The following is a 144179-nucleotide window of genomic DNA, read 5'->3' on the forward strand; positions in this document are numbered from 1 at the left end:
TTATGGGCTTTGGGACCCAGGATGCCCTGAGCTGGAGGACCATGATGATTTTGAAGGTCTTTTCCAACCTTAATGATTCGATGATTCTAAGCAAATGAGTTGTGGGAGCTATTTCTTCAATAGCACTGGTGCAGTTTCATCAGGTGGTGAAAAACACTACACTATCTGACTGGTACCTGCAGTAGCAGGAGACTGAATTCAAGAGCCCAGGGTCACAGAAAACTTCTTAAAAGATGCTTTCACTATAGTGGCTAACTATATGATGCAACTTGGATAATGTCTCTTTCTCGTTTGTCAGTATTTTGTTATTTCCACTGTAGTACTTGAGCACTTCACATACATATATACATATATATTTTTTTTTTTTTCAAAGTTAGAAGCCTGTAATTTTGTTGCCACAGACCATAATTTTTTACAGTCCTGGTAAAAATGTGCAAATGCCTGATGCTAGAGTTAAAAACATAGAATATTATTTCTATTAAAATTATTACCAATCTCACTGATTTAAAACTTCCTGAGAAATCCTTGCCATCTGTAATTAGGAGTTCATTGTATAAGGACATTTTCCACCTCAGACATTTATCTATAAATCTATAATACAGTTATTAAAACTGTGCTAAAGGTTGGGCTTATTAAAACTTTCTAAATCAAAATGATGAGTTTGAGTCTTAATGGGGTAGTTCATTTAAACAAATTAAATACCATTTATGCTGTTTTAAAAAATCATTACATTCTACTAGGTTAATTATTTTAATGTTATTGGTTAGTCTGTATGAATTGCCCACATAGAACAAAGGTCCTTCATCCTTTCTTGCAATTTGTCATCTGCTATGATAAACTACTTTGTATCCACCTATAATTACCTTCTGTAATTGCCACTGCCCCCTCTTGCAATGTATGCTTGACAGACTGAAAGATAATATATATTTAGTGGTTGTAGCATCTTTAATATTTACTGTCGTTGACAATACAAAGCTCAGCTGCTTAAAACTGTACTGATAATGGATAGCACTGTTGATAGCGCACTGTTAGTACCGAAGTAGTAGGTGAGGAGCTTTTCATCTGCAAAGCTGGCAAGAACTTCAAGCATGTCTCACATCCAGAGACCATGAAACATGACTGGTGGGTCTATGCCGACACAGAAAAAAAATGATATATTTGATTGGACAGGGGGACCCAGAAAAGACTGTTAGGACTAGTGCCAATAGTCACTCTCAGACTGGCACCTGCCAAACCCAGTTCTGCCTCTTCTGCAGCTGAGTGTTGTTACTCCTGGGACTGAGCCTCACCTCTGTCCTGTGCACCCACAAGTTCTGTGGCCCTCAGGTCTCCACAGCACAGGAAAACATCCTGTGGCTTTTGGCAATATGAAGGTGTATAAGCTGCAAGGTCAGCAAACTTGGAATCTCTGACCTTTCAGACGTGAGTCTGTTTTGCCAGATATTATTCCATTGCTGCTAAATATTTGATTCAGTGGCATCCACCTTCTGTTAACTAGCCCCAAGAGTCACATGCAGTGGGAGATGCCTCACTGTTTCTGAGAGAATTGCCTTATCAATATTGATGTATGCCAAGAATGTTCATAAAATTAAAACTCTTCTTTTTCCATCTCCAGGCCTCCATTCTTATTCTTGGTCTTTATATTTTTGTCCCTTTAATCTAAAACCCAGTACTCTGTATGAATGAAAACCATTAACATCCCAACAGACTGGCGCAGTCAAGTTATTTTTCTTCCTTTCAGGTCTCTTCCTGAAGTCTTTACATCTGCTGTGTTAAAATGGCATCTTTGGAGGCCAAATTTTTGTGCTATATAATTTATTTCAGCTCTGTCTACAGTATAGAGCAGGAAGTAGCGCAAGGAGAGAAACACTACAGAATTAGATTATAATGGTACAAGAGCTATGTTGAGGACAAACTTTTCATTTCTACCCTGGATTGAGCTTTATTGTGCTAATTTGAGATAGCTTCTTATGTGTCACTTTAAAGCTAAAAATTATACTCATCTGATAGTCCTCTCATTTCGGTTGCATGCCTGAAATTTGCCTGAAAGTTTGTTGACACATTGATTAGGTCATGGCAGTGTCATCTAAATTTAATCTACAGTAGGTAGAAAGACACTGAGTTGAGAAGTCATTCACCATTTTTTTTTTCTGTACTAACCTGAAGGTTGCTTCTGTTAGAACTCACATTCAGATTCCCATTCTATTTTTAGTTTGCAGGTATGGCTTAAAACTCTTTTTCACCATGGCTTTACCTTACCTTATAAAGTTGTGATAAGAATTTGGCAAAAGCCCAAAAATATTGTGTAGGCACAGAGGGTCAGGACAGAAAAGATGTCTAACTGCACTTCAGTAAGTTTTATAAACTTTTGAGGTAAATCTTCCATTCAAGCCACCTGGGTCACATCTTAATTTACATTAACACTTTCTTCTGGCTCATGTGTAGTCCAGGAGGTGCCTCCTGAGCCAGCAAAACATTAAAACTACCTGCTGTTTCTAGGTAAACTGAAATTGGTGCCAACCAACTGTTGTCTGCAAACATACTTCAGAGAACCTTCATGGTCTGCTTAGCCACCAGCATAGCTGGTGGAAAGCAGACAATGGTTAAGTGTATGTGCGTCTGCTGCCCCAGTTGGCAATACTTGGTCATGAGTCAGACAGAACCCAGAAGTTCATTGTGAACCTTCAGTACAGCTTCTTTGATTTACCACGTTAGGATGGCAACATGAGGTCAGATTACACTTTTTCCCCTGTAAAGCCAAGACCAGGCACCTGGCACTCTATGGCAGGTTTTTTTTTCTTTTTTTCTTTTTTCTTGTTTTCTAATGTCAGTTTTTCCTTGCTTGCTGACCTGACTTATATGACAGCCTCATGAGTTATCAGGAGGAAGCTACAAAGATTTTTTGTCAACCTGTTTTTAATTATTGGTTGTCTCTATTCCTTTATTTCATTAAATGCAAAATTATTGCTCTTGGACTTGGGGATCTGCAAAAGCCAGCTCTATTTTCTCATTTGCATTTTTATCCTCTGTAACAATTAATTCCAAACATGAGTTATTTAAGGTATGCTATAATAAAAGCTTAAGTAACAAAGGTTGCTGATCATTGGAGAACTTTTTAGGTTACTAGTAGCAGGTCAGGAATTAAAAATAAAAACAAAAACACCTTTCTGGATCAGAAGACAGAGGTAGCTTCTACCTCTCTTTAGTTTGTAGCTGTATGTGGTGTTCATGCACACTCTTCCTCCAGCAAAATTACTTCCTGTGTCTAGTAGTAGAGATATATACTCCGTAAGTACTGCATACAGCTTATGGTGCTATGATGGGACTACTGAGACAGGGAAGTCATACTAGATAATTACATGTTCTAGTAACATATTCTTGCATGTATTTCTCAAAGTAGACTGCGAAAGCGCATTTGCCTCTGAGCCTCGACATAGAAATAAAGGAAAAAGCAGAAAAACTGGGGCTAGCTCCTATGTATGCAAGGGAGCTAGGTGGCCCTGTCATTTGGACAGTAGATGGCACCATTTGTTTCGTTCATAAAAACATCCTCTTCTATTGTAGTTTTGCAAAGCAGCGGGACTGCAAGAGGGGGGTGACAACAGCATGTGTGCTCCTTCTTAGGAGGCTCAGAGAAAGAACACTGATTTTCTTTATTTTACTACAGTGGAGTATGAGCTGTAAATCTCTGGGGATCTACGGGATGATGACGTTTTCAAAGGGCCAGCAAGTCACCTCATCCTCTCAGACATGCTTCCTGAAATGATGCCATGGTAGGGTGTTGTATTTGATAGCCCACTGGTCTGTTTGCTCCTGTACTCTGGGTGCACAAACTTGACTATAAAGTGAACTTAGCTATATTTGCCCTTCTTCTTCCAGGTTTAATCTTCCTCAGAAAACAACATGTTTGTATCCCTTGACAGCACCCTATTACAGCTTGATAAAGATGTGCACCCCTTAAAAGAGCTTGTCCTGCTTCACTGACTTGCTCAGCGTGGATGAATAGTTACGGTTTGCTCCCTTTAATGACACATCTAATGAGACTGTCTACTGAATCTGGCTCCTACCAAAGAGCCTCCTGTTCTCAGCAATTGCAGGTCAATCAAATGTAACATGCATCTAATTTCTGTTCTTTCACACCAGCAGGCTCCTGTGCCTTTGATTTGTTGCACAATTAAATGTAATAAGAGAGTGATCAATAGATAACATGCCCATTATTTTGCTCAGAAAATGTTTCTTAAATGAGGTGATTCAGTTTAAATCTGGAACAAGTGTAAGTAGCTCTAAAAGGAGCCTGAGGTTGAGTAAAGCTGTACTTCCACTTTACATCTTTGTGCATCTTTCACATGGAGGGTTCATCATCAAGCACTAGTGCTAATATTATCATTGGTACTAATATAGTTTAATCTTGGTATCCTTTATAACTTTGCTAACAACCTCCTGGGAAGATCTCAACCAATCAGAGTCTTGTTGTCTACTCAAAAAGATTGGCAAAATCTGTAGTGTCTTGTACAACTCTAAATTTTAAGTGCTGTATTTCTTCCCTAGCATGCCTGCAAAATCCTTCAGAAACTCGTAGACATTCTCGCTCTCATGATTTTAAGGTCATTGCACATTTACTGAAGTGATTTACCTCTGGACAGACAGCCTCAACAAGCTGAAATGTTTTTTAAGACATTTAAGAAATACCAGAGACAATTCCTGAGGTATTTTGTGGTTCTCTGAGAGTTACTTATTCCCAGATCACTTGGGAGCTGTGACTCTTAAAGACTTACCTACTATGTCAACAGGATCCCCTGACAAAATTGCCAGAAAGCAACAAAGGAAGATTTTTTTTTTCATTAAGACTTTTTTTTTTCATTCAACTTCACCAAAGAATCGTAAGTCAATCCTGCTGAAGCACTTGTGTAATAGCATAGGTCTGTACAAGAGGCTTCGTCGCACAGGTAAGACAGCAAACCAGTGTGACTCATGGCCCACAATACAAACATTGCTTGAGATTTTTCCCATCATATTAATGCTCCAGGCACATTTCAGAGCAACCACCTCTTAGTGGTAGCTCTGTCAGGAGTTATAAATTGGATCTTTCCCTTGGTGCTTACTGAGACTTTATGAGAAGGGGCTGACCCCTCAAGACTGGGAGGTTACTGATACATGAATTTGCCCTGCTGAACTGATATGTAATGGGACTTATGGATTCTGCAGTATTATTGCAGTCATTCTGAAGCTCTGGCAGCTGTAGGCTGAAGGCTACAAAAAATAGTGTAAAAATAATGCAACAAACAAAAATATTTTTTGTTAAACAGTTTTTTTCTTTTTTTTCTGCAAATGGAAAATTGTATAGGAAGTTCTATCTTCAGCCTGACTTTGTGTAAGACTTCTCATAAATTTGGCTTTGTTGGGTATTTGTGGGAAATGTGTCCTTAAATTGCTGTTAATTGTTACCATAGTGGTTTTCATGAAAGCTATGCTACAAGCACTTTTGTCCTCAGTCTTCTGTCTGAAGTGTTCATGGAAAGGTGTCTTGTATATAGTAAGTGCTCTTCCCACCTTTACTCATGCTAGGTCTGGAGCTTGTGTTATCTTGACACTCATTTGGTTGTCTGAAGTCTTTTACTGACATTAATTTAATGGCATATTGTTATCCAAATTGTAACAAAGAAAAAAAACAACCAACCAACCAACCAAAAAAGAGCATATCTATTGCATTTTTATCTATTGCAATAATTTATTAAGCACATCAAGTTGTTAGTATCTTTGATGACTTGTACTTTTTTGAATTTTCTATAAAGTGGCACAGCAGGAAAGGTTGTTAAGGTAGGGGAACTAAGTGTGTTCCAACTACAGCAGAACAGAAAAAAAATAAAAATCTCTTGATCTATGTGTTAATAGGCAACACTTGGTTATCCTGATTAGCTATCTGAGTTGTGGATTCATCAGTGTCATGGGTAGAGGATCTACTGTCTTAGGATAGCAGCAGGGTTAGATGAATACAGTGATGCATGACAAAGGCTGTATTGCTTTCAGTGAGAGTTGGTCATTGAAAATGATATGGCTGCTGTCTTGTGGAACAGCTGGCTTCACATAGTGACAGCTTGGGCATTTTTGCACGTTATTATCAAGACTGGGATGCCAGAAATTTCAGCACAGGCTCCACCTCCATTTGGTGATAGCTCTAGTCTAGTGAGTTTCATTATCTCCAGCTGCCAGAATGGACCTGCCTCTTTATGAAATAACTATTTCAGTAGTGCTTCCCGTGCAGTGCTCCTTGTCCAGGAAGAGGATTCACTTGACTGCAATGTTGCATGAGTACACAGACCCTGGCCAGGTCTACTCCATCAGCTCAATGAGGTGCACGTCCTACGGGGAGCATTGCAACAGGCCATGCACTGGGATGCAGTGCACAGTAGGCACAGAGTACTTTTGAGGGAACTAGCCTCTGTCAACCAAGCATGCCTTAAACTGTCACAGGCCTGCCAGTAAATTTGGCTGGATTCAGACAAGCCTTTTGTCTGTTGGCTGACCTGTCTACTTCTCAATCCTTTGTGCCTGTTGCCCATACTATCCAAGATTTTCCCTTTATTCGTTGGTATACCAGCTCCCTTGTTAGCTCCAAGAATAGACTGCGGTTTGACTGGATTGCTACAACCTCAGGGGCAAGAAAGACTTTGAATGAAGCTTGTTAGGTATTGACCTAGCTTACAATTTTATTTTCCTTAATCTTTTTTTGTAAAGTATACTGAGATACATCACTAACCAACATTATATTCTCTGTCTCACTATTTTCTTCTCTCAGTCTCTTCAGTTACTTGTTATACCTCTCTTCAGTTCCTTCCTCAGTTGTTCTTCCATCTTTCATTTTCCTTCTATCTTTTCCTATGGAAGACATCTTTTATTTTTATTTTTCTAAATTAGGCAATTTTGATTTCACAAGGTGATCTTTGCTTCCTCATTCCTTTGTCAGCACAACTCCCAAGACTCCCCTTCTCATGGATAGGCTATGATTAGTGTTTTGAGAACAGCTATCTATGATATGACTCTGGCTATGGCCAGGGATGTAATTACAACTTAAATGGGAGCTGTCTGTTGCTGAGACCCATCTCAGTCTCTCAACATTTAAACACTACAAGACCTGTTATTTTCCTTAGTCAAAATCAACACTTGTAAAATACAGTGATTGATGAATCCTGAAACAGTGAAATATTTATTAATATAATTGCTAATTAACAGAATCACAGAATCATCTAGGTTGGAAGAGACCTCCAAGATCACCTAGTCCAACCTCTGACCTAACACTACCGAGTCCTCTGCTAAACCATATCAGTAAGCTCTACATCTAAATGGCTTTTAAAGGCCTCCGGGATGGTGACTCAACCACTTCCCTGGGCAGCCCATTCCAATGCCTAACAACCCCTTCGGTAAAGAAGTTTTTCCTAATATCCAACCTAAACCTCCCGTGGCACAACTTTAGCCCATTCCCCCTCATCCTGTCACCAGGCACGTGGGAGAATAGCCCAACCCCCACCTCGCTACAGCCTCCATTAAGGTACCTGTAGAGTGCGATAAGGTCGCCCTGAGCCTCCTCTTCTCCAGACTGAACAATCCCTGCTCCTTCAGCCACTCCTCGTAAGACTTGTTCTCCAGACCCCTCACCAGCTTCGTTGTCCTTTTTTGGACTCTCTTGAACACCTCGATGTCCTTCTTGTAGAGAGGGGCCCAAAACTGAACATAGTACTCGAGGTGCGGCCTCACCAGAGCCAAGTGAAGGGGGACAATCACTTCCCTAGCCCTGCTGGCCACACTGTTTCTTATGCAAGCCAGGATGCTGTTGGCCTTCTTGGCCACCTGAGCACACTGCTGGCTCATATTCAGCCGACTATCGACCAATACTCCCAGGTCCTTCTCTGCCAGGCAGCTTTCTAACCACTCATCTCCCAGCCTGTAGCACTGCTTGGGGTTGTTGTGTCCCAGGTGCAGGACCCAAAGAATAATTTCATGTTACTGTGTTCCAAACAAAAATATGGGAATGTGTTTTCATAGGCAGTGTACAAACAAAAATATGGAGTGTGCTTTTGATCACACAAACGATGCATTTTGCCTGCTCCACAGTATATATGCATATTGCTTCTCTCATCGATTGCTTAGTCAGCTCTTGCAGCTGAAGTCCAATATGCATCACAGTTACAGGAAGCTCTCATAGCTATTTGGCAAAAATGTGCTTGTAGGTGGGCAGATGTAGGAGACAACAAATACATCTTAGGCAACTCAGATATGGTAGTGGTGATCAATAAACTTTTTATCACCAATGTTTGTGAAAAATAAGATGACCAAAGGGTAAGGACTTGTGATACAGATTCTTCAGGCATGCCACCCAGGCAGTGAAGCATGCTACATCAAAAAAGATCAGGGTGAATCCTGATATTAGTTCTTTCAGGCTTGAAGACAAACTTGAAAGATTAAATCTCCAGTTCATGGTTCCCCTCCCCCCCACCCCCCCACCCCCCCGATTTTCTCCTGCTAGTACCAATGTAGTAAGGTTTCAGTGCAAGCACTGGAAACACAGCAATGTAAAACTGGTATATGAATTTTAAGCCAAGCCCAGCTGTTGTCATTAATGCTTGTTATTACTGGCAGTGATGAATAATAAACAAAGATGGTTGGAAAATGCCAGTTCTTTATCAGAAAATTAAATGATATTTTAATTGCAAAGCTGAACTTAAAAGGAAATCAAATCAAAAGCAGTTTTTGGAAATGTTTCTGAAGTAAAACCTTGATTTTGAAAACAACAGACCTCAAACTTTCTGTTAAAAGGATTGTCTTTCTTTCTGTTTGAAGGTATAAATCAGTTATTTTTTGACTAAGAAAGATTTTAAAATTAGGAATGAATGGGTTTATTTTACTAAGAATATGATCCAAACATTTCAATCATCAAGGTCCTGAGGGCACTGATGGCCCTTTCTCTCCCTGCCTGCCCCCTCTCCCCCCCCCCTCCCCCCCACCCCCGGAGGTCTCTCCCACCTACCCAGAGCCCAGCATGCCAATTCAGCCCCCTTCTATGTCCCCCTCCTCCCCACCTCAACATGGCCTAGGATCTCACTACAGCTTCCAGGGCCATGAGACCCTGGCCCATTGAGGCCACAGCAGTGCTGGTCTGCAGCTCCCCACAGCCCTATCCCCACCGGCAGGCCTATCTCAGGGTCTGGCCTGAGCCCCATCCCCTTCCTGTTCCCATCCCTGTCCTGCTCCTCTCCCCATGGAGGTGCCTGGATCTGGTGCACCCTCTGCTGCTCTGCTCCTGGCTGGGGAGGTAGGACCAGCCCAGCTAGCAGGTCCTTCTCTGCTGCACCCATGGAGAGCCCCAGCCCCTGTAAGCCCTCCTGGTGAGCCGCAAGGGAACTGCCAGCCCTCAAGGCACCCTGACAGACATGATATACCAGAGTGATATTTTTTTTCAGTGGCAACACTTAGCAAAGAGGAATATTGTCATCTATTCTCGGCAGTAGGCATAAAAAAATGAGCAAGTAAAAGTAGTATTTGCTATAAATCAATCATTCAGGGCAACTGCATGGTGAGTGTCTGTGTGCGTGTGTGTCTATTTATCTCTCACACTTGTATGGATGTAGGCAGGAAGACAGAGTATGTACCAGGGGAATACAGAGTATTTTTATGGTGTTGATTCTCCTTTTCGTTTTCCAAGGAAAATACATAAGCATGAATAACATTAGTTCTGTTACACTTTGGTGCAGATGAGATGCTGCCCTCAGCACTGCTGTTTCTCGTCCTACGTTGAGTCACGCAGTGTAGATATTTTATCCTGCCCATGTCTCTGCTGTAAGACCACAGATCATGTTATCACTTTACAAATATAGCATATTAGTACATCTGGAAGGCTAGTCACGCTGTGGGGTTCAGACAGGTCTGGCTGGCCACGAGCTGTACTGCTGCTATAAACAACCTCTGTGTCCCAAATTAAATAACCACAGAGTACACTCAGGAGCTCTGGACACTCGTGTTCTTTAGTAGTAGGTAAGTGACAGTTTTGCTGATTATTGTATTTCTTCAGATGTGTGGGGTCAAGGTGGGAAATAGCAGTGAAAGTGAAATGTCGTTATCAGGTCTTTGCTGCTGCTACTGTGCTGTGGATTTTTAAGTGCTAATTTATACGGGAAAAACAGCTGAAATGTAAGGCGTTAATCCAAAGTGATGTGTTTGCTGGATACCTTTAAAGATAGTAAGCTTCACCCCATATGTTGTTCCTCTAAATACATTTACACTGTGACAAACCCAAACTGTATAATTTAGAAAAGCTTTCAAGACTCCAGCTACTTGCTCACTCCATGACTCATTTGTAATAAACCCTTGCTATTACATCTCAAGGACATATGCTGGTGTGTGAATGATTTTCAATAAAAAAATGGTTGGGGTAGTTTGGTCATATATCTTTGTTGTCTGTCAAAATTTAGAGTGGAACTTAAAAAGAGTTATAGAAGTTCAGTTTCTGAAGGCCACTTACAGCTAATCTAACATGGTATAGGAAATCCAACCTGCCAGATATTTTGTGAGCAAAACCTTTCATTTAAAGTCAAATGTTGTCATCATTGACATGTTACTTTCTGTAGGCTAAAAGGTACAGACCAGTTCTCCTCCTTTTGGTAGTAGTAAACTCAGCACCATTGCAAGGATCAAAAAAGATTCTACCAAAGAGTTTCATTCACTTTGCTCAGAGAGAAGGTGGAGGTGAAGAACTGCTACAAGAAGGATGCCCAGCTATCTATGCCACCTGTTTCTCCTGTCTACAGGCATGGGAGAATGTGGTAGAAAATTCTAAGGCTACATCAATGGTCAGGGAAGAGAACTGAGGAAATACAGCTGCCACCTCATGGCTGTGTGGTGGGGTTTGGACAACTTAAGCTAAGCTAACTTAGCTGCTGAAGTAGTTAAAAACAGCATATTATCTTGCTTATCTAAATTGTCTGTTCTATCATCTTAAATCACGTAATCTGAATTCTTAGGCTATGAGCATTTTACTCAACATATGAGTAAATGAGAAATGACTAAAAGGCTTGATGTCATAGGTCAGACGGATTTTTTTTCACCTTCTGCAGTAGGGGAAGATGCAGGTAATAGGATAGGATTCTTCTTAGTTCAGTGCATGGAAAATGGACCCGGAGAGCAAAAGGACATAATGAAAATTTTGTCTATTCTCTGTTCTCTCGCTATTCTCAATTAGGAAATGCAATCTAAAATAATATTTATGATGGTGTCACCCATAAAAGTTTAACTCCACAAGTTGCTGCCAATGTATGAAAGGTAACACTAGTAGTCCTTCTTCCTGGGGATGGCCAAAGCCCATTATCCGTATGATGAATGCAAATAAGTCAATTAAAGGTTCTGCTAAAAACAAAACAAAACAACAAAAAAAACCATTGATGGCGTAAAACAGGTCTGAGAACCCTGAGACTGTAACTTTCTGTTTAATTAAAATAATCTAATAATATATGAAAGTTTCTATGTTTTGTTCATTGGTACTGTGCGCAAATTTATTTGCCATGTGTCTTTGAATAAGTAATTCACTTGGAGTATCTCTAACTCTTAATACATTCTCTAGCTTTTCGAGGATTTTGTTGTCCACTACCCATGACAATTGTTTTCATCTGCTGATTACAGCTATATTTGTAGATTCAACCATTTGTAGAAATATGTAATATACTTTTGAGCTACTGTTATTCCTTTGACAAGAAACAGCCTTAAAATACATCCCCAGTTCAAATACATCAGACCTCTCTCAATCTTAAGAGAAATAGACCTCTCTTCAGTAATGTGAAAAAATAAAGAATGGATTTGTGTCATAGACATCAGTCCACTGTTTTGTTAGCTACATTGCCAGTGGAAGAATCACCTTGAATAATTAGTCAGCTCACTGATGTGTTAGGGGAATACATCTGTAATAAATCTCCTTGCATATGTAACATCTATCATGCTTGATGGCAAGCATATCAGTGCTACAAGAGTTGGAGTATAAGGAATACTGTAATTCTGCTGCTAATTAATCCATAATTAAAGACCTAATTAATGAATAACCTGGTGAAAAATTATTTGAAAATCAAGATGTGAAGACTGCAGTGATAAAGGGGAATCTTGTTTGTGAGACTGGTTAATTTACATCAAGAATACCAACTGATTAATGAAAACTGTCAGGAAGATATTGTGCTGCAGCAGTGGACAATAAGAAATATGGTTAGAGAAATGTGTGGAAACCAAGCTCAGCCCTTCAATGTCTATATTCACATATCTTTTTATTTTTATTTTTATGTTTATTTTAATTCTAATTTGTATTTTTTTTGATGTTCATAGTTAGTTATTCTTACCTGAATTATAAGGAATAGGTTAAGAAAAAAATATTTGTTCAATTAGCTGTGGTATATAAACTATGAAAAAGTTATTTAAGGTGTTAAAGAGGCTAATGTCAGATTTTGTTCTTAAAAACCTCTTTTATATAATAAATAGAAAACTCAAAAATAACTTGATTTATCAGAGCATTTAGGATTAAGACCTGTGATATGCAAAGACACTAATTTCTGAAATTAGCTTCAGTGAAAGCTGGACTACTAAATAGTTTAGAAGTGTTGCTGTCTATGTTTGTTCATCTAGGAGCTGGCTGCCTGAGAATGTGCTCTTGAGAGAGCAGGAGGGAACATTTCAAACTCCCAAAACATCTGGGCTTGCGTCCAGGTGTCAGGACTGCTTTCTCAAGCCTGGAGCAGCTTGTCCCTTTTCTCTTCAATTTATTTTGTGGTGCAGCAGCATTTACTGGATCTCTACAGACCCAGGCTTCTAGGGGATTACCTGCTGTGATCCACAGGGTTTTCCTGCCTACATGTTCTCCCTTTAAGCATGCATATATGATCTGAGGTGTGATGTAACTTGGATCCCTTACCTGAAACTCTGACTGTTAAATCTGCATATTTGTCAGGTTTAGCTACAGATAAACCTGCAAAACTTCTGGGGAGAATAATTCCCTGATGGTGTAGAATAAGGTCTTGTTACCAGCAGAAATACTGTGTAGGGAAAAACAGCTTCCTGCTCTGCAGTCCCCTCCCACTTCCAAAGTAGAACAGTGCAGCACAGCCCCACTTAAGAGTTGTGCGGTTAGCATACTATAGTTGTATTCTGTGACCAGTGTCACCCTTTCCATTGCTCTTGCAAACACCATGTTTCTGTAATTTAAGTTTTACTTGATAACACAAAAAATGTGTTCAGTTGGTATACAAATGTCAGGTTCCCTTTAAATTACTTAAAGACTGGTCTAAAATTTTGGGTAGACCTGTGCGGTGCCAGGAGTTGGACTTGATGATCCTTATGGGTCCCTTCCAACTTGGAATATTCTATGAGTCTATGAGTCTATGAGTCTATGAGTCTATGACTTATGAGATAAACAACTTGATCATTCTGAGGCATTCAATGTGTGAGTCAGCATATTTCCTAAGAAATTATTTGCAGGATTAGTAGGAGACGTTCACTCACATTTTCCCCAATGTAATCCTGCCAGTAATATTCATGAAACCTCAGCATGTCTCTCACATGGATTATCTGAAAGAAAAAGGGCTCAAATGAACAAGACCATTAAACAAATTGAAGAAATGAAAACGTTAATATTTTGGCTACTCAGCAATGGAAAGTTTATACAGTGTTGTTTTTGAAGGCAACTGGGGCCCATACAAACTCTGAAGGACTGTAACAGAGACTAATATTGGCTGTGTTAGTAGTAGCAGAACTATGTTGGACAACTTTCTGGCTAAAGAGATGACACGGGTCTTGTTCTACAGAATACACAGTGCACAGGCAAGTTGGCCAGTATTAACACTGACACCAGCTGTGTTCAGATGAGGCTAGACTGTAATATAATAAAGCAAATGTAATTTTGGCATATGACTAACTGTATTCAACACACTCTAGGCAAGACAGAGATAACCTTGACAAACAGCAAGAAGCTGTGGAAGAGTTGGTATAGTCAGTTCTGGAAGGCCATGCAGTCATCATATCTAAGGTCACTTTTACCCTATGCTCCACTACTTTCCTTTCAAAAGAAGATGTTGCTTCTCAGAGCATCTATACATCTCAGGTGCTGAGATGAGTGCAGAAATGTTGCAAACTGTTCATTCAATGAAACTAACGATCTGAAGTGCACTTCTATAGGGTTTCTGTGTGGAATTCAATGCTACTTTTAGCTTACCAGTCCTTAAACAGTTTGCTTCTTGAAGATCAGACAGGTCATGCCATCGTGTGTTGACCACACAGGTAACTGACATGAAACTCCTTCAGCATTAAAGACTGAGAGTTGCAGAACAGCACTCCCATTTAAACAAACAAACAAACAAACAGAACACAACAACAACAAAAACAAAACAAAATGAGTTGCCTGAGTGGTCCTGCATAGCCCAGTTTTGCCCAGTTTTGCTACACTTCCAGATACATTGCAAGTTATCATTTTTCTCCTTTCTCCTAAGCCCAGTTAAACATCAAAACAAAACAACAAACAAAGAGTCCAATGCTGCTCTGGAAACAGAGGCCAAATGAGAACAAAAACAACAGAGTGGTCAAGACAGCAATGGTTGTTGTCAAAAATGGCCATGGAATTGTCTAGCAGGTCTATGGCAGACCTGTAAATCATAGAATCACAGAATCATGGAATAGCTTGGGTTGAAGGGGACTTTAAAGAAAATCTAGTTCCAACCCCCCTGTCATGGGCATGGATGCCATCCACTAGATCAGGTTGCACAGGGTCTCGTCCAACCTGGTCTTGAACACTTCCAGGGATGGGGCATCCACAGCTTCTCTGAGCAACCTGTTGCAGTGCCTCACCACCCTCTGAATGAAGAATTTCCTCCTAACCTCTAATCTAAATCTCCCCTCTTTTAGTTTAAAACCATTTCCTTTTTGTCCTGTCATTATCTGACTGAGAAAAAAGGTTGCTCTCCATCTTTTTCATAAGCCCTCTTTAAGTATTGTAAAGCAGCAATAAGGTCACCTCAGATGAACATCCCCAGCTCTCTCAGACTTTCCTCATGTAGGAGAGGTGCTCCAGCCCTCTGATAAACTTCGTGGCCCTCCTCTGGACCCATTCTAACAGATCAATGCTCTTCTTGTGCAGGGGGGCCCAAACACAAGGGGATGAGATAGCAGTAGCTGAAGGGAGTGAGGGATTTTAGGAGGTAGTATACTAAATCTGTGAATAACCATACATAGTAATAATAAAGACTATAGACATTACAAGGCAGATGCCTTCTTTTTCATTCTGTAGTTTTTCAACACCTTACCAAACAGATTTTAGTCTAGAGCTCCTGGGTCCTTCTACCATGGAAAGAAGAAAGTCTAAAGGGGATGCTAGAGAGCTGTCTGGGTGCCTTTAGGTGAATTTACACAATAAAATAAAATAAATGATAAAATAAAAATAATCTATGAATATACTTAAGCAGATGCTTATACAAGAAATAACATTTGGCATTAATGTTTTATTATTTCAATGAAAACATGATGAGTGTCATCACTAAGATTTTGATTTTTTTTTTTCCCCATCTAATCCTCCAAATGCTTAAGTGTGTTAGTATCCTTAAACACATAAGAAATGGCTTTGATTTTAATAGGTCTTTTTATATATGCAGTTAAATGAATAAAAGTTTTACAAGATAGTAAAAGAATAGTTCTGTCTTCTTCTTAAGACCAGAAATCTCAATAAAATATCTGTAAAGGTATTTGTTTTGTTCAGTGCTTACAGGGACAACATATAGCAATCAGAGAATTAAAACAATACAGACAGAAAGAGTGTCATTGTGTGAGCATGCACATCTGCTCAGCTTCAACTGGCCCAAAGAGGTAGTAGATTATTAAATTGCCTGGAAAGAAAAAAAAATTGGTTTCAATGTTGAAGTGGGGCCTGAAGTAGAGCAAGGCTGAGAGACTTGCTGAGGAGAGGGGTTTTCTGAGGTTCTCTAGTGAAGGCGTGGGGCTCTGGAAAGATGAAATTAAGAAAAAAATTTGTAGTCATAGTACCTCAGACTGAAAGCACAGCCCTCATGGGAAGAAAAGTAAATTCCTGGTTTGGAATGTAGATTGGAGAAATATTAATTTTAAGGATTCTTGTGTATGCGTTATTGATGAAAACTAGGGATGACCTAGCCTATTATTGAGGAAAAGAATATGTTGCAATGGCCATAGTGCTGAAAGGGATTTTTCTTTAAATATTAAATATGATTATTATTAAAGATAATATTTTTGTTTTCTCTTTCTCTTCCCTCTTTCTGAAGAAAAATGTAAAGAGAAGGAATGAGAAAAGAAAAAGGAAACTTTTCTGCCATTAGTTCAAGCTTCTTTGGTTAAAGACTCTAGTGTCACTTTGCCACATAGTGCAAATACTTATTCTTAAAAAGCTTTTTTCGTTTTGAAATTAATTACTTAAAAATATATATAAATATATATTACTTAAAAAATATTGCCTAAAAATACGTACCTAATTCCGAAAGGAAAATATTTCAATAATAAAAAAAAATATTTAACCTAATAGTCAGCTTTGTTTCTGAGCTAACTATTCCGAGCAAGAATTAGATAAGAAATCAGACTGACTTCCCAGTATGTTGTCTTTTAAGGATATCAATTAAAGCCCTGTAGATTACTTCTCTGGATGTGTAAATGGCCAGGGATAAGATTATCGGCTTCCACAGGAACACACAGAGAACTGTTTTTTTCTGCAAGTGATTCTTTTGTAAGTTACATCTTTGCCTTCCCTTTATGTTCCTTTTTTTTTTTCTCCTCCCCCCCCCCCCCCCCCCCCCAGCCCCGGAAAGCACTGTGCTTTCATTATCATACACTACTCAAGAGCCTTGCTTTTGTGATCTATCTCACTAATAACTCATAAGACTGAATGAATATTATAACAGTACATCATATAAGAAAGGTGAGCTGATGATCCACAGCATAATATAGATATAGATATCACCCAAGGAAGACGGCATTAAGTTGCAAACTCTGCCTAGTTATGAAGGAGGGCTTTGCAGATGCTGGCTCCATAGTTGGGACTTGTCCTTACTGAAAACAAAGTTGCCTATTTCTTGTGGGAGAAATAACTTGTATATGAATATCTCTATCTATCTATCTATCTATCTATCTATCATCTATCTACCTATCTATCATGATTGTTTTTCACTTACTGCTTTGTTGATGGGTTGGGTAATCCTCACGAGAATGACCAAACTAGTCCTTAATGAACATGTATGGGGTGTGAAAGGAGCAATGCTGAATTACAAAAGGATGGGGAAACTGGAGAGAAAAGAGGGCTGAAGTATGTGTATAACAACCATCTCTACACATCCTTCTTTGAACGTAGCAGTTGGAATAGGTGACTGCTTTGAGTGTGGCAATTGGACTAGATGACCTCCAGAGCCCCCCCCCCACATTCTGTGATTTGTAACAAAGGGTAAAATGTACATAGTGATTATCTGTGAAGAGTCTATGTATGGGAAGGAAAACAGGTGTCGAATGTTAGTTGAAGGGAAGTTGAAAGAAGTCTATAATGAGGCAAGTCTCAACTCAGAGTAAACCTCCCATCTGTGACTACAACGTGATAGATTTGGTTCCTGTGCAGGCCTAATATGATGATGGGAAGAAGGCAATTGTTGTGTGTGAACTTGAACAGATCATCTCTATATTCTAGAAATAGAAATTATTTTTGGTAGCTGTTTTCTCCATCTCAAATTCTTTCCACACATGAGTAAGCACCCTGAAGAACCTGCTCTTAGTATCAGATTAGTCTAATATCTGCCTGCTTGCCAGACTCCCTTTCCTGGACAACATCTGTAACATCTCATAATGAATGACACCTGAACTTTGAGAAAAATATGGTTAATTCTTTATGTCCATGTTTCATGCCATCGTGGTTGATTCTCTTTGTCCATATTTCAGTCCAGGATAGCTCTGTGAATTTTGCCGAGTGACCTTTTCTGAGCTATAGATAGCAACAAACTTTTGTGTTTATCCTGTTGAATATTTCTAAAACCTTACCACCGTGTGATCTAATCAGGATTTATAGCTCTGTTCATTTTGAACAGATTAGTCCTCAGGAGTTATGATGGACACCCTTTTTCCTCTTGTACATGGACTTACCATTGAAGAGAAACTCCAATGCATCACTGTCTAATCCAATATGTGGATAGAAGTTGTATAAACTTTTCCATCCTAAGCAAATAATAAATCAATGTCTCAATAAAGAACAGATGACTTAACATGGGAGACAGGAAGGTGGGGAACAAGTCAAGAAAATAGAGTACTTTCACAGTTCATTCAGACTTTTTGTTGATTAAGGCCATCTAGTTCCAGCAGAGGTCAAAAGTCCAGCTGCCACTTCACTGTATCTCAGCCCTTCAGCTCCTTCAATAGCCCTTCTACCAAAACAGAGTGCTATGTATTGACCTATTAAAATGAATTAGATCCTGCAGAGTGACTGCAGCTACTGTGAGGTGGAAGTCCTGGTCACTGCGTTTCTTCATTTAGACAGTGGAGGAGAGTGCTTTATTTTAGGTGATAAATAGTTTCCTATAAATTAATTGTGAAAACATTTTAGGAGGGTGCATCTGATTATAGATAAACCATTCCACTGAGAATAAGGTCACCATTCTCATTACACTGCTATTAATGGGGTTTTGACTCAGCTGTTCTCAGCAGTCAGTTCCAGGTAGGCTATGAACAATTTTTTGCTTCATTGTTAATGCTTGTAAAGATAAACAAGCAATGGGAGAAGCTTTATGTTCACCAAAGATAGCAGATATCTAACCATCCTAAGATAGAGAAGACTTTGTTGTACAAAAATATCAGTCTCTGTGTATCAGTATCTCTGTGCTAGCATTTGGAGGTTTTTAGTAGGGATGTTTCTTACTAACATGACAAATAAGGTGGACGGGTAGGAACTTTTCGTTTTGGTATCTGCATAATTCATTTTAATCCACACTATGTGTCTTCCAGAGGACATTACGGTGTTTTGCTGGCTCAGAAGAAATTATTCCTTTATGTGTTATGTATTATAGAGAGATCTATAGGTGAAGAGAAAAGGGACAGTTATGATGGTACAAGAGGAAAACTGCAGAAGAGAGAATATTTTCCCCTTCCTCCTCAGTATTACAATAGAAGGACAGAGAAATTGGGTTATTTTTTAATAGCCCCAACTGAAGGATATAGAGCTTGGAAAAAATTATCACAGGAAGGTCTGAGGAAAACATAATAGCTGAAACCTTGAAAGAAAAGGGCAGATTGCTTTGTCAGTTATCAGTGGATGTTCCAATTATCAGTGGATGTTCCAATGGTGCTCCCTCCCTCCCTCCCTCCCTCCCTCCCTTCCTTCCTTCCTTCCTTGCTTCCTTCCTTCCTTCCTTCCCTCCTTCCCTCCTTCCTCTTTTCTTTCTCTCTTTCTCTTTCTCTTTCTCTTTCTCTTTCTCTTTTCTCTCTTTCTCTTGTTCTCTCTTTCTCTTTCTCTCTATCTTTCTGTCTTCTGAAAAATGAATGGTATAATAAAAGTGGAATCTAATAAAATCTCAATCTATGGAAACCTCAAAGTTTAAATAGCTGATTTTACTTTTCTTTTTTCTATATGAAAACAATTATTTTTAACAGGCTTCAATGTTCTGTTTTATAAGACTTGTTCACAGTGGTCCAGCACACAATGAACTAATAATGACAGAAATGATCTGTACCTGTATTTCATGAAAAAAAAAGTGAGGATTACACCCTCACCAGTGACTCCAGGCAAGAGAGCAAGAGTGCTGTTTTACCTGTTTCTCAAGATGTATACCTATATTTTTGTTAGTGATTTAGTAGGTGATTTGTTTCCTTTTTGATAGTGAACCATTCCTTTAGATTAGTATGGGACACCATATTGCTATTCATGCTATATTTCATAAGATGCAAATCCAAGGTTTTCTCTTGTGGTTGTTAAAGGTGCTCCAGCATGTTTTTTCCCTCCTCAAGTTGCAAGATGATACAGCTCCTATTTGGCCAAGCTCAATGATGTTCCCCTTTAAAGAGAATCAGAAGTTTGTGATGAACTTTGGGAAAAGCAGGTCTCTGTCTCTGTCTTTTTAACTGAATAGAGAAAGATTGGTGAGCTAGGATCCAGTTCAGCTTAGTTCTTAACACCACATTAAAGATGGCCTCAGGTTGTAATACTTTGGTATTAACCCTTGAACTGTTGGAAGATACCTTTACATGTCCTAGTAAATGGGGATCATGTGTTCACTGTTTGTGAACTATCTTATCTTTGCAGAAGGTAAGTTTTTATTTTGTGTTATAGGGCTGATCTTTTAGCTAATTTCAGAGATAAACACCTACAGTTACAGTAGGACAGGATTACTTAGGTCCATAAACATCATTATGGGAAGAACTCAAGACGGAGTGCTTTTGCATGATTTATGATGAATAAATACTGTATTAGTTCTCATTTTAACACTAGTTACATAAATTGCTACAACCATAAAGGCCTTAAAGTTATTTTCATCAGTGTTACTTAATCAAATCGGTAGTTCATTGCAACTGTGTCTTTATCTTTGACAGGGAAAAGTGCAAATATTCCATAAAATTCAACATTTATCTGTAGCCATTAATTTTATGTAGAAATACCTTGTATGTAACATTGATTACTGCTAGCACAAAACACTACAAAAATTAGGTAAGATAGAAAGCATATTATGTTAATATTTTTTTTTCCCTGTTAAGCTTAATGAAACATGATGGTTCTGTCCCTTATTTTTCTCATTGTTCTCTCCCAAAGTGATCATCATGGCTTCTTCTTGCAGGAGAAGCTTAATGTCAACAGTATGGGGCATCAGGTGATAATATTTGACTTTTCTCTCATAAGAGGACTGTGGGAAACTCGAGTTAAGAAGAACAAAGAACGTCAGAGGAAAGAGAAAGAAAGATTAGAAAAAAGCTCATTAGAGAAGTAAGCCAACTTTTCTGTTACTTTTTTTTTAATTGAAATCATTATTATTATCCATTATATTGGCATATAGTAAGCATTATCAGACTGTTTTTTATTTGTGTGTGTGTTTGTGTGAGATTTCTTGATTTCATACCTCTTTCTCATACAGGATTTTAAGAGAAGTATAATACATGCTATATACTAACTATGCATGTATTTCATTTGCCCCTGTTCTTTCCCATGTAGATTGTGATTTAGTGATGGCGTATTTCACTTGTCTACTGTGAAGATTTAATCTGAAGAGAAAAATCATACATTTTGTACATTTCTATTGCTTGTATGCTATATTGCTTTTTAGTATGGAATTCATGAAAACATGCTCATAAAATACAGTACGGCAAAATACTTTAAATCTTATTGAGTTGACAAGAGAAGCAAAATGATTGAAATAAATGGACATATACAAATATTTCTGAATAGAAGAGAGAAGATAGAAAAAAAAACCACTTTACCAGAAGATTTTTGTTGTTGTTGTTGTTCAGATATTAAAAAGACCATTGATTATAGAGTTTATACCACTAATCATTATATATATATATATATATATAATAGAATAGAAAAGAAACTTACAGTTTCTTTTAGCAATGTTTTGCTTTCTTTATGTTCGTCCCTATTAGACACAGCGAAATATTACACTGTGCTGGCAATATTAGAAATATATGACTTATCATTTTTTTCCCCTCTGAGAAGAGAACAAAGCAATAGAAATCACTTTATGCTTTAAAAATAAAATGCACAGGGTTAAACAGTGCCCTCATTTAAGGGTACTAGACCTTGGTGCAACATTTTGAACATCTGACTCACAGATTCTCACTATCAGTGCAGCTATGCTGACCTTGCAGCAGAACAGCTTGGTTAAGAGGCGATCATGGAAATATACAGTTTGATTGCCTTTTCTGTATGAACTTTCTCTTCAAAACATTCGTAGCGACAATCTTGCTTCTCTCATCTTTACATAAATCCTATGTTAAAAAACATAATCCTAAGAAAATAAAGAAGAAGGAAAAAAAAAAAAGATCTTCCTTCAGATTAACAAGAATAAGTTTTCTTTTTGGTATGAGCTCAGGGGCAGAGAAAGTTTGCTGTTGTGAGTGTTCCTGATGGTGGAAAATAGAAGTGAAGCCATTTGTGATGAAAGCTCATTAAATCTGATTTCTGTCCCAGCTGTTATAATACAGAATCAAAGAATGGCTGAAGTTGAAAGGGACCTCAGGAGGTAATCTGGTGCAACCCCCCTGCTCAAGCAAGGACACCTAGAGCAGGTGGCCAAGAACCATGAGGACCATGTTCTGGGAACGTCTGAGGATCTCCAGTGAGGGAGACTCTACTACCTCTCTGTGCACCTTGTTCCAGCGCTGACTCTTTTTCACAGTGAAGAAGTGTTTTCTGATGTTCAAAGGGAATATTCTGTGTTTCATTTTGTGTCTTCTGCCTAGTGCCATGTCACTGGGCACCACTGGGAAGTCTATACCTCTCTCTTCTTTACAGCCCCCCTTCAGTTATTTATATTCGTTGATGACATCCCCACTGAGCGTTCTCTTTTCCAGGCTCTCCCAACATTTTTCTCATATAGATGCTCCAGTGTTTTAGCATCTTAACAGTCATTTGGTGGACTGTCTCTAATAGCTCCATTTCTCTTGTACTGGGGAGCCAAGAACTGGACATAGTACTCCAGGTGAGGTCTCACCAGTGCTGAGTAGAGGGTAAAGATTGCCTCCCTGGACCTGATGTCAACATTCCACCTAATGCAGCTCAGGACACCATTCACCTTTGTAGTGGCAAGGGTACATTGCTGTCTTCTTGACTCCTAGGCTCTTTTCTGCAAAGCTACTTTGCGGCTTGGTGGCACCAGGATGTACTTGTGTTTGGTGGTGTTCCTCATCAAATGCAGGACTTTGTAGTTCTCCTTGATGAACTTTACGAGATTGTTGTCAGCCCATTTCTACAGTCTGTCAAGGTCCCTCTGATGGCTGCATGGACCTCTGGTGCATCAGCCTCTACCCTCACTTTTGAGTCATCTGTGAATTTACTGAGGGTGCAGTTTATCCCCTCATCCAGATTGTTACCCAAGCTGTTGAACTGGACTGGACCCAGTACTGACCCAAGGAGTACTCCACTATTTCCTTGCCTCCAAATAGACTTTGCCACTAACCACTACCCTCTGGGTCTGTCTGCTTAGCCACTTTTCAGTCCACCTCACTGCCTACTTATCCAGTCCATATTTCAACAGCTCCTCTGTGAAGATTGTATGGGGGACAGTGTGAAAGGCCTTACTGAAGACTGGGAGGACAATATTCACTGCTCTTCTCTCATCCATTAGGACAGTCATTTCATTATAGAAGCTTATCAGGTTAAGTCAAGCATGACTTACATTTGGTGAATCCATGCTGACTACTCCTGATGATTTTTTTCTCTTTCATGTGCCTGGAAATGGTTTCCAGGATTAGCTGTTCCATCTGTTTCCCAGGAATCAAGGTGAGGCTGACTGGCCTGTAGTACCCTGGGCCTCCTTCTTGACCTTCATTAATATAGTAGTGACAGTTGCTTTCCCTCAGTCTTAGTGCAGTTCTCCCAGTTGCCACAATCTACCGCAAAATTTTGAGAGTGGCTTTGCAATGACATCTGCCAACTCACTCAACACTTTTGGGTGCATCTCAACAGTGCCCATGGACTTGTGTATGCCTAGTTTGCTGAAGTATTCCCTGGCCCTATCCTCTTTCACTAGGGCACATCTTCCTTGATCCAACATTTCAGCCTGGTCTCTTGGGCCTGGAGTCTGGTCTTGCTGGCAAAAACTGAGGCAAAAAGGCCTTCAGAACCTTGTCCTTTTCATTGCCCTCTATAACCAGGTCTCCCATTTAATTCAACAGAAGACCCACATTTTCTCTAGTCTTCATTTTGTCACTGATGTACTTGTCAAAGCGCTTCTTTTTGCCATTCCTGGCAAGATTCAATTCTATTTGGGCTTTAAGAAGTGTACAATTTGTACAATTCTGTGGCAGATAAAGCAGAAGACTTGCTACATTACCTCTGTCTATGTCAGCTATTGGCTCACGTGGTGCCACTGCAGTCTTCATAGAAAGAGTATTATGGTTAGACATCCGTGTGTGTAACTTCCAACTGTCTATGCAGTCACCTTCAGAACTGATGAAAGGTCAGTCCCAATGTCAACACCCCTAGGTCATCTTTTCTTTCTTTTTTTTTTTTTTTTTGTTTTTCTGTGATGCAGAAGATAAATTCTTAATTCATTAGTACAAAAGCAAAGTAGAAGTGCCAGACATGGGGAACTTCTGTATGTAAGAAGGAGAGAGGGTAACTTTGTATGCTCTGCTAATTTCAGCTCTCACATTTTTGGTCAGTAGCAGTGGTTAAAACTCATTGTGAGCTGTGTTTTCCATTTAGACAAAAACAAAAACAACAAACCCACAACCATTCTCCTTTCTGTTTTCACCTATGGTTATTTGTCAGTACCCTTTCAGCTAAAAGGGTAAAGCTTGATGGTCTTTTCTGCTTTTTTCTACTAATGAGGTTCAAAGTCATTCTGCTATCTTCCTGCACCAACTTGAAATTTAGGGGGGAATTTAGGAGGTAATTTAAGATATGAAGCAGAGAAGTAAAAGGTTCTGAGAACATTTGATGCATTCACAAATGATTTTTATTTTCTTCCTCTAGGTTGCAATTTGCATAGTCTTGTGTCTTGTTGTGTATCTTCCTGTTAACAACCAGATTCCTCTCCAGTTAATTCTACTTTTAGAGCTCCTGGAAAAAAAAGAGCCTCTGAAATCATGCTTTGGTTCTGGTTTTGAGTGATCAGTATTTCACTCACTGAAATGAATGGTGAAGTTCACATTCATTCTTATGATGTGGGCATTGTAGAGTGGATAAAGCTGATACAGTCAAAGTCATAAAAATACTGGTAATAAAATGCAAAATGCAGTTAAAAGAAAAATCCTGTTTATTTTATGAGGCATGCTCTGACCTCTGACCTTCAGTTTCTAAAGGTCAGATCACAAGTTAGATACTTTTCAGTGCTTTCAAAGGTAGGGCCAAAACATGACAATATTTTGCTTGTTGTAAACTTGAAAGTATATATAATTGTAATTATGATTAAATATCTAACAGAAATAATGTCTCCCTGTGGAAATATATATCATTATTTCAACGAGTTGCATATGTCACCAAATTCTGGTATCTTACTCAAGGATTAAAAACTTACCACTGTCAAGTAGGTCTGCTGAAATCAGTCTAGTGCTCATTGTCAATTCAAAGAAAGAAAGTATTTTGGAAAGGACTGTAACCCAAAATGTTGATTCCAAAATGACATTCAAAGAAGGCAGCTTCCTGAACTGAGGGCTGCATTCCAGCATTTAATATTCTAGATATTTACTTTTGCCAGCAGCCAGAGTGAATTCCCAAGTAAGGCTGAAATTAATAGAGTTTTCCTGCAAATATACTTGTGTAACAGATGAGTTTGGAATCTGGCCTGCAGAGATGCTTTTTTTTTTTTTTTTTCCTTTTTGTTCTTTTTTATTAACAAACTCTTGTTTTTCTCGAAGAGGTTATAATTCACTAATGCCCTTGAGACTGTGCAGCTTTTCATCAGCTGTGTTGCTATGAAAAATGACCTGATAATATATTGTGAAATATAGCGTGTATTATTTGCGGAGAAACTCCCAATTAACCTCTAGGGAACTTTGCTTGCCTTGGGGAAAGGTAATTTAGTTCATGCAAGGTCACTAAGCAGTCACGTATAAGATATTTCTTGTTTTTGCCTAAAGATTTTATATGACAGAAATCAACTGAATGCAAAACTTGAACTATGTTTGCATTAATGGTGAGAATTTCCAAAAATTTGGGGAATTTACAGCCTCTAGAACAGATTTTAAAGCAGCTGGCTAGTGAAACCTATTTCTACAGAACAGTACACTGATAATATTGCAAGTAGCTCATATCTGTCCCTCTGAAATAGAAACATAGATTCCCAGAACGATTTGTGTTGGAAGGGACCCTGAAGATCATCTAGTTCAACCTCCTCAGCCTGCCCCCCTGCCTTTCTCCCTACATCGTGGGTGGGGACAGCTTCCACTAGACCAGGTTGCTCAAAGCCCCATCCAACCTGGCCCCAGGAATGGGGCATCCCCAGGCAGCTTAGTCCATTGTTTCACTACTCTCATAATAAAGAATTTCTTCCTAATATCTAATTTAAACCTACCCTCTTTCAGTTTAAAACTATTAACCCTTGTTCTGTCACTACAGTCCCTGATGAAGAGTCTGTTCCAAGATTTCTTATATGCCGTCTTCAAGTACTGGAAGGCCCCTATAAGGTCTCCCCAGAGCCTTCTCTTCTCTAGGTTAAACAATTCCAAATCTCTCAGCCTGGCTTCATAGGAGAGGTGTTCCTCAGGCACCTGCCATCAAATCATTGATACTGGTGTCAGATCACTTTGGGTGGAATTAATTCAGTCCTTTGTCTCCCCTTTGGCTTTGTTGGACTGTAGAAATACCATTAAATGGTTTAAGGGACCTCTGTTTTTGGGGTGCACATATAAACCAGCAACTGAGTATGAAAAAAAAAGAGACAAACAGTACATTGCTGTGGAAAAGTAATTTCATTTTACTTATGTTCTTTATCTCATTAGGTATGGCCACTCTAAATCCATAGGTTATAAAACACAAAATGTACAAAAAAAGTGCACTGTTCTGTGATTATTTGTTTATGGAGGTCCATATTATGAAAGGAAATTTGTGTTAAATCACTGTTTTGCATTGCATTGTCTAGATTTTGGCAATGGTGAACAATCATAGAATCACAGAATGGCTTGGTTGTAGGAAACTTTAAAGAACATCTAGTTCCAATCCCCCTGACACGGGCAGGGATACCACCCAGTAGATCAGGTTGCACAGGGTCTCGTCCAACCTGGTCTTGAACACTTCCAGGGATGGGGCATCCACAGTTTCTCTGAGCAACCTGTTGCAGTGCCTCACCACCCTCTGAGTGAAGAATTTCCTCCTAACCTCTAATCTAAATCTCCCCTCATTTCTGTTTGTCCAGTCATTGTCCGCCTCAGCAAAAGTTGCTCTCCATCTTATGTATAAGACCCCTGTAAGTATCGTAAAGCTGCAATAAGGTCACACCAGAGCCTTCTCCAGGCTGAACATCCCCAGCTCTCTCAAAATTTCTACACAGGGGAGGTGCTCCAGCCCTCTCCTCTGATTAACTTTGTGGCCCTCCTCTGGAACCATTCTACAGATCAACATCCTTCTTGTGCTGGGGATCCAAGAACCTGGATGCACTTCTCCAGGTGGGGCCTTACAAGGGCAGAGTAGAGGAGATCAATCACCTGCCTTAACCTGCTGGCCACTCCTCTGTTGATGCAGCCCAGGCAAGCACACACTGCTGGCTCATGTCAAGCCTTTCGTCCACCAGAACTCCCAAGTCTTTCTCTGCAGGGCTACTCTCAATAAATTTTTCTCCCAGTCTGTACTCCTGTCTGGGATTGCCCTGACCCAGGGGCAGCACTTTGCACTTAGTTAGACTTGTTGAACCTCATTAGGTTAATGTAGGCCCACTTCTCTGGCCTGTCCAAGTCCCTCTGAATGGCATCTCTTCCTTCTTTGGTATCAACTGTACCACTCAGCCTAGTGTCATCTGCACACTTGCTGAGGGTGCACTCAATCCCACTGTCTATGTTGCTGATAAAAATATTATACAGTACTGGTCCCAGGACAGACCTCTGAGGGACACCACTTGTCACCAGCCTCCACATGGATATAGAGCTATTGACCACCACTCCCTGAGCGCGACCTTCAAGCCAATCCTTTATGCACTGAATTGTACACCCATCAAATCCATATCTTTCCAATTTAAACATTAGGATGTGATGTGGGACCATGTCATAGGCCTTACAAATGTCCAGGTAGATGACATCGTTGGTTGTCCTTTGTCAACTGATGCAGTCACTCCATCACAGAAGGCCACTATATTGGTCAGGCATGATTTGCCCTTGGTGAAGCCATGCTATCTGTCTCAGATCACCTCTTTGTCTTACCTGTACCTTGACATTGCTTCCAGGAGGATCTGTTCCATGATCTTGACAGGCACAGAGGTGAGGCTCACTGGTCTGTAGTTCACTGGGTCCTCCTTTCTACACTTTTAAAAATGGGAGTGACGTTTCCCTTTTTCCAGTCACCAGGGATTTCACCTGACTGCCAGGACTTTTCAAACATGATGGAGAGAGGCTTGGCAACTACATCAGCCAATTCCTTCAGGACCCTGGGATGCATGTCATCAGGCCCCATAGACTTGTACCTGTTTGGTTTCATCAGGTGGTCTTGAACCTGCTCTTCACTTACAGTGGGAGGGACTTTGCTCCCCCAGTCCTCATCTGTGGTTTCAGGGAAACGAGAGACGTGGGAAACCTGAGACTGGCAGTGAAGACTGAGGCAAAGAAGTTGTTGAGTACCTCAGCCTCCTCTATGTCTGTTGTTACGAGTTCGCTCTTGTCATCCATCGGGGGAACAATCTCTTTGGCCTTTCTTTTCTGAGCAATGTACCTACAGAATCCCTTCCTGTTATTCTTTGCACCCCTTACCAAGCTCAGTACCACCTCTGCCTTGGCTTTCCTGATCCCATCCCTGCACATGCGGACAGCATCTCTGGCCTCTTCCCAGGCCACACATCCCTGCTTCCACTGCCTGTGTGTATCCTTCTTGCACCTCAGTTTGACCAGCAGAACTTGCACGACCATCCCAGTTTTCTGTGCTCCATGCTTGCTTTCCTACACAGGGGTACATTGAGTTCCTGTGCTCTGAGAAAAACACCCTTAAGGAGTAGCCAGCTCTGTTCAGCTCCTTTGTGCCTAAGGACAGTGTTCCAGGGGATCTCACTCACTAGGTCTTTAGAAAGCTTGAAGTTCACTTTTAGGAAGTTCAGGGTCCTGACTGTGCTCTTTGTCAGGCCAATATTCCTCAAGATCACAAACTCGACCAGGGCATGGTCACTGCAGCCCAGACTGCCTACATTCTTGACCTCTTTAATGAGCTCGTCCACACTGGTGAGCACCAGGTCCAGTAATACTTCTCCTCTGGTTGGTTTGCCTAATACCTGGATCAGGAACTTATCCTCATTGCACTCCAGGAATCTCTTGGATTGCTTACATTTTGCTGTGTAGTTTTCCCAGTAGACATCTGGGTGGTAGAAGTCCTCCATCATGACGAGAGCACGCAAGCATGATTCTTCTTGTAGTTGAAGAAAGAATGCCTCAGCCACAGCCTCCCCTTGGTCAGGTGGCCTACAGTAGACTCCAACCACAAGCCTGTCCTTTATTGGTGTGGTCCTTAACTTTCACCCACAAGCATCTCTTGGCAATCAATCCTTTCCATAACAGAGAGGGCAACACCGCCTCCCCTCCTTCCCTATCTATCTCTTCTGAAGAGCTTATAGCCCTCTATTCCGGTGTTCCAGTTATGTGATATATCCCACCACATTTCCATGACAGCGATCAGGTCTTATTTGTCAAATTGCACCATGGTTTCCAACTTCTGCTTGTTTCCCATGCTGCGTGTGTTGGCATCAGGGGAGGTCCCAGTTGACTGACAGCTAGAAAATGTGATGCCAATCTACAAGAAGGGCTGGAAGCGGGATCCAGGAAGCTACAGGCCTGTCAGTTTGATCTTGGTGCTGGGGAAGCTCATGGAGCAGATTATTTTGAATGCCATCACACAGCATCTACAGGGCAACCAGGTGGTCAAGGCCAGTCAGCATGTGTTTATGAAAGGCAGGTCCTGCTTGACAATCATGATCTCCTTCTATGACAAGGTGACACATTCAGTGGATGATGAAAATTCTGTGGATGTGGTCTACCTAGACTTCAGTAAGGCTTTTGACACTGTTTCCTCCAGCATTCTCCTGGAGAAACTGGCTGCTCATAGCTTGGATGGATGTATGCTTCATTGGGTTAAAACCTGGCTGGGTGGCCAGGCCCACAGAGTCATGGTGAGTGGAGTTAAATCCAGCTGGAGGCCAGTCCATAGTGGTGTCCCTCAGTGCTCAGTACTGGGGCCAGTTCTCTTCAATATTTCTATCAATGATCTGTAGAAGGGGATCGAGTGCACTTTCAATACATTTTCAGACAACACCAAGTTAGTTGCAAGTGTTGATCTGTTTGAGGGTAGGAGGGCTCTACAGAGGGATCTGGATAGGCTGAATTGATGGTCTGAGGCCAATTGTATTAGGTTCAACAAGGTTAAGTGCCAGGTACTGCACTTCGTGCACAACAACCCCATCCAACACTACAGGTTTGGGAAAGAGTCTCTGGAAAGCTGCCCAGTGGAAAGGTGCCTGCGGGTATCGGTCAATAGCTTGCTGAATATAAGCCAGCAGTGTGGCTCAGATGGCCAAGAAGGCCAAGAGCATCCTGGCTTGTATCAGAAGTAGTGTGGCCAACAGGACTAGGGAAGGGATTATCCCTATGTACTCAGTTGTTGTGAGGCTGCACTTTGAATACTATGTTCAGTTTTGGGCCCCTCACTGCAAGAAGGAGATTGAGGTGCTGGAGTGTGTCCAAAGAAGGGCAACAAAGCTGGTGAAGGGTCTAGAGAACAAGTCTTATGAGGAGCAGCTGAGGGAGCTGGGGTTGTTTAGCCTAGAAAAAAGGAGGCTCAGGGGAAACCTTATCACACAATTACCTTAAAGGAGATTATAGTGAGGTGGGTATTGGTCTCTTCTCCTAAGCACTAAGTGATAAGACAAGAGGAAATTGCCTTAAATTGTGCCAGGGGTGGTTTAGGTTGGATATTAGGGAAAATTTATTCACTGAAAGGGTTATGAGACATTGGAATATGCTGCATAGGGAAGTAGTTGAGTAACCATCCCGGGAGGTCTTCAAATAATGTGTGGATGCAGAATTTACTGACATGGTTTAATGGTGGACTTGGCAGTGTTAGGTTAAAGTTTGGACTAGGTGGTCTTTTCCAACCTAAATGATTCTATGATTCTATGATATTTTCGGAAGGATTGCAACATGTTTGTCTTCTGTATGAAAAGGAGGTAAGTTAAAAATTGAAGGCTGAGGAATTAAGCATTCAAGTGTGGATATGATAGAGCTCTTTGCCCAGATTATCTATTTAAATCTTCATTGTGAAATGGCATAGATTCCTCCATTCACCAATAACATATAAAGAAATGATAATAGTTCACTGTGTCTCTCCTCTAAAAATTTCTTCTCAAGCTCTGACTACCCAGAAATGCTTATATTACTTTTTTTTGAGCTATGCACTTGAATGTAAGAAGTCAAAAGCAAACTTTCACTTTGCAAGCAGATAGTGACTTTTTTTCCTGATGGTTTATACCTTTGTTTAATAAAATAGGTGTCACTCTGCCAGATTTTGGTGTTTTAACTCTATTTGTGCCTGACCTAAGATTTTATTTGTGATGTTTATTTTTATTCTCCTTCTCAATACTCAATTCAGAAATTTTTCTAAACAAGACTAAAACTCAATCTGGGATTGCTTAGTCCCAAACACAAATTATGAGTAACAATCTGGGAGCAGTTCTGGAACACTAATAACCACTTTTATTATTTGCCTTTGCTCTTATACACTTATATACATAACATTTAATATAGTGCACGCAAGTGGGTTGAAAGATAAAAGTTGCTGCTCAGCCGTGATACTTGACAACCTACTGAAGAGCCTGACAGAACGACTGAAATTAAATTAGTCCACTTGAAACTGAGGGAAATGTTACTCATCTGTCAGTAATATTAGTCTGGGCTGAGCTCCAGTTTAACTGTGCTGCTCTTATACAAATTCCATAGGATTGTCTACTGATACTGCATGGCTAGTAATTCTGATTTAAACATCACTCAAGAGTACTAAACCAGTGTCACCATGTAGTGTTCTGGTGACAGCTTTCATCCTGATTTAGAGGAAATACTGTCTTCTAGTGAAACTTCATTTCTTCACTTAAGATTCTTAGCTTTTTCATCAAGATCTCCTATACAGATATTGAGCAGCAGGCAATTCCAGAAGGAAGAACCATCCAAATAAATCCAATTACTCTCCAGTTACTGGGATGACTCAAATCCATACTAATGTAAGCTTTTTGTTTTCCAAGCTGGTCACTCCTTTGAAGGGTGCAATCATCAAATTTGTTCAACAGTAATTCTTTGCAGTCAGGTTAATTAGGTTTGTGATTTTGATGGAGAATCTAAAATGGCAAGCAAGGAACTCCCATATCCTCAAAAGGAAATTTCTATCATAAGAAATCCCAATTATGTGCTGTAAAATTTCTTTGCTCTAGGTGTAGTGAGGTAACATCTGGGAAAGAATTTGCTGAAGAAAACTTCACCAAAATGGAAATACTTAAATATTCCATTTCCCTGCTGATTCTGCTTAATATCTACAGTGCATTGTCTTGAAAGCTTACTGAAAATCAGTGGTTAAGCTGTAGTAAGACTTTAATGGCTTTCCAGAAATAACTCTTCTGTACTATCTACAGTATGCTATAGTGAAGTCCTACAGATGTGCTTTTGTGTTATAAATACAAAAGTATGTAACATATACCTTTTAGATACATGTAAATAACTTGTAATCAGCCTGATTAAAATTAGTTGAACTATTTTGATGATTAATGTTGAAATATGGGAGTAATTAGCTGAGTTGGATCCTTAGATCTCATCTGGTTCCTAAGTCTAGAAAATATATTTTTTTGTGTTTGTATTCCCCCCTAAATTAGGCTTGCCCTGACGAACATCCACTCTCTGAATAATGAAAATAGTTGTTTCCTTAATCTGACTAGAAGTGTACAATCAAGCTCTGGAGGAAGATGAAAATATTTCTTACAGACTATTAATAAAAGGATGTAAACTTCAGGAGAGCTGTGATTGTGTAGCTAACTCATTTGTTTGTCATATATGGAAATATGGTTTTGGACTATCAGGAGCCCTTAAAGTACCAAGACCAGAAATTTAATTTCTCTACAAAAATATTAGAATATTTAAAGGCTGATTTTGTATGTGTGGATATATTCTGTTTGCCACACTTTTTTAGATGTATTTTCTGTCTTTCCTCAAGACTCACACAATAACCTTCAGATATCAAAAACACAGTGGTAATCTTACTTTATCTGAGAAGCATGAGGAAAGAAAGACTTAAAATAGTCTTTATTTTCACAAAGATCCTTTAAGGAGTATCATTAGCTCTATGCTTTGACTACTAGACAGTGCTGATTGATAACGATGTGATTGAATCATATGGAACACAAGTCCTGTGAGGAACAGCTGAGGGACCTGGGGTTGTTTAGTCTGGAGAAGAGGAGGCTCAGGGGAGAGAGACCTTATTGCTCTCTACAACTACTTGAAAGGAAAGTGTGAGGAGCTGGGGGTCGGCCTCTTCTCACAGATAACTAGAGAAAGGACTAGAGGGAATGGCCTCAAATTGCTCCAGGGGAGGTTCAGGTTGGAAATTAGGAGACATCTCTTCTCAGACAGAGTAGTCAGGCATTGAAACGGGTTGCCCAGGGAGGTGGTGGAGTCACAGTACCTGGGGGTGTTTAAGGAAGGGTTGGATGTGGTAATTAGGGATATGGTTTAGTGGGTAATATTGGTCGTAGGGTGGCAGTTGGTGCAGATGATCTTGGAGTTTTTTTCCAACCTTAATGATTTTATGATTCTATGATTCTTTATCCTTTGGTATGACTTCAGCTGTAGCATGCAGAGAGGGTGGTGAGGCTCTGGAACAGGTTGCCCAGAGAGGGGCTGTGTATGCCCCATCCTTGGAGGTGTTCAAGAACATGTTGGACGAAACTCTGTACAACCTGGTCTAGTGGGTGGCATCCCTGCCCATGGCAGGGGGGGTTGGGACTAGATGATCTTTAAGGTCTCTTCCAACCTGAGCTATTCTATGATACAATATGATATGCAATTTACAGCTCTGTAATCTCTGCTAAATTATACATATTGGCTTGACAGAAGTTACACCTCCAGGCCAAAAAGGCCTGATTGATTCATTTGGTTAGTATATACCCCAAGGGTCCGAGCAGGGATTGTAAATAATTAGACCCTCTGCCCTTGGTGTATATCATGTTTTCATTCTAATACGTACTGTACAAAATTATGCATGTTAGTTGCTCCGTTATTAATTCACTTTCCATCTGCTCAAAATGTGCTTGTACATAGTACTTAGCCTGGTAACCATGAGAAAAAATTCTTTAAAAGCTTAAAATTGCACATTGACATAACTTGATGTAAGAATGATATGTGACAAAGAAATTTGACGTAGGATTTCCACCTCAGTCTGGGATATCCATGTTGAATTCCTCACCAGTTTTGATTCTTAATGACTTTCTTCTGAAGTCAATATTTCACCAACTGATTTGATTAGCTGATTCGATTAACTGCTTTGATAATGGCCTCCTGAATTTTGTTTTGTATGTGTTATCAATAAAGTGTCAGAGGACAGTTTATTCTTTCATCTTTAATGCAGTTGCCTTTTTCCCTTTTTCTATATTCTCTGCTATAAGAGAGTAAAATCTCAGATCTAAGCCCTCTGCTCTTGTGTTCCTGATGTCTACTTGACACAGCCAGCACTGAGCTGTTGTACAGCAGCTCAGTGCCTTACTTTTTTTTTCTCTAGAGTTAGGCTTTTTGACCTCTTCTTTCTGTTTGTTAAGTTTTCTAACATTCTTAGAGTTTATACCTTGAGGAACATGTCAGTCATTTCTTGCATGAGTGAAGATCAATAAATATTAAAAAAAGCATCATGGGATTAAGCTTTTTCAGTGTATTGAATTATACACTGAAATAAAATGTTTAATTCCTTGGTAGAAAATGAAGGAATTCCATGGAAATGAGAGGGCAGTACTGCAGAATTAAGCTTGCAGAGGCACAGAAAACCTGTATGTGGGGGACTGGTGGGAATGTGAGAAAGACCAGTGGTATGAAAAGCTAGGATTATTTAGAATATTTTAGAAAAAAAGAGTGCCAGAGTTTTCAGTTCAATTTCTCCCCTGTAATGGTTCAGATCATTTTTGTTTGTTTGTTTGTTTGTTCTCTTCCTCAGGGATTCAATTCATTATTTTCTTTTTTACTTCCCACTTCACTTCCCACGCACCTTGCACAATAATGAGAGCTTTTATAGTCAATTAGCTATGCTCACTGGTAGACAAGTTTTGGAAAACAGTGAGTAGGTGTTTTGGGCCTGTTTATTTTTCATATAGTATATGAAAATGTTGTTTTCTAGCTTTTCCTGTTGATCTCTTGCTATTGCATTTTCTGCCCCCTACTGCACCAGTGGTCTCTGAGGTTCAAAGGACAGATTGAAACAGGCAAGATAAACACTAAAAATTGAATTTGTTAATGTGTAAAAGCATCTGAAAGCTCAGATGTCATCTGAGTGCTTCCAGACTGCAGCTGGAGGGAATACCCTATGGTACTGCTGTCTAGTGCAACTGGATACTTGGGAGTCTGTCCCTCTGTAACTAGAGGTAACAGAGGCAGTGTCTTGGAGGACCACAAAAAGGGCTAGGCAGATGTGTCTCCTCTAACCCATTTTCTTGTCTTTGCTATTTCAAGTATCTTAGGAAAAGATTTTGAGATGCTGTGGTTTGGTTGAGGACTCTTCCTTGACTATGGTGACTTCTTCAGTACTCCTCTAGGGACTCCCTAGACTGAAATGTGGTGGTAAACACATTTCTGATTGCCCTTTTTTTTTTTTTTTTTTTTGTTCTTCCTTACTCATTTACATATCACAGCTTGCTGTGATATAAAGCAGTTCACAATTAGGCACTGACAGAAGCTGGGAGATTTACTTCAGATATTTTTTTCTTTTCTTCTCAAGCCTCCTCTATTGGCACTTTAAATGTCAGTAAGTTCTCAAAATGTTTACTTCTAAAGAGCATATTAATCTCTCCAAAGAACACTGAAGCAAAGGGTAAGTTTAACTTTTCTGCAGCTTCCTTAATAACTCCTGCTCTCTTAATAACTTCTTTAAGTATTTCTTTACTTCTCTTTTCATACCTTGATAAGTTATTGTTCCCAGCATCTTTATGAGAGGCTTCTTGCTTCTGATGTGCTAAAAATCCTTTTCCCATTCATCTGTATACCTGCAGTAAGTCACTTCATTTACCTTTTTATGGTTTTACTTGTAACTTGTCAGAGTTATACTGCCTTCTCATTCCTTCATGTGAACATAAATGTTATTTCTTTTTTTTTTCTTTTTTTTTCCCATTTTTGGAAGTGAGAGGAGGACGTGATCCCTTCATTAGAATGTACTTACTCTTGAAATTGTGCTGTCTTCATGCAATCTGCCAGCACTTTACCCAGTCAGCTGCACTTTTTCCTCTCCGCTCCCCTCCCCCTCCCTCTCCCCTCTGCTCTCCCCTTCCCTCCCTTCCTCCCTCCCTTCCTCTCTCTCTCCCATGGGAATACATTGTGGTGATTATTATAACAGGGGTCTTCTGTAGTTCTCTGATGACCTGTGTATGGTATGATGTTGCTTTAAACTAAATCTAGTCTTCTTATGGTCTCTCAGACAAGCTGCTGTGATAAAGTCATGTGTGATTTGCAAAACTGTATATTGTCCACATTGTGTTAGTGTGGTACGTGTTTATGGATAGCTGAAGTGTCCTACTGTTGCTGTGCTCTCTGCTTTCAGGTTTCTCCAATATTCCCTAATGTTTCAGTAAAAACACTCATTCGTGCTAGGTACTTCACTACTGCCTGAGTAACACCCTTTCTGTTTAAACATACATTTCTGATCCCTGTATATTCATTTTTATAGCAATGAGTTAAATATGATTTTTAATGTACCGTATCCTATTCCCATCCATATACTCTGCTCTTCATTTTTTATCTATCTTTCTATGAGTGTCTGAAAATTGCTTACATGCACCATGTTTTGAAGATGTTTCTTGTATTTATGTTTGTAACTGATTTATTGTACATGATTTAAAACCACATATTCTTGCTCATTAATGTGGCATTATTTTAAAATTTATAATTTTAGAGCAAATCCAATGCTTAGCTAGGAATATGTTTACAATTGTTATTAATTCCTGCTTAAACTTTACAAACTTGCTTCTGCTTCTCCTTTTAGGATATGCCATTCATGGGTTTGTTTCCCTAGAGGGCATGTTATCCTCAGCATTGTTCCCTTCTGCACCTGTCAGTTTTCTCCATGTCTTTAGCTTAAAATTTTTGCCAGAGGGTGGAGATCACATAATTGAAACTTACGTACAACAAAAAAATCTATCATTCCAAATATGAGACCAGATTTATGAAACAAGACTGTGCAGAGTCTTATTTTGGTATAAGGAAGCCTTGCTTCCGTTAATCAACCTGTTCCTTAATTGACTAAGCTGAAATAAATCTCTCTTAAATTAAAGCATGTGCTTTTAGCACTGCTTAATTATATCAAATTGAATTTGCACCTGAAGTTATATAGGTAATACTTTGCCCTGGAGGTGAGCCTAAAGTTACATGGAGATTTAAACTGAAATTAGTTAGCATGTGATAACTTTGACCTTTACTTTCACCTTTGAAGATGGTGTTGGAAGATAATGTTTAAAAATGGAAATAGATCATTATACTTGAACAAGAAAGGGCAGGAAAAAGGGAATATATCTAACACTTTACTTGTTAAAATGACTTCTTTTTTCTAACTGAAAAATTTTGCATATATATCACCAGGTCTTTTTTTTTTTTTTTGTATATACGTACAATGTTCCTTGTTCTGTGAGAAAGTATTTTCTATCCTATCTCATCTCCTGTGAAATAAAGGGCATCATTCATGCTGCTTTCTGTGACTTTAGGCTCAGTCTCTGTTTTTCTGTTATTCCCTGAGTGTCACTGTATTGCAGAAACTATATGAAATCCTGCTCATCTGAAATCCACATGTCAGTCTCAAAAATCTAAGCATGACTGCAGGAATGCATTTGTTTTTCTAAATCACCAATACATTAGGTGCATGTTTATATTTTGTTAATTATTAGTGCAAACAAAGGTTGAGCTTTAAGACTTCTGTGCTCTGTGATTTCAGCTTATTCACATAAACGCTTTTCGTCACTATTTCAGGATAAAGCAGGAATGGAACTTTATACTGGAGTGCCGGAAGAAAGGCATTCCCCAATCAAAATACCTTAAGAATGGCTTTGTAGACACTGATGAGAAGATCTTGGACACATATGGAAAGACTCCTCAGCTCCAGAAAAAGCGTGCACTGTCAGATGAAGCAAATAAGGACAGAAACAAGTTTATTTTTCAGCTTTTTGGGCAACAATGGATGGTAAATATAGAAAATATGTTTTTATTGTTAAAGAGATTGGGTAGCTTTGCACTGTATCTTCTAATGCTGCAAAACATTTTTTTTCATTGCCAAACATATGATAATGATGCTTTTCCCCTATGTTAGAAGTGACAAAAGCATTTCCTGTCTTACTTTAAACTAGTGGTTTAGTTTTCAAATATGCTAAATACTTTAAAGGCCCTACTTATATACACAGTTTTTTTTTTTCTTTCCCAAGCTCTGTTCAAATCTAAACTAATATTAACATCAATACACAATGGTCTTGCTGAAAAAAGAACTTTGTGCTTCTGTTTATATATTAAGTGAAATACAAGCTTAAAAATGAGCTCTGAGTTAATGCTAGTTTGAAATTCAGCAAAAGGGGGACTACAGTTTGCCTGGAGTTTCCTAGAGTTGTTAATGATTTGCCTGAAATGTACTTAAAATGCACATTGCTTTATTACGGAGACAGGCTTTTTTATTAGAATATCAGGATTAGATTTTTATTTTTGTGTAGTTTATCATTTTGAAATTGATTTTTGAAATTTTCATTAAGAAAAGTGCAAATGAAAAAGCCAATCTATAAGGTGAATAAATCTTATCTAGTAAACAATTATTTTGGTTGACCTGAAACATAACTTTGTCCCAGACTTGAACTTCGATATGAAAGTCTTTTCGTTTTCAGCTTTAGTTCTTTTCTTACTTTAATTCTTTTCTGAATAAACAAAATGTAAGCAAAATTTCTGTAAAATAAAAAATTTATAGTTCCCATCTAGCTCTAGAAAGGAGAACATAATGCCAATTATTTATCTGGTGGGATTGGTTGCTGGAGTGATACTATGTCTTAGCTTTCAAGGAGCTTGGATATTGACAATGATGTTAAAGCTGTGTAGTTTCATAATGCACACTGTCTTGTATTTTAAACTTTTTATGTGTATTTGAAGGGGAAAACAAAAGAGGACACTCCTTGGACACTGATATTGTACCACCTGCAGATACTTACTTTGCATCACGAAGCAGAGAACTGCATAACTAAAACTTTTTCTTCTCTTTTGCCAATCGGTTAATATTTTGTTTTGCTATCATAAACATGACTTTACATTAAGAAGCAAAATGAAACATATATAGTTTACTGTGTTTTCCAGGGTATTTCATTTCAATATAACATGTTGAAAGATCACATTTCAGGGATATTGGTGTATGGTTACATACATCGTGCCATCTTGAGCAGTACAATCTTAACCATCATGAACTTTCATTCTGTCTTCATATCATATGTGGCCTTATCACACAACCATTGTGTATTGTTGTCCAGATCTAGCCTGGCTAAAAATATCTTGCTTTCTCAGCAAGATATTTTGACATAATTCAGATGTCTGCAGACAAAGATAAAATCAAAACTGTTTTGTTTATAGAAGACCATTGGTCTTTCAAAATCAAAGAGCACCGGCAGTCTCTAACAGGTGAAAATTATTTTAAAAATATGAAAATCCACAAAGTTCTGAAGGAAATATATTTCCCCTTAATGTAATTTTCTCAAATATGTACGTTGGTTATTCAGATAATATCATTTCTCTATATTTTTTTTCTTTTAAATGTCAGCTGTTACTTCCAAAACAAATAAAGAATCAGACATGACACTCTTTTCCTCTATGAGTCCTTCAGAAGAAATTGCACTTAAAGAAAATGCATTTCCAAAATATACAACCAAAGCTGTACTGGCTGACAATTTGCGTGTAGAAATATCCATGGACATGGCACAGTTTCATCCCAAAATCCTTCTTTTTTGTGTAGCCAGGAGCTGTGGTGTCAATTGCATTTCAGTTTTTGTTATTGATTTTGCACATAAATACATCTATGAGTTGAAAGTCTGGGAGATTAAGCACTCAGACACTAGATGTCAAAACCGGGCTTGCTCGTATAGTGTTGCAGGGACTTAACTAGCTTGTGTTCATATTGGCTGGTCTCTTACATTTGGCAGCAGTGAACAGCACAGCCCCACTAAGTGCCCCTTTGGGAACTAGCTGCTGAATTGCCTCTCTCTCTCTCGCTTTTAGCTGATAAGTATTTCTATTACATTTCTCCTCTCCTCTCATCAATGAAGCAGTAATATATCCTCTAGACATTAGACAGATAAATCTGGGTAGGTTGTTGGTATGACTTACAGGTTTAATTTTGAGAACTGGGTTTGCTTCTAGGCTTTGCCAGTTTTCTTTCTGAATGCTGTGAAGTTAAGTCTCACAGAGGAGTAATCCCCAGCACAGGGATTTTGCAAGAAGAAAGTAAGTAGCTTTACCATATCCTTCCCACAGGTCTCCATGTAGGGTCTGCCATTAGAAACTTCAACAAATGAGCTGAGCACACAAATCAACTAATTGAGCTATTTGAAATGTTGCAGCCAATTAGAATTCTAGCTTATACCAGGTACTCATCAGTACACATGTCGTCTAGACGGTAAAAATGTAGACGTGTTACAAAGAGGCTATTGTCTCATGCTTCAGATCCGTAGAGCATAGCAGGGAATCTGGCTCACTGACTCTGCACTGTTGAGTGCAAGCTTAAAAATAGGGTCTTATAAAATGTTCAACTGTATACTGGAATAGGTTGTGCAAGTATTTTGAAAATCATCTGGAGAGTGCTCTTTTGAAAATCTTCTTGGGTCTCCTTTGCAGAACCTTAGTAATAGAGGAAATCAAAGTAGGTCACACATTTTGAATTCCTAATAGGAATTCCTTCTTAAGGACCTCCATGCCACCTATTTTCTACTTTTCAAATGTTATTGAAATGCTAATGTATTTTAATTAAGTGGAAACTCACTATTCCTTTTAGTTATAAAGTAATTATTTCAACATCTCTGAGAAAGATAAAACTCATAGAATGAATATTAGGTTAAATAAATAGGCACTGAATACGAGCTAGAGAGACTAGGACTTGAATTCTAGGGAAATGCGGATCCATAATTCCTTGTGGAACATTAATTCTTTTTAGTTATGCTTCACTTTTAAGTTAATTTTTGAGACATATAATTTGAGCCTGCAGTTGTCTCAAGTCGCTATGGGTTTATGAGTTTGGTTGCAATGTCTTAATGGAAATCTTCTGAACAACAATGCTGTAAGCAGTATCAATATCAAGCCATTACAGTTGAAGAAATTGTACTCACTGAGACTCTCTGAATCTGAAAGTAACTTGGGCATTGTTTTGGTTATGCCTCTCTAGAATGGGTAACTTCTGGCTATGGATTTTGGTTGATAATTGCAGCAGTGAGATAGATTTACCTTTATCTGTCAGAACTCCACAACGAAGAGGTTGTGTGACAACATTCATAAGATTCAGTGGCCCTTGTCTCCTCTTTTATATACCAACCAACTATTTATGACTCAAATGTCTACATCCCTGTGTGGTGCATTTCTGCAAGCTGGGAACAGTATTAATTAATATTTATACTTAGCTGTTGAAATAAACAGCAACAAAAAATAAAGGAGAGAAAAGATCTTACAGCAACAAACAGGCTAGTCTCATAATCTGACACTGTGAAAGAAGTCAGAGTTTTCTCTTTTTAAAAAATGTGCAGAACCCATTTGTATTGCCCCCAACAGCGAGTCTCTTAAATCCTCTTGTGTTTACAAAAGACATGGGACTTGTCGTCATGAGAAGAGTATACTGAGCCACAAGTAAGTTGAAGTTCCAAAGGTATGTTTCAGAAACTGTTATTTCTCTGAGTTTTCCAAGCAAACTCCCTGTAAAAGAGAGCTCTTCAGGGACTTTGGACTCTTGAATTGTACGTTCAAATTACTTGCCTAGGAGAGAATGATGAAGAATTGATGAAACACTTAATTGAGATCCTTTGTACATGTAAGCTTGTATCTACTGAATTAAATTATTTCTTCAGAGAAACAGCACTGCTATTAGAGCTGAATGAAAACTGTAGAAAATAACACTATGAATATTCATATGATTTTTTCAATGAATTTACTTTAACTCTTTTTTCCTTTCTGAGCATTTGCTTTCTGCTTCTAACTAATGAATGTTTATTCTCTAGTGGATCAGTGATTTTAAATGATTTTCAGAAAAAGTTCAGGAAAAACAGCTTTTGTGAATTTGCAATATTAGTGGTGATTTGTAAATGAGTAGTGATGATGTTCACTCAAATGCAGAACAGGGCTCTACTTGGCTGTGATGGTTTTCCTCAGCAGAGAATCTGGATCCAACAGATTTAAACAACTTAAGTATCAAATGTGCACAACAAATGAATGAATGAGTGATGGAAAAATTCTTTACTAGTAAATCACGATCTTCTTCATATCATTTCTTCACACAAAATGTTAGCAAATTAATTACTAGATTTGTATTTGTTTTCTATTTTTACCATCTGACATGCTCTGTCTTTTCGCTGAGAACAGAGAATTTCCATTTATTTCCAGCAGTTAGTGACAGCGAGGTATTTGTTTGCCACAACAAATTGAATAGAATCACTGCATTAAATGAACAGAGAAAATCTCTCAGGCTTATTTCACTTCTAGAGATTTTTATTATTATTATTATTATTATTTTCTCCCCAAAACCTAAAAACTGCCTAACCCAGTTTTGGAGCTAGATCCAATGATTCTCAAAGATGAGAGAAATTTGGACCCAATGTTTTGTTTTGGTCAGTGACAGATAAAATTACAGGGCTAGGAATAGAAGCAGAATTTAAACTTTTCAGAGCTGAATATTTTGGTCACAGTTTTAATTCAGGCTCACGTCTGCCAGGTAAATTCTCTTCTAATTAGAAACAGTAAAATCAGCACTGGTTGTAGGTTTGCTATTTATTTCCTTTTCATACTCCACCTCCTCCCATCCCCCAGTCAAAGGAGTTTGTTATTGTTTTGCTGTTAAAGGCAAAAGACTGGCTATCCTCCAAGTGTCAGTCTTCATGGAGTAATTTATCAGCAGGCTGCCAGCTTTAACATGGCAGCAGAAGATTACAAAAGAACACAAGGGAATCGGAGAGTAAAGCAAATATAAAACTTGTGCAAATTTCTCTTCCCATCCCTATCTAGTTTGTAAATGAAGTAAAATATCACACCAGCAACACAAAGAAATGTATGGTAAGGTTTAGAATGTTAAAGAAAAGCACATTATAGCAAAGATTTTGTAAACTCAGATTTGGAAATTGTAAATATGATTATAAGATATAAAGAAAAAATCCAAAGAGAAAATGAGTGTGGACAATTGGTAGAAGAATGGAACCTGGTTCCATTCTTTTAACTTTATGCCTGAATTTATGTCAGTTATTGCACAAGAATCTTGGCACTATTTAAACAACAGTTACTAAAGATTTTTTTTAAAACCTTTTTCTCATTAATCATAGACAAACTTAAATATTTTGTCTATTTTATTTTTTCTGAAGGAGCTGGGCAGCTTTATCTTTATCTGAGAGTGATTTTTGTTCTCCATTGTCTTTTACATATAAAAAGAAGTTTGTGGGGTACCCCCTTTGGTCTGGGAGAACCGTGGGTTTGTTGGCTTCATAGGGGCAAGTGTTATCCTTTGCTCCCAGCTGCATTTGACAGTCAGGAGTTGGAAGATAGTCTGTTTTGATAACAAGGTATCAAAAAGCAGCAGGTCACTGGAATAGACCGAGACAGACCTAGGCTGTGGCACAACAGCAGAAATAAAGTGGCAAATAATATCTGGTTCCCAGACATTTTTTTTCCTCCTGTATTAATGTTATGCATCTCCTTTCTTAGTGAATTAGAGTTCTTTCTTACAGTAGTATCTCTAATACTCCAGTTAAATGGTATTATTCCCTATGTCATACATTTTCAGTTCTGTAAAGCTCAGAAAAGCAATACTAACTGAATTTGCAGTGGCATTTATTCTTTTATTTTGTTGTAGAAAAATGTGCAGTATTGAAGGTGCGGTAGTGGAAACCCACACCAGAAAGATGGAGAGATTTCTCCTTACTTGTCCTAAGGCATTTAAGCTATTTTATTTTTCAACTGCCATAAACTGACAAATATAAAAGATGGATCACAATGCAGTATACACATAGTTAGAAAATGAAGAAAGAAATGAAATGATCCATATCAGACATGGAAAGGCAGGTAGAAAGGCAGAACTACATATATAGGCTAAGTGTCTGCATATGTATATTTGGAAAGAACTGAAATTTGAGACAGCAACAACCAAATAAAGAAAAAAAAAGTGATCATCAGTCCAGGATATCTTTAATTAATTAGAAGTTTTAATTTATCTAAGAGTTAAGCAACACTGCTCTTAGTTCAGAATTAAACAAAACAAAACCAAACAAACCAACAAAACCCCACAATTTAAGTGCATCACTCTAGTTAATGTCTTGGGGCATCTATGAAACTTAGGAGGAAAAAATACCAAACAGCAATTTCTACTGTGTAGAATTCTTTGTGCACAGAAAAATATATTGGAAGGTGTAAAAGAATTAAAGGCTTAAATTAGCGCACCTCTTTTTATGGAGCAAAGTTAGCTCCTCTTCACAATTATTTATTCCAGATGTTACTAACATAAAATGATATAAAATCCAGGGCAGACTGGTAAATTATGTGCTGGTTTAGTAAGTTGACTTTAAGTGTTCTGACCTTCAGCTTTATGAAATGATTTTTATCTGATTCAGTTAAAGGGATTTGGTGACACAATTCAAAGAAGTGTACATCTGAACTCAATACTAATTAACTAAAGCAATTTTTTAAGAATTAAAGGCTCTAAAACCTTCAGGCAATTTAGCTGTTATACTTTGGAAATTTTGAACAGATAAAATATTGTGTGAAAATTAACCAGAAGCAAATTTATTTGCTGTGTATTTAAAACAATCCTAAAAATGTTAAAGAAAATAAATTCTCTATGACTAAAATAAGAACTAATTGCAATGGTTGACTGATTTAAAAGTTGAATATTTTTGTTCTTATTAAAAGAAACAAATGAGCAAAAATCCTCAAACTGTTGAAATGACTTATGAAGTTAAGTTACATATTTGAAATAAGACTTTCAATAAATGACATGTATTTATCCTATCTGAAATGTTTCTATTCCTTGGACCATGTGCCATTTTGGCATATTAAGAACACACTTTTTGTTTTAGTGGCAAAACCTATATCAATAATCTCCATACACCCACAATTTTGTTCCCATGTTGCATTTTACCATATCTTGAAGTATGAATTAAAGCAGTAAAATGTGTTTTAGAAAAATTCTCCAGCTGGAAAAGGGAAATAATATGGGAGGCACCAAACAGCTGAATGTTTCAAATAGGTTTCAGTTTTAGAGCAAAATAGTCGCATTAACAGCTAAAAAAAAAAGATTATGTGGTGACAGACATCTGCAATACTCATCAAAAGATAACTCCTATGAATATTTGGCAAAATGATGTTCTACATCAAGATAATTTAGGGAAAGTGTTGAGATTTGGCCATGGGAATTCTTTTCACTCTATGTAGAAACATGACAGAACAAAATTCTGTCTTGATGATTTCTGTTTATATAATCTTATTTACAGGAATTTCCAGAATCTCTGAAAGACCAGACCTTTCTGAAAGAATGGCATGTAAGCAATACATTGATTCAAACCATTCCAGACTACATTGCTTTGTTTCAAGATCTGAGAGTTCTGGAGCTGTCAAAAAACCAAATCAACCATCTCCCAGTGGAAATTGGTATGTTGGTTCAAACTATTCAGTTATTTATACATGTGCCATCTAGCTATATTGGTGGAAAATTAACATTCATAAATATTCTTATTCATCTCCTGATAATTATGTTCTCACTTTTTTTTTCTTTTTTCTTTTTTTTCTCAATTAACAGTCACGTCTAAATTTTTATGGTTAGCTGGTTTTGGCTATAGTTGCTGAATTGCATGGTCTTAGTATGGTCCAAATGTGGGAAAAGCTGACCCACATTTTTGCTGACTATGGGACAACTATTCAGTAGACGGATAATACTTTCTGAGAAGAGGTGGTGTTTTATGTTTGTCAAGGGTTAGGAAAAATAGAAATAGTATTACAAGCAAAATGAATTGAAACATAAAATTGTGGTAATAACAAATCTAGAAATATAATCTTGCATAAAATCCATCTTTTCAATTTTGTAGTTGGTTCAGTAACAATTCCTATCAATAAACTGGTATTTCCAACATGACAACAGGGTTTTTAGAGAGATGATGTAATTCTTAACTCTTCTATACACCTTTTCTGTTTTAAGCTATACAATAATAATAATAATTTTAGTACTTGGCTCTTGTGTTTTCTGATCTTAAAGCATAAGAAAAAGAAAGTCTGCGATGGTTTGAGAGGGATTTCCTGCTGTTTAGACTGTTTGGGAGAGTGCTGCTCTAATTGGTGGTACCTTTGAGAGCTGAAGGAATTGGGTCTACTACGAGGGTTTATGGGCCCCTGAGAGTCAAATCCATGCACCTATGTGTACTGACACCTTGACCTTTGTTTTCAAATATAGTAGTCCTAAATTTTCCCTATGCCTGGTAATCCTTATGTACACTGTGAATTAATATCTTTCAGACAATGAATGAAGACTAAAGCCTTCATCTTCATTGTTATCATATGTTTATGTGAGAAAAACAGGAAGAAATGGAGAGTGCATCCTGCAACACAGAAGGAACTGCTAGATTTTCTGCCAGACAGAGTAACACTAGTGATTATGATTTATTTACTAATGTTACTGTTTACACAGAAAATTTCCCACTGACATTGAGATATATTTTTTAGTTTCAACCTGGCAGCTAAATATACTAACAAATCATAAGCAAGGTATGAATAGGAGATAATGGACATAAAAATAAACAATAACTGTTTTGTCAGCACTTTGACTACAGAAATCAGACAGGTCAGTGAGATTAATGGACTAACATCTTCCACCTGGTAGTGAAGAAGAAAAGCAAAAAAAGCACAGTCCTCTTCCAGAGGCCTTAAAACGTGGCGGGGGGGGGAAGAGAGAGAGTTTTGAGGGGTAGCTGTTTAGCAATCAGGGTAGGCAGAGACCAAGAAAGCTTTTTTTTCCTTTTTCTTAAATTCTTGTAATTTGGGTCATTGGCAATGAAAAAGATCACAAAGAAAAAGTGATTATGAGTGATAATAAAGTCTGTTTCCAGAATAAAGATGCACAAACAGATCATTCTACCATAACCGGATTCCTGTAGAGGGCAATTTAAAGGGCACAACAGACACTTTTCTTGGGAAACAAGGAAGAAATTTTCAGGTGCTCTGAGTAGCAATCACTATTCTTTCACTTGCATTTAAATTATGGGAATTTTGCTCAGTATTTTTGTGCTATCCCCATTCATCCACTTTCCCTCCAATTTATACTCATCCCTCCAGGGTAAACACAAGATGTTGATTTCTTCCTTTCAATATTTTTGTTGCTGCTATTTTTTTTTTTAATGCAAATGTTTGATTTGAAGGGCTATTGAATGCTAGATAACTGTAGTTTGCTTGCCTCAGACACAATGCTACAGCACTCAGCACTCTCCTGTTCATTAACAGTGAACTCTTGTTCAGATTTTTTTTCTATTCCCAAGATTCATCAAATGAGAGGAAGCATGACTGTACTAAACCCTCATCCGTAGAAACCTGGATTTGAAACCTATGGTGTCTTTTGAGACACCACATCATACAGTGGACACATCAGAGCAGCAGTTCTAGTACATTCAGACAAAGACCTTGATTCACTGATGATGTTTAAAGAGAAATAATACAACAAATCCCCTTCTGGACTATGTAGCTAAACTATTTAGCTTTATTTTTTGCCCAAACTGTTTAATAACTTTCAGTTTTAGTCAATGTCCTATTAGGCTAGGACTTATTAGTAGCACAACTGCTACATCTACTAGTAGCACAATGAAGCTGCCCTTGTTATGGTGTAAATTACAAAGAATTTTTTCTCTCAATTTGTATAATGATCTCTTTATGGACATGTAAAGTGATGTGCTTCCAAATGGTGGTAGGTAAGTTTTTATTTCCTACATACTGGAAATGCTTGTTATCTTAATAAGACCTTATTTAAAAAAAAAGTTGGAGATATATATATTTTTCTGCTACTTTAAAATGAAACCTCAGACTTTAGTCCTTTAACTGCTAAATTATCGTAGGGAAAATAATCTATTTGTGTTTGGCTTTGGAGCTCTGTCTTAGCAAAGAGTGACAATTGGGTGCTAAATCAGAAGTTAAGGTCTCTGGAAAGGTTAAGTGCTAAGGTATCTATCTTTTTGTGTTCCATTTACAAAACAGCCACAAGTAGGTAAATATCACAACTAAAACATACTTGAGAGTAACGACAGATGGTTGAAGTTGGCAGTGACATGCACGCTGTCGAATCTTTAATCTTCAGTCAGAATTGGAGCCGAGTTTAGACCAACAAATCATCCAGCAGAAGCTAAACTGGCGAGCTGTGTTTGGGCTACTTTTGATTCTAACAAGATGTCTTTAAAAGTGCGAGAACAGATCATAAGAATATTTTCAATTAAAAAAAAAGAAAAAGGTATTGCTGCAGTAGCAGTCTGTGAACTAAAATATCTGAGGGAACTGAAGTTCATGTTTTACTTGATTTAGAAGCAGAAGCTTTAGAGAAAAGACTAAAACCCATTCTCAGATACTTCAAACCACTCTTTCAGCTATAATTATCTATGCAGTTGAAAAGACTCAGTTTGGATCAGAAGACAGATAAAAATAGTTTTGACTTTTTTTTTGTGTAATAGCAGATATTTTCATGGAAAACATGGAAAGCAAGTAACTAGAAATGGAGAGATGTGAGAACTCTGTAAAATGGAACTGTTGTCCATCTCAGAGTTGTCATGTTTGATTTTCCCAGGAATAACAGAAAAAAATAATGAGAAGGAATGTACCCAGGAGATTTTCTTGGGCAACAGCTTTGTGGTGAATTTGATGTTCTGTCTCTTGACTGCATGGGTACAGTGCAGGAGCTGTGCAACAGCTGTGCATCATCTTGTGCACAGGAAAAGCAGAGTCTTTGTTTCAGCTTATCTGCTCACAAGAAAAAGAGAAATCACTTTTCTATGTGATTTCTGATCTACTAAAGTATCTTAAATTCAGCTCATTGCATTTTTATTTACATTACTTTCTTTTTCAGCCCTTTCAGTAGATCCTCAACAATTCCCACCCCTCCCCCCTCCCCGGGGGATACCGTCAGTCCAAAAGAGATTCTTTGTTTTTCTACCTGTTTTGTTGCAAGAAAACTTTTCTTTCTTCTTACAGTGTATTTTTGTTCTTCTGACTACAGACTTAGATCTCCAGCTTTATCCTTTTTATTTTTTGCTTGTAATAGTCACTTGCCATTTCTCTCTGCATGTTTAATTTTTTTAAATGAACACATGAAGCTTGGTTAATGAATAAAACTTTATCAGCTTTTATAAGCACTAATGGAAAAAAAAAGAAAAAATAGGATTTTACATCTTTGTTTTGCAAAAGAAGTGTAAGAAGACTTCATCCGTCTTTTTGCTTGGTTGCTTTGGTTGTTTTCATTAGAAGTAAAAAAACAGAAACAAAAACAAACAAAAGCAGAACAAAACCAAAACCTTCAATGTTTTACCTGTCACCTGTAAGCTTGAACATCAATATCTTCTTTCCAATAAATCAAAGGCAAAGTCATTGATTCAGCAAAGAAGATTGGAAACTATTTGTTTGGAAGAAGGGAAACTATTTGTCTTGGCCCACAGCAAGCTGCTGTATTAGCTAATTTGTCTTGATTTTGTCAGATCAATGCAAAATTTGCTTTGTATTTTACTACAGCTTATACAAATAGGTCTGCATTTGTATTGAATGGGTTCCTTAGATAACAAAAGCTCTTTGTAGCCTCACTTGCATTTTGTCTCCAATACCTTACTAGGATAACTTATGTAGCCCTGTTTAAATGGTTTAAATGTTACTATTATTACTATGCTGCATTGCCCATCAGAAAGTATAGAGCTTAATTACTGGTTTATTTTTTTTTAATGAATTAAAAATTTAAACTTGGAATAAATGGTAGCTCAGGCAACAACTATGGCATTGCATCTCCCACTTAAAAATAAAATATTCTTAATTGTGAAACTGCCAGGGAAGCCATGGATTTCATTACTGCTTTTACTACCTCTCTTTTGAAAACAGAGATGTTAGCTGTTTAACTCCCTAATTTGCATTTTTATAGAACTAAAAATTCAGTGCTATAAAGCACAGTTAACAACAATGTTGTAGCAGCAACTATTTCGTTACCACTAGCTTTAACTGCGAAGTTGTGCTTGAGTATTATTTGCGTGTATTGGTGGCAGGTGTGGTGGTCAAATCCTGCCATTCATTTGTCCAGCTGCAAAGGGAGTGTCACCATTTCTGTATCCTCCCAGGGCTGTGTCAGTGGTTGTAGTCCATGCCTATAAGGCCTGGTGGTGGCTGGCCACTACAACTAAGAATGTGAACTTCTGCACCTGAGGTAGTGAAAGCCATTCATACTGTCTTCCCTTCTACTCCCCCCTTCCATTATGGCAATAAATTCCAAATGTGGCTGAGAATGTCTGGAATCTGGCTGATAATGCCTATAGAATTGTTATTTAGAAATTCACTATTCCCCAGTTTTGCGTTCCTTTGACCAAGATACCTAGATATAAGAATTTTGAATTGTCATGAATGTTGTCTTATAGACATGTATTCATGCAATTTTTTTCTGACACAGATATCTTAGAAAACTTGTTGAACACATCTGGGGGAAAAGGAGGGTGATATTCTTGCTCCTTTTATGTGAGAAAAGAAAAGAAAAAACCTTATAGCCTGGATCAAAATTCAGACAACTTGATATAACCCAATTTCAGCCCTGTTTATCTTGTTTGCAAGAATTTTAAATATATATATATATATTAGAGGAGGGAGTAATTAAAGATGTGGAGCTGAATGCAAACAAGGTTGAAATTAAAAATGTATAAAACAAAAGTGAATTGTGCCTGACTCGTTTGGTTTCTGTCCTTCTTTTGAGATGATTGAGGTTCAAGTAGTAGATCTTGTCTATGTGGCATCCCATAAAGCAGTTGATAGTGAAGTATAGAAAATTTGATGGACTTTGAGACAGTAGTTGTAAAAATGAACAGAGGCCTGGCTAAATGCACTTGTTTGCAAGGATAAACTATCAGTCGAGAGGAAAGTTGTGGAATTCTCAAGAGTCAGTTCTGAGTTTATTTCTTAATTGCTTTGAGGAACTGGGCAATTGAAGTCTGCTGATACTATTTGTGAGTTAATGTCATTGCACAAACTGGAGGAAGTACGAAAAGTTGGATGGTCAAATAAGCTTCTAAGAAAGTAGAGAGTTTAAATTAATGACTTCAGAGTTCAAGGTCACGTACTCAGGAGCTACTAATTTCTGCTGCATGTCATGGGTTCATTTAATGGAAGATTAAAGAAGAGAAGTCCTTAAGCTAACAGTCACAGAGGGGGAATCCAGTATGATACACACACACAAAAGGCAGTATAAGATAATCTAAGTGCAAGATATTCCCAACTGAAGAAAAGTAGTATTAATTGCCAGTGTACAAGTAAACATTAAGAACTTGTCTGGAGTATTATATGGAGTTGTGGTCACTCAGATTTTTCTGATTTGGGATCAGATGCTAAAGAAGTCTATTAAAACAATTTTAGGGGACAAATTTTTATTTTATGAGTGCAAATTAGTAGAATTGACTTGTTTAGGCTAGTAAGATAAATTCCAAAATGTCTGATGCTTATGAAAACCTTAGAGAAGTAAACAGCAGGCAAGGAAAATTGCTGTTTAAAGATAAAATTAACAAAAGAATTTGTGGTTATAAAATTTCTACAAATGAATTCGGACTGGCAATTAGAAGACCTTTTCTAATCATGAAAGGGATGAAATTCTGTAACTCCCCTGACCAGCCTCTGAGAGGAGTGGATGTCAAAAGCCAAACCACTTTTAAGATGGAATGCGGTAAATCAACATATGGGGGTGAAGAGGTGGTGTAAAGGCTTTATCTACTGTGTACTGTGAATGACTTATGGTCCTAGAGTGAAGGTTAATTCTCACCTACCTCTCAGCTGTCAGGTGACATAACTTAATCCACTGTAGAGCTAGAGGTGAAAAAACAGGAGTTATACAGAAATGCAAGAGACTGCTCGCCACAGACAAATCTTGGGGAACTCTGTTCTCCTCATCTATGTTATCCTGAGTTGAATGAATTAAATTCAGTTGTAAGATTTATTGCTTTTTTTTTTTTTCCCTGTAATTTTAATAATAGCCACAGCAGTTACTAGTTACTGACTCCCAGTTCTGCAGTACTCTTCTGTCATATCAGAGATTGCAAGAAAAGGAAAAAATATGTATCTTCTTACTTGCTCTCCTATACCTTCAAGCTGGGATGAACCATGTTGTGAACATCAACATACATATTAGAAACTGGAAAAGGAGAAAAAAATAACTGTGAAAAGGCAAGGTTTCAGAAGGGTCTTACCCATCACTCTGCCTAAAAAGGCTATTAAGTTTTTATGGTTTTGTTATGGCTAATTCTGCTCCCTATCTACTAGTTATGTGTTGTAGATGCATCTTCTTAGCAGAGTTACACAAGAGGATACTGGTGTCCCTGGGTGTATTGTCTGCATTAGTTATCCAGTGAGTAAGTGAACTGAGACAGTGGCTGAAAAGTTAGCAGGTACATCTGTTGTGGTTTAAACCTGGTAGGCAACTAAGCCTCACACAGCCACTTGCCCACTCCGTTGCAGTGAGGGGAGAGAATTGGAAGGGCAAAAGTGAAAAAACTCATGAGATGAGATAAAGACCGTTTAGTTAATGACGGAAAAGGGAGAAAGAAAAACAAAACAAAACAAAAGCAACCAAATAAAGCAAAAGGAATCAATCACCACCAGCTAACCGATACCTAATCAGTCCCTGAGCAATAACCATATTGGAAAACTCCCCCTTGCGATTTTACTCCTGAGCAGGGTGTTATGCAGTATGGTATCACTTCGGTAAGTTGGAGTTAGCTGTCCCACAGCTTCTTGCCCACCCCCAGCCTGCTTACTGGGCATTGTATTTTGTGGGGCAGTGAGAAACAAAGAAGGCCCTGGTGCTTTGTAAGTGTTGTTCACGCAGCAACAGTTAAAACACTGCTTTGGTATTACTAGTTTGGTCACTCCATCCCAGACAGATTCAGTACAGTATTACCTTGCTAAAAGACAAGACAAAACATTACTCTGCAGATGAGTAGTTTCTTTTTCATTTAAATGCGACTTACTCCTCTTCACTGAAGAATTAATTGTGTGACGAATTAATTTGGGATTTTCTGATTCTCTATTTCATTTTGAGGCACTTCTGTGTCAGTGATTATTGTATTGCAGTGAGATGGTAAATTGGTATTTATACCACTTACCATGTGATGTAATACCTTCACTTGTCTACATCATGATAGTAAACTCAGTGAGGCTTAGTCATGGTTAGGTTAAACTTTTTCTTTTTCTTTTTTTCTTTCTTTTTTCTTTTTTTCTTTTTTCTTTTTTTCTTTTTCTTTTTTTTCTTTTTCTTTTTTTCTTTTTTTTCTTTTTTTTTTCTTTTTTTCTTTTTTTCTTTTTCTTTGATAATCTGGAAAATTGGAGATTCACACATTTACATCCTCAAGTTGTTTCTATTACTCTCTCACCAGCTACAATGACTGTTGTAGGATAGTGTATTGTACTACCAAAACAATGCCAGTTGTATCTCACAGAAAACTTTGTTTCCGTCATTTTAACTAAACCAGGACTTTACTGCAAAGATAAAATACAAGGTTACCATTTTAAAAGGACAAATCTGAAATTTGAAATACCTCCTCAGTTTCTATTTCTGTCAGAGCTATGTACAAGAGAAAGCTGTGTGGGAGCTTCTATACTTTTCCCTGTTGCAACATGTAGAGGTTAATCTAACACTGTTCTTTAGATTCAGATTAACACTGTTCTGTAGATTCAGAGAAAAATTAGATGGTCCATATATCATTTGAAGATAATATTGCGTCCAAGAGGGACTAAATGGAGATCTATGCAAAATGCTGAAGGTGTGGGTGATTCGGGGCTGCTATTATTGGTCATCAAATTGCATGCCTCTGTCAATAACAAATTTATTATCTATCTATCCATCTATCTACTTATTTATTTTTAAGAGAAGAATTATGGGGCATTTAATTCTTTATGTTTCTTCTCTGTTTGCCTTTTCCTGTGGAAGCACCATCTGGCCTTCAGTAAGGATTTCCAGTGGAAGCACAGGAACACATTGCAAAGGGTGATCAACTCTACACAGCTTTTGTTCTGGAGGGAATTTAACCAAGTATTAGCGCCTTAAGGATAGGCTTACTATTATGATATTGAGCACGTGTACTGTACAACAGAGAGTTTCTCTCCAATGTTATCCAAATCCCATAAAACATGAGATTTTTTTCTTTAAAACTTGATGATAACTGGAAGACAGTGATAAAATATAGAATTGTGCTTCTTGTGCATATCTTTACCTGGTTTGCCAGTATTACTTTGAGAGCCTGTTGGCACAAGATGTTCTTTCCTTATTTCTTGTTGCTGAATTGCATTTAAATTTCTTACCACTGCTTTCCATTCTGATTGCTGCATTTCATCATGGATTAGAGAGGAAAATCATCCACGTAATACATCAGGACAGGTGTCCATAGAACATTCTTTTGGCTTTGTTATGTATGTGTCTAAGGATCCCTTTGCTAACAAATTGGCTGTTTGGTACATTTAAATTCCTTACTTCTTTCCTATATAACTATGTTGCAGTAGAATTTGCATTTTTGCAGTATAACATGTTTTGCATTTTAATTATGTTTCTAAACCTATTTTTACTGAAGGTTGTGCTATAAGTAGAATTACATAAGTAGAAAAAATAGGGAATGCAATGTGACTAAATGTAGTCTAAAATATTGGTGCCCTAAAATAAAGCTGACAAAAGATGAGGGATTGTGATTGAACAAGTAATGAAACAAATATATCCTTTATCTTTCATAATCAAAATTATGCAATGCTGTGTACTGGAGACAGAACTGTTAATGTAGTAACTTAGGTAGGAACAATTGTTCCCAATCAACAGGTTCTATAACAAATACTAAAGTGTTTTTCAGACAATCTTCCTGAGGTGAATGTCAACGTCTCTATTTTCAGATGAGGTCAATAGTTAGCCCTGGTAGGATCAAAGTATTATTAAGTCTGCTGCTTTCAAACTCTAACCAAAATCATTACTGATTAAGAGAAGTCTATGAGTACAACACAGCATTTTGCAATGTGGTCCCATCTTTGTGACCACTGCAGAAGGTATTTATTCACCTCTTACTCATCATCACATTAAGGATTTTTTTTTTCTAAGATGAGTAGTTTTTTTATTTTAATACCTTTTAATACCTTCCCTCGCCCCCCCCCCCCCCCCCCCCCCCCTTTTTCCCTCACTACTGATTTTAATTATCTTTCCCTAACAGGCTGCTTAAAAAATCTCAAAGTGCTCAATGTGAGTTTTAATAATTTGAAGTCAGTCCCTCCGGAACTGGGTGACTGTGAGAATCTGGAAAAACTGGATTTGTCTGGAAACATGGAAATAAGAGAGCTCCCATTTGAAGTAAGATAACAAACTATGTTTCTTCTACCTTTATTATTTGGATTATAAAGATTTAACACATTCCTTGCAGTTTTTCAGAATAATGTTCCGGTAGTAATAGCACTGAAAATGATGAAGACAGCAGCTAAACAGGACCAAGGTTCTTTGTTTTGCTTTTCAAGTGACTAAATTTTGTTCACATTTATTCTGATATATGAAGGAGGATGTGATCCCAACGGGAATTTGGCCAGTGATGATAAGGTGAAGGCTGCAAATAGCTATTTTTCTGTGGAGGCAAAGTGTATCTTGACAGTCAAATTCACTTACTAACCTTCATTTGTTCCCAATGTATGTATTTCTTTAAAAAGAGTATGGAGAGGTCTGTAAAAAAGACTGAATGTTGCTATGAGCATAAATATGTCTGAAAGGGATATTACATGTGAGGCATGGTATGAATATATAATAAAGACTGAGAAAAGGACTCCCAGGCATGCACCAACACTGTTTCTTGGATACATAACTGCTCTCTGCCTGGCTGCTCAGACACTTATTGTTCTCTGAGAAATGAAACCATTGGCTAGTACCTAAGCACAATTTCGTGTGTTCCCATGAGTGAGGGGAGTATCAGTGTGAAGTGTCAAGCTCCTCTTTGCTGATTTCTACTTTATTTTTTTTTTTCCTCCAAACATCTGTTGTGGATGATTTCCAGGCAATATTGGAGTGGATTAAACTTATGTGAGATCTGTTTTGGCCATGCTTATGTTCTGTTCCAAGGAAATGCAAACAGTAATTAACTTTCCTCTCTGGCTTTTCAATGTAAGGCAGTTTATTTTGCAAAGAACTGTTCATAAATGATGTGGAGAAAAGAATGGACATTGTATAGAAATGTTAGCAAAAGAACAAACAGGCAGGTCTCCCTTTTCTTTCTCTCCTCCTTCAGTTTAGCAAGGGTAGAGGGTTAAACAGATAAAACGTAAGTAATGAAAAGGAACTATAATGAAATCAGAAAAACAGGAGATCCTGATAGACAGAGGAATAAAATATAAGCATCTAGGAAAAGAAGTATAGTGAAACCTCCAGACCAAAGCAGTGTATTTGTGTTAAAATCAGTGGCATTTTCCCAGTTGCTTCTAAAGGTATTATAGGCAAAGGCTTGCACATTTCTATACATCATGAACAGCCTTTATGTGTAAAAGTAACTGCATATGTAAGTTTTCTTCAGGATTGAATCCTAAGAGGAAAGCGTTTCTCTCAGCAAGGCAAGCTCAAAAAGTTTGGTTCTTTCTGACAGTCTCCTATTCAATACAGGTAATGGTTTACTTACAATCTACAGAAAAAAAAAAAGCGGTGTAAATGGCTGTTTATATAACAGTGAAAACTCAAAAGCTGGAAGCGACATCAAGTCAGTATGATCTAAAAAGTCAAAAAGAAAAATATTGGCATTTTCTATCATGTTTTCTTGTTTCTCTGGAGGACGACACTTAATTTATACTTGCAATGACCCAGGAGGCAGGCTACATAAACTCCTCTGATTTAGTTTATAAAATTAGTTTCCCAGAATCAAGATTTCAAGGGCAGCTTTGGAAGCTGAACATGCAATTAAAGGAACACTTTTGTCAAATGATTTAAAAGGCTGTAGTGTTTGGCCTTCAGTGTACTCACTATGGCTAATCTTATTCAGAGCAATTGCATCAGTATCCTTGCTAATGTAATAGGTATTTGATTTTTCTCAGCTGGACAAAAGGTGTTAGTCGCTGGCAGGTAACTACTTCATGAATTAAAATATCACATTAGTCTAAACCATCTAAAAAGGGAATGCAGACACTGTTAATTGTGGTGGTGGTTTAACCCTGGCTAATAGTCAAATGCCAACCCAGCTGCTCACTCTCTCCTCCTCCTCAACACAACACTGTGAAAAAAAGAATGGAGAAAAAGGGATAAGAAAGCTCATGGGATGAGATAGAGACAGGATGATTGCTTGCCAATTATTGCCATGGGCAAAACAGACTCTGCTTGGGGAATATTAATTTAATTTGTTGCCAACTAAGGCAGATTTGGGTAGTGAGAAACAGAGACATTAAAACAACACCTTTCTTACCCTCTTTCAAAGCTCAGCTTCACTCCTTCACTCCATACACCTCTCTCTATCCTGAACAGTGCAAAAAGATGGGGGGAGAGTTGCAGTCAGTACACAGCAGTGTCTCTCTGCTTCTCCTTCTTCCTCACATTTTTTCTTTGCTTCAGCATGGGCTTGGTGCAGGATTCAGTTCTTTCAGAAATATCCATCTGTTCAGTGTGGCTCTTCCATGGGCTGCACTGTGGATATATGCTCCAGACTGGAACATCTGATCCTTTTCTGACCTTGGTGTTACCTCTGCTCTTTCTCACTCTTTTTGTTCTCTACTCCTCCTCCTGTCTGGCATTTTCTGCCCTTAAATGTTTTTTTCACAATGGCACCATGCTTGCGGCTGATGGGCTTTGCTTTGCCCTGTAGAGGGTCCCTTAGGGCTGGCTGTGCTTGGAACTCTGCTGTGTTGACTGTGTGATGTCAGACTCATCTCAAAGAAGCCAGCTCCCCCTGTTAGACAGATTCAATCAATTATCTAATGCATTTGTTGCTCAAACCTATTAATCTAGTGAAATATTCATGATAATTGGTGATCATTCTCAGTAAGTATGGAAGATTTTACACTGTAAATAAGCAAGTATGTGTAAGCTCAGCTCTAGCAGGTAGACAGGATCCCTTTACAACATTAAGATGAAAAGAGAAAAATTGACAACTGATGCATAAAATAGAGAGTTGCTAAAAATGTTTCCTGCTTATTAACTTTTAGGAAGTTCAAATTTTGACTTTCAAATTCATAAAAGTTCCTTCTGAGAAGGGTAAATAAATGCATGAGAACAGCAACAGTATTCTTCAGTGTAAAACTTACTCAAAAGAAATAAATACAAAATTCAACCAAACAGAAATGATCAAAGTCTAATTTTACCTTGGTTTTGTACACAGAATAATGTCTAGAAAAACTCTAATAACATATATGATAATGGATTCAAAAAGATTGATAACACGTCTGTAATTCAGCTAAGACTTTTTGAAAGACTTACAAAGGTTTATGAGATCATCACAACTCTTAGATTGAGTGACACCTTCAGTAATCAGTCTCCCCTTCTACCCATGTTCTTTATGACAAGTTCAAAAAACAGAGAACTCTTAAAACTTTTAGCTTGTTTGGTAATTCAGTTGTTTACATTCTTAGGAATGTAAACATTTTGTTTTTAAATACACACAAAACATTATATGATGAATTAATATCGGGTGAGAAATCTCAGTGAGAAGGATTACATAACACATGACTGTATTTGCTACCCAGAATTGATAGTGGGAGAATATATATTTGGATAAGGAATTGGCTCGATGGCCTCACCCAGAGAATAGTGGCCAATGATCCTATGTCCAGGTGGAGGTCGGTGATGAGTGGTGTACCTCAGGGGTCTGTCTTGGAAAAGGTGCTTTTCAATGTATTGCTGTAAAAGTATTAGTTCAGATACATTTTGTACTCCTCTTTCCATGCCCTACATCAAAATAAGCAGCTTCCAAACAAGTGTTTCACTACCCAGTCCCCTTCAGATTGCATCCAAGTAATTTATCTCTCTTAGCTACATGTTGCTGCTGAGACATGTAATCCCATACTAATTTTTAACAACAAACAACAAGGAAAAGTCTGCATATTTGTGTATACCTTGCAAAATGATAGATAGTATCTTCTGTGAATGTGACATTCCAGAAATATCTATATAATGCTTTGAGCATATAAAACATGAAGAAAACAAACCATGACTACTGAACAAATATTTAGAAGGAGTAACAGTTTGTAGTAAGAGGATGCATCTAAAAACATCAAGATTTTCACAACTGCAAATAAAATCTGATACAGAGGGAATGTCCAAGCTAATACAAGGACAGTGAACTACGCAAATTTCTCACCCTGACTGAAATGTGGGAATATATGGAAAGGTGAAAAACATAACTGCATATAACTCAGCAAAAATCTTTTGTTCAACATGAACTAGTGGTCAAAAATAAATAAATACATGCATACATAAATAAATAGTTGGGTATATGCGCGAATGTGGGATACAGTAGTTAACTCCAAAATTGGAGAGGTCCAGACTGGAGGCAGCGTGGGCTACAATGACCATGCCCTGATTGAGTTTGTGATCTTGAGGAATACGGGCCTGAACTTCCAAAGAGCAAACTTCAAGCTATTTAAAGATCTAGTGGATGAGATCTGCTGGAACACTGACCTTAGGCACAAAGGAGCTGAACAGAGCTGGCAACTCTTTAAGGATGTTTTCCTTAGAAAACAAGAACTCTCCATCCCCCTGCATAACAAAGTGGGTAGGGAGGGCAACCAACCGGGTGGCTGAGCAAGGACCTGTTGGTCAAACTGAAGTGCAAGAAGGATACACACAGGCAGTGGAAGCAGGGATATGTGGCCTGGGAAGAGGCCAGAGATGCTGTCCGCATGTGCAGGGATGGGATCAGGAAAGCCAAGGCAGAGGTGGTACTGAGCTTGGTAAGGGGTGCAAAGAATAACAGGAAGGGATTCTGTAGGTACATCGCTCAGAAAAGAAAGGCCAAAGAGATTGTTCCCCCGATGGATGACAAGAGCGAACTCGTAACAACAGACATAGAGGAGGCTGAGGTACTCAACAACTTCTTTGCCTCAGTCTTCACTGCCAGTCTCAGGTTTCCCACGTCTCTCGTTTCCCTGAAACCACAGATGAGGACTGGGGGAGCAAAGTCCCTCCCACTGTAAGTGAAGAGCAGGTTCAAGACCACCTGATGAAACCAAACAGGTACAAGTCTATGGGGCCTGATGACATGCATCCCAGGGTCCTGAAGGAATTGGCTGATGTAGTTGCCAAGCCTCTCTCCATCATATTTGAAAAGTCCTGGCAGTCAGGTGAAATCCCTGGTTACTGGAAAAATGGGAACAACAGTCCCATTTTTAGAAGGGTAGAAAGGAGGACCCAGGGAACTAAAGACCGGTGAGGTTCACCTCCATGCCTGGGAAGACCATGGAACAGATCCTCCTGGAAGCAATGTCAATACACATGCTGGCCAGCAGATCTTCACCAAGGGCAAATCATGCCTGACCTAATCTAGTGACCTTCTAGGACAGAGTGACTTCATCAGTTGACAAGGGAAGACTGACCGATGTCATCAAAGCTTCCTGACGCAGCTGGTAGCTTCCTGACGCAGCTGGTCAGTGAACCTACCAGTGGTGGTGCCCCGCTAGACCTTCTCTTCACAAACAGAGAAGGACTGGTGGGAGATGTGGTGGTCGGAAACTGTCTTGGACAGAGTGACCACGAAATGGTAGAGTTCTCTATTCTTGGCGAGGCCAGGAAGGGGACCAGTAAAACTGCTGTATTGGACTTCCGGAGGGCTGACTTTGAGCTGCTCAGGACGCTGGTTGGCCGAGTCCCTTGAGAGGCGGTTCTGAAGGGCAGAGGAGTCCAGGAAGGCTGGGCGCTCCTCAAGAAGGAAGTCTTAACGGCACAGGAGCGGTCCGTCCCCACGTCCCCAAAGACGAGCCGGCGTGGAAGAAGACCGGCCTGGCTCAACAGAGAGTTGCGGCTTGTGCTTAGCAGAAAAAAGAGGGTTTATAATCTTTGGAAAAAAGGGCGGGCCACTGAGGAGGACTACAAGGATGTAGCGAGGCTGTGCAGGGAGAAAATTAGACAGGCCAAAGCTCATCTGGAGCTCAACCTGGCTACTGCCGTTAAAGACAACAAAAATCCTTTTACAAATATATCAATGCGAAACGGAGGACTAAGGAGAATCTCCATCCTTTACTGGATGCGAGGGGAAACCTAGTTACTAAGGATGAGGAAAAGGCTGAGGTGCTTAATGCCGCCTTTGCCTCAATCTTTAGCGGCAGTACCGGTTGTTCTCTGGATACCCAGTGCCCTGAGCTGGCGGAAGGGGATGGGGAGCAGGATGTGGCCTTCGCTATTCATGAGGAAATGGTTGGCGACCTGCTAAGGAGCTTGGATGTGCGCAAGTCGATGGGGCCGGATGGGATGCACCCGAGGGTACTGAAAGAACTGGCAGAGGAGCTGGCCGAGCCGCTTTCCATCATTTATCAGCAGTCCTGGCTATCGGGGGAGGTCCCAGTTGACTGGCGGCTAGCCAATGTGACGCCCATCTATAAGAAGGGCCGGAGGGCAGACCCGGGGAACTATAGGCCTGTCAGTTTGACCTCAGTGCCAGGAAAGCTCATGGAGCAGATTATCTTGAGGGTCATCACGCGGCACTTGCAGGGCAACCAGGCGATCAGGCCCAGTCAGCATGGGTTTATGAAAGGCAGGTCCTGCTTGACGAACCTGATCTCCTATGACAAAGTGACGCGCTTGGTGGATGAGGGAAGGGCTGTGGATGTGGTTTACCTTGACCTCAGTAAGGCTTTTGACACCGTTCCCCACAACATTCTCCTCAAGAAACTGGCTGCTCAGGGCTTGGACTGGCGTACGCTTCGCTGGGTTAGAAACTGGCTGGATAGCCGGGCCCAGAGAGTTGTGGTGAATGGAGTCAAATCTGGTTGGAGGCTGGTCACAAGTGGTGTCCCCCAGGGCTCAGTACTGGGGCCGGTCCTCTTTAATATCTTTATCGATGATCTGGATGAGGGCGTCCAGTGCACCCTCAGTAAGTTTGCAGATGACACCAAGCTAAGTGCGTGTGTCGATCTGCTCGAGGGCAGGAAGGCTCTGCAGGAGGATCTGGATAGGCTGGAGCGATGGGCTGAGGTCAACTGTATGAAGTTCAACAAGGCCAAGTGCCGGGTCCTGCACCTGGGGCGCAACAACCCCAAGCAGAGCTACAGGCTGGGAGATGAGTGGTTGGAAAGCTGCCTGGCCGAGAAGGACCTGGGAGTATTGGTTGATAGTCGGCTGAATATGAGCCAGCAGTGTGCTCAGGTGGCCAAGAAGGCCAACAGCATCCTGGCCTGTATAAGAAGCAGTGTGGCCAGCAGGTCTAGGGAAGTGATTGTCCCCCTGTACTCAGCTCTGGTGAGGCCGCACCTCGAGTACTGTGTTCAGTTTTGGGCCCCTCGCTACAGGAAGGACATGGACATGCGCGAGCGAGTCCAGAGAAGGGCGACCAAGCTGGTGAGGGGTCTGGAGAACAAGTCTTACGAGGAGCGGCTGAGGGAGCTGGGCTTGTTCAGCCTGGAGAAGAGGAGGCTCAGGGGCGACCTTATCGCTCTCTACAGTTACCTTAAAGGAGGCTGTAGTGAGGTGGGGGTTGGTCTGTTCTCCCACGTGCCTGGTGACAGGACGAGGGGGAATGGGCGAAAGTTGCGACAGGGGAGTTTTAGGTTGGATGTTAGGAAGTACTTCTTTACCGAAAGGGTTATTAAGCATTGGAACGGGCTGCCCAGGGAGGTGGTGGAGTCACCATCCCTGGAGGTCTTTAAAAGACGTTTAGATGTAGAGCTTAGCGATATGGTTTAGTGGAGTACTTAGTGTTAGGTCGGAGGTTGGACTCGATGATCTTGAGGTCTCTTCCAACCTAGAAATCTGTGCCTGTGTCTGTGTCATCTACTTGGACTTCTGTAAGGCCTATGACACGGTCCAATATGACATCCTGGTCTCCAAGTTGGAGAGCTACAGATTGGATGGATGGACCATTTAGTGGATAAGGAATTGGCTTGAAGGTCTCACCCAGAGAGTGGTAGTCAATGGCTTTATGTCCAGGTGGAGTTCAGCGATGGGCGGTGTCCCTCAGAGGTCTGTCCTGGGATTGGTACTGTTTAATAACTTTATCAGTGACAAAGACAGTAGGATTGAGTGCACCCTCAACAAGTTTGCAGGTGACAGCAAGATGAGTTGTTTGGTTGATATCAAAGAAGGAAGAGATGCCATTCAAAGGGATCTGGACACACTGGAGAAGTGCATCCACGTGAACCTAATGAGATTGAAGAAGTTCAAGTAAAAGGTGCTGACCCTGGGTCAGGACAATCCCAAACATGAGCACAGACTGGGAGAAGAACTCATTGAGAGCAGCCCTGCAGAGAAGGACTCGGGGGTTCTGGTGGACGAAAGGCTCGACATGAACCAGCAGTGTGTGCTTGCAGCCCAGATGGCCAACTGCGTCCTGTGCTGCATCGAAAGAGGAGTGGTCAGCAGGTTGAGGGAGGTGATTGTCCCTGTCAACTCTTCCTTTGTGAGGACCCTCTTGGCATGCTGCATTCAGATCTTGGGTCCCCAGAACAAGAAGGATGGTGATCTGTTAGAATAGGTCCAGAGGAAGGCTCTAAATTTGTTCCAAGGGCTGGGATGCCTTTCCTACATAGAAAGACTGAGAGAGCTGGGGATGCTCAGCCTGCAGAAGAGAAGGCTTTATGGGGACCTCATTGTGACCTTTCAATACTTAAAGGGATCTTATAAAAAAGATGGTGAAGGACTCCTTACTCAGGTAGGCAGTGATAGGACAAGGGGGAATGGTCTTAAACTAAAAGAGGGGAGATTTACATTAGAGTGTAGGAGGAAATTCTTCACTGTAAGGGTAGTGAGGCACAGGAACAGGTTGCCCAGACAAGTTGTGGATGCCCCATCCCTGAAGATATTTGAAACCAGGTTGGATGAGGCCCTGATCTAGTGGTTGGCATCCCTGCCTGTGGCACAGGGGTTAGAACTGGGTGATCTTTAAGGTCCCTTCCAAACTGAGCCGTTCTATGATTCTATAATAATTGCTTGCCACTAAAGAAATCAATTGTACACTATCATCTAAAACAGCATATTGTAAGTCTCTCTCTCTCTCAAAAAAAAAAAAAAAAAAAAAAAGAGGAGAGGACACAAGCAGGTGAGATTCAAAGATGAGCAACAATCATTAACAGAATAGGAAGACTTCTATTATTTTTATTGATTCTTTTTTTGTTCTTGTTTGCAGTAGCTCTGAAAAACCTAAATCAAGGTTAGGAAACCTCTAAAGATTAGAACCATTTAGCAAATCAATGGTGCATTCTTCCTTCACAATACAAGGACTACATAACCAAAAAGCATTGTACTTCTTGATAAAATGAAACTTCCCCTATAAAATTAGGCTATAGTATTTGCAAAACCAACATATATTTGATTTTCAGAACTTTGCATAATTCAGAGAGAAAGCTGACATTTAATCAAATAACAAAAACTTCTATTTCTATGTCACAATTCAGACAAACACAATTCATATTTTTCGAGCCTCACAAAATGGCACAAACAGCTCACAACATGATTACATAGAACTACAAAAAAAGCTCCGTGATACCATCCTGTAAAAACACATACTTAGAGATTCCTAATGTACACATTTAGGATCGCAAATAGCCATGACAAGCAAAGCAGAAAGGAAAAAGAAATGCAGTGGCAAAATGTCACTTATCAAAGTTAAAAATAGGTCAGAGTGAAAAAACAAAACAAAACTAATTTCTAGCCTTGTGGTACTCAGACAATCCAGATATGTTTCTTGAAATGTCTCAGGCAACTGTGAAAACTTTATTTGACTGTGGTAATTAAATTAGTGGGAATTTAAATTAATATATATTTTCACAGCATCCTCATTTCTTCCCTTTATAAAAAAAAAAATCTACTCCAATATCCTACCATTCTGAAGCATCCGTCACATATCCTCAAATCTAGTCAGCCTTTTCATTGCCTCTAACCAGCATTCACAGCATTTTGTATTAACTAGTAATCTGAAGACCTGGAACAAGTTTCTGAGAATGAAAACTTTTTGACTATATTAAAAGCAATTTGGGGGTAATCTGACTTCTTCTTAACCATCTCTCTACCCTGCAAGGAGTGTATTCAGAGAAATAAAAAGCAGCAACAACAAAGGCAAAAATGGAGAACAACATATCATGAAATGGTGATGTACATATGTTTACCTGATAGCTTCATATTCTAATTCATTTCAGCCTCTCTGCAACTGTGATCCCACAGGTCAAACATAACTTTTCACTGACCAACTCAGTATTTTGAGATGAGACAAAATAGCAGTCTCAAAACAGCCTGGCAGCCAGCATACACCGCCTGACAGGATTGAAGCTAGAAGTGATAGCCCTCAGCAGCAGCCCAGTTGTGCAGACTCTCCCCAGTCATACAACCACATAACCATATATTATATAACCAGACACACTCAAGGGGAGATCTGTGCATGCTTACCATACAAAATCTACACACAGGCAAACATCAGCCACACTTATCCAGCATCCACACTATAAATGTAAGCTGATGCATGGAGTCTCAAGTTTTGGGTACATGCAATTGGCAGATCTGTTTTTTGACAATATCATCTCTGATTAGTTCAGAAGGGTTATTGGCCAGTGTGGCTAGAATAAGAGAGATGATGGGGAAGCAAAAAGAAAAACTGTGTCTATTAAAAAGAGATAGGAAGAAAAAGAATGAGCAAGACTAATTTTGCAAGCTGAAAGATTGGGTGGGGACAGGAGGATCTTATTCCTTCAAAGCTATGTTTACACTATAAAACATGAAGTTACTTTAACCTTACCATGACCTTTTTAACTTGTGCTTGTTCATAAAATTACCAGACTCCTAAACTCCAGCAGCAGTAACCAAATCTATGACAAGCTACAACCATGAATTAGATGGATAGTCTAAATGGCAGGGAAAGAGAGACGTTTTAACGTTTGTTCTTAGCATTCCAGCCATTAATTTCATAACCTGAATTTCACGGCGCTTTGCATTGCTGTTCAAAAGCATGACAGAAGCTTGGGTTTGAGAGTAATCATCTCTCCAACAAGAAAACCAAGAACCACTGAGCAATGCCCTCAGCTGAATTGCCTTGTGCCTCCAGCATCACATCTACTTTATGCTAGGTGTAACTCTGCATTATTTTGTCCAGCACTAGGAGAACAGAGATCCTATCTGAACAAGCCTTACACAAGACAAGAAAAAATAAGGTAATATCTGCTTTCAACTGATAGTGCTGGTTCTTGTCTTTAAACCTTTCCTACTAATCAATGACAATGAATAAAAATCACAGTCAGCCTTATCAAGTGTTGTTTACAGCTGTGAAGAGTTGATCTATCATGTAACTACCTATAATTAGTTAACAGTTGATGGGAATGCATTCAGTAATAAATTAAATACATTAAGTTCAGTTAGACTCTTCAACCTTATTCTTCTCACAGAATAAATAATTATTCTCAGTAGTTGTATTTCACAGAATAACACGTTATTTTTTCCTTTTGCCTACAACCCTCTTCTGTTTCTCATCAATCCATGTGTGTAGACACCAGAGACAAGAACCCCACATTTTCTTTAAGTTATGTAAATGAGTGAGTGGTATGCATTTATACCATCTCCTGTGCTGTTTCTTTTTAGTAGCTATGTAAAATCTGCCTCAGATTAAATGTGTTGATGAATGGAAAGCATACATGCTGGGATTTTGAAAACCTTTAATGCTATTGGATTTAATGAGATTTTGAACTGTTTAGAGAAAGCAGAGTTGGAACAATACCAAATATGCTTGCCTACCACACAATTTTACCATTTGACTCACACTTTTTGAAACATTATAGCCATGTTTTAGTGCTCTTTTATGCCCTGTTGCTCATTCTTAAGTCTTCCTTTGTGTTGTAAAACTAATCCTATGTCATGGCCTTTTTTTTTTTTTAAAAAAAAGTCAGTGATATTACTTTTATTGAATGCATGTGGAAGTTAAAGGAAAGGTCACTGGCACCACAGCATGGAGGTAGGCATGGATCAGTTCTCTAATGAAGGGGGCTGTTATTATTAGCTGCTGACTTGCTCCAACAGTGCAGTGCTTTTGAAGTGCTATATTAATTAGAAGACTTTGGAAGCACAGTGTCAAGAACAGGATCAACTGACACACTTTCCTGTGCCTAACTGCATAATCCTGTTTCCCAACATAGAGCCATGCCCTTCTTTAGCCCCTTGTCTATTAAAATATTTGTGAGAGTTCCTGCAACTGTAAGGTCTCCACGAATCTCCTCTGACACCTAACACCTTTGCACCTGCTCTTTTGGGTTTCACACGCCTCCTGCTAATGTTTGATGTTACATCTTACACCAGTTCCATATAGCAGCTGTTGCTTTAGATGGACTGACAGGACGTTGGGCAGCCATGACAGAAAGCCACTTGTCATGAGCATTAAGCAAATTTGTAAAGAATACCAGCACTGAGTAAATAAAGGCAAGACAAAATTCTTTCTAACAGAAATGTACACAAGTTGAGCAACTGGTAAAACTTTTCTGAGACTGTGAAACATATGTATAGAAATGCCACTCTGAACAAAATCAACAGAGCTTTTGCCAGTGATTCAAAAGAAGAAGAATTTCACCAGAGTTTGGCTCATTGCTATTGGTTTTGTTGTCCATAAGTTTGTGCGCGGCGCACTGGGCACGAACCTACAGACAAGAGTTTCACAGTAGCAAGTTGAGCTCTTTATTACAACACCCTTCTCTAGTTTATGATCCTGAAAAATCCACATGGATAAAATTCAATTTTTACCATATCCAACACATGACTTCTTTGTAAATTTCTAGAAATGTTACAAAGGATTTTACAGGTTCTCTATCAGCCCGTTGAATGAAGCAGGAAGGAGAAAAGGGTGATGATGAGTAGTGCCTGACTGCATAGTGAAACTCCTGCGAAATGTTCTGTACTTCCCACTGATTGAGATTTTCATTCTATAATTGTTACACACACACGCACAATAATAATAATAATTTTAAAAGGTAATAGAAAAAAAAAAGGTTTGGAGGTTGAAAATTTTGGAGAATTACATCTTGTTAAAACAACCTGTCATTTAACATCTCTATTGATACTCTTGGTGTTCTGCCTGCATAAGCAGCCCATGGCTTTGGGAGGTGTGAGCCACGGATCACAGAGATAAATTACACAGAAATGCCCAGCGGGCAGTGTTTTGAAGTCTTTCCGCACTTCCATAGGGCTTGTGTCTCTGCTCTTCCAGCTAAATGTTTTCCTTTGCTGAATATAACTGGTCAGAGAAACAGAATCTGACCAAAAGAGATTGAAATCTTTCCAGATTTTAAAACTTAGTTTTAAGATATCTTTTGAAATTGTATGAATTGTAGGAAAAAGTTCTTTATATACTTTCCGGATATTAGTACTTAATGAAGCACTAACCACATCAGCTGTTTTTATTTATTTGTTTGGTTTTGGTTTTGTTATTTTTAACAACCTTTACTTTAACCCCTTTATAGGGTCACACATGCTAGCACTGTTGAAAGATTCAAGATAGAATAATGAAAAATTTATTTTTCAGGTAAATAAAGCAGTGAAACTGCACCAGCTACAGCTCCTGTAACTCTGAATATTTTGAAAGCTCCTGGAGTCTGTACTCATTTATATCAGGACTGAAATCTACTATGCATCAGAAACATACACACACACACACGCTTATTTGATCTGTTGAAAACACAGTGTGCTAAAACAGCCAGAAAGCATAACCTTGCCATTTCTCTGAACTTCAAAGGTCAGTTTATACAGGATTGACATGGAAACACAGGCATGTATATATACATTTGCTCTTTCTTTGACAAAATATTCCTTTGACATTCTGTCTTATTCCTTCATTTTGCACTACCTAGACCTCACAGGGGATACAGAAAACATTCCATGTTGCTTGCTAGGTCTACTGAGAAGTGGTAATGAACACTGTTCAGAATAATTTTTCAAATGCCCTTTTTAATTGATTTTGAATATGGCAACACCTATCTGAAACATTTCTGACGTGTTGCTGATGGTATGGAATGACTTGCCTGTCCTGTCTGTGACTGACAGCATGTGCCAGATGGTAAAAATGGAGGAAATGTGCATTTCCTCATTTTCTCTCTCTTATTAAAATTCCCCCATGTCATACTCTTGACATTATTAACAAAAAATTACAGTATGGAAGAATTGGCCCTTCAACACAACAAAGTTGTCTCTGGAGTATCAGAACAAAACATTTATTGTGTCATGTACAGGAAACATTAATTTCATGAATCAGTACATAACTGTAGACAACAATAATTTCTTAAGAAAGCACCCCTCGAAATGAGGCCAGGACAGGTGTTTGTTTGTTTTAAAAACCTATAGCAAAAATCACATGCAATTTATAATACTGTCTTTATTCCTTGAAAAAAAATTACTTACATAACATCTATTAAAACAACAATATGAAATATATTCAACAATTAAAATGCTAACATCTTACTAATTAAGTTTGTACAAGAAATTAGAAAACAGTTCATCCGTCCTCCTTTCTCTGTAGCTACAGAGCATGATGCCCAGTGTAATCCCACTTTAGTAGGAGAGGGATAGGACAAGATATAGGCCATGCCTCACTAGAACATCTTAGCTAGAGAAAAATATTCACTTCCACAAAAGAGTTTTATAAGCTATGGATCTCAGGGAAGACTGTCCTTAAACTTCATAAAGTATCTTCCCATTCTAAGCTCTCTAATATCTATAAATATCTTCTACAAACTGGCTGTGTAAATGTAACACCATGTAGGTTGCCTTTTGTAACATTTACATTTGATTTCCATTCATATTTTCATTCGTGTCTAGAGACAGACACTGTAGATTGCCTAAAAAGTAGTACAAGCTAAAGCTGCTTAGCATCTCCTCCTTCCTGAGCTTTCTCAGTTTGCACAACTTCTTAACATAAATTAGCAGAGTTAACAGACTTCATAACAGTCTGTGAATTTCTTATTTGGCTGATTGACCAACTCAGACACAGAAACAATGTATGTGACAGCATACATTTATAAACTGATATGACAGTTTCTTCAGAATTTAGGAACTTCAATTTAAAATGGGTATTTTGTGTCACTGCGCGGTTTTTGCATAATAAATATATCATATAATTCTAAAATTCTTGGATTAAATTTGTGGCCCTCCTCTGGACTTGCTCGAACAGGTTCACATCATTCTCATGCTGGTGGCCCCAGACCTGGATGCAGCATGCCAAGAGGGTCCTCACAAAGGAAGAGTTGACAGGGACAATCACCTCCCTCAACCTGCTGACCACTCCTCTTTCGATGCAGCACAGGACGCAGTTGGCCATCTGGGCTGCAAGCACACACTGCTGGTTCATGTCGAGCCTTTCGTCCACCAGAACCCCCGAGTCCTTCTCTGCAGGGCTGCTCTCAATGAGTTCTTCTCCCAGTCTGTGCTCATGTTTGGGATTGTCCTGACCCAGGGTCAGCACCTTTTACTTGAACTTCTTCAATCTCATTAGGTTCACGTGGATGCACTTCTCCAGTGTGTCCAGATCCCTTTGAATGGCATCTCTTCCTTCTTTGATATCAACCAAACAACTCATCTTGCTGTCACCTGCAAACTTGTTGAGGGTGCACTCAATCCTACTGTCTTTGTCACTGATAAAGTTATTAAACAGTACCAATCCCAGGACAGACCTCTGAGGGACACCGCCCATCGCTGAACTCCACCTGGACATAAAGCCATTGACTACCACTCTCTGGGTGAGACCTTCAAGCCAATTCCTTATCCACTAAATGGTCCATCCATCCAATCTGTAGCTCTCCAACTTGGAGACCAGGATGTCATATTGGACCGTGTCATAGGCCTTACAGAAGTCCAAGTAGATGACACAGACACAGGCACAGATTTCTAGGTTGGAAGAGACCTCAAGATCATCGAGTCCAACCTCCGACCTAACACTAAGTACTCCACTAAACCATATCGCTAAGCTCTACATCTAAACGTCTTTTAAAGACCTCCAGGGATGGTGACTCCACCACCTCCCTGGGCAGCCCGTTCCAATGCTTAATAACCCTTTCGGTAAAGAAGTACTTCCTAACATCCAACCTAAAACTCCCCTGTCGCAACTTTCGCCCATTCCCCCTCGTCCTGTCACCAGGCACGTGGGAGAACAGACCAACCCCCACCTCACTACAGCCTCCTTTAAGGTAACTGTAGAGAGCGATAAGGTCGCCCCTGAGCCTCCTCTTCTCCAGGCTGAACAAGCCCAGCTCCCTCAGCCGCTCCTCGTAAGACTTGTTCTCCAGACCCCTCACCAGCTTGGTCGCCCTTCTCTGGACTCGCTCGCGCATGTCCATGTCCTTCCTGTAGCGAGGGGCCCAAAACTGAACACAGTACTCGAGGTGCGGCCTCACCAGAGCTGAGTACAGGGGGACAATCACTTCCCTAGACCTGCTGGCCACACTGCTTCTTATACAGGCCAGGATGCTGTTGGCCTTCTTGGCCACCTGAGCACACTGCTGGCTCATATTCAGCCGACTATCAACCAATACTCCCAGGTCCTTCTCGGCCAGGCAGCTTTCCAACCACTCATCTCCCAGCCTGTAGCTCTGCTTGGGGTTGTTGCGCCCCAGGTGCAGGACCCGGCACTTGGCCTTGTTGAACTTCATACAGTTGACCTCAGCCCATCGCTCCAGCCTATCCAGATCCTCCTGCAGAGCCTTCCTGCCCTCGAGCAGATCGACACACGCACTTAGCTTGGTGTCATCTGCAAACTTACTGAGGGTGCACTGGACGCCCTCATCCAGATCATCGATAAAGATATTAAAGAGGACCGGCCCCAGTACCGAGCCCTGGGGGACACCACTTGTGACCAGCCTCCAACCAGATTTGACTCCATTCACCACAACTCTCTGGGCCCGGCTATCCAGCCAGTTTCTAACCCAGCGAAGCGTACGCCAGTCCAAGCCCTGAGCAGCCAGTTTCTTGAGGAGAATGTTGTGGGGAACGGTGTCAAAAGCCTTACTGAGGTCAAGGTAAACCACATCCACAGCCCTTCCCTCATCCACCAAGCGCGTCACTTTGTCATAGGAGATCAGGTTCGTCAAGCAGGACCTGCCTTTCATAAACCCATGCTGACTGGGCCTGATCGCCTGGTTGCCCTGCAAGTGCCGCGTGATGACCCTCAAGATAATCTGCTCCATGAGCTTTCCTGGCACTGAGGTCAAACTGACAGGCCTATAGTTCCCCGGGTCTGCCCTCCGGCCCTTCTTATAGATGGGCGTCACATTGGCTAGCCGCCAGTCAACTGGGACCTCCCCCGATAGCCAGGACTGCTGATAAATGATGGAAAGCGGCTCGGCCAGCTCCTCTGCCAGTTCTTTCAGTACCCTCGGGTGCATCCCATCCGGCCCCATCGACTTGCGCACATCCAAGCTCCTTAGCAGGTCGCCAACCATTTCCTCATGAATAGCGAAGGCCACATCCTGCTCCCCATCCCCTTCCGCCAGCTCAGGGCACTGGGTATCCAGAGAACAACCGGTACTGCCGCTAAAGATTGAGGCAAAGGCGGCATTAAGCACCTCAGCCTTTTCCTCATCCTTAGTAACTAGGTTTCCCCTCGCATCCAGTAAAGGATGGAGATTCTCCTTAGTCCTCCGTTTCGCATTGATATATTTGTAAAAGGATTTTTTGTTGTCTTTAACGGCAGTAGCCAGGTTGAGCTCCAGATGAGCTTTGGCCTGTCTAATTTTCTCCCTGCACAGCCTCGCTACATCCTTGTAGTCCTCCTCAGTGGCCCGCCCTTTTTTCCAAAGATTATAAACCCTCTTTTTTCTGCTAAGCACAAGCCGCAACTCTCTGTTGAGCCAGGCCGGTCTTCTTCCACGCCGGCTCGTCTTTGGGGACGTGGGGACGGACCGCTCCTGTGCCGTTAAGACTTCCTTCTTGAGGAGCGCCCAGCCTTCCTGGACTCCTCTGCCCTTCAGAACCGCCTCTCAAGGGACTCGGCCAACCAGCGTCCTGAGCAGCTCAAAGTCAGCCCTCCGGAAGTCCAATACAGCAGTTTTACTGGTCCCCTTCCTGGCCTCGCCAAGAATAGAGAACTCTACCATTTCGTGGTCACTCTGTCCAAGACAGTTTCCGACCACCACATCTCCCACCAGTCCTTCTCTGTTTGTGAAGAGAAGGTCTAGCGGGGCACCACCACTGGTAGGTTCACTGACCAGCTGCGTCAGGAAGCTACCAGCTGCGTCAGGAAGCTTTGATGACATCGGTCAGTCTTCCCTTGTCAACTGATGAAGTCACTCTGTCCTAGAAGGTCACTAGATAGGTCAGGCATGATTTGCCCTTGGTGAAGATCTGCTGGCCAGCATGTGTATTGACATTGCTTCCAGGAGGATCTGTTCCATGGTCTTCCCAGGCATGGAGGTGAACCTCACCGGTCTTTAGTTCCCTGGGTCCTCCTTTCTACCCTTCTAAAAATGGGACTGTTGTTCCCATTTTTCCAGTAACCAGGGATTTCACCTGACTGCCAGGACTTTTCAAATATGATGGAGAGAGGCTTGGCAACTACATCAGCCAATTCCTTCAGGACCCTGGGATGCATGTCATCAGGCCCCATAGACTTGTACCTGTTTGGTTTCATCAGGTGGTCTTGAACCTGCTCTTCACTTACAGTGGGAGGGACTTTGCTCCCCCAGTCCTCATCTGTGGTTTCAGGGAAACGAGAGACGTGGGAAACCTGAGACTGGCAGTGAAGACTGAGGCAAAGAAGTTGTTGAGTACCTCAGCCTCCTCTATGTCTGTTGTTACGAGTTCGCTCTTGTCATCCATCGGGGGAACAATCTCTTTGGCCTTTCTTTTCTGAGCGATGTACCTACAGAATCCCTTCCTGTTATTCTTTGCACCCCTTACCAAGCTCAGTACCACCTCTGCCTTGGCTTTCCTGATCCCATCCCTGCACATGCGGACAGCATCTCTGGCCTCTTCCCAGGCCACATATCCCTGCTTCCACTGCCTGTGTGTATCCTTCTTGCACTTCAGTTTGACCAACAGGTCCTTGCTCAGCCACCCGGTTGGTTGCCCTCCCTACCCACTTTGTTATGCAGGGGGATGGAGAGTTCTTGTTTTCTAAGGAAAACATCCTTAAAGAGTTGCCAGCTCTGTTCAGCTCCTTTGTGCCTAAGGTCAGTGTTCCAGCAGATCTCATCCACTAGATCTTTAAATAGCTTGAAGTTTGCTCTTTGGAAGTTCAGGCCCGTATTCCTCAAGATCACAAACTCAATCAGGGCATGGTCATTGTAGCCCACGCTGCCTCCAGTCTGGACCTCTCCAATTTTGGAGTTAACTACTGTATCCCACATTCGCGCATATACCCAACTATTTATTTATGTATGCATGTATTTATTTATTTTTGACCACTAGTTCATGTTGAACAAAAGATTTTTGCTGAGTTATATGCAGTTATGTTTTTCACCTTTCCATATATTCCCACATTTCAGTCAGGGTGAGAAATTTGCGTAGTTCACTGTCCTTGTATTAGCTTGGACATTCCCTCTGTATCAGATTTTATTTGCAGTTGTGAAAATCTTGATGTTTTTAGATGCATCCTCTTACTACAAACTGTTACTCCTTCTAAATATTTGTTCAGTAGTCATGGTTTGTTTTCTTCATGTTTTATATGCTCAAAGCATTATATAGATATTTCTGGAATGTCACATTCACAGAAGATACTATCTATCATTTTGCAAGGTATACACAAATATGCAGACTTTTCCTTGTTGTTTGTTGTTAAAAATTAGTATGGGATTACATGTCTCAGCAGCAACATGTAGCTAAGAGAGATAAATTACTTGGATGCAATCTGAAGGGGACTGGGTAGTGAAACACTTGTTTGGAAGCTGCTTATTTTGATGTAGGGCATGGAAAGAGGAGTACAAAATGTATCTGAACTAATACTTTTACAGCAATACATTGAAAAGCACCTTTTCCAAGACAGACCCCTGAGGTACACCACTCATCACCGACCTCCACCTGGACATAGGATCATTGGCCACTATTCTCTGGGTGAGGCCATCGAGCCAATTCCTTATCCAAATATATATTCTCCCACTATCAATTCTGGGTAGCAAATACAGTCATGTGTTATGTAATCCTTCTCACTGAGATTTCTCACCCGATATTAATTCATCATATAATGTTTTGTGTGTATTTAAAAACAAAATGTTTACATTCCTAAGAATGTAAACAACTGAATTACCAAACAAGCTAAAAGTTTTAAGAGTTCTCTGTTTTTTGAACTTGTCATAAAGAACATGGGTAGAAGGGGAGACTGATTACTGAAGGTGTCACTCAGTCTAAGAGTTGTGATGATCTCATAAACCTTTGTAAGTCTTTCAAAAAGTCTTAGCTGAATTACAGACGTGTTATCAATCTTTTTGAATCCATTATCATATATGTTATTAGAGTTTTTCTAGACATTATTCTGTGTACAAAACCAAGGTAAAATTAGACTTTGATCATTTCTGTTTGGTTGAATTTTGTATTTATTTCTTTTGAGTAAGTTTTACACTGAAGAATACTGTTGCTGTTCTCATGCATTTATTTACCCTTCTCAGAAGGAACTTTTATGAATTTGAAAGTCAAAATTTGAACTTCCTAAAAGTTAATAAGCAGGAAACATTTTTAGCAACTCTCTATTTTATGCATCAGTTGTCAATTTTTCTCTTTTCATCTTAATGTTGTAAAGGGATCCTGTCTACCTGCTAGAGCTGAGCTTACACATACTTGCTTATTTACAGTGTAAAATCTTCCATACTTACTGAGAATGATCACCAATTATCATGAATATTTCACTAGATTAATAGGTTTGAGCAACAAATGCATTAGATAATTGATTGAATCTGTCTAACAGGGGGAGCTGGCTTCTTTGAGATGAGTCTGACATCACACAGTCACACTTTTACAGTAGGATGAAACTTGATTCTACACAACTTAATTTCTGAGTAATTAGACTGGGACAAGCCAGATGACTGATTTTATTAGATATCATTTCCCTTTATCTTTATCAGACACAGGACAAAATTTAGTGATCCAGAGAGCATTATAAAGCAAGCCTCCCATTTTATTTTTTCCTACCTCTTCATGAAGCAGTCTGACTTGATGGAAGAGCTCCTGGCTTGATTTAGGCATAGAAGCCTGGCTGAATTATAGGCGACTCTTGGTTACACTGGACATGGCCAGATATTTTCTAAGCACACCTATATATATATATATGTGTATATTTAATACAATTTCACTTAGTACTTCATTATTATATAACCTTTTTATAGAATAGATTTTTTTTTTATCTCTCTCTGCCTCTCTCTCTCTCTCTCTTTCTCTCTCTCTGAATTCTAAAAAGAATTTCTAGTAAGACACAGATGAGGTTTGTAGGTTTGCTATTTCCTCTGCTGTGGGGCAGTACCAAAGTATATGTAGATCAGTCGTGGTACAGGATGGCTGCAGTGTGCTCAGTGCCTGTGACAGGTCTCTGCACATTCCAGGTCAGGGGAATTGTCACTGTAAAAGGAGTTGTGAAGTCCATCTTCAATACAAGCTTTTATAAATAAGAACATGAATAAAAATTCAGTCAAATATTTATTGTCAGACACAGTAATAACAATGATAATCTAATACCTTCCAGATGGGTACTTGGACAAAATCTGGACAGCCTTGATTGTCCAGGTCAGGAAAAGACCCTCTACTCAGTGCTTTTTCTACTAGTAGCAATCTTTCCATTTTTCTTATGTGTTTTCACTAGGGCAAGACATAAGCCCTCCAAGAAATCTTGGTACTATATAGAAAGAAAAGAATCCCTTGGGAAGAGATGAACTCAAAACTTTTCCTATTAGATTAATATATATATTTAAGCATGTATCTAACAACACTGTGAGAGAGGAATAGAGAGGAGGGTGAGAAATTTTGCTATATTCCTGGCAAATCAAATTGCCATATACAATTTTTGGCAGTGTTCTTAGCTGTAGGTTTATGTACTATCAGGGTCATGCACACGTACTGTCAGTAGCATTAAAAGAAAAGTAATTTTGATGATAGATATTTTGAAACAGTTTGTTCAACTAGATAAGGCCTAATTCCAAACCAGATATGTCATAGTGTGCAAAACAGATTTATCTGTGTTGTGACTTTCCTGAATTTGGGCTTTTTCATTATGGAACTCCTGCTTCAAGAACACCTAAATCCAATTCCAACTTGCAGGGTTCTCCTGCTTAGTAGCCTGTTACTGGGTAAAAAATAAAATAATAAAAAAGGAGAGTTTTATTCCTGCTATCATTGGAGACAGCTGACAGATCAGAAATCTTCTGACCTCTGCTGCTGAGGAGAGTATGGTTTCGCTTCTTTAATATTCAATTTACCATCTACATTTGTAGACAAGCTGATTTCTTGATGACATTCTATAAAACTCTCGCTGCCAGGTTTATCAGGGTGCATATATTCACTCTCGTGCAGAAAGATCCTGTCATTGCCCAGCACCAATATACATAAGGTGAAATGATTTCATCAACATCAGTCATCAAAATGTTGCTACCGTAATGGGTTAGAGGCATAGGATCACTTTCTCAGTTTCACTTGAATGTTTTTCTTGCATTATTTTTCTCGTTATTTATTTTGCTTCTGTCAATATTATGACATTACGTGGTTCTCTTCTATTATCTTTTCAAATACAATATATATATATTTTTCCAAGTCAGTGATTACTGTTTTATTAATGCAAAACAGTGATCAACCAGTGTTTTCTAACTCCTCTTTGCCATATTTGTTAATTATATATATATATACATATTTTTTTTTTCTCAGTATCTATAAAACAAAATTTCCTTCTTTTTTGCCTGTTTTCCCCTTTGCAACCCTTTGGCAAACAGTGATTGCCTCTGGATTTCAGAATTATTTCAGAAACATCGTAAATTAATATAGTTTTTTTCTTTGTTTGTTTGTTTTGTAAATCACAATGTATCTTCACAGGCTACAGTGTATTGTCGTGATAAAATAGTAATGTGTATGTTTGAATCATAATTAAAATGTTGCTATTTGAATAATGTTTCTTCAATTGCTGTTGCATATTGGAGAGGAGATGTGCTTTTAGCTTTGTCTCTGTTCTGTTGTGGAAATGAATTCATTTGGTCACCTCTTGGTGAAAGAACAGAATATATCTTTAAAAATATCTTCTGTTATATCCAATAGACACCTCCTCTCCAAGCATTTTGGAGAGGTCAGTTAGTGGCCATGTGTTACTGACATTGTTGTTCTTGCTTTTCTAAATTCTTTAATTAAAACATAGGGAGAATATGCATCCAAAGTGAGCTGTTGGGTCCATATAGGTTGATGAGAAACCTGTAATTGAATTTGAAGCCTAGTTTTCCTTTCTAATGTTCTCAATTTACAAGGTTTGGAGATCTGAAAATGAGATGACTTTATGATTGCAAAATGCAATAAGGTATGCAGAATGCGTGTGGCTACAGTAGTAATACTATGAAGATTTAATGTAACTCTAATCAACATAAATTTATTTTTTGAGACACAGGACTTATTATGACTGCAGCCCAAAAAATCATTAATTGGGTACTTATTTTCATGTATGTGACTCACATATTGGTTTGAAGCAACTTCTGTACTTATATTTAAACACATGATCCACATTCTCAGGAACTTTAACTGTGTGAAGAACAGTCCTGTTTTTTTTTCTATGTGGTTCTTCAATCACCTGTGAATGATTGATACGTGATATTGTTGTGAAAATTGTATATGCAGCCAGCTTTCTCATTCTTTGCAGACCTGTTGAAAGGTTTGTGTACATAAAAATATTTCCTAATAAACAGCAAAGTCCCTTTCTATGAACTTTCTATCCTTCGTTCATTACAGTTATAATTACTCTATTAGACTGGAAAGATTAGATAGTTGAATGATGGTAATGTTGCAAAGATGAAAGGGGATAATGTTAAATTTCCAAGTAAACAGTTTGGTATCAGAATGACAACATCTATTTGTAGATGAGCTTAGCAAAATTTTAGCATTTTAGCATTGCAAAATCAGAATTATGACATTTAGGTGAAAACTTCTTTCCACATCCTTTGGACTTAGTTTTCCATGTTACTAACAAATTAAATCACAGAATCACAGAATTGTTGCGGTTGGAAGGGACCTAAAGGGATCATCGGGTCCAACCCCCTGCCAAAGCAGGTTCCCTACAGCAGGTTGCCCAGGTAGGCATCCAGATGGGCCTTAAATATCTCCAGTGAAGGAGAGTCCACAACCTCCCTGGGCAGCCTGTTCCAGTGCTCTGTCACCCTCACTGTGAAGAAGTTTTTCGCATGTTGGTGCGGAACTTCCTGTGATCCATTTTTGGCCATTGCCCCTTGTCCTGTTCTCACAAACCATTGAAAAGAGGTTGACCAAATCCCTCTGTCTCCCACACCTCAGGTATTTATACACATTGATGAGATCCCCTCTCAGTCGTCTTTTCTCAAGGCTGAACAGACCCAGGTCTCTCAGCCTTTCTTCATAGCAAAGATGCTCCAGGCCCCGTATCATTTTTGTGGCCCTCCGCTGGACTCTTTCCAGGAGATCCCTGTCTTTTTTGTACTGGGGAGCCCAGAACTGGACACAGTACTCCAGGTGAGGCCTGACCAGGGCAGAGTAGAGGGGGAGGATCATCTCCCTTGACCTGCTGGCCACACTCCTTTTAATGCACGTCAGGATCCCGTTTGCCTTCTTGGCCACCAGGGCACTCTGCTGGCTCATTGTCAACCTGTCGTCCACCAGGACCCCCAGGTCCTCCTCCACAGAGCTCCTCCCCAGCAGGTAAACGTTGTTTGAAGTCATGCATTTTTATGTTTCAATGGGTTTTGTCAAAAAAATATGTGAATGAGCACCCGGTTACTATGGGGAAAGGGTGACTGGTCACTTATGCCTCCTCAGGTTCAAGAGTCTGATTGGAAGCCTGATGTTGAACTGGGCTACAAATATAATGAAATTATATTTTTCTTAATGGAAGTGGTGTTTTTTTTTTTTTTTTGGCTTCAAAGACAGCCTTGTACAGAGTTTCTTATTCACTGCTTTTCTTCAGGAATACCAGTGAGATTATAGAATAGGTTATACCTACTGCTTTGTGTAAGAAAACCTGGGTATTTGGTTTGAATGCTTGAGAACCAAGTGGTCAAGCCTACACTTCACACCTCGGGTTATATATACTGTAGTGCTTTCACCACACTACCAAGATATTGAGTGCCAGCCTATGCTTTTTGGGGGACAACATTACATGGTAATCTGAGCCTACTAAAGTGGTACAACTTTCCATTGACTTCATTGAATGTGAAATGTCTGGGAAAAATCAGGGTAGTGCATTGATGGACATTTATGTGTAAATTCTTTTTATGTCTTGTAATATACTGAGTTTGCTTGGGTGCTGTGTCTGTTACAGAACATTTGTACGTAACTGAAAACTCCAATATTTTTTGGTAAGGCTTGACATGAATTCTCACCTTTTCATTTGTTGATGCTAAGAAGTAGGCAACTCACGATAAACTTGCATACAACCTTATCAGCAAATCCCTTTCATGGCAAAAAGCAGAACAGAAATAAAAACACACCCATTAATCAAATAACTTGTTCAGCCCAGGACATGGTGTCCTTTACTTTCATCTGAAAGTTTAACTGTCAGAGAGAAAGAGAAGCAGTGGACTTCTACAATGTTATCTGTATTATTTTTATGAACAAAATTATTAAGATAAGCAAAATGGGGCAGTTTGTCAAATAAAGATGACAACAGCGATTAAACATAAGGACCACAATAAGTGGGTCTAGGTAGCTAGATGATCAAGTATGGCTATTTTTTAAAATGGAACTTGCATAAAGCCTATATACTGATTGATTCAAAGGCAGATAATAGAGGAAAATAACAAAATTCTACATCAAGCAAAAATAAATTCTAACATAAAAATGATAAGAGGGCCATGCTTGTTTGAAAATGAAATGTTATAAGAGGTGCAAAAATCAATCAGTCCTTCAAAAAGAAATAAAATACACAGGGTTTTCTTTAGAAAATATAATACATAGATGCAATAATTTCCAGTGCTTCATGTATCATAGGTGGTTTTTGGAAATATTTCAGAGATAGATTAAATAAAAACTCCATTAGATTTCAACATAAAATGGAAAATGGACAGGTTTTGTTAAATATTACCCTAAAAGAACAAGTACAAGTAAAGAAAAAGTCTTGCAGCTTACACAGCATAATCATATATTCTGTGTCACACTGAACCAAACTTTATATAAAGAAAGTCTGTCACATTATATTTTGTTAGTATAGTTTTGTGGGGGCACAAAATTCTGAAAAATATAAGTTTTGATCCAATGAAGTATAAGAACAATCTCTTTTCAAGACTGTATGAAAAATGGCAGAAATATTCATAAAAATATAGCAATACTGCTATATGTATGTTTCTTTTTATATTTAATGTAATAAAGCACTTTCAAGAAATCATAAAAAAACAGATGCTACTGTTGAAACCTATGGTTAATGTTAATGAGATGTTTCAGCATGATAGATGACTTAATGTGAAAGCAAAGTGTTTAGGAACCTGGATGAACAGTGATGTCAGCTTATTTTACAATAATCTACCACTTGGTGGTTAGAGATTGTTACTTTTCTTGTTTAGTGATGGCTTGTTCTGAGTGCAGAGAAACTTGAAATATTTGCTTCACACTTTAAATTGTGAAAATAATATTAAAACACAAAGTAAATGCAGTGTAAACATGGTGCCAATTGTTTTCTCCATTTTCTTTTTAGTATTATTCAGAAGAGTTACTCTGATATTCTGCAAAGGGAGTATCTCTTGTGTTTGGAAAAAAAGATTCAGTATCTGGAAAATTTACAGTAGAGGAGTGAATGTTCATGGCTAGTAGTCAGTCCTCAAAATGACAAAATAATTTGGAAGTAAGAAGTGTCAGTATAAAATGTGTGCTTACCTGTTCTGAATCGGGAGCAAGACATTTCCATGGTAATGCCTCACCAAGGCTGTTTTAATGCAATGGTGGAGAACCTCTATTATGTTTTTGAAAGGCAAATGTAACAGTGAAGTCATTTCTAATATCATAGTGTCAGTAAATTTCCCTGAAAAGATTTTCCCAAATTTTAAGGTCTAGCAGCAATGAGAGGCAATGAGAAGCAAACAAACAAAGAAAAAAAAAACAAAACAGGCTCCATCACAACACCAATGTGACCACTTTAAACAACAAGAGTCAAACTAAATATCACAGATGAATTTTTGGCAATATTGCAGCAAATAGAAGTTTGGCCATAAAATATAACAAACCAGGACTGGATTCGAAACAAACAAACAAAAACCCTTCTCAAGGATTCAGAATGTATTGTCTTACATTCTATTTTTTTTTCCATTATTTATGCTCTTAGTTGCATTTTCTTCACTTTGGAAGTACAATACACTCCCCCCATGCCACCCCCACCCCCACACTCCCCCCCACACCCAGCCACACCCACACCCAGCCACATGCACACCCTTATTACAAAATAGCCCTTTGGGCAAAAATCACTATTCTGCTACTCTCTTCTGCATCAGCAGAAAGGCTAGGCAGTGATGCTGACGTATGACTAGAAGCTCTGAGACATTATTTCCATTGTAAAGTACCTTTTTTTTTTTGTTGTTTAACATTTATATTCTTTTGACTCACTTTAACTAGATGTATGATTTTGTTCATGCTGGTAGTCTGAATAATTGATTTAGTACTCAGAATTATTTAACACATTTATTTCTTTAAAAAGGTATATTTTACATTTGTAGTTAACCATCATTACACTAATGGCCTATTACACAAATGTAATTTCTTTGAGAAGTATTCAGATAAAAAGCTCTAGTGCACCATATTATATATTTAGTTTGGTGGATGGAAGATGTATTTTTAAAGATCTTTGTAAAACATCGGACTAATTTTTCTCGTCTTAAATTCGCAGTTTCATGTTTTAAGTGCCCCTAGCAATGCGTTCTCTGTGCATAACAGAGGGCAATCTGTGTATTTTTGATAGGAGTCATAAAATCTCTGTTTCTTTGAATGATAACCTGGCATCTACTAATTATTGACGCTAATTTGTCACTCTGGAACTTAGTTCATATAAAATATATGTAGGAACCAAGACATTGTCTAGTTCTAGTCTTGGTGTTGTCTGAAACTATATGTGTTCTTTCAAAATGGAAATTTCATTCAATAACATGATGATGTTAAATAGGTGATGAACACATTTTGAAGTAGTCATTTCTGAAATAGTTTTTCATATCAATTGGTGACTAAGATATAAGGCTGGTAAAAAGTTGAGTAAAGTATCATGCAATTATGATTTTTTTAAGTGCTTTGGCAGAAAGAAGAATGAAGAATTAAACATTTTCTTGTATTTGCAAAATGTAACTAAAATAAAGCACCACTTCTTTCTAGCTAAGTAACCTGAAACAAGTCACAGTTGTGGACGTGTCAGCAAACAAGTTCCCTTCTATTCCAATTTGTGTACTCCGGATGTCTAATTTGCAGTGGTTGGATATTAGCAGCAACAACCTGAGAGATCTCCCAGAAGACATAGACAGGTAGTTTTTGTTTTAATTCATGGGCAGGATTATGAACTACAAAGTAAATCTAGAAAGTAATAACCTTCCAAGGGACACCATTAATGAAAAATCACATGAAAAAATCACATTAGGATATGCATTAGTTTTGCACATAAACTTTGCTATTGTTATTGATGGACTGGGTTGGAGAGCAGAAACTACATTTTCTAGCTCATTGATAGCAGATTGTACAGTCAGATCCTCTACTGTTCAGTTAACTAATAACATTTTCTGCTGTAGTTTTGATAATTTGTCATCATATTCAGACAATGTTATTTGGGAGTTCATGGGCCATACTTGTGACCTAGTTCCAACAAAGGAGAATTACAGTAAGGAGTAGTCAGCATTATCTCTTGAGTGACCTAGAAGGTTAGATTGGATGAATGGAAAAATGAACTAAAGCATATTTAACTTAAAGAACCTGAGGAACTTTGGCAACAAAGCAGAAATATCTTGCTAAGATTAAAATAAAAATCATCAGCAGCTCTTGACATAGATCTTACTCAGAATCATATATGCATACTCTTCTCCTGCCTCACCAAACTTTTTATTTTTTTTAAAGTCTTTCCAAATCCTTTACTGGGACTTACTAGCCTGATAAAGTACCATTCTTATCCCCGGGCCCATTTACACACTCTGAAATCTCTTCATAACTTCATTTAAAAAAACCTTACATATCTGTAAGTTAACCAAAAACATATTAATTAAAATTTATTAAAAAAGGAAAAAAAAAAATGTTTGTTTATGGATCTGGCAATAGAGATTCCCGGGGAAGAAGAGACTTCATAGAAAACTCATTCATCATTCACATTTCTTTGTGCCTAGGAAAAAAAGTCTTCTCTGGGACATTGTATAATCAGAGATTTCTCTGACAGCAGGGCTGAAGTCTTTATATAAGTAATCCAAATATTTTATCTACAATAGTGAAAAACTGTTCCCCTTCCCACCCCCCACTCCCCCACCCCCTACTCCACAAGTATGAGCAGATATTTCATTAATACAGAAGAGCTTCTAAGAGGATATATTTATTTTGTTGAAGGATACCTATTCATATTAATGGTAATTTTTTCCCTATAACCTGTAACCCGTATATGTTTATCTCTAAAATATTCATTTTTTTTTCACTATTTAGAGTAGTTGTCAATCTCAATACTAAAGCAGCATGGTTAGACACCACAAAATAAGTTTTTTATTTGACTTTGGTTTCTGAATTTTGAGAGCTCTTGGGATCAAGTGCATTCTAAAGACTAGAAAATGTCAGGATTCCTACCCCTGCTAGTATAGACTGATATTCTCATTCATCCTCATGATTTCAATACCTGCATTATCAAAGAATGTCAATCATTACCATGTGGCCTGTGATTAAAAAAGATGAGTTGGCAGTATACTGAAGCCCTACTTAATATCTATCCCTGAATTCAGACAAACCATAAAGGCTGACCAGCAATAACATGCAACATTTTTTTAAGAATGAACTATTCTGGTCAAATGAGTCAAACTTGTTTCATTGGTTTGCTATGCTTATAGTTTTCTTTCTACTCCACAGAATATATGTTGAGCCACAAATTACTTTTGCATTAGGAAAAGCCAGGGGAAATAAAAAGGAAGCCTTCCCGCACAAAACATTGTCATTAAATTGATTTCAGTGGGAAAACTTGAGAGAGCCACATGACCAGGAGCTGGTCTTTTTTTTTTTTTTTTTTTCTCTTTCTCCCCACAGTACTAATTACTAGTGAAAAACAATAGATTCAAATATACTGTCTAACATAGACATATATAATTTGTAGAAACCAGCATATAGGCAAAGGTGTGAGCTGGTGACCCATATTTTTCACTAGAACTGGGATACTCAAGTTGAGGCTTTATATCATATTCTGTCAACATCTTTGTATGGAAGTGCAGTAATTTTTGTAACCTTTTGTCTTGGGCATGTTCATCAGAGATATGCTATTAATATCTATAATGTTGAAGCATGGCTGGAAATTTCCACTAAAGTTGAAGACAACGTTTGTGATATGAATAATTTTTGGGAAGCCAGAGTTGATGCATATTATTTTTATTTTTTATTTTTTAAAATAAGAATAAGTTTGCACTATTTTAAATAGATGCTCTTGTTTGAAATAAATATTTCAAGTTATCCTTATCTTTTACATTTTTTATAGGTTAGATCAACTGCAGACACTTCTCTTACAGAAAAACAAATTGACTTATCTTCCACGAGCTCTGGTTAATATGCCAAAACTCAGTTTGCTAGTTGTCAGTGGTGATGACCTGGTTGAGATACCCACAGCCATCTGTGAGTCAACCACAGGTTTAAAGTAAGTAAAAGTGAGAGAGAACTAAATATGTTCCTAAGAAAATAAGGTAGATGCATTTGGAAGATAGACTTTCGCAAGCATCTGTTTCTACCATGGGTGGTCAAATTCTGCCGCAACTTATATCAGAACCTTTAAGGACGCATTAGAGATATTGGGAATTGCAAAGAGGAGCCACAGGTTTCTGATTTTCATCTGCCATGTCTCTCATTGTGCATCTATAAGCCTAAACTGCTATTCTTGTGTGTACTTGGAAAGAGTAACCTTAATTCTGGAATCAAATATTTCTTATGGGATGGAACCAGTAGTTAGGCAGTTGAAAAGTGCAGTGCTATCAAAAGTGTGCTGACAAACACAGCTAGTTAAAAGCGTAAGTAGTACCACATAAATTTAGTAGTTCATACACACTTTGCTATGAAACAGAATTTTGTTGCTGCAAAACTTTAGTCCTGGACAGGACTAAAAGGTATTTTTGTCTGTAATTACTGTGTTCCTGCATTTCTGCAGGTCACGTTCAGGTCTTTCATTAGGAAAACATTGGAGACTAACAGAACAACTTATGAGATATTAACAAGCCATATGATTAGTTTGAAAAAATATCTTTTGAAAGTGTTTTATGGAGACTTTTTTTTTTTCCAGTGATAATACCATAAAAGATTTTCAGAATACTTTGCATTTAATTTGAACATTATATGAGTTGTTTATATAGACAACTAGTTTTTCATCTACAATGTGTGGCTTTAGGAAATTTGAAAATATAAATTAATGCATGTCATATAATCCATTGTAAAAGAGAAATAACCACAACAACAACAAAACATATCAACTAAGTGATACTTGCAAAATTTCCAAATTGCTCACCAATAGGATGAGTTAGGATGGAGTTCATAATGTTCATTAACAGATTTGAAATTAGTGTCATCTATCAGAAGTCCCATAACAAAAAACAAAACAAAACGTGTCATTGCAAAGAATTATTTAGGTAAATAGGTGAAAACAAAGAGATAAATCTAATAATTTTTATATGGAAAGTGAAATATGCAGAAGGTGTTGTTTGAAATATTTATGTGACTGAGACAGATTATAGATTGTCCTTAAGAAAGCTCTAATAGAGGAGGAAAAAAAAAAGACCAAATGTTCCTTATGTTTTTTCTTTTTTCTGTAGTAGTAACTTCCAAAATGACATTTATGTTGCCCAGTGATATTCAGAAACCTGTTGCATATATTCTTGCACTATATTCTCTCTTTAGATTTATAAGTCTCAAGGACAGCCCAGTTGAAAACTATTGTATGTGAAGACACTGAAGAAATTATAGAAAGTGAACGTGAACGGGAGCAATTTGAAAAAGAGTTTATGAAAGCCTACATTGAAGACCTAAAAGAAAGGGGTATGTGTTGACTTCCAGTAGACATGTTGCTATCTTGGAATATAAATATTTTGGAAGATTAATCTTTAAAAGTACAAGCAGTACTCCTCTAAACTATAATTTTCTTTTGTGGTTTTAAATAAGACTAAAAGAGAAAATTTTGATATGTATTCTGTTAAAAATTTCTGTCATTTGGAATTGAACAGATGTATAGAAACTTTATGGTGTGTTTGTATATGCATTATTTCAGTGCTAACATATGCAGTGATTATTATTCTCCAGATTTACTTACGCCTCCTGTGATTATCATCAGTGATTTGAAGCACCTAAAGAGGTGCTTCTCCTCCTCAAGAAGGAACACAATGTATAAATAAAATGCTCTTTACTTTGATAGAGCATTCTTTAACTGTGAATTTGTATCAAAGTACTAATTGCTTACCACTAATAACTAAGTATTAATTGCTTTACCACTGTAAAATTAATGTACTAAAACCACTGCTTTTGTCTTTATTACTCAGAACCTGAAAGTTTGCTTATTACTTTATTTTGCTATCCTATTTGCTGTAATAACTTGTAAATAACAGTCTCTTGAGTCTTGTTCACTAATATATTCTAGGAAATAAAGGGACTATTTCCTGTGAGCCAAAATACCCACAAAGGCTGTTTAAATCAATTTGAGAATGTATGTATAGAAATGAGACTTTTCTTTTTTTGTTTTAGAATGAATGTTATGTATCTCTTTTCATTCCTTGTGTTTCATGTAAGTGATCTGTATAGTGGTATAAGATTTTTTTCCTTTTCTTCTTTTCTTTTTTTTTCCTTTTTTCTTTTTTCTTTTTTTTTCTTTAATAAAAAGAAAAACTTAAAGAAGTGCCACAGAGTGTGTCTGAAGAATACATTTCATGTTCTGATACTTGATTTTTGTTCCTTAATGCCTATAAACTGAACACTTGATAATTCAAGCCACCTGCTTCTAAAGTGAAACCTGCTATGAAAGTGTCAGATTCTGGTAATGGTAGCAACAGTGGTTAAATGAATAGAAGAAATGGAGGGATGCTGAAATCATTACTTTAACTTAGAGATACTCATGAAGTGTATAGTGGTAGAGTTTTATTTACATACCTGTGAAATGTGGAGTCTAAGAAAACAGCTGTCATGCTGCCTGTAATCTGCATTTGGCCTTGTTAAACATAGGTCAGCTTTATACTCCTTGGAGCACAGCAGCTTGAAGATATACTTACCTGCCTTTACAGACTAAACTCTGTGTGTTTTATTAAGCCTGTTTGAACTCAGACTCATACTTGGATTTCCTGTTTCTGAGCTCTTGTGCTATAAATTATGCAGATGACAGTTTCTGAAAAGCTGACTAGAAAAGGAATAGCTGCTGTATAATATGGATCAAGAGAATTTCAATGTGAAGTGAAAACTTCACAAAGATCACTTGTAGAGTAACTTTGAAACAAAACCAAACTTAGCTGTTTCTAGCTAAGGGTTCCATTTATTTGTGATTGATTATATAACTGAATTTGAGATGTATTCTTTTTTTCTCTTTTCACAGATTCTGCTCCTTCCTACACTACAAAAGTATTATTCAGTCTTCAGCTCTGAAGATCAAAAATCTCTAAATTACTAGTGGATATCAGAATATTTCTATTTTTATCTACCTGAATAGAAAACCCTGAAACCATAGACTTCCAGAAGCACTTCAAAATCATCATGGAATTTTTTTATTTGTTATTATAGTTGCTCCCGGCTGCTACAGATAAAGCAAAGAGTGGTAGAGCCATCATAAGATGCTGTTTCACCTTTTGAATCAACACATTTATTTTTTATGTCCACTGCAACAGGTCCTAAATATAGTCCTGAGGAAAGTAAATACTCATGGTAATAAAGTGCACCTGTGCATAGATGCCTCCAGGATGTTGTAGCTGAAACAGTGAAACATGCTAAAAATTATTTGATTTTATAAGAGAGAAGGATTAATTTAGAAACTGGATGTGACCTGTTGTATCCTTAAGTGAGGACTAGGCATAAGATGTATAAGGATGAGTTTGCTGGATAAAATGTTATGTTGCTTGCTATTTAATAATCTGTTTATATGTAAGTATGTAAGTGTATATACTGTAGAGTTTCAGAAATCTAGTTTTACATATTATTTTTGTCTAATAAATCTATACTTTTTAATCTAAAAAGACTTGGGACTTTGAGAATTTAGTCTCAAATCTGAAAAATTAAATAATCATAACCTTTTATGAGTGCAATTAGGGCAAATTATATTTAGAGTATATTTGCTTTTTTATTACATTTGAGCTATGTCTGATTTTGTGCAATAGTGTGCTGCTTAAGTCAGTCATATTTAAAAAGCAGAGCAACAAAGGGTGTTCTCCCCAAGGCTTCCATTTAAAAAATACTGTTTTCGATGTTTTCTTTCCTTTTCAACTTTTTAGTATTAGATCTTTTGAAAGAAGAGAACATGTAAATAATAGATGTGTTATTTATTCAAGTCACAAACTCCAGCAGTAATATTACTACCCAAAATGAATCCCTCTGCAGCTGGTCTCTAAGTGCTAATGCTGATTTTAAGCAAGTCCTGGAGCAATGAAAAAGTTTCAAAAAACTGCAATAAAACTGTTATGTCACTTTTTTGCAAAGAGTAAGATAGATGGTTCAGGTAATTATAGGTCTGTCAACCTGACATTGATCTGAAACAGAATAATGTAAGATCTGAAATAGGTTTTTATTAAGGAGGAATTGAAATGTGATAGAGTAGTGGCAATCAAAGTGGGCTTATAGAAATCAAGTTCTCTGAAACTAACCTACCAATCTTTCTTTTAGTGAAATTATAAATATGGTTGATTAGGTATTGATATCAATGCAATAAACTTCTGTAAGATGTCTGATTTGGCATTGCTTGAAATTCTATTTGTAGAGTTCTATTGTTGCCTAAAATGACCTGAAAATCATCGGCATGGAAATCACAGCAGCTGTGTTTATAGAATAGAGATGTCCATTTTGAGAGTTTATATCTAAAGAAGAAGAACAACAACAACAACAAAACACAAAACCCACAACAAAACAAAGGTCTAAACATAATTAACTAAACATGAGTTCTCAGTGCAAATTCCAGTGTCAAAATTGTTGTGTATAGAAGCAAGATACCTGTATAGAGGAGCTGTATTACTACTTATTTAACATTGCTGATAATCTTACTTGAAAGAATATGTACCACTTCTGGTCTTCTGGTGAGAAGGGACATACAGATGAATTGTGGAACATTCAGAAGGAAACCAGTAAAATGAATAGAGAACATTCATTTTAAAGTTCATTAAACAGTGAACAACTCCATTTGCTTGCCAATGTTTATCAATGAAAAATCTGTCTAGAAATAAGATTTTTTTTTTAAATTGAAACAGATAAATGTAAGGCAGAAGACTAAAACTTGAATTCACACAGTTTCAGACTAGAAACAAAAGACGTGTTTTTCAGCAGGAGAAACCACTGGGCAATTAACAAACTGCTCTGATAAGTCCTCTGTTACTAGCAGTCTTTAAGTCCAGGTTAACATTTTCCTTAAAAATTTGTCGTAAGAATTAAGTCATGGAAACTGCAAAGTGAATTGTATACAGTGGATCAGATTTTTATTTTGCTCTTAGGTCTAGTAGGCTATTACTGCCTGTATTTTTATTCACAGAAAGAAAGGATTATTTTTGTCACAGAATTTCTCAAGTAGGGAAGTAGCCTAAGGGGAAGAGGGTCGAGGTGGGTCAACCTTGGCTGACTGCTCTCACTCCCTTCCTCAGCAGGACAGGGAGAGAAAATATGATGAAAAAAACTCATGGGTTGAGAAAAGACAGTGTGGATATCTGCTCAGAAGTGGTCCTCTGTAGGCTGCAGGTGGACAGCCTGTTTTACCATGGTCTTTTCCACAGGCTGAAGGAGAATCAGTGCTTGGCTGATCTCCTCTCCGAGCACTTCTCTAAGCTTTATGTCTGTAGGGATATTTCTCTCTACATTTTCTCATTCCTGTCTCTCAGCTACTGCCACACAGCATTTTTTTAGCCTTTCTTAGATATGTCATCACAGAGGTGCCACCATGTTTCTGATGGGTTTGACTTTGTACAGCAGTGAGTCCCTTTTGAAGCTGGCTGGAACATTCTTTGTCCAATAAGGGGTAGTCCCTGCAGCCCCCTGTTCCACCCCACTGCCAAAATCCTGATATATAAACCTAACACCATGGTATACACATACAACTGTCTACATCACACTTCGTAAGCCCAGTAGGCAACGGCAGGTAAACAGAAAGTTCCTCTTGTTTTAGCAAAACTGCAGTTGAGTTCTACTTCTATGTCCTGAGCACAAAAAACACGTGAAAACATACCTATGCATGGAGTTAATTACAATTTTATTGTTGTCATTCATCACAGTGCAAAATTTGTGTATTGAAAGACACTGATTCTGAATTTGGTCAAGTTTTATTGTTTTTCCAACCAACTTGGCTTAATAGCAATTTTCCTTTGATTTATGATCTTTCGCTAAAAAGTTACACTTTTGGAGAAAATAATTGTGTTATTGGCAGTTTGCATGCTTGTCTTTTCAATTTTTAAAAGTGAATAACTTCTGAATGAAAGGAATTGTGTATAGAACAGACCAGTTCCATTGGAAGGGACCTTTGATCATCAAGCCTAACTGCCTGACCACCTCATGGCTAAACAAAAGTTAAATCATGTTATTAAGGGCATTGTCCAAATGTCTCTCAAACACTGAAATGCATGGGACATCAACCACCTCTCTAGGAAGCTTGATCCAGTGTTTGACCATCCTCACAGTAAAGAAATTTTTCCTAACATCCAGCCTGAACATCCCCTGGTGCAGCTTTGTGCCATTCATGCACATCCTGTCTTTGATTACTAGGGAGAAGAGACCAGCACCTCCCTTTCTAATTCTTCTCCTCTTGAATTTACAGAGAGCAATGAGGTTGCCTCTCAGTCTTCTCTTTTCCAGACTAGATGACCCGAGTGTCCTCAGCCTCTCCTTACAATACGTGCCTTCCAGCCCTTTTACCAGTTTTTGTTGCCCTCCTCTCTGGATGTCTTTGAGTACCCTAATATCCTTTTATACTGTGGAGCCCAGAACTGTACACGATATTCAGGAAGAAGTCATACCAACTGTAGTGGTTTCATGCTGATGGCTAGCTAAACTCCACCAGAGTATAATAATCTCTGTTCCCCTCCTCAAAGGAAGAAAGGGAGAAAATGTGATGAAAAGGTCTCAAGGGTTGAGATAAGGACAGGGAGATCACTCGACAGTTACTGTCACAGGCAAAATCAAGTTGGTGTTGGGAGATTAATGTAATTTTTGCCTATTACTAACAGACTAGAGCAGTGAGAAGCTAAAAGCAAACTAAAAACACATTCCCCCACCCATGCCCTCTCTTCTACTTCCTCTCTGAAACAGTGCAGGGGAATGGTAAATGGGGGTTGTGGTCTGTCCATAGCACTGCATCATCTGCTGTTCCTTCAAGTTGATTCAGATGGCTCCCCTTCTCCAGCATGGGGTCCCTCCCATGGGATGCCATTCTTCTTAAACTGATCCTGTATGGGCTTCACACAGGCTGCAGTTCTTCCAGGACTGTTCCACTATGGGCCCATACCATGGAGTCTATCCATCAGGAATGCACTCCAGCATGCGTCCCCCACATACAAGACCTCCTGCCAGACCTTCCTGCTCAACCATGGGATCCTCTTCCCAGGCTGCAGCTCTGCCCCACGGCCTGCTCCTGCAGGGGCTCTCCATGGGCTACAGCGTCCTTCAGGCCACTTTCACCTGTTCCACTGGGGGCTCCTCCACGGGCTGCAGTGTGGAGATCTGCTCCATGTGTTACAATGTGCTGCAGGGCGACAGCCTGCTCCAACACAGTCCTCTACATGGGCTGCAGGGAGACTCCTGTACCTGCAGCACCTCCTTCCCCTTCTTCTTCACAGACCTTGGTGTCTGCACTGTTATTTCTCTCTACATTTTTCTCACTCCTCTCTCCCAGCTGCTGTTGCCCAGCAGTTTTTTTTTTTTTCTTAAATCTGCTCTCACAGAGGCACAGCCAATGTCGCTCACTGGCTCGGCTCTGGACAGCGGTGGGTCCCTTTGCAGCTGGCTGAAATTGTCTCTTGTCTAACATAGGGCAGCTTCTGGACTTTTCTCACAGAGGCCACTTCTGCAGCCCCCTGCTACCAAAACCTTGACACGTGAGGCCAATACACTGATGTTAAGAAACACCTCTTATGACCAGGTGGGCTATTCTGTATTTAATGTACTCTAAAATGCATCTTGCCTTCTTGGCTGCCAGGGCACACTACTGGCTCATGCTGAGCCTGCTGTCACCAGTACCTCCAGGTCCCTTCCTCCTGAGCTGCTGCAGCCACTCACCTCTTAGTCTGTATCTCTCATGGAAGTATTAGTCTGGCATTACTCCAGCCCAGGTGCAGCACCTGTCTTTTTCCTTTGTTGAACTTCCTGCTGTTGCTGATTGTCAAATGCTTCAATCCATCTCAATCCCTCTGCAAGGCCTCATGTCACTCCAGGGAGTAAACAACCTCTTATAATTTAGAATCATAGCAAGATTGCTGAGGATGCATTCCACTCCTGCATCCAGATCATTGATAACAATGTGGAACAGAACTGGCCCTAGAATTGAGCCCTAGGAACCACCACTAGAGACTGGCCACTAGCCAGATGTAGCCCCATTTGCTACAATTTCACCCTTTAAGCTCTACCATTGAACCAATTCACCACCCAGCAAATCATGAACCTGTTTATCTCACAGCTGGACAATTTGACCAGGAGGATTCCATGAGGGACACTATCAAAGACCTTACTAAATTCTGGAAAGATTATGTCTGCAGCCTTCCCCTCATCCTCTAAGCAGGTGATCTTATCATAGAAGAAGATCAAATTACCAAGATGGGACTTAACCTTCATGAACCCCTGGTTGACCATTCCTGATAATTGCCTTTACATGCCTTTCCGTAGCACCCAGGATAACCTTTTTCCATGACTTTTCCAGTCAAACTAGTAAGTCTGCAGTTTCCTGGGTCTTCTCTTACGCCCTTTTTGTAAATGGGTGTAACACTGGCTAGCCTCCAGTTGGCAGGGATCTTCACAGACTCCCAATTTACCTTTGGTAAATTGTTGAGAGGGGTCCAGCTATAGTATCCACTGACTCCATCAGTACTCTGGGGTGAATCCCTTCAGGCTCATGGACTTATGAACATTCAGCTGACACGACTGGTTCCTTACACTGTTACACTCTGAGTACCAGGCAGCCCAAGATCTGTCATTAATATTAAAAAATTAGGCAAAAAAGCATTGAAAACCTATTTTTTTTCCTATTCCTTACTTGTTAGGTCATCATCGGTGTCATGTATCAGTCCAATGTTTCCCTTAGACCTCCTCTTGCTATTGACATACTTAAAGAAGCCTTTTGTTGTTGTTGTCTGACACCACAGTGGCCAGTGTCAACTCCAGATGATCTTTGGTTTTTATTGTTTTCTCCCTACAGATGTGAACTGCAGCTCTGACTGTATTAATTGCACAATCATAATCATGACAATTTATGGTATTTTCAAACTACTGGTATAAGATACTTGGGTGCTTCCTCTGGGCTGTATTGTGTTTCCAACATATGTCTGGGAAGTTGAAGTCCCCCAAGAGAACAAATCGTGGTGATTCTGTGAATTCCACCAGCTGCTTGTCGAATGCCGCATCCATCTCTTCATCCTGGCTTGTCTCTTCAACCCGGTAGACCAGGATGTCTTCCTTATTGGCTTTCACCCTGATCCTGAGTCCCCTGATCCCCTGAGTCCACAGGGATTTGAACTTATCATTCCCAGCCCCAAGCTCTATAACATTGAATCACTTGGTCTGTTCAGCCTGGAAAAGAGGAGGCTGAGGGGAGACCTCATCGCGGTCTGCAGCTTCCTCATGAGGGGGAGTGGAGGTGCAAGTGATGATCTATTCTCTTTAGTGACCAGTGGTAGGACCCAAGGAAATGGAGTCAAGCTGCGACAGGGGAGGTTCAGGCTGGATATCAGGAAGAGGTTCTTCAGCAAGAGGGTGGTCACGCACTGGAACAGGCTCCCCAGGGACCTAGTCACAGCACCAAGCCAGTCGGAGTTTAAGAAGTTTTTGGACTATGCTCTTAGTCAGATGATCTGAATTTTTGGGTAGACCCATGTGGTGCCAGGAATTGGGCTTGATGATCCTTGTGGGTCCCTTCCAACTTAGGATATTCTATGATTCTATGATTCTACTCTCTAATATAGAGAGCTACACTGCTGCCCCACCTGTGTTGTCTGTCCCTTTTGAAGAGCTTGTAGGCATCCATTGTAGCACTCCAATCATAGGAGTGGTCCCACCGCATTTCAGCGATGGCAACTAAAGTCATAGTTTGCCTGCTGTGCAATGGCTACCAACTCCGCCTGTGTGTTGCCCATGCTGCGTGCATTAGTAGATACACTTCAGTTGAGCCATTGCCCTCACCCCCAACCCTGGCATTGCTCCACAAGGCTCATGTCTATCGAGCCTCATTTCATCCCCATATCCCTTTGTACCTAGTTTAAAGCCCTCTCAACAAGCCCTGCCAGCTCCTGGGCTAGGATCCATTTCCCTCTTTGAGACAGGTGGGACCCACCTGCAGTCATCAGGTCAGGTGCCAAGTAAATCACCCCATGGTCAAAAAAAACAAAGTTCTTGCAATGGCACCAGCCTCTCAGCCATCTATTTATCAGCTGGTCTTTCTGGGTCCTCTCAGAATCCCTCCCTACCCCTGAAGGGATAGAGGAAAATACCACCTGTACTCCTACTCCATCCACTAACCGCCCTATTCGTCTGAAGCACCTTTTGATAGCCTTCAGGCTTCTCTCAGTGATTTCATTGCTGCCAGCCTGAACTATCAAAAATGTGAAAGAATATGAAAGGATCATTACTATTCCTTCCATCTCCATGGCACCTTTTTTTTTCCTGTTGCCAACTGTAACATATCTACTTGAGTTTCAGCATAATATTAGTGAAGATGAATTTTATATCTAAAAATAAATTGCATCTTAAACATATTACCTCTACAATGTTCATTTTTTTTTTAATTCTACTAATGCTTGCAGCCTTTTCCTAAAATCAAGCGACATTTATAAAGTGATTAAATTAGCTGTCAAAACATGGTGAATAGATCTGTAAAGAAGAATGTCAGCTTAGAGAAGTAAAGATCAGTTTTAGGCATATACAAGACCAGTGCTTGAATGAATCTAGATTTATACATACAACTGTGGCGGTTTTACTCATCAGAACAGAGGAGAACCACCACAACTGCTCTCTCACTCCACCTCCTCAAAGAGAAAAGGGGAGAAAATACGATGAGAAGGGCTCAAGGGTTGAGATAAGGACAGGGAGATCACTCAACAATTATCATCATGAAAAAACAGACTCAGCATAGGGAGATTAATGTAAATTATTTCCTACCACTAGCAGACTAGAGCAGTGAGAAACTAAAAGCAAACTAAAAACACCTTCCCCTCATTCACTTTCTTCTACTTCCTCCCCACAAGTGGTGCAGGAGAACAGGGAATGGGGGCTGCGGTCAGTCCCTAATGCTTTGTCTCTGTCATTCCTTTAGAGTCACTCTTTGCCCCTGCTCCGTGTGGGGTCCCTCCCACGGGGTGCCATCCTTCCTGGTCTAGTCCTGAGGGGGCTTCCCACAGGCAGCAGCTCTTCAAAAATTACCCCAACATAGGTCTGTACCACGGGGTCCATTCATCAGGAGTAAACTGCTCCAGCATGGATCCCCCACAGGCAGCAGCTCACCCCAGGCCCCCTGCTCCTGTGTGGGCTCCTCTCCATGGGCTGCAGCTCCAGCCCGGGGCCTGCTCCTGCGGGGGCTCTCCATGTGTCACAGCCTCCTCCAGGCCACATCTACCTGCTCCACCAGGGCTCCTCCACGGGCTGCAGCGTGGAGATCTGCTCCATGTGGGACCCATGGGCTGCAGGGGGACAGCCTGCTCCACCAGGGGCCTCTCCACAGGCTGCAGAGGAACCGCTGCTGCATTCCTGGAGCACCTCCTGCCCTCCTTCTGCACTGACCTTGGGGTCTGCAGGGCTGCTTCTCACTCCTCTCTCCCAGCTTTTGTGGCACAACATTTTCTTCCCTGTCTCAAATCTGCTCTCAAAGAAGCCCAACCATTGTCGCTCAGTGTCTCCTCTCTGGGCAGCAGTGGGTCCCTTTGGAGACATCTGCAACTGACCCTCCTTACCTAACACGGGGCAGCTTCTGAACTTTTCATGCAAAAGCCACCTCTGTCGCCCCCCACTACCAAAACCTTGCCACATAAACCCAATACAACATCATTATGTTTTCTTTTTTATTCTTTACGGCGATCCAAATAAGCTGAGGCTGGGTCAGTCTTTGTCCCTGTGTATGATGTACTGTATATGATATCAAAGAATCATGGAATCATAGAATGTTCTGTGTTGGAAGGAACATGAAAGATTATCTAGGAAAGAGTTCCCTCCCCCCCAGCCCCCCTGCCCCAGCCATGACCACAGATACCTTCCAGTAGATCAGATTGCTCAACCTGGTCTTGAACACTTCCAGGGATGGAGCATACACAGCTTCTGTGGGTAACTTGTTCCAGTGCCTCACCACCCTCATAGTAAATAATTTATTTCCAATATCTAATCTCAATCTACCCTTTCTTAGTTAAAAACCATTACACTCTGTCCTATCACTGCACTCCTGAGAAAGAGTCCCTCTCCATCTTTTCTTTTGGCCCCCTCTAAGTACTGGAAGCTCACTATAAGTTCTCCCTGGGGCCTTCTCTTCTCTAGGCTAAAAACCCCACAACTTTCTCAGTTTATCTTTACAGGAGATGTGCTCTAGTCCTCTGTTAATATTTGTGGCCCTCCTCTGGACCCACTCTACCAGGTCTATGTCTTTCTTATGCTGGCAGCCCCAGAGTTGAATGCAGTGCTCTGGATGAGGTCTCAAGAGAGCAGAGGGGGAGAATAACCTCTGTTGACCTGCTGGCCATGCTTCTGTTAATGCAACCCTGGATATGGTTGGCTTTCTGGGCTGAAAGCGCCCATTGCTGGGTGATGTTGAGCTTTTTATCCACCAGTACCATTTTTTTTTTTCCATTTTTAAAAATGGGGTTATGTTTCCCCTTTTCCAATCAGTCTGTTTCATCCTAATGTGGCCTATAGCAGACACCACAGGTCAAAATACTGGACTGCTCTTTATTTCTCAGTCATAAGCTCTCATATGGCTCTTCATCTGACCTCAGGCAGAGCTTCATACTTTCCAGGTGTTCCCTCACAGGGACCTCCACCTCCTTGTGTTTACAACCCATCCTTCCTAAAGAGCCTTCATTACAACATTCAGTCATGTGAGCCATCCCAGTATATCTCCATGAACCTGACAAGATCACAGACCTGCAATGGCACACATATCTCTATTTCCTCATGTTTATTCCCAGTTCTGTGTGCACTAGTGTGCAGGCACTTTAAAGAGACACCCCAGCATGCTGATTTCCTAGAAAGGATTTGGGAGATTTTGTTATAATAGTGTCCTGTAGACACTTCCCTGCTTATCTTCAAATGTGTTAGGTGACTCCACTTAAACCCATTTATTTTTATTTTTATTTTATTATTTTATTTTATTTTATTTTATTTTATTTTATTATTTTATTTTATTTTATTTTATTTTATTTTATTATTTTATTTTATTTTTACTTTACTTTACTTTACTTTAATTTTATTTATTTATTTTATTTTATTTTAATTTATATGTTCTTTTTCATTCACATCACTCCATCTGCTTTGCATAGCAGCCCTGGCCACCACTTCCTCCCTACCCTCTCATTCCTACTTTAAAGCCCTCCTTACAAGCTCAGCCATCTTGCTGGCAAAGATATGTTTTTCCCACTTGCTGAGGTAGACAGTGATCCTCAGACAGGATCCCACGGTCATAGAAACCAAAACTCTCTTGGTAGCACCAACTCCACACCATCATTAACATGCAGTAAAACCTTTCCTCTCATCCAGCAGGATTGAAAAGAACAGCACTGGGGCTCCTGTATCCCCGGGGGCTCTGTCATCACTTTCAATACTCTCCAAATTCTCCCTGGTAGGATCACTGGTGCCCACATTGGAGAACAGGTGTTAGTAGAGGGAAGGGCAAGATTTGGCAGTCTCTCCACAACATAAAGGATCCAGGTCATCACCAGAAAGCAGCAAACTTCTCTAGACCACAGGCCAGGTTGACAGATGAGTGCTGTCATTCCATGCAGCATACGGTTTCTCGCCACTATAATGCACTGCTGTGTCCAGGTTATCCTGTGTGGTTAATTGTTCCACTTGAAAAGCACACCCTTCTTGTCAGCTTTGTCAACACTGAGACTACCCTATGGCTGCAAGCCTTCAGGTGGAAAAGGAGCCTTCATACTAGTTTCTGATGTGCCCTGGGATGAAACGTGCTACATATATTTAATGGACCAAGGAATGCTTAAATAGTGAATATCAGAGTGTTAATATAGTACTATACCTAGAGCATTAAGTGACAGACAGACAGGAGAGAAAAGGGACATAAATGAATCTCCTCAGTCAGGAAATATCATTTCTTTATTAAGAACTTCTGACTAGTACACTGACACCTATTATACAGATTGTATGTGCCAAATGCTAATCACTGGAACTGATTCAGGGACATCCCAGTTTAGCAGTTGATTTTCAATACCAAAAAGCTAACAAGCTCTTGAAAATTTCTTTTCTTTTTTTTTTTTTTTTAAATCTATAGGAGAGATTTTTAATATGAACTGATTTTTTTCTTTTTTTTTTTTGGTAAATAAGGCACTAAAAGACAAAGAAAGAGTAGCAAAGAAAAAGACAGGCAAAACAGAATCCTGAAGTCACCCAGAGGCTGAAAGCTCCAGGTAGGTTGACTTAACACAGTATAACCATTCATCAGTCCAAAGTTAGAGGAATAGGTATTACAGACCTTCTTCTGGGCAGAATTTTGCCTATGACAGCACCTTACAGAATATTCAAAACATAGTTATGGCTTAAAAACAAGTATTTTCAATCATTTTCAACTGTTTCACAATGTTGTCAATGATAACTTGACTGCAACTGCAATATTATTACTATAATATTATTATTAAAGCCTTTTTCCTGAAATCATGTACTAACTTAAAATGCTCATATTTGTTTTGACATACAGCTTCCATAGCTATAGAGAAAGGAACCTTAGTGATATGGACAATTTAAAATGTAAAAACTAAACCAAGTTTACATTTAAAAAATTGAAAATGCTCTATTTTCTTTAGTTATCTGGTTGTATCACATGCCACATATGAAGACTACAGTTACGAATGTTTCAACACTTATCTCACCTTCTCTGAATGCACTCTGACCTTCACTTTCCTGGGGCCCGGGCAGCACCAGAATGAACTTAGGATCATCTTCAAATACTTATCTTGACAGAAAGTTACAGATAACACAGGTGATATACCATTGCATGCTTCTTTGATACGGTTGCAGCTTTTAAATGAGCAAATACAGAATATGAATGAACAGTTGAATAACCTTTTCGGACATTCATAGAACTTTAAGAGGTCTGAAAGACATATATTGTGCTGCTCCTCTGTGCAAAACACAACAACTACGGTATACATAAAAAATCTAACACATCCTCAGCACAGACAGAATCTTCATTAACTCCATGAAGCATTGCTTGTATTTTTTCAGATTAAGACCCTACAGCGTAACACATTGGTATTTCAAAACTTATTATTTCATGACTAGAGTGTTGCAATACAAGGAGACAGGCTCTTTAGGGAGGACAGGCTGGGATGATAAGGAGGAGAAAGTTGCCCAGAGAGGTGTTGGAAGCACCCTGGAGACAAAAATAAAAAGACAAAAGCTGTCTGGGCAATGGCCTTGTTTGAGCAGAGGGTTGGATGACCTCCAGAGATCCTTTCCAACCTCAACCATTCTGTGATTCTGTGACAAGACAGGTGTTCTGAAAGCTGTTTTATGTCATGTGACTAATTCCAGCTGTAATGTTTCAGCATCACAGAAAGTTTACTTGTGTGTCCTAGGTGCAGGTTCAGCATGTCAGATTTAATAGGAAAGCGTTTGCTGTGTTGTCAACGGTAGTTACTGACATATATCTCTGACTCCCCGAGTCTCTCATCTGAGTATAAGTTCTGACAATATTTGTGCAATGTGGTATGTGTTCAGGAGAACTCGTCTGAAATATTATCTTAAATCATGAGTGAATACTATCTGACATTCATCGTCATTTATGGACATCACAAGCTATTTCAATAAAGAGCAATTTGCTCTAAGCTAGAACTATGTCCTGTATCTGCCTAAACTAGTATCACTATACTGTGCATCAGATCTTTGGATTAATAATTTTGGATATAGTAAGGAAATTCATCAGGTGTTTGCAAGGATGTTGTCATTTTACACCCCTGTTTAAGGCCTCTGCTGTTATCTCTTGGTGCTATGTGGTGAGAAGGTCTCTTTATCTCTAATTTCCAGGAGCGGTGGTGGCAGTAGTTTGTATCATGCTCCCTTCACAGAAACTCGAGATTTCTTTTTAAAGTATGGCCTCTGAACTAAAACTTATATTCTGTTAGCCTTGACTCGTGGAAACTGCATGTTAAATGTCTAAATGTCCTGTATTTTGCAGTAATGTCTTCTTCCTGTTTGTACTACCTTTCCAGTAAAGGTAGTAGACAAGTGTCTAAGTGGAAAATTGTTTTGGTGGTATTATTGGATGCTACATTTTTTGTTAGAATTTATTACTTTTGGTTAAAAGAAAGAGAAAAAAAGAAAAAAAAAAGAAAAAAAAGGAAGAGGAAAAGGAAAAAGGAAAAGGAAAAGGAAAATGAAAATAAAAAGGAAGAGAAAATCCTTCTGGCTGTGATTATCCATTCTGAAATATGAGGAGCAGTGACAGACCCAGGTCAGTACGTAAAGTTATTTTAAATATAAAAGACTAAGTGAAAGGGAGAACAATTGCAGACAAAATCTCTGAAGGTACTAATAAGATATCCTGGTCAGAGTTTGAGAGTCATTTCTTTTTGTGGTGGTGTCAGTGTAATTAGTTCTTCATATTGCTTTCTGCCCCCTGAGGGAACTGATGTTAAGTTTTTTATAGGTTATTTTTAATTCAGATCAGTTCCTCAGTCTATTTTACTGTATCTACTATTACAAAGTAGATACAGAAACATACTGCATCAGAGATAAGTGTTCACTAAACTATAGCCTTGTTGTTCTAGGTTTAGTTAGAGTTGGCTCTTAAAGTTCTGTGATTTGTTTAAAACTGGTGTAATGGATACACATGGGAAGTGCCGCTTTGAACTATCAGAATAATAACTGTAATAAGCACCAATAACAATTAGGAATCAACGCTGGAAAACAAAATTTCAGCTGCATCTGTGGTACTTAAGTACTATATTTTATGTGCAATCTTCTGGAATTTTATTCTACCACTCATATTCTTTGAAGTTCCTAATTTCAAAAGTTTTCCTATCTGTCTTACTTTTTTTTTTTTTTTCTCAAAAGCTCGCAATGAGTTCTCCATGATATATTTAAAACCCATATAGATATAGAAATACAAAACAAAACAAAACAAAACAAAAACACAAAGCCCAAGGCATACTAAACACTGCCTGAACAATAACAGCTCTGAACAGAACTCATTGATCCTTCCTGTACATGTTTAGGAAGGAGACAAACTTATTTCTGGAGCAATTTTGCAGCAGAACTTCTAATTTAATCAAAATTTACTGTTTTTTGGGGGAGGGGAAACGTATGGGGAGAAAAGGTGAAAGTTCTTATGTCCTCACTATTTTTTCTGATAAGGCTTTTATTTTAGTAAGGTATCAAAAGGCAACTAATTGGAAGGAAACATTGATATGTATATGCACTTTCAAATAACTGTTCAATGTGTTGCAGCAATGCAAAGTGCAAGTGTTGTTGTTGTTTTAAAGATCTTCCTTTTTTTTTTTTTTTTCATTTCTCTACTGTTTTCTAAATGTCTAGGAGGTAATAACAAGCATTTACAGGACAAACGATTAGATTGGATGTGGACGCTGGAGGCTTTGGGAGAGGGAAAAGTTATAAAACTTAGGTATTTCTCATTTTCAATGAAATGACTAGCCTTCTGTTGTTTGGAATATAGGACTACACACTTCAGTATTTTGGAAAGTTTTTAATTTATATTGATACCTTACATAGGTCTGAGTCTTCAAAGTTTTTATTTGTTTTGTGGGCAACAGTTGTTTCAGGTGTCTGTAAGTGTTAGAGAAATAGTTGCTTCATGATACATGAGAAAGGATTTTTGGAAAGTTTCAGAAATTAACATCTTTATGCAGAACTAACATTTAAGTTCAAAATGTAATCTCTTGCAACAATAGTTGCATCCTTCTTGGATGTCACTTCCTCAGGCAGGTGGGAAAAACGTTCTGCTCCTTATTTTGGTCCAAGAGTGGAAGATTTAGTTGGGAACTATTCCTTGAAAAACACTGGGATGCTGTTGAACTTATGAATTCTTATTCTTATTAAGGTTGCAAGGACTCTAATACATAAATAAGTGTGTTCTTCTCAGGCCAAAGGGTACTCAGACTATGCCCCAAAAAGCTTGTTAATTGGGTGTGAGCTATGCATTTCTTTCCTCCCTGTAATTGCTCAGGCAAAGTTGGTAAATTTCTGTTTGGAAATGTATTATTTTTCTAGCTCCTTATTTTCTTGTTTTATGTAAAGTTTTCTGAAAATGTGCAAAAATTTATTTTTCTAACTTGCTAACACAAGCAGTTTAGCAAAACTGAAAACAAGAGGACTCACGCAATGTATGCGGGACCATTGGGAGATCAGGCCCAGTCAGCATGGAGTCATGAAAGGCAAGTTCTGCCTGACCAACCTCATCTCCTTCTATGACCGGGTGAACCACCTGGTAGATGAGGGAAAGGCAGTTGATGTAGTCTACCTAGACTTCAGCAAGGCCTTTGACATGGTTTCACACAGTGTTCTCTGAAGCTGGAGAAGCTGGCAGCCTGCGGACAGGTACACTCTTTGCTGGGTTAAAAACTGGCTGGACAGTTGGGCCCAGAGAGTGGTGGTGAACAGAGTGAAATCCAGCTGGTGAACGGTCACCAGTGCTGTTCCCCAGGGGTCGGTGTTGGGGTCCATTCTCTTTAATTTCTTTATTGATGACTTGGATGAGGGAATTGAGTGTAAGTTTGCAGATGACACCAACCTAGGGGGAAGTGTCAATCTGTCGAAGGTTAGGAAGGCCCTGCATAAGGACCTGGACAGGATGGGTCGATGGGCAGAGGCCAATGGGATGAGGTTCAACATGGCTAAGTGCTGGGTCCTGCACTTTGGCCACAACAACCCCATGCAGTGCTACAGGACTGGGAGAGACTGGCTGGAAAGCTGTGCAGAGGAGAAGGATCTGGGGTTGCTGATTGATGCTTGCCTGAACATGAGCTGGCAGTGTGCCCAGGTAGCCAAGAAGGCCAATGGCATTTTGGTTTATATCAGGAATAGTGTAGCCAGCAGGACCATGGAGGTGATTGTCCCCTTATATTCTGCTCTGGTGAGGCCACACCTCAAGCACTGTGTTCAGTTTTGGGGCCCCTCAATACAAGAAGGACATTGAGGCCCTGGAGTGTGTCCAGAGAAGGGCTACGAAGCTGGTGAAAGGCCTGGAACACAAGTCCTATGAGGAGTGGCTGAGGGAGCTGGGGTTGTTTAGTCTGGAGAAGAGGAGGCTCAGGGGAGACGTTATTGCTCTCTACAACTACCTGAAAGGACGCTGTGGGGAGCTGGGGTCTGGCCTCTTCTCACAGGTAACTAGTGATAGGACTAGAGGGAATGGCCTCAAGTTGTGCCAGGGGAGGTTTAGGTTAGAAATTAGGAGACGTTTCTTCTCAGAAGGAGTAGTCAGGCATTGGAACGGGTTGCCCAGGGAAGTGGTGGGGTCACCATCCCCGGGGTTGTTCAAGGAAAGGTTGGATGTGGTACTTAGGGACATGGTTTAGTGGGTGATGTTGGTAGTAGGGTTATGGTTGGACCATATGATCTTTTCCAACCTTAATGATTTTATGGAATTCTATAAAGCAACAGTTTAATGCAGTCTAGATGGCTAGATAAACGACTGTATTTTGAAGATATGTTGGCTATTTCAGTCAAGATTATACCTTTGTCGGGTATATTTTTTCCTTGTTTTACCTTTTCATTATGCCTCATCATACATTGCACACTTACTATTTTATTCCCTCTGTGTTTTGTGTAGCTTTTAAACTCCCCTGAATTCAAGAAAGATAACTTTTTTGTTTTTAGTAGTTGTTGTTTCTTAATGCTTTCCTATGATTTCCCTCTCACTAGCTCTATTTCCTGAACAAAACCTGAGATAAAACTATTGGTTAAATATCTCCCTGGACAAATGTTTTGTGTTCATCCTGACCAACAGCAGAATCCTCATAACCTGTGTTTAGATATAGCAGCACCTGTGGCAAAATGTGATGTGGGGTCAGATAATTAGAATTTGGTTTTATCTTGCTATTTCTGTAGCTGAAACCTCAGCATCTTCTGGCAAACTACAAGGACTGATTAGCTAGCAGAAGGGCTGCAAAGTGGGGACAATAGAGGCTGAAGGAGCTGTGTGGTTTTGTGAAGGATGCTGGATAGGTTACCATGTTTCACAGACTCACGGGTTGTCTCTTTCTCCAAAAAGAGACTGTCTGCCATCTGCTTTAGACACAATACCTTGAGCTCTGCATTCAGCACAAAAGGCTTTTATTAACTTACCATCTACCAGAGGTCTATAAACAAAAGCACACCTCCAATCTTGTCTGAACTTTGCTTTGTGAGGTTTCAAGGATTTTTAACCTAGAACACAGTTAACTGCTCCTTCTCATTTGTGTCACTTCAAAAAATAAATTACACATCTATTTTTCAATGAACCTTTATATTAAGAAGTGGTACAGCCTGCGCACCAGAAGGGAAATTTATCCTGAATCTTTGTGGCCCCATCTTTGCCATAAAGAGATTTTCATTTAAATTTTTTGGCAGGCTATATGTGTACATGAGAAGTGTGCAACTGCTCTTTTTGGTAGAAATGTCCGTTGGAAAATATTTCCAGTAGAGTTATTCTGTCCTTTGTTATGTGAATAAGACATTCACTGCTGTAGCAGTGTCAAAGGCAGCCAAACAGTGTTCGGTATGAGAACAGCAAACACAGGACAGTGTCCAGTTCAGACAGGTGTAGTGGAAATGGAAGCATGGAGACTTGTGGGGGGGTAGTGAGGGAAGTGGTGTAGCCAGATAACTTCTGTAGTGACAAAACTAGCAGCTCTTCTGCCTTCAGCTTGGCAGATGAGTGAATGCTGGGGAAGCTTGCTCTTTCATCCAGTTCAGGGGTTCAGGTATTCCTAAATGTGACTTACTGAGGCTCCACAAGCAGCGTGAACAGACAGGAGGCTCCAGTAGCTGGAGCTGACGGCTGTTGCCAATCCTAGCAGGCAGGTGGCATCCTGCTGTACCTTTTCCCCCCTTTTCTACTCTAAACCTTGCCGTGTTCCCCTCCTGGCTATGGGAGGCTGGTTACTTGTCTCTAGCCACCTCCCTCATGTTCACAGTAGAAGTGTAAGTAAACGATGGAAGAAGGATAGAGTAGTGCTGGAAGCAGGTACAGAGTGGGAGACAAGTGGCTAAAGAGCAGCTCAACAGGAAGGGGTGTTGGGGGCAGTAGGCTCAGCATGAGCCAGCAGTGTTCCTTGGCAGCCAAGAGGGAAAACCTCATTTTGTGGTGCATTAAATGCAGCATAGCTGGCCAGTCAAAAGAGGTGATCTTCCCGCTATATTTAGCATTGGTGAGGCCACACCTTGAATATTGTGTATAGTTCTGGGCTCCACAGTATAAAAAGGATCTTAAAGTACTCCAAAGTGTCCAGAGGATTGCAACTAAGCTTGTAAAATGTCTGGAAGGAATGTCATGTGGAGGGGAGGCCAAGGACACTTGGATTGCCCAGCCTGGAGAAAAGAAGGCTGAGAGGCGACCTCATTGTTCCCTATACCTGTGACCTCATTGCTTTCTGCAAATCCCTGGGAAGGGGAAGTGGAGAGGAAGGTGCCAGTCTCTTCCCCCTGGTAACTGAATACAGGACACATGGGAACAGCACAAAACTGCACCAAGTGAGGTTCAGTCTGGTTCAGTCGTGGTGAATGGAGTTAAATCTAATTGGAGGCCTGTCAGTAGTGGAGTCCCCCAGGCCTCAGTATTGGGGCCAGTTCTCTTTAATATCTTTATTGATGAGGGGATTGAGTGCACCCTCAGTAAGTTTGCAGATGACACCAAGTTCGGTGCGTGTATCGATCTGCTCGAGGGTAGGAAGGCTCTGCAGGATGATCTGGATATGCTGGACCAATGGGCTGAGGTCAACTGTATGAAGTTCAACAAGGCCAAGTGCTGGGTCCTGCACCTGGGGCACAACAACCCCAAGCAGTGCTACAGGCTGGGAGATGAGTGGTTGGAAAGCTGCCTGGCCGAGAAGGACCTGGGAGTATTGGTTGATAGCTGGCTGAATATGAGCCAGCAGTGTGCTCAGGTGGCCAAGAAGGCCAACAGCATCCTGGCTTGCATAAGAAACAGTGTGGCCAGCAGGTCTAGGGAAGTGATTGTCCCCCTGTACTCGGCTCTGGTGAGCCGCACCTCGAGTACTGTGTTCAGTTTTGGGCCCTTCACTACAAGAAGGACATCGAGGTGCTCAAGAGAGTCCAGAAAAGGACAACGAAGCTGGTGAGGGGTCTGGAGAACAAGTCTTATGAGGAGCGGCTGAGGGAGCTGGGATTGTTTATCCTGGAGAAGAGGAGGCTCGGGGCGACCTTATCGCTCGCTACAGGTACCTTAGAGGTGGCTGTAGCAAGCTGGGGGTTGGTCTATTCTCCCACGTGCCTGGTGACAGGACGAGGGAGAATGGGCTAAAGTTGTGCCAGGGGAGGTTTAGGTTGGATGTCTGGAAGAACTTCTTTACTGAAAGGGTTGTTAGGCATTGGAATGGGCTGCCCAGGGAAATAGTTGAGTCACCGTCCCTGGAGGTCTTTAAGAGACGTTTAGATGTTGAGCTTAGTGATATGGTTTAGTGGAGGACTTGTTAGTGTTAGGTCAGAGGTTGGACTAGGTGATCTTGGAGGTCTCTTCCAACCTAGATGATTCTGTGATTCTGTGAATCTGGGCCTACTGCAGCCCGCCATATCAGAGGTGTTTGCCTTGCACCAGAGACAAGATGTACACTTTTATCAACCCTTACTTTACATGTGCTTGAGGGAGGTTTTGACGAAATCATTGGAAAACATGCCTAATAATTACACTGTAGAACAGAGGTGTTTTACTCTCCAGCATTACTGCTACTGAAGATTACTGTAATATCTAACATTTTAATTTAAGGCCTTACCATACTCCAGGTGTAGAAAAGCTTCTTAGGAGGGAAGCTGTCCATCAGTGGGGTGATTAAAGTGACACCATGTAATTCATGCCTCAGAAATCAGTGGTACTTTGCCAATGGAGATGGGTTCTCAAGATCTGCTTTGACTTCTGAAATTATAGTAAAAATTTTCAAGAAATTACATACGCTCACTCATATGTATTAATTTCTCTTGCATTAATAAGCATTAGGCTAGACATTTCTCTGCATTTTAATGTATGTCTGGAGTAGTTGAGTTAAAGAAAGTAACATGAATTTTATGTTCACACACACACACACATATATATTTAATCAGATGTTTGTAATAGAACAGAATAGAAGGAAGAAGACTACCATGAGTACACTGTAGCAATGAAACTGATTGAAAATGATTACTTGTCAACACAAATAACAGTTTATGGTGTCTAGATGAAACATTTATCATGGTGGAACAGACTGTCAAAGCACTATGTAGGTGGATGAGTAGGGCTTTTCTTTTTCCCAAGAATTTTTAATTAAAATAAAAAAAAAAAAATCAAGTGCAAATTTAGAGTATCATGGTTATATTGCATGCAACTGATTGGAATACTTTTGAACAATTCTGGAGCTGGACAAATATTTCACTTTCACTATAGCTTGCACGTTTGCTGCCACTGTTCTGCTTCTGATATCATTAGATTCACAGGATATGAATATTCAGCAGACTTTAGGCTCTTTCTAGTTTCCTAGTGACATTAATTTGTAATAGAATTATCCCATGACTGATTTCTAGTCAAAATATCTTACAGACCCCACTGTCCCACAAATGTATGCCAACTGCGTTTTCTTGCTTACATTACATTAATATTTTCTTTGTGTCAATTATGTCTTTTAGAACAGATCTATTTCATTTTTTGGTTAAGTGTGCAGAAGTTTTCAGTATATTGTTGTCTGTTTTGGAAATCTAATATTTTTTCTTGGCATTTGTGATGTTGAAAAAGTAGTTCTCACAAAAATATAAAGTGCTTTACTGTTATTAATATGATATTAATAAAATAATATATTTGGTGAAGAGTTCTCAGATACCAAAAGAAATCTGTCAGAGAATTTGATGAGGCAGATAGTGGCAGAAAATCTACTTTACTTACTTTAAATTAACAGTTGTTACTGTCTACTTTGTCTGGCAATTAGAATTATTTTTATTTTTAGTGTTTATTTAAATTACTATAAGTGTTCATGTCAAATGCTAAAGCAGATTCACCTCTCTCCCATAAAAATATTCCAAACTTGTTAGTCATTAAGAGAATGTGCTATTGAAGTCTGAAATCCATTCTCCACATTCTCTATTGTATTTCTATTCTTGATTACTTACTCTTAACTGAGTGTTGATTTAGTCAACTGGTCATTTAACATTTTGAAAAATTTGGATTTTTTTGTCGTCTTTAACATTTTACAAGTTGCACTATAAATACTTAGAATATTGCCCAGCTTTATTATTTTGTATATATTATTATATGTTATGCTAACATATTGGTATCTGTACTAGATTTTTTTGGGGGGAGGGAAGGGAAGGAGAGGGAGACTGATATAAGTCTTATTTAAAAAACTGCTTTTTCAACCTGCTGTCTGGTGGATACAACCTTTTTCAAAATCAGTGAACACATGTTTCTGGGCCAAGCAAAATGTGAAATACCTTAATATCTTGGTGCATAGACACAATTCAGCTGACACAATATCTATGTATTCAATGTTCTTCTTTCTCCTCCTGAAGTATGTAACAAATGTTTTCAGGTTTATTCCTTGAATGTTTACCTATTGTGCTTCTTATTACTACAATGATGAGTTTTTCCTATCATCTGGACCAGTATTTGATTTAAAGCATCTCTTGGTTACCCTATAGTGTATTTTTTCAGTGAAGGTTTCTTTTTTTACTGCAAGTTAAGTTTCTAAAGTAAGTGAGACTGTGCTGTTCTGTACAATGACAGGTGAATAACATTTAAGTCTGACAAGCACTTGCAGTGCATATTGTAGGTGATGAATATCCATCATTTTATACCCATTTGTAATTACAGAAGGAGATTTCAAAGGTAAAATATTTATTCTCCTTTTCTCCAAGAAACAACGAGTTGTTCAAAAAATTGAAAGAAGTGCATCTCTTCTTGTCATGTTTTTTATTTCTAGAACAACGTGTGCTACAGGCAGCGTGGTGTGTTGGCATGAAGAACTGGAAAGCATACCCTTCAAGTCCAGGCTTGTATTGCTCATGGCTAACACTTATAATAACTCCCTCTTGTAACCTGGCATTCCATCTGAGAAACACAGAAACAATTTGCCTTACCCTTTTCCCAAGTTTGCATGTCATGAGTGCTCTCAACTACTGTTGTCAAGCCCTGTATTCTGACAATTAGAAATTTCCCTCTCCTCACTTATTTTTTTCTAGTTAAGATTCCTTTGGTCTTGTACCAAGGTTGGTCTTAACAGATATTTTTTATCGTCCTTGTGAACAAGGTGTTGAGTTACAGGTATGTTTCATCACTGCTGTATGCAGTAACATTAATGATTTGCCAAGTACCCAGAAATTTAGCTGCTTTTCTATGACCAACCTGCACTAGTAGCTTGTCATCATCCTGGGGCTAGCTGAAAAATGTAGATTTTTCTCATCACTGTAAAAATGGATGAAGAGGAGTGCCATTTTAAACAATTTCTTAGCTCACAAAATGTGCTAGTCTCCATTAGCTTGATTTTGGCTAACTTTGCACATGTGCTTCATACATTCAATTGCAATCAAACAGAATCATGACAACATGCTTCAATTTTAAGGGTTTTTTTTTTCAGTTAGAAAAAGTTTTCTTAAAAAAAGGAACATACTATTACAATGACTTGTGAAATATTGTTCCTGTTTATGATGCTTTCCTAGTGTAATATCCCACTTTAAGAACAGACAATTTATTGTTAAATTGTTTTGAATTTTGGTCATGAATTATCTGAAGTCCTTATACATGTTTATCATGCTATAAAGAATTTATCTCAATGTTCTTAAATGTTTCATAAACCTTAAAAAGAAATAGAAATTTCAAAAAGATACTTCATGTAATTACACTTAAGATTATATATTTATTTTGTGGTCAAAGACACATTTTTTTATTGTCTCATTGAATTATTATTATTTTTTTTTTCTCCTTGTTTTTCAAACAGATTTTTCCCTAGGGAAATAGGAAAGTGGAAGGGAGGATAAAAAGCATTTTCAAGATTTTTCAGGTAATATTTTAATCTGAGGAAGTAAATAATAGAACAAAGAAATTAAACTAAATGCATTGTACCAAAAATCATAGATTGAATGTGGTAGGTTGGGCCAAACACCCATTCAGACTCTCTCAGTTTTCTCTCCTGCAAAATGGGGAGAAATTAGAAGAACGGTTAAATGACTCATGGGTAGAAAGAAAGAGAATTTAATAAGACAAACCTAAACTGAATGTGCAAGCAAAGAGAAAAGAGAAATTTATTCACCAGTTCCTGTGAGCAGGGAAATGCCACTCTCTGGGAAGCAGAGCTTCAGTGTGCATAAAGGTTGCTTGGGAAGAGAAATGCCATCATAAAGGTGCTCCTTGCTCCTTATTTTCCCCAGCTTTTACATTTAAACAATGTTATATGATATGGGATGTGTCTCTGGTTGGCTGGGGTCAGTTGGCCTGGCTGTGTCCCCTCCCAGGCTCTTGCCCAAGCTCCATCCTCCCCACTGGGTGCTCCTGACATTGTACAAACTGCAGGCACTGCAGAATGTTTTGGAAAACTGAAAGGGTGTTTTTATTTACATAACTGTTAAAAACATGACACTCTGTCTCTGGAGATGATATTAATAGCTTTAAAGACTTTTAATGATGCACTTTTAAATTCTTACTTTTTATTACTATGCTGTAGATTCTTCAGCTTATTTATAACATTGCTTATTATAACACATAAGCAAGTTTCGACATAGTAAAATGCAATCATTCATCCACTTCACTTTTCTTTAAAACTTTAGCCTGGAAGTGACAGCAAAGTCAAGCAGCAGCTTGCCTTTTTCATTTAAACACTGAAATGAATGATTCAAAATCGTTTTGTTAGGTATAATTGCCAGCTCTTGAGCTGCCTCTGCTGTACGGTATTGTCAAGGTCTGAAGCTGTGACAAATGCTGGAGTTGTGGAAGTTTCCTCCCTTCTTTTGGCTGGTGGTCTGGTACTGATACTGACACTGATTCCTTGCTAAGGAGGTGTGCAAAATCTGCTGCAATATCAAAGGAAAAAGGAGAAGAATGTTTAGAGATCTTAGTTAGTACAGTGGCTGAGTTGTGTTGCTATGTTATCATGTTCAACATGGATTTGGGAATTGTAGTGTTCCTATCTCACTGCATACAGGTTTTAGGACTAAGAACAAGGGGAGTTTTTTGTATTGTTTTTCTGTTCTTGCTGGTTTTATTTGTTTGTTTTCTTGATTGCTTCTTTTGTTTTGTTTAATCCAATTTCCATGAAGGAAAAATTAGGCCCACTGTTGTATACTAGCTTTCAGATGAGTGTGAAAGATTTTTGCACTTCTACCACACTTACTGTAGCAAGTTTCTTCTTAGTAGGGTTAACTGAAATAATTAAAACATGAATTACAGTATTGAAAAGTGGCAGTATGGTCAGTTGGAAAAGAAGATACTGTGGGAAAAAGAATGAATAAGGGGGATCAAAATATCTTTTCTGTATTTAAATAGCTCCTTCTAGTAAAAATAAAAATAAATACGCCATTTCAATACAAAATTAGAAAAAAGAAAAAAAAATCTTTTCCTTTCAAAATCAGTGATTATATACAGTTTAACTTGTATGGTACATGGTGCAGAGTCTCAGTTTTGATGTGGCACTTTCTACTGTTCCTTTATTTTATGTTTGCTACATATTCTGAGACTTCCTTACGAATATAACTTGATATAGTGGTTTTGTATTATAACCAATAGTTTCTAATTGTGATGTGTTTCATATATTGACAAATAGCAGTACTCACACATTTCAATTGAGTTGTTTAATGCCTGCAGTTTTTGTGATGCTTCTGTGTTGTGTGTCACTCCCAGTGGAATAACAGTGTATCAGAGGAGAAACTGCACAGAGTAGAAGGATTTCTTAAAAACTTCTTGTATTGTAGCAGATAGGAAATAGTTTTCTTCACAGAGTAAATAAGTCTGATCTGATACTACACTCTTAATTGACATGACAATGTTATTTCAGTTGCCCTTAGATATATCTCAGCTACATAAGCAGATACTGTATTGTTTTTTTTCTAGCCTTTCACCAAAACAAAACAAAACAAAACAAAACCAACAACAGAAAAAAACAACAACAGAAAAAAAACAACAACAAAACCAACCAACCACCACCACCAAAAAAAATCAAACAAATGAACAAAAGGATTGACAGGACAGGTATCTTTATTGCCTAATAGATGCAGTCAATAAATTGCAATAGAATATTAAAAAAGTGCTAATTATAAGAACAAAGCTACTTGCTTCATGTTGAGAATCCCTATATCAGCTGTGATGCAATGTATGAAATGCCAACAAAAGTTAATTTAATTTTTGTCTTTCACTCAGGGAAATCTTTCCTGCCCCAATGGACAAATGCAGTGTATGCATGTATTTTTTTTAAACCTTGTTTCTACCTTGAGTTTTCTCATGAAACTCATGTCTTTTTATTTTATTTTATTTTATTTTATTTTATTTATTTTATTTTATTATTTTGTTACTTATATGGTTTAAAAATTGTCTGTAAAATCTGACATGTTTGCATGACTTTGTTAATTTCCTTTTATTGCTTGAAATTTACACATAACATCAATTCCAGCAAGAATAGCACAAGAGAGATGAAACAATGCAAGAAACTAAGTAATTTAGAAAGTAGGATATCCAAGATGAAAAATCCTAGTGAAGATCTCACTGAAAAAAGACAAATATAAATGTCATGTGTTGGAATTTAGGTCCAAAATGTTCCAAAGAGATATATAGAAGAACTGTGTTCAGTTTTGGGCCCCTTGCTACAAGAAGAATGTCGAGGTGCTCGAGAGAGTCCAGAGAAGGGCGATGAGGCTGGTGAGGGATCTGGAGAACAAGTCTTATGAGGAGCGGCTGAGGGAGCTGGGATTGTTCAGCCTAGAGAAGAGGAGGCTCAGGGGCGACCTTATCGCTCTCTACAGGTACCTTAAAGGAGGCTGTAGCGAGGTGGGGGTTGGTCTGTTCTCCCACGTGCCTGGTGACAGGACAAGGGGGAATGGGCTAAAGTTGTGCCAGGAGAGGTTTAGGTTGGATGTCTGGAAGAACTTCTTTACTGAAAGGGTTGTTAGGCATTGGAATAGTCTGCCCAGGGAAATGGTTGAGTTACCATCCCTGGAGGTCTTTAAAAGCCGTTTAGATGTTGAGCTTAGTGATATGGTTTAGTGGAGGACTTGTTAGTGTTAGGTCAGTGGTTGGACTAGGTGATCTTGGAGGTCTCTTCCAACCTAGACGATTCTGTGATTCTGTGAAGATCATACATTCCTTTAGTAGTCAGTTGAAAATCAGCTCATACAGTACTGAGGGATCTTTTAGTCGCTTACGTATAACACTGGGAAAAAATGGGCAGGTCTAATTTTCTTTCCTGTTTTTCCTATTTTTATTTTTATGAAAGGCTACTGTGATGCAAGTAAAAATGTATTTATCTTTAAGAAATTTTCTTTATGCATTTCTGAACCTTGAAATTAAACTTAATTCACAAAGCATTTACCTGTTATAACTGGAGAGAGATTATAACAGAAGATATTATATATATATATTTTTTAATCCAGTCTTTTGAAAACAAAAATGTTTTGTGCAAACGCGTACTACTAAGACTGAATCACACCAGTCCTGTGGATGCTGGTGTGTAGTGCAAGCAAAGAACTTGGGAAAGCAGGACGCTGCCAGCACTTGCTTCTTTGCTACTGGAAGGGAATCAATCCAGTCTCTACAGTATCAGAGGCAATCCCAATTGCAAACCATACTTCATGCTGCAGGGGAAGTTAAAAAAAAATCCTGTAAGTCTCTAAAAGAAATCTTTTCTTGGTTCCATATCCTTATCTTCCAGATTGCACAGCACATGCTTTATTCTACCAGTGTTCTGTTTCTAGCTATATAAATAGGTTTAGTTTGGTTTCAATCAGCAAAGATGTGCAGCCTCTCAGCAGCTGAGAATTTGGTGTTTTATTCTGATTCATAGAATGATTTTTTTCATAGAAGTCATATTTCTGTAGACTCAGGCATGCTTTGTCTATTGCCTTTAATTACTACACTTTTTCAGTTTAAATACTGTTGATACTGAAACATTTCCTCTCAAGTACCTTGATGCTGTGCTACTACTGACCCATAATTGTATGTTTATTTCTCAATTATGCAAATCCGTGCACCCTGACTGAGGAAGTTTTGATTTACATAATTATTAGATAGCTATTTCTGAATAACCATGAAATGTCTGTCAATCAGACATTTCCGTGTTAACTAGCTACAACCAACAGACTGCCTTTCCCTTGAAGCCATGCAAGAACTTTCTGTTTCCATGCCTACTATGTTTTCCTTACCTCAGAGATTTAAATGCAACTTTCCTTCAAGGAGAAATCACTTTCTCAGAAGAGGAAGAAGAAATAAAACCTTGACAGTAACCTAATCAATTAAGGCTGACTGGTTGATGCCTTAACGTCTGCGCTCCCTTTCCTTTCCTCCCACTCTCCCCCTCTCCCTTCAGCCCTGGGCTATGGAAGACCATGTTGATCATTTGAAGAATTGTGATTGCTTGGTATATCAAATGACTTGAATAAAACTAAAAACACAAAACATTACCAGTGTAAAATATAAGATTTATTGGGGACGACCTGCTGGAGAGGAGCTCTGAAGAGAAGGACCTGGGGGTCCTGGTGGATGACAGGTTGACCATGAGCCAGCAGTGTGCCCTCATGGCCAAGAGGGCCAATGGGGTCCTGGCATGCATTAAAAGGAGTGTGGCCAGCAGGTCAAGGGAGATGATCCTCCCCCTCTACTCTGCCCTGGTCAGGCCTCACCTGGAGTACTGTGTCCAGTTCTGGGCTCCCCAGTACAAAAAAGACAGGGATCTCCTGGAAAGAGTCCAGCGGAGGGCCACAAAAATGATACGGGGCCTGGAGCATCTTTGCTATGAAGAAAGGCTGAGAGACCTGGGTCTGTTCAGCCTTGAGAAAAGACGACTGAGAGGGGATCTCATCAATGTGTATAAATACCTGAGGTGTGGGAGACAGAGGGATTTGGTCAACCTCTTTTCAGTGGTTTGTGAGAACAGGACAAGGGGCAATGGCCAAAAATGGGTCACAGGAAGTTCTGCACCAACTTGTGAAAGAACTTCTTCACAGTGAGGGTGACAGAGCACTGGAACAGGCTGCCCAGGGAGGTTGTGGAGTCTCCTCTGGAGATATTCAAGGCCCATCTGGATGCCTACCTGGGCAGCCTGCTCTAAGGAACCTGCTTTGGCAGGGGGGTTGGACCTGATGATCTTTCGAGGTCCCTTCCAACCCCTTCAATTCTGTGATTCTGTGATTATTCTTGTTAATACAAGAATAAAAGGAAATTGCTACTGAGTCAAGTTTAAGGCAACATATTATATATATATATATATATATATATATATATACACACACACACGTGAAAACAATAGATTGGATGTTAGCTGGCTAAATGTTTGCCATTACATGTTGTAATCAAATGATTTTATGGAAGTTGAAGTCTGCAGTTTTGATGGGATTAGTAGTCTGTATATTAGAAACTAATAAACAGATAAAGTTCTGATTACTTTGTAAAAACTGATGGGAAAATGCAATTAAAAAATGCTGTGTAAATAGGTTATTTTTCACAACACATTTAGATATAGAAGTGAATATGGGTTTAAAAAAATGCTTGTCATATGTTTTGTGGATGGGATAGTGCCTTGTTAACTTAGAATGTTTTTGTTAAAAAATGCAGTTAAGGAGGTTTAAAATTGGTTTAAATCTGTTTTAAGAAGTAAAGATCATCATTTTTTTTTTTCTTCTAAAAATTGTGTTACAAAGCATTAAAAAATTTGAGAATGGGCATTTAGGATGAAAACACTGAGATGCCTGGGGCTAATGGCATAAGGTATATGATCACACTAGACATCAAACTAGACATTAAGGAATAAGATGTTGTTCATTAGTTTTGTAGTAAGTGTAGTTTCAGAGTGCATTAATTGGCAAGAAGCTGAGTAAAGGGGGCCTTTTGCTGGGAAAGACTAGGCCTGCAAAATAGGCCAAAAATCTTGATATAGATATTGATGTTCTGAGTAATTATATATATGACATTATTTGTGTCAGAATTACAAATATTTTTGCTAGCCAGTCAGCAAGAGAAGCAATAAAGCTTGGTGTCAAATTCTTATAGACTGAGCAGCCCTCCTGAATTATGTCTTTTAATTGCAAAGCCTATGATAGTCTATATAATTTAGTGTGGTTCAAAAGTTGGAGTTCTTTCCTACTCTGCCATAGTTGTGAATGCAATGCACAGGACTTAGAAATCTGGCTATCTGGCTGTTGCGATTGTATGTATCATGGGCCATATCAGTTGGGTGCATTCTTGCATTTTACAGTTACAAACTTTTTTCTGAGGTGCTTTCAGATACTGATTCTCAGCTTGCAGAAGACCTCTGGAAAGACTGTATTTTTTTAACAGCTATTTCATTTAATTCTTTTAATTTGGTGCTATTATATACCATTAGAAGCAGTAGTAGATATTCATTAAACTGAATTGAACAGGATGTTATCACTGTCATTATTATGCATGCCATATGTACAATTATTCCACTTAGTTTAAATTTTAATTGAGCAGAGAGAGATACTTGTTTGCAATTAGTAAGATTTTTTTTTCTCTTCTTTCTGCTTTCAACAAGCACTTATTTGTTCTAGGAGCCTGTCTAACTGAAGACACATGACAAAACAGGTTATATTTATTCTGAAGATGACACAAAAGAAATGTTTCCTGTTTTTATTATTATTCTCTTAGCAAAATCCATCCATAAAATAAATTAGCTATTCTGTTGGTGGACCTCGCTTTAGAAAAGATTTCCATATTTTTAATGTAGTAAAAAAGAAAATGAACAAGGAAGTTAATGTTTTCATGTGTAAAGTATAGTCACACGTTGACTTAGCAATTTTTTGTATTTGTGCTTTGTTTGGCTTTCTTTTTCTTGTTTTCCAAATGTTCTTCAAACTCTTCTATGCAATTTTCTCCAACTTGTAGCCAGTTCCTATGTTCTCCATCAATGTGATGATGAGAATGGCACATGACGATTTGCCTTATTGTCTACAGGATCTTATATGTATATGTTCTGCCTTCACTCGAGGGTGCTTGTGACTTCTGAGTTCAAGGAGACCTCAAACATAACTGGTTCAATTTATTAACAGATGAAAAGAGTAATACATGTTCAATTTCTGATAAATGAAAATTGATTTCAACAGAATATTTGCTTTAAGCAGTGACTTTTAGATGCTAAGTATAAGAAATTTATAGTTGTAATGAGACCTTGCATAGCCCAGATTTAGGCTTTATTTAGGAGGTGTAATGCATTTTTATAGTTTACACTGAAGAAGACAAAGGTTAATAGGTCATGGTAAAATTAAACATGGATGAAAGAAAGAATGGCATGGATTCTTATTCTTTACATAAAGAACAAAATGTTTTCTGTTTGTTTCCCCACCTACTCTCTTCAGAATCATTTCAAGTTCAAATCATCAAAGAGAATTTGTTTGTTGCTGATTTTGACATGTACTTACACTGTTTCTCTGTCTCCTGCTGTGTCTTTATTTAATAGGGATGTCAGAAGGTTAAACCATAAATATTTCTCTTCAGAGAAAATATTGAATCATGACAAGAGAATAAAGAAATACTGAATCAGCTCATGATGCATACCACTGTCCTGAAACAAGAAATGAAAGATAAAGGCAAATGGTGTGAAGGGCCACAGATGTCTATGAAATTGCCCAAAAGCCTTAGGCTACAACTTTTTTCAAGAGCATGAGACAGCAACTTGCTTTCTTAAAAGTCTTCAAGTTAAATGAAGAAGTAAACTTGTAAATCCTGAAGTGTTTTTTTTTTTTTTTGAAAGACATGATATCTAAATACATATTTAGTAGATCAGTAAGGCTGTTAAATATGGAATACATTTCTGGAAATTTTATTTCATGAATATTGACTTCATTATCACAATGAAAAGTAATTCTTATTTCGAAGAAAAATGTAGCACTGTTTGATTTCCCCTCTTCCACTGAAAGCTACAAAAGCCCTGAATTTATTTCTCTCCCCACTGCTCTCTACTAACACAAATTCCATGTATAGATCACGACTTTCTGCAGGCTGTACCTGTCATGGAGAACTGGACTTTTTCAGTGACCATTTTTCAGGAATATTTTTTCAAACTAGTGCTGCCCATCTCTATTTTAAGCTGTAGCAAGGTTACACATTTCAGTTATGGTTCCCAGCAGGGTTGTTCTTTACTGGGCATTAACTGGATTGACAGGAAACTAACTGTGCAACCTGCTTGCGTTTAGTGTAGGCCTTACTTTTCTACAGCTTTTCCAGGCTTGCTGCTGACTTGGATTTTGCAAGCTTAAAATGACCTAGGAGCTAAATGCTTTCTCTCCTACTGCTGTTTTCCTGGGCTTACTGTCACCTGTAGTGCTAAATTTCAATGTTAGCTTATATTTCCATTAATTTAAAGCTTCTTTTCAGAACATATTGGAATAAGCTCCTAGGAAAAAGCAAGCAAGTAAAAAGAACAACCACAAGCCAGAAAGCTGGCAGTAAATATTGTTAATGAAGCAAGTCTGTAGTACACCATGTTCTTGTTTTATAGGCTGACAATCCTGTCAGAAAACTCCAAGGAGAGATGGAAGACTTAATGGGAAAGATTAAGGGAGAAGATAGAGTGATACCACAACAAGAAAAAACATGTTAGGAGAAAATGAGCAAACTCTACAAAATGGAGTTTAATAATATGGAGCAGGCTTTTAACAAAAAAAGTCAGAGAAGATCCAATGCTGTCGATATGTGTGCCTACAGTAAGAATGGGACCATATAAACAACATTCAGCTGAAAACACTGTGAGTGAAGCAGTGTAACTGTGAAGCAGTTTAAGGGAAGGCATGGTTTAAGTCTAAAATATGCCCCTCTCTGGTAATGACAGTATTCTAGAAATGTCCTATATATCTTGGGTAAGAGAGGAAGGGGAAGGGAAGGCAACAAAATGACCCTTCATTTGTATTTCTACTTCCTTTGCAAAGGATACAAGGAAACTCTTGACATGTTTGTTGTGAAGACTAAGTTGTCAGATTCACTAATTTGCTAGAAAAAATTAATCTTCATAAGTCTTAAAATTGCAAGAGTAGTTGGATGCCAGTTTTGAATAGCCGGTACAAATATTAAAACAAATAAAGGGATATTTATTTTGATGCAAATCAACTTAAAAATAAAATGCCATCTCATTTTTGAAACTGGGTGAGTGTGTGCATGTCTAATCTAGAAAATGATACTTTGTGTTTAAATTTGTGGCTCTAAATTAGGTTTCCCAGCCTGCAGGTTAAGTGGCATAGATCAAAATTTTTAAGTACAATCAAAGATTTTTAGGTACAAAACTCTTATTTCTACCTTTTAGGAGTGGTTAATGTAACAACAAACAAACAAACAAAAAGGAAAATGAAAACAAATAAAAAGGAGCTCCATTTGGGAATAACTTTGCTATTACTACACTGTGACAGCTAGGGAAATCTAGAGCAATCATTTCAAGCAGAGATTATTTTATTTGTCATTTCATTATCTTTTTGACCTTATTGTTCATTTCTATTACTGCACATAATTTCCTGGAATTTTATTTAATTTGCTTGTTTCAGTCAAGCAGCATTAAAAAATAAGCCTGATATACAATGTGCTATTAAGATTTTATGTATGTGGTGCTCGAATGTATTTCATTACTGTGGCTTTTTGGAATTATGTTTGCTGGACAATTGCTACAGTTCTGGTTATTTTGAAGTTGACAAGGTAAGCTTAGCCAATCATACCTCTTCAAACTATGCATTAATTCATTATCGTGTTATGCTGCTCACTTTTCATGGTGTACAAAAAGTACAGACGGTGCATTTTCAGCCGGTGTATTTTCAGATTGACAGGACAATCAGAAATCCAGTTATGTTTTCAGCAAAACTGAAATCAATTTTCATGTAATTTTTTCCTTTAGTAATTTCCTGCATAAATAAGCAAATGTAAGAAAATGAAACTGTGTGCTTGCATGGAATATTTGGCCGCAATGAAGTGCCATGTGCTGAGAGCACTGCTAATGTAGTAGCAATGCAGTCATATCTAGTGAATATTTGTGCTCTACAATGCTGAACTGCGGAGCCAGCAAAAGCTCTGTATGCTCACACATACCACGCATTTGAGTATTTATGAAAACTAAACAAATCTCCCAAGTCCCCATTTTGTATTCTGTGAGTGAGTTACAGTGCAGATTATGGAAGAAATATAGCTAGCTGAGCCACTTTGGATGCTAAAGTCAGTCTTGTTGCCTCCTGGAGCTCCTTGCAGGCTGATTTACCCTGACTCATTTGAAGCTCTGTGCTATCACTGGTAGAAGTTTCTGGTATAAACTCCTTTGTTTAGATATGATTTATGTGCCTGTGCCACTGTCTGAAGTACACATACCTTGGGTGCAGTGTCTCTGTCTCCACAAGGCTCAGTGTTGCCTTAGACCAGTGCTACTATAAATGAAAATGTAACTATTCTTTATTTCTTTCATTTAGAAAATTTTAGTATTGGGAAAGTCTTGAGAGAATTGGCTAAAAGAGGTCATCTTCTTTCAGAATGATCAAGCCTGTATTTCTAAACATTGTTTCTACTGACACAAAAAGGTATTTATTTATTCTTGTCTACATTCAGCAAAATTTGCCAGTTTAGCACTCAATCTTATCCTTATCTTCTTCCCTGTCATTGAAAACTGGACAACTGAGGAGAAGGTTTTCCAGAAAGGTGACCATTCTTTGGAAACATCTGAAGAACAGAAAATACCTGCAGCACAGAAAATTTAACATATCCTCCTTATGCTGTGTGCTCATCATGTTTTATCGCTTTCAAATCAGCAGAAAAGAAAGAGCAATTCTATCTAGCATGCTTTGGCTCAAAATGTTAATAAAAATGAATGAAAAAATGTAAGTAAAATAGTCAGTGGAGAAACATTAAATGAAATTTGTGATTGTGTGATGCCTTCCAAATGATCGTTGTTTTGAAGGAAAAGGCTTTTGTCTGAGAGTCCTAAGGTGTATAGCAGATGGTACTGAACTGAGGATGTGGGTGATATTCACAGCAGAAAGAAAAAAGTCTTAAGATGATATTGACAGGTTGTACAGGAGTAAAAATGGATCCCAGAAGCTCAGTGAAAAATGCAGAAATACAGCAACAGGCTGAAGTGTTATGAAAAAAAGAAAAAAAGACTGGAAGGACATCTTGATGTACACTTATTAACTAGTGTTTCATTAATTTTGAGTGCATCTGGAATATGTCTTCTAACAAATGTGAAAAGCAGTGAGATTGCTGTGCTTGTTAATTATGGGACTCACTACTCTTTGTATTTGCATCCTACTGATGAAACATGAATAGGCACTTTGTGGCTATTAAAACAAATGTTTTATTCTTTGGTGTGATTTATGGCTATGAATTAAAAAGAAATCGAGGTAAATAAACTATTTAGATTCTAGGTCATTTAAGTTTAACTGGAATCGTAGCAATTAAAACAAATAATATAGTCAACCCTCATGCTTAAAAAGGAAGTGCACGACAGATTGTGTCCAGCAGCACTGCAGCTGAGGGATGTAATTTATTAGCTCTATACTTAACCTCCTGATTTCTCTGGAAGATATCAAGACAGTCTCAAACTTGTCTTCCATAAGCTTTGACTCATGATCAGCTGTCACCATTAAACCTTGCCTAAAGCCAAGGAAGTTGGTCAGCTTTTTCCACAGGTAGGCTAGAAGTTGCACATTTTTTTTTTTTAATTATTATTTTTTTAACCCTCCCCCCCCAAGGATTTCTCATGGGTGGTTGTTTTATCCCGCTAGACAGCTGAACTCCACCACAACCTCTTGCTCACTCCCCCTCCCCAAAATAAATAGGGGAGAAAATATGATGGAAAGGTCTCAAGGGTTGAGATAAGCTCAGGGAGATCACTCAACAGTTATCATCATGGGCAAAACAGACTCAGCATAGGGAGATTAATAGAAATTATTGCCTTCACTAGCAGATCAGAGCAGTGAGAAACTAAAAGCAAACTAAAAACACCTTTCTCCCACATAACCACTTCCAATCCCTCCCCTCAACGGGTGCAGGGGAACAGGGAATGGGGGGTGAAGTCAATCCGCAACACTTTGTATCTACTGTTCCTTCACAGTCACTCTTTGCCCCTGCTCCATGTGAGGTCCCTCCCACGTGATGCCATCCTTCCTGAGATGATCCTGCAGGGGCTGCCCACGGGCAGCAGCTCTTCAAGAACTGCTCCATTATGGATCCATACCACGGCGTCCGTCCGTCAGGAGCAAACTGCTCCAGCACGGGTACCCCATGGGTGGGCGGCAGCTCCCCCCAGACCCCTTGCTCTTGCGAGGGCTCCTCTCCACGGGCTGCAGCTCCGGCCTGGGGCCTTCTCCTGCTTGGGTCTCCATGGGTTGCAGCCTCCTCCAGGCCACATCTACCTGCTCCACCGGGGGCTCCTCCACGGGCTGCAACGTGGAGATCTGCTCCATGTGGGACCCATGGGCTGCAGGGGGACAGCCTGCTCTACCAGAGGCCTCTCCAAAGGCTGCAGAGGAACTGCTGCTGCATGCCAGGAGCACCTCCTGTCCTCCTTTTGCACTGACCTTGGTATCTGCAAGGCTGGTTCTCACTACTCTCTCCCAGATATTGTGGCACAGCAGTGTTTCCCCTTTCTTAAATCTCCTCTCCCAGAGGCCCAACCAGCGCTCCTCAGTGACTTGTCTCTGGCCAGAAGAGGTTCGCTTTTGGAGCCGACTGGAGCAGGCTCTGACCTGACATGGGACTGCTGTTGGACTCTTCATACAGAGGCCATCTCTGCAGTACCCCTGCTCCCAAGTCCTTGCCACAGAAACCCAATATGCTGTGTTATAATTGGTCAGCTTCTGCACTGGTGAAACTGTACATGAGTCTGTGCATTTATTCTGTGGGATCACAACTACCAAAATGTCTGCAGAGAAATCATCTGGATGAAACTCTTCTGATGACATGCACAACTGCACGTTAGCTGTACTAATTATCTTTTATCTGCATTTTTTATAGTTGGCAAGAATTTGCACTCCTAGCCATTATGCTACATGGCACAAAATGGGTTAAGATGTTTTGTAGAATGTATTCTAAGATGCTACTGGAATTGGGAGTGAGTCTATAAGCATTTTTATAGGTCATGTAAATATTTATGAAGCAAGTATGATGATCATCCTTGGCAAATGTGGCCAAGGTTAGCGGGTGGTGCAGATGTTCAGTAAAAGATTCTACTTCTTTGTAAGATTTTCTATCATCAGTGAAGTTTTTCATGAAACTAGCAGACTGGAGACTTTTAATTTCCCTGCAGACATCCATATAAGATTACTGAAGGCATAATAGTATACTTACCTCTTACAATACATACAAGTCTTCCATTGCATTGAATTGGGATAAAGATGTGCTGCTGCATCTTGAAGAAGATCAGGCTGTATTGAGCTTTGGTCAGGTACTGCCTTTCCCTTATCCCCACACCAAAAAAAAAAAAAAAAAAAAAAGTCCTTAAAAGTAGGCTGCAAAAGTGGCCTAAGTTTGTTTCCTCTGATAGGCAGAGTTTGTTGGGTAATTTTCATTGAGCCCTGCTCAGTAGGAAGCCAATTGCTAGCTGCCACTCCAAGTGACACAAATGTTACGTAGTGCCTGCACAGCTGAGAGCAGGTCCTGCCAAGCCTGAAGGAATGAAAGAAATAGATTTCCTGAAGGACGCGGAGGTGTTTTTGCAAGCCTAGGAGATCTAGGCAAAACATGCTTGTGCATTGGCCTCTTGCTGTCTAAGTAGCCTTGACTTGTGTGGATTAGAGCTCCACTTTGAGATTATTATTATTATTTTTAAGCTGTCAGATTTCATATACTTTCTGTATTTTTACATTGGAGAGAGGATGAAAATGAAGAGAGAACTTGGAATACTATAGATTTTTGCAGATTCTCACATTGGTTAGAAAAGTGTTTGTTAGATTTTTTGAACTTCAAATCTCTTTGTCAAGGTTCTGCTTTCCTAATGCTCAAAACTTAAGAGTAAAAATGCTCTTCTGTATTGATGTAGACTGGAGATGGAAAGAAAGATTGGAAATTGAACTGGTGTGCTCTTGGAAGAAGGAGCTGTATTTTTATTCTAGGTTCTCTGTGAAAGAGCTTTCCATCTACTAGCACTGCAGGCATTTATAAAGGAAAATCAACCTTACCCATGGAGCAGCCTGTGACAGGATTACATTTCTGACTAAAGGCTCACCATTTACTGACATGAATTAAGTGATTTCAGGCAGGGTAAAACCTTAGAATAATTTACAGGAAGTTGTGGGAGGGTGCTGGGGTACTGAGGCAGGAAGCTGACAGCTATCCTGAATCCTCACTGAAATTAAAAAAAAAGGTGGTGGTGGCGGGGGAACAAAAAGCACAAAACACCCTCTTTAAGTGATTTATGTGCCTATGTGTGTGTTTGGGGAGTTATATACACACCTTATCCCCCAAGCATGGACATGTATATATATACTCACACATACATTTACATGCATAAATATGTATATATGCAAAATCTCTTTCCCATATATGTTATGTGTCTATTTAAACATATACCCCCCATAAACATGTATTTATTTATAAAAATGAGATTTGTATTCAAGTTTTGAGATTTCTGACTGCACTAGAAAGAAAATACAATTAAATTTCTAATTTAGTAGTGCAGAAAAATGTGTAAGCAGTTAAAGCTGCAGCCTATCTAGCTATTCAGCTTGACATTGTATTATACTTCTAATAAAAGATAAAAGATACCATACTGACTTTAGAAAAGGCAAGAAAGCATAGCATTGATACTTACATATCCATAAGGTGAAGCACTATCTAACCTTTCATAATGCCAAATTTACCAGACTAGCTGTGCTGACTGAGGCTTTGCTCACTACTGAGCTCGTAATTGGTAAACTTGATAATGAAATGTTGAACTCTGGAAAATGATTAAAAGTGGGACTGGAGAAACTGCTCAGGAAGGGGCATTTTTATTCTTTGTCTCCATCACTCCAAAGACTACAAAAATATCTTGTTGGCCAATTTCATGCAGAAAAAAAAAAGTGATTTATTTGTTCCAGTTGTGATGTAAAACCACCAGAGGTTCACTCTGTAAATACTCATTATGACTCTTATCAGGTCACCGAAACTTAAACAGCAGTGTTCTAAAACAGTTGGCTAGTGCAAATGTCAAGCTGATTCACTAGCAGTCTCTGCACTTGTTGCAGTTGTTTTTATTCTGAAGCTCAAGCTTTTTGTGCTGCACACTAAAGATATATAGTGAAAAAAAAAAAAAAAAAGACTATAACCTAAAGAACTTGCAGTACAAATTGAGTTCCTGTCAGTAAAAAACACTAGCTGTAAGCCGAGTTTTAGCAATAAATTAAGCTGGATTTATTATGCTGTTGCATCACTGAAATAGCTCAGTGCAGTATGGTCACAAGTGCCATTTCTTTAATACCACAGCTGGCTTTGAAATCACTGTTCAGAGGGGATAGAGTTCTCATTCTTAATCTGTTCCAAGACATCAGAACTCTTTACTGCAAAACTGAAAAACAAAGAGTTGTCCAAGGACTTGTCTTCTTCTCACTAATAAAAGTAAGTGACCTATTAATGCATCAGAGCAGATCTTCTGGTGTCTGTGGAACCTGTCTCCTAAAATCAAATGCTCATGAATTTTAGAAGGATTTTTTAGGCTTATCTTTCTGAATGTGAGGGCACTATAATGGCTGTATGGTCCTCTGTGGATCTGATGTTTAATAATCTAGAGGAATATTTTTCAAATAGTTACATTCAAGACTTTGTGACTGCCAACAGTGGAGTAGGAAGGCTTGTACTTCCTGTATTATTTTTTTCCTGGCACTGTTAAAAAATTGTTTCTAACACTTTGAATGGCTGTGTACCACATTGGAATGTTTATGCTTTAGCATAACTTTGTTCTGCTAAACATGTTACCTTGGACAAAGGTTTTGATATGGTGTTCTATATAGGTCATGTTTGTTCAAGCTATTTAAAAGATTTACACTTCTTTGTAACTTATTCTTTTACTGCACGTTTTCTAAATGCTTCCACTTAGACTGTCATTAATAATGCTAGGTTTCAAACACTTCCTCTATATTTCTTCCCTCTAGCTCTATATCTAACAAATCCCATGTTCCCCGTCCTGAGTGGGATTCACTTGCTCAGTATCTACCTGTCTGGAATCTTCTTGAGCAATAGGTAGTCATGAGTATATTTTTTGATTCAGAAACCCTTTAAATCCCCACATTTGTAAGATTTTAAAGATAACAGCTACTTTTAAATCTAGAAGATATTACTGAAATTGCTTTAAAACTTCTGAAATCAACTGGTTCTTGCATTTGGGAAGAATGTGTAAAATAAACACAAAAGTCTTTTAATCTGAAGTCTTGAAAATGGAGATGTCACAGTGCAATGGGTCGATGTGGGAAGGTTTTGGTAGTGGGGACTGCAGGGGTGGCCTTTGTGAGAAGAATCTAGAAGCTGTCCCATGTTAGATAAGGGCCAGTTTCAGCTGGCTCCAAAGGGACCTGCGGCTGCCCAGAGACAAGCCACTGAGCGATGCTGGTTAGGTCTCTGGGAGCGCTGATTTAAGATAGGGAAAAAATCTGCTGCACAACAACAGCTGGGAAAGTGAGGAGTGAGCACTAGCCGTGCAGACACCAAAGTCAGTGCATAAGGAGGGGGGTACTCCAGGTACCAGAGCAGAAGTTCCCCTGTGGCCTGTGGAGAGGACTGTGGTTGTCCCCTCTACAGCTCATGGTGTACCATGGTGAAACATATCTCCATGCTGCAGCCCTTGAAGGAACCCACGGTGGAGCAGGTGGATCTGACCTGAAGGAGGCTGTGGCCAGTGGAGAACCCCCTCTGGAGCAGAATCTTGGCTAGACCTGTAGCTCGTGGAGAGGAGCCCATGCACGAGCAGGTGATCTGGCAGGGGGACTTGTGCTGGAGCAGTTTTATCCTGACAGATGGACCCTGTGGTATGGACCCATGTTGGAGCAGTTCTTGAAGAGCTGCTGCTGCCTGTGGGAAGGATCAGTTCAGGAAGGATGGCATCCCGTGGGTGGGACCCCACGCTGGAGCAGGGGCAGAAAGTGACCATGAAGGAGTGGCAGATATGAAGCATTACAGACTGACCACAACCCCCATTCCTCCATTCCCCTGCACTGTTCAGGGGAAGGAGGTGGAAGAGAGTGGATGGGGAAGGCAGTGTGGGTTGCTCCTGCTTCAGGAAAAGGGATTGTCTTCACTCAAGCACCAGAGTACACCTGGCGGATATCAGGTGTGTGCCTCAAGGAGATTAAACCTTGGGAGAAAACCAATCTGTTACCTAAGTTATGTGTTGTAGGAAGATACTGCAGAACCAATGACAGGTTAACTTCTCAAGGAGCTGGGCAAGTGCAGCAACAAAACCTAAATCATCAACGGTTCTTACGAACATTTTGGGGAGAGGCCTATAGAATGAAACGAAGTACCTATCTATATATCTGTTAAAGGACAGGGAACAGTAGTGATGAGAATACTTATATACTAAAGTATGTGGAACCTGAGTGTGACACAAATATTATGGAATAAGGGGTGGAGATTGTACTGGGTCTGGATGATATGGAGTTAACTTTCTCTGCAGCAGCCCATACCGTGCTGTGCTCTGCACTTGTATATAGAACAGCACTGGTATCATACCAGTGTTTTGTCTATTGCTGAGCAGTACTAGCACAGCATTAAGACTCCCTCCAACACCCCAAGGGCAAGAGGTAGGGAGGGGACTGACCAGGGCAGCTGACCTAAACAAACCAAAAGGGTATTCCAAGCCATATGACGTCACACTCAGCAATAAAAGGTGGGAAAGGGGAAGGAGGGAAAGGGGAGGAAGGCTAGGGGAGCTCTTTTTATGAAGACATCTGTCCTCCAATATTGAGGCCCTGCTTCCTGGGATGTGGCTGAACATCGCTCTTTGATAGGAAGTAGAGAGTAATTTATTTTCTCTCTGTGCTTCTGCATGGCCTTTAATTAAAGTTTAATTAAATTCTGCATTTCCCTTTAATTAAATTATCCTTATCTCAAACAGTAAGATTTTTTATTATTTATTTATTTATTTATTTATTTACTTTCCAGCATACTTTCTTCTCCCCCTCTTCTTCTAAGGAGGGGAAGTGAGAGAACAGTTGTGGTGGAGTTCAGCTGCCCAACAAGATAAAACCACCAAACACAGCCAGGTTTCAGTAAGTGTAGATGGCTAGTATGATATAAAAGTGCCTTAAGAAAAATCTGTGACAAGTTAACAATTGTTGTACCCCGAAAAGGATTAACGTCTCTGACCTTGAAATTATTTTAAACTATTTTAAAGGATAATTCAGACTAGAGACACACCCTGGAAAATGTGTGGGAACTATTAGCAACCCTAATTTTATGTTTTCTTTTAAGCTTGTCTTTCATAAACAGGGGCAAAATATTACCACATTCAGTCTTAGTGTTAGCACAGTAGAGGGAGAGCAATTTTTGCAGATAATTTTAAAGATTCTTGTCTTTCATGTTCTTGCATTTATTTTGGTTTAGTTCAAAAATGGATTTTCTACAGTGTATCTTGCATTTTCTGTGAAGATTATAGAAAAGAGAAAGAAGTATATAATACCATTTTAATTTTACGCAAAAAGAGGCCTATAGTTACGTGTGGGTTTGTTGAGATTTTCTGGCTGTTGAGTAAAAATATATATATATATATATATCGATTCACAATGATTCTTCTTCTGTTTCGGTGGTACCTCAGACAAATATCACTTCTTCTATCTGTATTTATCCTGAAACGTCAACCCCTTTGCAAATTAATATTCTGTCTTCAATGACCAGTGTTACAAGGTATTGTTGTGGTTTAGCCCGGCTGGCAGCTAAACACCACACAGCCGTTCGCTCCCCCTCCCCCTCCCTCTCTGGGATGGGGGAGAGAAACGGGAAAGTGAAGCCTGTGAGTTGAGATAAAGACAGTTTATTAAGACAGGAAAATAATAATAACAATAATAATAATAATAATAATGATAATAGTATTAATAATAATAATGTGTACGAAACAAGTGATGCACAATGCAATTGCTCACCACCCGTTGACCGATGCCCAGCCTATCCCCGAGCAGCCGGCCTCCCCCACCCTGGCTAGCCACCCCTCTATATTGTTCAACATGACCTCAGATGGTATGGAATACCCCTTTGGCCAGTTTGGGTCAGCTGTCCTGGGTCTGTCCCCTCCCAGCTCCTGCTGCATCCCTAGCCTGCTTGCTAGCAGGACAGAGCGAGAAGCTGAAAAGTCCTTGGCTTGGTGTAAGCACTGCTCTACAACAATTAAAACATCTGCATGTTATCAGCACTCTTCTCATCCTAATCCAAAACATAGCACCCTGCCAGCTACTAGGAGGAAAATTAACTCTGTCCTAACTGAAACCAGGACAGGTATGATGCATCATACCTTGCATCATTTAGTTACAAAAGATGAGGAAAAGGCTGAGGTACTCAATGCCTTCTTTGCCTCAGTCTTTAGCGGCAAGACCAGTTGTTCTCTGGATACCCGGTACCCTGAGCTGGTGGAAGGGGATGGGGAACAGGATGTGGCCCTCACTATCCACGAGGAAATGTTTGGCGACCTGCTACAGCACTTGGATGTACACAAGTCGATGGGGCCGGATGGGATGCCACCCGAGGATACTGAGAGAACTGGTGGAGGAGTGCACATCTAGTCATCAATTTCCACAGGGCATGCTTGAGCTCCTGGTTCCTCATGCTGATTTACAGATTTCTTGTTTCTGTTACAGCTGATATTATGTGTTAACTATGCAAAAGGAGAGGGGCAATTCATTGATTCTTAAAAACACCTAGTCATAAAGTTTCATCAAGGCATCTTTGACCTCCTGGTTCCTCATGCTGTAGATGAGGGGGTTCACTGCTGGAGGCACCACCGAGTACAGAACTGCTACAACCAGGTCCCTTGATGGGGAATAGATGGATGGGGGCTTCAGGTAGGCAACCATGGCAGTGCTGACAAACAGGGAGACCACGGCCAGGTGAGGGAGGCACGTGGAAAAGGCTTTGTGCCGGCCCTGCTCAGAGGGCATCCTCAGCACTGCCCTGAAGATCTGCACATAGGACACCACAATGAAGACAAAACAACCAATACCTAAACAGAAGGTGACTGCAGTAAGCCCAACTTCCCTGAGGTAGGCATCTGAGCAGGAGAGCTTGAGGATCTGGGGGATTTCACAGAAGAACTGGTCCACAGCATTGCCTTGGCAGAGGGGCAGGGAAAATGTAGTGGCCGTGTGCAGGACAGCATTGAGAAAGCCACTGCCCCAGGCAGCTGCTGCCATCTGGCCACAAGCTCTGCTGCCCACGAGGCTCCCGTAGTGCAGGGGCTTGCAGATGGCAACGTAGCGGTCATAGGCCATGACAGTGAGAACAGAGTATTCTGCTGCTACAAAGAAGAGAGAAAGAAAAAGACCTGTGCAGCACACCCTTGATAGGAGATGGCCCTGGTGTCCCACAGGGCATTGGCCATGGCTTTGGGCAGAGTGGTGGAGATGCAGCCCAGGTCGAGGAGGGCGAGGTTGAGGAGGAAGAAGTACATGGGGGTGTGGAGGCGGTGGTGGCAGGCTACGGCGGTGAGGATGAGGCCGTTGCCCAGGAGGGCAGCCAGGTAGATGCCCAGGAAGAGCCCGAAGTGCAGGAGCTGCAGCTCGCGCGTGTCTGCGAATGGCAGCAGGAGGAACTCGCTCACAGAGCTGATGTTGGGCATTTGCTGGCTTTGGTCATGGACACTGCAAATGAGAAAAAAAAAAATATATACAAGAGAGTGTTATGAGTAAAGTCTGTGAGCAAAAATTCAGTAATTCCCAATTAAAGCCTTACATTCCCTGCCCTTTCCAAGAGGACCTCTGTCTCTCTCCCTGTCTGGAGCCCTGCTCTGTGCTTGCTGAGTGTCCTGTACACTTCAGCTGCCTCTGCCCAGCAGCTCCCAATGAGGCTGCTCTGCTCCTGTGGTACACTCCCAGGTCCCAAGAGGGAAGGTTCCTGGGAAGGGGCTCCCTGGTTGACTGAGGGGTCCCTGACTGTGTGACTCTGTGCGTCTTCCCTGTTCAATACCCAGGAGACAAAATCAGCAGGTGGATCGTGCGTGTCTGGCAGGAGAGAGCAGGGAGCATCTCCTGCCTGCTCACCCTGCCCCGTGCACAGCACTCCCCGTCAGAAGCAGGCACCAGCAGCTGCCACGCTGGGCAAGGGAGAGAAGCAGGCATGGGCAGGCAGGGCGGACCCAACGAGGGTGCCGAGGCTGCGGTGTCGGTGAGGTAGAGCCTGCCTGACCTCACACCCCTGTGCCATCTGCCCGGCACAGCCAGGCAGAGGGAAAAGAGCTCTGTCTCCAGTGCAAGAAGCCTTTGAATGTGCTCCTTGGACGTATGGTAGTGAATTTTGGGGTACGTTCAATTGTCTCAGTTCAATGCACAGGAAGTTGCATCCCTGTGCAATCCCTACAACTCTGTTAACACAGAGCCTGCCCCAGAATTAGAGCAGGAAAAGCAGGCAGAGACTGCAGAAAGTGCCTTCCTCTTTGCAGGCAGCCCCTGCCCTCCCCTTCCTCTGACCAAGGCTGCCCTGCAGCACCTTCTCCTCCACACTTCACAAGCCCAGAGAGACATCCTGGCAGCTCCTGGCCAGACAGAGATGTCCCGGACCCAGGAGCCCCTTCCAGGAACCCCCCTGCATGTCCTGCAGCCAGAGACTTACCGTGTGTCAGGGCTGTGAAGGTTTCCTGCACTGAGCTCTCGTCTGCCCGCACCCTCCAGGCTGCCTGGAAGCCCTTTCCTGTCTCCCTCCCCCGTGCGTGCGGTCAGAGCCCCCAGCCCTGCTGCGCTGTGCAGAGGAGCTGCTCCTGGGCAGAGCTGTCTCTCTGCACCACGGCCCTCTTGCCAGGAGCTCTCTCTGTCCCAGGAGCCCGGCCCAGCTCAGCACCAGACGCCCAGACCAAGGCATTGCAATCCCCCCTCGGGGGGCTTTGGGGAGGAGCCCACGAACCTCAGGCACTGAGAGACAATTGAAGACATCTCTCCAGAAGTCCAAGTCAGAGGCAAGTTTCCTGCAGTGTCCCCCTGAGGGCCAGCACTGACACAGCCTCCCTTGGAGCTCGTTAGAGCAGAGCATTGGAGGCAGTGAGGACAGGGAGACAAAGGCAATGTGAAGGTGACCCTGATGTGTAGGAAAACTGGATGTGTTTCACCAAGCACAAGGGTCAGGCCTTGACCCTGGCCCCTGGGAAGGGAGATCCTTTCCCTTCACACACTGCTCAGGGCTCTTCCTGGGGCAGGAGGAGATGGGGATGTGCATGGGCAAGTGCAGGAGAATGGTCCGAGCCCTGCCTGGTTCATGGGTGGGGGCGAGGAGGCAATGAGGCCCTGGTGCTTTTACCGATAAGCTGTCTCCTCCTAGGCCTCAGTGGCAGAGACAGCAGCCAGAGCCATGGACACAAAGACCTGGGTCCTGTTGGGACTTTGAGCCTTGGTAGAACCGTTGATCCTCTCCACACCAGGCTGTCCTAGGGACTCCCAGACCTGCACCTCTTTTCCTGCTGGCTACAGAGTCCTGTCCGCGTGGTGTGTCACACTGGATCTGAGCTGAGTCTGATAACTCAGATCTTCTTGGTGGCCATGCTCCTCGTAAGGCAGCTCTGTAGGAAGCTGGCCTGGTTCCTGGTGAGCAGCACCACTGCTCGTATGACATCCCTCATGGGGGATGTTCACGGGTCTATGGAGCTAGATGGGATCCACCTGTTGGTACTGAGGGAGCTGCCAGAAGTGCTCAACAAGCCGCTTTCCATCATTTATCAGCAGTCCTGGCTATGAGGTGTGTTCCCAGTCAACTGGTGACAAGGAAATATGATGCCCACCTACAAAATGGCTGGAAGGAGGATCTGGGGGAACTCCAGGGCCTGTCAGTCTGACCAGTGACGGGGAGGTTCATGGAGCAGATTATCTTGAGTACCATCATGCAACACTTATAAGACTTTGTTTTTGAAATCTTATGGATAAGGCATCTCATGCAAATTATATCACTACAGAACCCTGTGGCCTGGAAGAGTTAAAATAATGACAGTTCGGGATGTTTATGGCAGAGGCATAAACAAATAAATAAGCTGCTCTGGCTGGCCTTTCCAGGATAGTCTAGCCCTTTGAGTAACTTTTTTTGTTGCATGGCAGGCACTACTGAGGTAATCCTCTAAAGAATGTAAGAAGTTGAAAGGTTGGGCTAGAGACAGAAAAGGGGTTTCACTGGGGTTTGTAGTTTTCCTGCTGTTTTCTTATGTAGATTGATTTTGTTTAGACAGACTAGCTTCAACAGTGGCCTCTAGTACAAGATATTCTGGGTGGAAATGGAGCACCAGTGTGGGATGTGTGTATAAACAGCCTACTCAGCCATTCACGGGGTAGGTTCTAATTTTTTCCCCATCTGAAATTTTCTAAGTTATATGCATACTCACACTGATAGAATTATGAATGCAGAGAGACCACTTTTTTTTTTAAATGTAGACAACTATATAAATAAGTATACTGTTCATTGTATCAGTATAAGATACTGATACATAAGATACATTTTTATTTTTTGACTACTTATTTAAAATCATTTTCTTGACATACCTGTGCCTAGTTAGGAATTAAGCCTGCAGTAGCTTAAGTCCAAAGCTAATGAAGGCTTTGTTCCTATATATATATATATATATATATATATATATATATTTAATTTTTAAATAACAGTGCTATGATCAAGTCACTGAAATCTGCGAAAAGGTTTCAAAGCTTAGAAATCTAATGAATGTCATAAATGTGTGCTACACCTGAGACAGCACACCTCAGCTTTGATATGGCTGGAGATGTTCCCATTTTAAAATTGTTTTTCTCAGTAAAATTGTCGTTGACATAGTTACATAAACTAATTGGGAAACAGTGAAAACACACAACTTGCATTTTGACAATTGTTCACCCTAAATTCTTCAAAAACACACCAGTCACATTTTGGTTAGGTTCTGGCCAGAAAGATGCTACTGTAGGCACAGGAACATTTACTAGAGAAACTAAACAGAAACCTTGTGGTCATGAGAGGAAGAAAGAGCAACTTTTTTTCATCAGACCTGTGCGCTTTCCTGAGATTGAATTTTCTTCCTTCTAAAACTGTTTTTCAGATGGCTGTGGACAGAACTTCTGTAACTATACTGTTAAGCACAGTCTGGGAAAGAAAATTTGAGAGACTGGTCTGTTATGTGGGCTTACTCTTCATTTGTGCTCATATCTCTCTTCCTCTTTTCCTCATACTGGGTAGTTCTGGCAACTTCGGTCTTACATTTATTTACAGAGATATTGATACTGCTTTATTAAAGAGGAATCCAGATGAATAGCTGCTCCAGGCACAGACCTTTGCATGCATTGTGAACTTTCATCATATCAAAACAAAACCAAAACCAATGCCCAATGTCTGTTCAACATGTTTCACAGATACTTCTGAGAGGCAGGAACCAGACTAATCCTTCATTGTCTCTTTTTCCCCTGCTTTATTCCCATGAAAATCATTAAGAGTGTTTTCTGGAATCTGTTTCCAGTCTGGGAGATGAACAATTGCTATAGAGAGAGCTGCCAGTTACATACTTTCATATGTTAGTATAATCACAACTGGATAAAGGTGAGAGGCTGGTAAGTGCATAAATCCAAGTCTTTGATATTTTGTAAATGTGTGCCTTCCCAAAGAAAGGACTTCTTTTCACAGCCTAGGAAAAGACATTTTTTCTCTCTAAGACTTGGGATCACTGAAGCTCTTGCTCCATTTATTTAAAGCCTGTTATAGTAAGACAGTCAGTGTTATAGCCTGAGTACAATATTGGTCAAGAACTGAGGCTAAAGGTTAACCTAAATGTATTGTTCCAAGTAAAAGACCTTGCAATCTTATTGGCTATTTTCCTTCAGGCAATCTCTTTGTTGAATTGTGTATGTCCAGCATTATTTTGTGCATATAAATAATTTTTGTTTTTGCTAATTTAAAATGAATATATATATATACATAAATATACATATATGTTTAGTATAGAGGGAAAGAGATTAAGATACAAGAACCAAACTTGACTTACGCTGGGTAATAAGTCTAACATATGAAAGTCCTGCTAACTATAGACCTGTTAGTTTGACCTCAGTGCCAGGGAAGCTCATGGAGCAGATTATCTTGAGGGTCATCACGCGGCACTTGCAGGGCAACCAGGCGATCAGGCCCATTCAGCATGGGTTTATGAAGGGCAGGCCCTGCTTGACGAACCTGATCTCCTTCTATGACAAAGTGACACACTTGGTGGATGAGGGAAAGGCTGTGGATATGGTCTACCTTGATTTCAGTAAGGCTTTTGACACTGTTTCCCACAGCATTCTCCTCAAAAAACTGTCTGCTCTTGGCTTGGACTGGCGTACGCTTTATTGGGTTAGAAATTGGCTGGGTAGCTGGGCCCAAAGAGTCGTGGTGAACGGAGATAAATCCAGTTGGAGGCCGGTCACTAGTGGAGTTCCCCAGGGCTCAGTACTGGGGCCAGTTCTCTTTAATATCTTTATTGATGATTTGAATTTCCACTTGCCGAGGCGACCGGCTCCGGGGCAGACGCGTGCTGCAGCGGAGCGCGGGATCGGGACAGGCAGGGCTATTTTTCGGGCATCGAGCCTACGTGAGGGAGCCGCCAGGCACCGGCAGCCCTCGTGAGGGAGGCTGACGAGGCGTAGGCGGAGCCAGCAGCGTCAGCGACAGCTCCTCCCCCCGGCCGTTCAAAGGCAGCCCTTAGGGAGCGCGAGCGACCAGGAGCGCGGCGAACAGGGCCGGCAAACAGGGAGTGACGCGGCAGTTAGCGCAGGCAGGAAGGGCGGTGCGCTCACACCCGCTCATAGGGACACCTCCTCTAACGGCACTCTCCCGTCAGCTGGGCTGCAATGGTCTCCACCAGGCACGGTGCTTTCTCTAGGAAGTCAGTACACACCCAGACCGACTGCCCGTCCAAACATGCGGCGGTTCAGGTCTCCGGGTGCGGGGAGTGTCTGAGCCTCTTGCTGCCATCGGCGGGAGGCAGAGGGACTGCTTGCGTGAGGTGCGAGCAGGTGGACGACCTGGTCCGCATGGTGGCGGAACTCAAGGAGGAGGTGCAGAGGTTGAGGGATATCAGGGAGTGCGAGCAGGAGATAGACTGGTGGAGTGACTCCCTGCAGGACCGGAGGGAGAGGGACCGGGGTGAGACGCCCCAAAGGGGGGTGGACCCCCTGCCCTGTTGCCATCGGGCAGAGGGAGGGGACCCGCGAGTTGAGGAGGAATGGAGACGGGTCCCCTCTCGGCCTCGCAGGAGATGCCCTCCCCTTCCGGCGCTGCCTTCCCAGGTGCCCTTGAACAATAGGTTTGAGGCCCTGGAGCTTGAGAGACCGGTGGGTGAGGACGATGTAGGAAGCCTGCCCAGGAGGATGCCTGAGGTGAGGAAGTTGACTCCACGCCTCAGGACTGCCTCCACCAAGAAAGAAAGAAGGGTGATTGTTGTGGGCGACTCCCTACTCAGGGGAACGGAGGGCCCTATTTGTCGGCCTGACCCCACGCATAGGGAAGTCTGCTGCCTCCCTGGGGCCAGGGTCAGAGACGTTACCAGGAAGCTTCCAAACCTGGTTCGCCCCTCTGACTACTACCCTCTTTTGATAGTCCAGGCTGGCAGTGATGATCTTGAAAAGAGAAGCCTCAAGGCTATCAAACAGGACTATAGGGGGCTGGGACGGTTGGTGGAGGGAGCGGGAGTGCAGGTGGTGTTTTCGTCTATCCCTACGGGGGAAGGGAGAGGCACAGAGAGGACATGGAAAGCTCACGTGGTTAATAGGTGGCTCAGAGACTGGTGCCGGCACAGAAATTTTGGGTTTTTTCACCATGGGGAGCTTTACTCGGCACCCGGCCTGATGGCCTCAGACGGGTCCCTATCTCCAAGGGGAAAACGGATCCTAGGCCAGGAGCTGGCGGGGCTCATAGAGAGAGCTTTAAACTAGGCGAGAAGGGGGACGGGGCTCAAACAAGGCTTGTTGGAGCCGTGCCGGGGGAAACAATGGCTAGGCTGGGGAAGAAGGCGATGGCCCAGCTGAAGTGCATCTACACTAATGCACGCAGCATGGGTAACAAACAGGAGGAGCTGGAAGCCATCGTGCAGCAGGAAGGCTACGACTTGGTTGCCATCACGGAGACGTGGTGGGACCGCTCCCACGACTGGAGTGCTGCAATGCCTGGCTATCGGCTCTTCAGGAGGGACAGGCAGCACAGAGGGGGTGGTGGCGTGGCTCTCTGCATTAGAGAATCTTTTGATGTTGTGGAACTCCAGGCTGGGAATGATAAGGTTGAATCCCTGTGGGTTAGGATCCGCGGGAAGGCCGGCAAGGCTAGCGTCCTGGTCGGGGTCTGTTATAGACCGCCGAACCAGGATGAGGAGACGGATGAGGAGTTTTATAGGCAACTGACAGAAGTTGCAAAATCGTCGGCGCTTGTCCTCGTGGGGGACTTCAACTTCCCGGATATATCCTGGAAACACAACACGGCACAGAGAAAGCAGTCTAGGAGGTTTCTGGAGAGCGTGGGAGATAGCTTCCTGACGCAGCTGGTCAGTGAACCTACCAGGGGTGGTGCCCCGCTAGACCTTCTCTTCACAAACAGAGAAGGACTGGTGGGAGATGTGGTGGTCGGAAACTGTCTTGGACAGAGTGACCACGAAATGGTAGAGTTCTCTATTCTTGGCGAGGCCAGGAAGGGGACCAGTAAAACTGCTGTCTTGGACTTCCGGAGGGCTGACTTTGAGCTGCTCAGGATGCTGGTTGGCCGAGTCCCTTGGGAGGCGGTTCTGAAGGGCAGAGGAGTCCAGGAAGGCTGGGCGCTCCTCAAGAAGGAAATCTTAACGGCACAGGAGCGGTCCGTCCCCACGTGCCCAAAGACGAGCCGGCGTGGAAGAAGACCGGCCTGGCTCAACAGAGAGTTGCGGCTTGTGCTTAGCAGAAAAAAGAGGGTTTATAATCTTTGGAAAAAAGGGCGGGCCACTGGGGAGGACTACAAGGATGTAGCGAGGCTGTGCAGGGAGAAAATTAGAAAGGCCAAAGCTCATCTGGAGCTCAACCTGGCTACTGCCGTTAAAGACAACAAAAAATCCTTTTACAAGTATATCAATGCGAAACGGAGGACTAAGGAGAATCTCCATCCTTTACTGGATGCGAGGGGAAACCTAGTTACTAAGGATGAGGAAAAGGCTGAGGTGCTTAATGCCGCCTTTGCCTCAGTCTTTAGCGGCAATACCGGTTGTTCTCTGGATACCCAGTGCCCTGAGCTGGCGGAAGGGGATGGGGAGCAGGATGTGGCCTTTGCTATTCATGAGGAAATGGTTGGCGACCTGCTAAGGAGCTTGGATGTGCGCAAGTCGATGGGGCCGGATGGGATGCACCCGAGGGTACTGAAAGAACTGGCGGAGGAGCTGGCCGAACCGCTTTCCATCATTTATCGGCAGTCCTGGCTATCGGGGGAGGTCCCAGTTGACTGGCGGCTAGCCAATGTGACGCCCATCTATAAGAAGGGCCGGAGGGCAGACCCGGGGAACTATAGGCCTGTCAGTTTGACCTCAGTGCCAGGAAAGCTCATGGAGCAGATTATCTTGAGGGTCATCACGCGGCACTTGCAGGGCGAGCAGGCGATCAGGCCCAGTCAGCATGGGTTTATGAAAGGCAGGTCCTGCTTGACGAACCTGATCTCCTTCTATGACAAAGTGACGCGCTTGGTGGATGAGGGAAGGGCTGTGGATGTGGTTTACCTTGACCTCAGTAAGGCTTTTGACACCGTTCCCCACAACATTCTCCTCAAGAAACTGGCTGCTCGGGGCTTGGACTGGCGTACGCTTCGCTGGGTTAGAAACTGGCTGGATAGCCGGGCCCAGAGAGTTGTGGTGAATGGAGTCAAATCTGGTTGGAGGCTGGTCACAAGTGGTGTCCCCCAGGGCTCGGTACTGGGGCCGGTCCTCTTTAATATCTTTATCGATGATCTGGATGAGGGCGTCCAGTGCACCCTCAGTAAGTTTGCAGATGACACCAAGCTAAGTGCGTGTGTCGATCTGCTTGAGGGCAGGAAGGCTCTGCAGGAGGATCTGGATAGGCTGGAGCGATGGGCTGAGGTCAACTGTATGAAGTTCAACAAGGCCAAGTGCCGGGTCCTGCACCTGGGGCGCAACAACCCCAAGCAGCGCTACAGGCTGGGAGATGAGTGGTTGGAAAGCTGCCTGGCCGAGAAGGACCTGGGAGTATTGGTTGATAGTCGGCTGAATATGAGCCAGCAGTGTGCTCAGGTGGCCAAGAAGGCCAACAGCATCCTGGCCTGTATAAGAAGCAGTGTGGCCAGCAGGTCTAGGGAGGTGATTGTCCCCCTGTACTCGGCTCTGGTGAGGCCGCACCTTGAGTACTGTGTTCAGTTTTGGGCCCCTCGCTACAGGAAGGACATGGACATGCTCGAGCGAGTCCAGAGAAGGGCGACCAAGCTGGTGAGGGGTCTGGAGAACAAGTCTTACGAGGATCGGCTGAGGGAGCTGGGCTTGTTCAGCCTGGAGAAGAGGAGGCTCAGGGGCGACCTTATCGCTCTCTACAGTTACCTTAAAGGAAGCTGTAGTGAGGTGGGGGTTGGTCTGTTCTCCCACGTGCCTGGTGACAGGACGAGGGGGAATGGGCGAAAGTTGCGACAGGGGAGTTTTAGGTTGGATGTTAGGAAGTACTTCTTTACCGAAAGGGTTATTAAGCATTGGAACGGGCTGCCCAGGGAGGTGGTGGAGTCGCCATCCCTGGAGGTCTTTAAAAGATGTTTAGATGTAGAGCTTAGCGATATGGTTTAGTGGAGTACTTAGTGTTAGGTCGGAGGTTGGACTCGATGATCTTGAGGTCTCTTCCAACCTAGAAATCTGTGTCTGTGTCTGTGTCTGTGAATGAGGGGATCGAGTGCACCCTCAGTAAGTTTGCAGATGACACCAAGTTAGGTGCGTGTGTCGATCTGCTTGAGGGTAGGAAGGCTCTGCAGGAGGATCTGGATAGGCTGGACCGATGGGCTGAGGTCAACTGTATGAAGTTCAACAAGGCCAAGTGCCGGGTTCTGCACCTGGGCCATAACAACCCCAAGCTGCGTTACAGGCTGGGAGATGAGTGGTTAGAAAGCTGCCTGGCAGAGAAGGACCTGGGAGCAGTGGTTGATAGCTGGCTGAATATGAGCCAGCAGTGTGCTCAGGTGGCCAAGAAGGCCAACAGCATCCTGGCTTGCATAAGAAACAGTGTGGCCAGCAGGTCTAGGGAGGTGATTTTCCTGCTGTACTCGGCTCTGGTGAGGCCACACCTCGAGTACTGTGTTCAGTTTTGGGCCCCTCACTACAAGAATGACATTGAGGTGCTCGAGCAAGTCCAGAGAAGGGCAACGAAGCTGGTGAGGGGTCTGGAGAACAAGTCTTATGAGGAGCGGCTGAGGGAGCTGGGATTGTTTATCCTGGAGAAGAGGAGGCTCGGGGCGACCTTATCGCTCACTACAGGTACCTTAGAGGTGGCTGTAGCAAGCTGGGGGTTGGTCTATTCTCCCACGTGCCTGGTGACAGGACGAGAGGGAATGGGCTAAAGTTGTGCCAGGGGAGGTTTAAGTTGGACATTAGGAAGAACTTCTTTACTGAAAGGGTTGTTAGGCATTGGAATAGTCTGCCCAGGGAAGTGGTAGAGTCACCATCCCTGGAGGTCTTTAAGAGACGTTTAGATGTTGAGCTTAGTGATATGGTTTAGTGGAGGACTTGTTAGTGTTAGGTCAGAGGTTGGACTAGGTGATCTTGGAGGTTTCTTCCAACCTAGATGATTCTGTGATTCTGTGATTCAGTTCATATATTTTAACTCTAAACATATATCAGTGAGGGATATAAAACAATGGGAGGGACTGTTTTTTTCCATTTTACCTAAAAAGCTTTTAAATCCCTTCTCAGCTATTCAGAAATGATAGATAAAGGCAAAATCAAAGCCATTATACTGCACAAAAAAAATTATCATTCATATTCATACTTGTCAAAACAATAATACTACTTCCATGATTCGAAGTGGATGCTCTGGAGAATGAATGAGCAGTTCTGTTTAATACGTATTTTGAATGTGAAGTATCTTATTTTGTCCCTAAATCAAGCTCCTCATAGTCACTATTTTCAGACTGGATATGTAAGGTCACATCAGTTTTTAA

The 144179-nt window shown here is 40.1% G+C and overlaps 1 protein-coding gene across 1 annotated transcript; it reads left to right on the forward strand.

Moving 5' to 3' along the window:
- Positions 1 to 20855: 20855 nt before the first annotated feature.
- Positions 20856 to 89605, forward strand: LOC118257368 (leucine-rich repeat-containing protein 2). Its single transcript, XM_035565294.2, is given in 9 exon segments — positions 20856 to 20980; positions 38092 to 38302; positions 45813 to 45969; positions 55761 to 55897; positions 84149 to 84294; positions 86478 to 86633; positions 87881 to 87911; positions 87913 to 88018; positions 89556 to 89605. Coding segments are annotated over 9 exon segments (1119 nt in total).
- The last annotated feature ends 54574 nt before the right edge of the window (positions 89606 to 144179 follow it).

This window comes from Cygnus atratus, chromosome Z (genome assembly GCF_013377495.2).
Source record: "Cygnus atratus isolate AKBS03 ecotype Queensland, Australia chromosome Z, CAtr_DNAZoo_HiC_assembly, whole genome shotgun sequence".
Lineage (NCBI taxonomy): Eukaryota > Metazoa > Chordata > Aves > Anseriformes > Anatidae > Cygnus > Cygnus atratus.